Consider the following 136,321-nt stretch of genomic DNA (forward strand, 5'->3'; position numbering starts at 1 on the left):
TCAACCATTTCAAAACGCATAAAGTGACCACAGATGCGTTTCATTTTGCGGTGGGCTGAGAGCTGTGGTTAGTTTATGCTGAGAGCTCTCCCTGGCACAGATAATTGACCTTGTGGTGGGAAATGACAATTAGTACCGACAAGTGGCTACAAAATAGTTGGGGCAATTGTGAAAGTGCTCGCTGGCTGTCGGCCTCTGTGGTCAGATATTGCAGAATCATACAAACCGCTAAGCATGAGACAAAGAAAAAATAACCTTCAGTTTAGCAACGTGCTGCAAATTCATTGCCTTGCGAAACCACTAATTTGCAACGCGCACCAATAAAGCTGCATACACCTGCCCGCTGCTTCTTTTAATGGCCAACTGCGGGTGAGGAAAGTTGTTTACTCATAAAAATACACACTACGACATCAGCTGGATCACAACCTGTGTGTGAGGGATCTGCACACACACACACACACACACGCACACTCCTTAGGATAAATGATAATGGAAATACAATGCAAATATGGATAATTCATAGCACCGGCCTGCTGAAGTCCATTCACATTCCACACGACCCTTCCCAGCAGGGAATATTTGCATATTTGTTGTTTTTTTTTCTTTTCCCCCTGTTGTTCAATGCCCTTTTCTGTGGAGGAAAGGGTCTATGCTGAAACAAGGGGCAGTAAAATTAATAGCCAAGTTTTATGCATTGTTTGTTTTCTACTGAGGCGAGAGCCACATTGAAATGCGTGTTTCCAATGCTTTCATTTGTTATTCTTTGGGTTCAGACGTACATGGATTTGGAAACATGTTTGCTTATTTTTGTGCTCCAAAATATGTCAAATCAGAAACCTGACACGGTGAGATTTTGAGCCCTAGAGACAAGATGACTGGAGAGGATTTGCTTTTTTAATGAGCCCACAAGGTTGGCTGCTTCACATATACTGTGTAAACCTACACAAAATGTACTGGGCTGCCACAGTGAACACTGACATGTGTGTTGACTTATGTTTGCACCTGTGTGTGTTTGTCTATTTGTACATGACTATCTCTCTCTCTCTCTCTCTCTCTCTCTCTCTCTCTCTCTCTCTCTCTCTCACACACACACACACACACACACACACACACATGCACACACACACACACACGTTTTTAGCATTTCAACATGTGACAGACACATATCCAGTATTTGCTCATTGGCCTTCCAAGTTTCAGCCTTGTGTGTGTTTTCTGTGTTTGTGCTTCTGTGTATTCACCTGTGTGTATCTGTGTGTGTGTGTGTGTGTGTGTGTGTGTGTGTGTGTGTGTGTGTGTGTGCACGAACATGTGCGTCTATACCATATATTACCATGACACTTCAACTCCCAGTGTATCAAATGCAAACACACTCATATCACATCCACCTCTGCTTTTGACAGTACGGTACATTAATGAGTCACAGTCGCCCACTGAGAATGTGAGTGTGTGTGTGTTTGTGCATGTTAATGAGCATCTGTGTGTATATGTACCTGCGTTTGCATGTGTATGTCTGCATGTGGGCCTGTGTGTGTGAGTGTGAGTGTGTGTCCAGCAGTGAGGATATGTATGCCAGTCAGAGCGCTGCTCCCTGTCACTGGTGATAAGTGGTAATTGAATTTTGCCAGGCGAAGCTGACAGGGCAGGGCTGGCAGAGGAGTGTGTGTTGCATTAGAAAGGCCTCGCCAACAGAATGCCTTTAATTGTGGCAGTCAAGTCCGGGATGGAGGTCCAGCTACTGTAAGCTGCCTTTTCACTCTCGTTTCACCTCTCTCTCTCTCTCTCTCTCTCCCTCTCTCTGCCGTTTGTCTCTCTCTCAGTTACTTTACTGGGTTAGGGTTACATTTTCAGAAACCAACACATCAGTATATACATTCAGTGTATATATTCAAACCACAGTGAGATGATGAATTACTAGGTTTGAAAACATTTAGTATATAATTGTACATAATCATTACTATAATAATTAAGAAATTAAGAAGATGTAGCTCATTCAAAAACCATAGTGTGTGTGTGTGTGTGTGTGTGTGTGTGAGTGTGTGTGTGTGTGTGTGTGTGTGAGTGTGTGTGTGCTCAACATACTCTACTATACACTATGATATATAATATACTTTAATTCATACTATACGTATATTATTGTAAATATGCAAATGTTTGCCTGGGGTTATGTGTCAATGTTTATGCCCTCTGTGTGTGTGTGTCTTTATTATTTCTCTCTCTCTCTCTCCCTGCTTGTTTGCTATCTCTCCGTCTTCGTCTATTTTCGTCTTCTCTTGATCATGTTTCTCCCCGTCTGTTTTTCTCTAGTTGCTCCTCTTCTTCTTCTCTCTGCCAGTCATTGTCACACAACATCCTTTTCTCTGTTCTTCTCTTTCTTCTTGGCATCCCGCTTCCCACAAAGTCGAGGTCTGCCTCCCTTCTTCCCTCTTCCTCTTCCCCCTCCCACCTTCACACTGGGCGATTTTGTCCTTCCTCTCTTTTCAGCGAGGTGGGTATTTGATTTCTTCTGCTGCTGCAAGGCTGCAAAGCTGCAAGGTCACGGGTATGGTTCTCTCTCTCTCTCTCTCTCTCTCTCTCTCTCTCTCTCTCTCTCTGTCTGCGGGGGTCTCTCGCCCTCTGTGTGGATTCACTCTAAGTGTTTGTGGCAGTGGCAGGTTATGATGGCGGGCTGATTGGGCTCGGCAGGGCAGCCACTGACAAAGTGGCCCGGGTGAGTGTCAGCGCCAAGCTCTGATCTCTCTCTCTTTCTCTCTCTCTCTCTCTCTTTCTCTCAATCTCCCTCTCTCTCACACACACCTCTGCCACCACCCCCAACTTTGCATTGCTGCATGGGAGGAAAGAGCAGGTCTTGACATGTACTCTATTGTGTTCCCGTCCACTTCAACAGGTTTTTCGTGGCAGTCATCCACGTGTCCGCCTCCAACTCATTATCTAGATGTGAACAACAGCTAGGTTTACATAGAGCCTAATATCCCATTAATAATCAGAATAATAGCCCAATCAGAATAACAAAATGCCTTACATAACCACCGTAAACAGAACAGACTATCCCATTCTGAATGACAAACTTTGTTCATTAGAAAAAGGCTGGTATAAACCTTAGATAACACGAATATTAGGGGTAAAAGCCATGTAAACACTATAAGTTATTTGATTGGAAAACGTTAAAAAGTGTAAAACATGGCGGTCTGCAGGCGATCCAACTTTGACATTTTGAAACACTGAAAGATTTAAGAATTGTTGATTGAAAATTGTTGAGTGGGTTGATGGTTAAAAGGCTTGAAACGCTCAACATGCAACAAGCAAGTGTTTGAAAAAAGGAACAGATACATTCTGTCGAGACTGCTGCTGAATTTGAACAAACAGCGGGAATGTTAATAGTCCAACAAACTTCTGATTGCATGATTCCATTCCAATGTTAACACACACCTTATCAGATCATGTCAGATCATGTAAGAGGTCTTTTGGCATCTTCAATCAGAAGGAATTCATTCAGAATAATAAAAAGGGATGCATGTTGCGGTAGCCAGTGGTTTCCAATTGTCTTTTTATATGAATGCTAACTAAAGGGAGTCATTCCTATGTTCCCAGGGTCCTATGTTCCCCAGTTCTACATATGTGCTCTCCCAGGATCCTATGTTCCCAGGGTCCTATGTTCCCAAGGTCCTATGTTACCAGGGTCCTATGTTCCCCAGCTCTATATAGCACATAATGGGAACCTGAAAAAGATGTTCCCCAGCTCTGTATTCGCTTAATATGGTTAGTTAGGGTTAGGGTTAGGGTTAGGGCTAAACATAGGACCCTGGGAACATAGGACCCTGGGAGAGCTCATATGTAGAACTGGGGAACATAGGACATTATGTGCCATATAAATCTGGGGAACATAGGACCCTGGGAACATAGATACGCTCCCAAATAAAGTGACATAAGAAGGTGTAAGGTGTGTGCGAGTTTCACAGAAACTCATTGACGTTGCTTCTTCTTAGTGGACGGACACATGCAGACAAACTGTTATGTGTTCCAACCAAAGAAAGTAGTCGGTTTACAGTCTACAGTTAGCTGCTAATATTCTCCTATTAAAATATAATATAAATGTTTAATACCAGCCGTTTCATGACGAACCAAATTTCATTCGGAACGGGCAAGCCTGTTCTTATTCTGTTTGGCCTTTTATTCGGATTATTAATGGTATATTAAACTTCATTAAAACCCAGATATTGAGATACATTCACAGTCAGATATTGCATCTGTGGGTATTATACAGATTCTCAATTTCTATTCATATCGCTTGTTGTTTATTACAGTGGCATTCTAATATTGTTTTCCCTCACCAGAATAGAGTTGTCATGGAGATGAATGCTCTCAGTACCGCTTCACTGGGGAGAGCATGACAGTCGTATGTGTGTGTGTGTGTGTGTGTCTGTGTGTGTGTGTGTGTGTGAGACAGGTGTGACGTTTGATGGGCACTAAAATGGCAGCTGTCAATCAGTTCAGGTGGAAAATCACTCAGGCATATATAGCAAAGCGGACATCCACACACACACACACACACACACACACACACACAAATACGAACACACACACAGGTGTACACTCATACATGCCCCCCCACACACACAGGTGTATAAACACATACACAGGTGCATAAACACATACACAGGTGTATAAACACACACACAGGTGTATAAACACACACACAGGTGTATAAACACACACACACACACAGGTGCATAGACACAAATAGACATATAGGGGCACACACACACACATGCACTCGCACAGGCTTCAGGCAGGGAGGTACAGTTTTTTTTTTTTTACTTTATGTAATTAAGTCTAGAATCATTGCTCAGAGGTTCCTCTCTTTCTTCCTCTCTCTCTCCCTCTCTCTCTCTTTCTCTTCTTTACTTGACACAGGAACGTAATTAAAAAAGCAGAGAAAGCCTTCCTGAGGTTTGATCATTGTCTCCATCCACTAATGGAGAGCTTAGACCCGCCGTCTATCATCGACAGCTAGAAAAAGAGAGAGAGAGAGAGAGAGAGAGGGAGACAGAGAGAGAGCGTTAGAGGATATCGGAGGATAGATGAAGATAGAGAGATCCATCAAACAGAGGGAGAGCGAGGGAGAAAAAGGGAGGGGAGGGAGGGGGGTGAGAGAGGAGACAGCCGAGGCAGACAGAACATCAAACAGCTAGAGAAAATGCAAAGAAATGGAGAGATGGATCAAGGAGAGGAGGAGGAGGAGAGAGAGACAGTGAAGGAGAAAGTGATGCACTGGGTTTCCATTCATCAAGTATTTTTATGTTTTTTTTTGTGAATTATGATGTATCGAATTAGAAAGGCTGCATGAAAACGCTAAAATCCGATAAAATGTCGTCATTACCACAAACATTTTTTTTACACTCGCTTGAAGCAGAAAAAAAAGTTTTTTTGAGGCGATAAAGAAATTCTGTGATAAATTGTGACAGAAAGGCATTTGTTGAATAAATAATGACATGGGCTTGGATTGCACCGCGGTTTAAAAGACTCACACCTAATTGAAACACACCTAATTTTCCTTTTTTTTTTTTCGACATTTCAAAAAAATTGAGTTTAAAATTCACTTGACAGCTGGCTGGAAACATCGCTGTGGACCAGAGGATGAAGAGACTGAGATGTAAAGAGAGAGAGAGGGAGAGAGAGGAAAGTGTATCCAAGTCCTCCCTGTCCTTTGGGAGGTGGGTGGGGGGTGGGGGGAGTAGCTAGATAACAAGACTGAATCTGGGACAGGCAGTTACTACGCACACACACACACACACACACACACACACACACACACACACACACCCTTCTTCCTGGCATCCATCCTTGCCGTCAGTCTCAGCATGACCACACACACAAAGACTCTCTCTCTCTCTCTCTCTCTCTCTCTCTCTCTCTCTCTCTCTGTCTCCTTCACCATGGCTCTCCTTCCTCTCTCTCTCACTTAGTTCAACTCAGTGGGTCTACTGCCACAGCTTTTTGTCAGAAGCAATATTTGCCAAAGCATACGAAAATGTAAATTTTCAAAAGCCAACATAAGTTCATACTGTACATTTGAACCGTATTGAGACGATAAATGATTAGGTTTGAAAACACGTACTACACAACAGCACATAATCACCAATATGCAGTTATGCAAACCATTTCAAAAGGCATATCGAACGTTGTAGTAACCACTGTGTGTGTGTGTGAGTGTGTCTGCATATATGTATGTGTATCTGCTCACAAAAACATACTAAATCTTTAATTGGCTTTTGGCCTGGGGTCATGGATAAAAGTTTAACCTGCCCTTTCTGTGTGTTTGTGAATGCGTAAGTGTGTGTGTGACACTCTCTGTGGGAATATACCTCTTGCTGTGGACATGAGCCAAGATCGGGGTGGGGTGGGGTGGGGGGGGGGTGCGTGTTTTTTTTTTTTTTTCGCCAGTCGCCCACCGCTGTAGTGCAAGTGCAATGCAGCTGCCGGGGTGGAAGCTAATATCCATAATGCACGAGGAGGTCCGGCGGCTAATGCATTTGCGCTGTAGCCGAGGCCGGGGGGGGGGGGACGCTCTCGGACCTCTCGGCTCTCTCTCCGTATCCGACACCTCGCAAGACAACGTGTCGCCCGTGTAGCTGCCCCGACTCCCTAGCCACCCCAGCGTGTTTTCATTTCTCACCTATCCCTGGGTAACACACTGCGGAGAGGTGTGTGGTGTGTGTGTGTGTGTGAGGTGGTGGTGATGTCAGGCAGGAGAGGGTGAGGCTTTGAATACTACGGTTGCCGTAACGCACTCTGTAGGATGCCATATGTGGGCCAAAAAAAAGATCTCAACAAGTTGCTAGCGTCGAGTCTTAAAAATCTTAATTTTCGTAAAAAGGAGTGGAAAACAACGGGCCAATCTGGGGTGATCGTTTCACTTGTTTTCACTGCAAATCGACTCATTTCAAGGATTTGCTTGAATCAAGTGTCCTTGTCTTGATACTCGTGGAGTGATCAGTCTTAATTAGCCTTGTTTCAAGTTATTGACAGGCACACACAAAAGTGAATCCATGCTAGAAACAAGTGCAATTATTATTTTTTTCCACTTGTTTTAATCTTGAGAAAAGAAGATCCCGCACACTGCTCTTACTCAGCATCACAATTTATTGATCATACTAACGTTTCGGTCCCTCTGGACCTTCGTCAAGAGTATTTTTTTTTTTATATTTTAAAATACAGTGTGCGGGATCTTCTTTTCTCAAGACTGAAATGATACCTTCCAACGCACCTGCATCGGAGATAGTTGGATGTGCAAATATCTCCATGGAAAGAATTGTCCACTTGTTTTAAGAAAAACAAGTTTGTAAAACTAAATATGAGACTTGTTAAGATGGACAGATGAAATGCCACATTTATATATGTATATATAAAGTAGGATTAACTGACTGCTAGCAGGACTGTTGCATCTTCTGAAAAGAACGGAATGTGAATTTTCCAAACAAATTCAGACTTCTAAAGTGGCGACCCAGTTTGTTTACCCAACTTCCTCACTAAAGTTTCATCAAACTCAAGTCTAATCAATGTCCGTGTCTTTCATCCGTTTCAGTGTGTGTGTGTGTGTTTGCATGCATGCGTGCTCAGCTTAAAATCCATATCGGGCCCGGGCCGTGACCGGACTTCCTGTGCTGTCAGGAAGTAGTGTCCTCTGGGCTCCCATGGTGCTCTGCTCTCCCAGCTCTTAATTCCCAGCGGGCCACGGCTCAATGAGCTCCCATCACACAGGCCCCCTCTCCCACTGGAAACCAAAACCCAACCAATTTACATATGTAATTGGGTGGAAAGCAATTGTGCCGGGAGCTGCTCCCTGTGAATAGCTACCATGTATGCATATGTGTGTGCGTGTGTGTGTGTGTGTGTGTGTGTGTGTGTGTGTTGTCCCCAGGCAGACTCTCACGTCTCAGTAAGCAAGGCATTTTACTCAGAAACCTCCCAAACACGACATATGTTGTTATGGGACACGCATTGTGCACCTATACTATCTGTGTTTGTACGTGTGTGTGCATGTGCCTCAGTGCATTTTTCATACTTTTTCAATACACTTTTTCAATAATGTGACATACCATGACCTATGTGCCTGTGTGTGTGTGTGTGTGTGTGTGTGTGTGTGTGTGTATCACGTACAAGCTTTCTGCATTCTTCCTTCAGCCACGTAACCCAGGAGCTTTTCAAACCCTGCATCTGCTCAAAGTCGTGACATGCAATTCGGAGATAGCACACACCACCGTTCTTATCGTCCTCCGTCCCATAGACTTCTGTGCTATTCGCGCTCTCGTCGCACGCCCGGCCCTCCTCTGTGTAAGCCTTTCTGAGCCGCTAAGTAGATTTAGTTGTTTTATAACAGATTAAGACACCAATATCTTCTGATGTATGTCAACACTTCTGTGGACTTCTGAGCCCGAGCTCTGCAAAGACACACACTCTTGTCTTGTTCAAGCCTTCTAGATTAAAAAGAGACGAGTCTCTGTTTCTATATGTCCCCTTAATGTGCCGCATTCCCAGTGGTGGAAAGTACATTTACTCAAGTACTGTACTTAACTACAATTCTGAGATACTTGTACTTTCCTTGAGTATTTCCATTTGATGCTACTTTATACTTCCACTCCACTACATTTCAGAGGGAAATATTGTACTTTCTACTCCACTACATTTATTTGACAGCTTTAGTTACTTTTCAGATGGAGATTTGACACAATGGATAATATAACAAGCTTTTAAAATACAACACATTGTTAAAGATTAAACCAGTGGTTTCCAACCTTTTTGGCTTTTGACGTCTTATAAAAAGCAGTGTGTAGTCGGGGTCACATTTCAGATGTCTATGAGTTGTTAACAGCTCCACCAAATAGTGATTCTTCCCTCTAAACCTCACATGGTTTCATTTCAATAAATGTTCAAATGATCCAATATTTCAGCAAAAATCAAAGATTAGAGAAAAAGTCCAAAAACTGAAAACAGATTTGTGTATCAGAACTTTGTTTTTTCTTCTTTCCTCTCCCATTAATCATCTCACGACCCCTCAGATTTATCTGGTGACCCTTTGGAGGGGCCCGACCCCTAGGTTGGGAACCACTGGACTAAACTAGCTAACTGTATATAAAGTAGTTCAAACTAGCTCCACCTCCAGCAGCTACAACAGTAACATGCTGCTTACACACTGATGCTTCAGTATTAATAATCTAATGATGTCATATATAATAAAATATCAGTCAGAGGGACCAAACCACTACTTTTACTTTAATACTTTAACTACATTTTGCTGCTAATACTTATGTACTTTTACTTAGGTAGGATTTTTCATGCAGGACTTCTACTTGTAATGGAGTATTTTTACATTGCTGTATTGGTACTTTTACTTAAGTAAAGGATCAGAGTACTTCTTCCACCACTGCGCACTCCTAAAGTCTCCGGGGTAGACACAGGAAGTGTAGAGCCTTCTTTTATCTGCTGTGCAACAATAGGAGCTCTGTGCCCCTCCCCCCTCCCTCCTAAAGCTTGAGTTATTACTCAGAGGAAACAGTTGTGGACTAAGAATGTATCAAAGTCCTTTGATTTTACTTGCGGTATACAGGAGGAGAATTGTAGCTCTCTTTGCCCTCTTTGTTGTTCCCCCCCAAAAAGTTCACGGTCTTGTGTTTGAGTTAGTGAGTGGAGCTCAGTTTCAGCCTTGGTTTGATGATGCGAGCGCTCGCTTACAGCTTGACAACAGCGCCACTCGTAGGCGTGCGGCGTTACTGCGAGGGGAGACGATGAGAGAAGTGACAGGGTTTCTCTTTTGCCTTGAGGACGTCCGCACTTTTCCTTGCAGCATTCTACAAAATATTAGGAACTCTACAAATGTTTGGACCTTTACTCCCTCTACTCCCCTTCATCTGCATCTCTTCCTCATCATTTAAAAGTGTATTTAAGGGCTGAAATCAATAAGGGATCATAGCTCTTTCCTGGATTCACCTGGTCAGTCTAAGATCAGTGGTGGTAATTCAGTTTGAACTCTACTATCTTTTACACGAGTACGACCCTCTTTCCCCCGGGTGTGGAGAGTACACCGCAAAAAAATGTCCATCTTAACAAGTCATTTAGTCTCATTTTCTGTCTTAAAAATTCAGTGGATGTTTCCAATTGTTTCCTCACCTGTTTTAGAAAATCTCTATAAACTGTCACCATCTTGAAATAAGGCAGGACAGAATAAGGTTAAAGAAAGTGACACTTTATGCAAGAAAATTCATGAAACACGTTGAATTGCATTGAAAACAATGAAATTACCTCACCCATCCGGCAGATTTGTTCACTTGTTTTGAGAAAAATCACACTTCAAGACCCAATACCGGATTAGATGACTTTAAGACTGTGAAGATGGATTTTTTTTTTTTGCACTGTTAAGACTATAGCAGTAACCCAGAGTGCTGAAAACAAAGCAGGGTTAATGGTTTTTTGGATCATTGGGCTAGCATTCATGTGTGCATTTTAGGCTATTTTGGGCTTTCTCTACAGGGGTCAGTGGGTCCAATGTATTTATACACAGGCAGACACACATTAAATGATTTGACTCCACTAAATAACATCATAATTTCCATAAGGCTCAAATATTAGAGGTTCAACACGCACACACAGATTCATGATGCTTGACTAATCCACTTCTCCAAATGAGTTTTGTAACCTTAGTCAGGTGTTTCTAGTCTTAGTGCACGTTTCCCTTTATTTGTAGGTGATGTGGTGTGTGTGTGTGTGTGAGGGTCAGTGTGTGTCCTGACGATGTTCAGCTGTCAGAGCTCCACTAAGTTAAGCTGAGCGATGTCCTTTTAAATGGAGACGTATTGGCAGAGGCGGGCTGACTTGATGGATGGCCCTGCCCCATAGGGACATACAGTATGGACATATAAACACACGGGAACACATGTGCATTAGAGCAGTGAGTCTCAGTCATGCGCCATCGAGGCCCAAGAGAATGAAGGCAGCGACGTCAAACCTGGTTCTGCAAAAAGTATATCTCATCATTGGTATTACTATAGTTTATGGTACATTATAATCGCTCATGTGAGATAGAAACACATCATCGCTTGTGCATAACAGGTTTTCATTCCAACCAAGCTGCTGTATACAGTTGGAATGAAAGCCTGCAGACTCTTGGGCCTTGATTGCACATAGTTGAGAACCACCGCAGTAAAACATATGGAAGATGCAGCGATATGGGCAGGGTTGCAGGCACATGCACACACACACACACACACACACACTCATTTCCCTTTCCACATACATACATGCTCCATTGTCTAACAGCAAGCACTGGCATTAGTAGCCTAAAGGTGAGAGAAGCAGGTTGAAGCAGTTTAAATCCCCAGAACCCACTGGTTTTTTCTCCCCTGTTTGAGGGAGAAACATACAGGGAAACACTCTCCCCCTACATGAGTAAATACTGCCATCGTGCCCTTGAGCAAGGCCCTGAACCCCCCAACAGAGGCCATGTACGTATGTGAAGCTGGGGCTTTGCTGGAAAAGTTCAGTCCACTTTTCCCAAGCTAAATAAAAAATGAAATAAAGGAGTAATAAATCAAATAAAATTCTCCTTCGTGTCCCCTTTGCGCCATCTTCTCCCTCTCGTCTACCTTTACCGCTCCAGTGCTTGTCCTTGTTGGCCCTCTCTCACCTGGCAGTATGGCAGCCAAACAAATACTGGGACTTTAATTGACCATGCAGCTCAGGGAAGTGTGCTTAGAAACAAGCAGCGCGCACACACACACACACACACACACACACACCACTCTCCAGTAGTGCATCCAGCGAGATGTGAGGCGTGTTAAACAATGCCTAATTGCAGTCGTGATGAGCATACTGAAAGAGAGTTTGTGTATGTGTCTGTGTGTGTGTGTGTGTGTGTGTGTGTGCTTACTTACTACTTTGTGTGTGTCAATGCGTAACAATTCACTTTGTATATTCCGTAATGAAGAAATGACACGACTGCTGCCTCAGAGTTCAAGCGTGGGTGTCGCTTGCCACACCTTAGAGTGAAAATTTGATGTTATAGGTTTTATCATTATAATGGAGAGCAAAGATCAAGCGAAACGCTAATGCTAATGCTATTTGGAAGCCATAAATTAGACAAAAGCACACCAAGGGAGCATTCAGGACCAGTGTTCCCTCTAAGCCAGTGATTCTCAACCTTCTTCGCAGCAAGGACCCCAAATTCAAGTCCACATTAGGGCCACGGACCCCCTTTTGATGAGATTTTGTCTCTTAAACCCAAATCTGAGAATAAAACAGTCATTCTTCTACATCCTCTAATTGTGTTAACTTCTTGTAAATGAAATAATGCTGAAGATGAACATTTCATCGATTTGCTTGGGACCCCCTGGTGGTCCCCGGACCCCATGTTGAGAACCACTGCTCTAAGCTGATAGTGACCTACGTCTAATAATTTATGACATTGACCAAATAATAATATTGTGTCAATCATAAGTCATTGCTCTACAGAAGTCTAATGGATATAACTGGAAGTTTTGGTGGCAAATTATATTAAATGGAAGGACTTTGCCATAGCTTAGGGTTTAGTAAATTGACACCGTGATTTCAAGCATTTAACCAGTGTTTCATATATGAAAGAACATACAAAGACAAAGCCTATCTTCTCTAAATACTCTGTACTGAATCCCACCAGGCCGGTCTGGTGTCCACTTCACTCTGTTTTTAATCTGTGGAAAATAATAGCAAGCTTGTGGCACCTCTTGTTTGGTTGAATATCTTTGAGTTTTGTCAAGGACTCGGTGTAGAAGTCAGTATTATGAAAGTGAGCTACACTATGTGTTCAGTCTGAATGACGGAAACAAAGATCTAATTGCAATTTCGCTTCTTTGATAATCTGTATCGCGTGCGCATGCTTGCGTGTTTGTGCGTGCGTATGCATAATACGCATAATAAATTGTTGAAGTAATCATTTTAAGCTGCAGTATCCATTTCATTTACTATATTCATCTTGTGTGTCTCTTCTCTGTTTTGCATACATAAATCTAAAAGCTTGGCTACAGCGTGAAACAGATGTTAATAAAGAACTCGGTTGTCAGCAAGTGCCTTTTATTACTTGGTTGACTGAAGAAACGGTAATACAAAGGTACATCATGTACATTTACAAAATACCCTCTCTAAAGACTAGCTGCAAAGATGGTGACAACAACATGACGATGATAATAAACACCAACACCCATCAGCCTTTTGACCCTCGCTGGACAGCTTCCCACCTCTCACCGACTCCTAATGAACGCGATTGGTTCATTAGTTCCTATCGATCGCCCCCCACTATTGGTAGCTTTACTTCTGCGTGTCTGGGACATAATTGTGATTGGTGGGCTGGCAGCGCCCGGTGTGTCCCCCCCACCCCCCTCCCCCGTTTAATGCGTTCAATTTATGAGCTATAAAACTCCGAATAGATAATCAATACGGTGTCGCCACGGTCTAAGCACCGTGTAAGGTTGATGGAAAGTTCTTCTAGCCCCGAGAGTGGCCTTGAATAAATGTGCGTGTGCGTGGGCAGGCGTGCATCTGTGTTCCATCGGTTTTAGCATTTGCAGTGAAATGAATATATGCACAAGTATTGATATGAGGAGGGAAAGAGTCTTTGCGCGTCTTGTGCAGACTGCTGACGGGGCTGCAATGCTGCGAATGCCATCGCATACGTTTCAGGACATTACCCTCTGACCGTTCAACCTCTGACCTCCTTCTCCTCTATCTCCCTCCCCTTCTCTCCTCTCTCCCTCTCTCTCTCTCTCTCTCTCTCTCTGTGTTTCAGGTGGTGCTGGTGAGTTCGTCCATAAACGAGCGGGACCAGATGCTGTTCATCAGCACCGACGAGGGTTCGTCCTTCCAGCGGCAGCCCGTCTCCTTCACCCCGGACTCGCTGATCTTCCACCCCAAGGAAGAGGACAAGCTCCTGGCCTACTGCAAGGAGGGAAGGGTGGGTACCATGGTGCTCCAAAAAGACAAAAAAAAAAAACAAGCTGGAATGTGTCAATTCTGTATGAAGAAGACAGTATTGAAGTTACACCAGGGGAAACTGCACAGGGTTCTGCTGTCAGTGCACTAATGCATTAAATTTCAATTTGAACACACACCAGGAGGACATGAACCTCAAAGAAAACTTGATGTGTGATTTACCATACAACGATATAGCTGCAGGGCAAATTGTCCTATACAAGTGAACAAGAGTAATGCAACAGTGGCCAAATCCAGATATACACTCTTTGATATTAAATTTAGTATTTACCTTTGAAAATATGTATGATTTTACAATTTCACCTAGCTTTCGGCTGGAAACTCTTTGAAATCTTTGAGTTGAAAGACTGGAAACATAAAAGAGTGTGCGTCTGGATTTGGCCAGTGTTGCATTACAGCCTACACTGGCAACAACAAATGGAAGGTTTTGATCCAAAACACTAGAAACACTTTTTCTATCTTGATTTCAACAATATAATTTCAAAAACATAAATGATTATATCCTAAAACACAGTTATTTTGTAGGTGTGGAGTTTTTCAAATTGAGGATATCTCATTTTGGAATGAAAAATACTACATAAAGCCAATTATTTTTCTTATAATATTTCATATTAGAAGGTTGGAATTAGTGAGTGGATGTTTGGTTGTCCTTTCACCATCTACTCTAGCCAACCTTGCTCTTGTGTTTTGACAAATCCAAGGGGGTTTTTCAGGTGCGTGTTAATGAGCACACATGCATGCTGCTACAGTACATGATAGTTACACTACAGGGCTCTCCATGTCATACACTGGTGTTTTCCATCCAGCCCTCTCTGCTAGAACCTGGAGATAATTGCTTCCACTGTCACGAGAAGCCGGTCCGGCCCCAGCAAACATGGCGGCCGAGGCATCACAACGCTCTCCTTTGTATCACTTACGTCTTCTTGCCGGAGGCGCTGAGGTTGTTCGGTTGATTAGACATTCTAGCCAACAGCGCTGTATAAGAAGAGCGGCAACACTAAGCCAGTGGGCTCGGTAGTGACCGGCAATTGTCTGGTTAGCTTAGCATACAAACTGATTGTAGAAGAAAACACAAAATACACAGTCATGTCGTCAAAGGTATTATATTTTGTCAACAATAAGTTAGTACCACATTAATTTTGAGAACAAACGAGACCATCGCACAGAAGATTGGCAGCCTCGATTGGCCTCTACATTGAATTTTTCATTGTGTGATACCGGGTCAGATTTGGCGGGAAAACTGCTGGATTGCTTTATGGCACAAAACAGGAAGAGGGCGCTGTTCTTCCAGAGCAAACAGAGCTAAAGCTTTCAGAGTTTCTGGCAATGGCAGATGGTGGAAGGAGTGGAAGGCAGAGGGAAAAATCCCTTCCGACATTTGACAATAATATAATGACGTTTAAAAATGCTACACACAGCACCTTTAAAATTGCTTGTCTTCTTACCCCATAGCTTTCAAATGGGACCAAACGCTACAAACCCAGGCTCATTTAAATTCACAGACCCATTCTACATCTGAAAAGTTAACTAATTTAATTTAAACTAAAATTAGTTTTCTATGCTATAGCTAAAGCATGATTAATGTTAGCGTCCAGGACGTAATTATGCAATTGTATTGTTGTAGCAAAATCATTGAAATGATTGCACAATGGAAGTAAGGATAAAGTCAAAGAATATTTTTGACCTAACGCCTTGAATGAACCGAGGGTCATTTAAATTTAAAGGCGACCTATTTTACATCAGGGAAAGCTTGATCAAAATGCACTTCTTTGATTCAATAATTAATAATTTGAACTAAATAATTGATTAACCTGTATTATGCAGCATTCATTCATTCATTCATTCATTCATTAGCCTATGAAATACAAAAAAAGCCAACAAAAAAAGATAAATCATTGTGCCTGTTTTGGCACAATGATTGACTTGTTTTCTCATGTTGGGTCACAAATGCAGAGAGAGAGATGGAAATGTGGCATGAGGTCCAATAGTTCTATAGCCTCTTCATAACTCCAAGCAGCCTAGCATATGGGGGGGCAACTCCTCTACTTTAATAATTTACACTTAATTAAACAAGAAATTCAATTAGGTTTTAATCTGTTCCATATGGGCAGGCTGCAGATGGAAGCGAGGAATCCATTCTAACAGAAAAAAAAAAAACAAGAAAAAAAAATCATTTAGCTGCAGAATGATGGGAGACCCCCATAACAGCACGTGGAAATTAGGAGGGTTTGGGAGTGTGAGCTGATTCGGGAAGCGGAGAGAGATTTTTTTTTTTTCATCAAGGTCGGCCGTAAGCTTCTCTTTTTCTACAGCTGCAGTTGTGCACTTAGAATGTGTTTTACGCTGCAGGGGTGTGTGTGTGTGTGTGTGTGTGTGTGTGTGTCTGTGTGATCATCGATGATTCATATTTCTACTTTTGTTTGACCCTGAGAGGCGTTTTTATGAACAGGACATAGACAGGATGCGGCTGTCTTAACAACTGAAACCCTGTCAATGAAACGCATTGAAAAAGTGTTTTCATTCCGCTGCTTCATAAATGTGTGTGTATGTATGTGTGTGTGTGTGTGTGTGTGTGTGTGTGTATGGTATAGAGGAATTTTTGCACGTTTTGTGGCGAAATCCTTTCCCCTGCTCAGAAGTGCTTTTCAAACACCGAGGATGCCTTGTGCGTAGGAATCAATATCATTTTCATTATGGGCGCGATCAATGGCGTATAAGCTCACCCAACTAAATGCACACACACACACACACACGCACACCATACCCATAAACACACACTCGCTCTTGTTGCTCATAAAATGTTAGGCATACATGTGCGCACACACACTGGAACACACACCAAAGCTTCTATGATTAATAATTAATTGAGCTCAGTCTTAACTTGGTGAACCATGAAATTCAGTGGTTCGACTGGGTGAACCTGACATTCTTTTTCCAAATAGACCTCAGATTTACCCTCCTTTGTAAAGTATACGGCTGGTAATATACCTCTCCAACAATTTAGCCACACGGATAACTTTCATATTTAATATTGCATGCTTTGGCCGTGTGTTTGTCTGATTGTGGTCTTTTCTTTTGTCTTGTGTGCAGCTCTTCGTTTCCACGGATCTTGGACGGAAGTGGACTTTGCTTCAGGAACGAGTGACCAAGGACAGAGTCTTCTGGTCAGTCATCGCTTTATTTGCTTATCAGTGACAAAGAGTGAATAGTGGTGTACAGACACACACACACACACACACTCACACACACACAAGTTTAAATCCTCAACCTTGGCCAGCCAGAGGAATTTCTGATTCTATTCCAGTTTCCATGGGCCTCTTTTTTGAAAACATATGACCCAATATGGAAATGGAAGGCACGCTGAGGGAGTTATTTTTTGCTTTGATTTCACAGATTATTGATCTTTACATTGAGAGCTTTCGAAATGGTATGTTACATAATAGGGGGCCAATCAAAAACCCAATCAAAGTGCGTTTTGATCAAGCTTTTTCTAACGTAAAATGGGTTTTCTGTAAAGGTCAGTGGGTTCATGCCGTTTGGTCACAAATATTCTTTGACTTGTGGAATCATTTCCACAGTTTTTGCTCCAACAATAAAATTCTATCTATGGCTTTTATGTCTCAGATACTAATATAAATCAGTTTTATCTTTTGAAATAGCATGGAAACACTCCAATTTTTCATAAATCAGAATTTTGGCGTCGGTTCGGTCGTGAGGTTTGTGCAGAAACCTTTTTATAGACGAGTCTCCCGATATTTGTTCTGGTTCTAGTGGGACAGAAAGCACCCACAGCAGGAGAAAGTATATGGTTTTCTGCCACATATGTGATATTTCACGCCTTGAGCTCTATCTCTTCCCCTACCCTGCGTCCTTTCCTCTCGCTCTGCTGCCTTGCTCTCATCACTCTCCTTTTCCTTTTATCTTGCATCTCTCCCTCTCCTTTTCTCTCTCTCCCCCTCTGTCTCTCTCTCTCTCTGTCCTTCATTCCATTCTCTCTCCTCTGATTTCTCCATCCTCCACTTTCACCTTCTCTGTCCTCTCGCTTCTCCCCAACTTTTTCCCCTCTTTCTCCTTACTTCTTTCTGAACCTTCTCTCTCTCCATTCAGAACAGGTTTACCAAAGCATCTAAATACAATCTCTCTCTCTCTCTCTCTCTCTCTCTCTCTCTCTCTCTCTCTCTCTCTCTGAGCCTATACTCTGAAGGTCATGAGGGCATTACAAGCTACTGTTAGTTTGTGTTTCCTCTTACTGCTGATAGTAAATGAGCTGGTTTGGAGGCCCAGACAACTCTGATTTATACCGCCGACTCCAGCACACAAATCATCCACACTCTGTGCTGTAAAAAATGAGAGAGAGAGAGAGAGAGAGAGAGAGAGAGGGAGAGAGTGAGGGGAGGGAGGGGGGAAGAAACACGGGGAGAGAGAAAGCCTTAAGTGCTTCCTACTCCAGACTAAAGTTACATACTTAAGATCAGACTTGGGATCAGAGTGTTCAACCCAGACCTTGACCCCGGAAGCAGAAGGTCTATCCTTAATCTGATCCCAAATCGTGGTTTAACCGTTCTTCTCACATCTGGAATCCATTTTTCCAAGATAAAGGGCAGCCTTTATTATGCATGTTCTGGCCACCGCTATATCTAGGAAGTAGAAGATCAAATTATTATTATTCTACAACGTGTATTTAATCCTTGCTACTATGAAATAGAATCGCATACTGGTATATTTTATTTGGCCCGGATAAAATTGTGCACTCAGGTATTCGGGCCTCCACAGAATGTTTTGACCTGCAATGGCAATGCCTAGAAAAAGCGTGCATGTGCATGTACAGACATGTGCATACATATGCTGGCATGTCTGTAAGTGTGTATGTGTGTGGTCAGGGAGGACAGGATTAGCATGTAGTTGGCTCTGGTTTTAGCCTTGCCTGTGGCCTAGCAGTCATAAAAGCAGCAACTGAACAGTGGTCTGGCAGCCAATGCACATAAATCACATGAAAAAAATCACATTAAAACCAATGCTCTATCGGGGTGGTCCGGCCAAATGTGTGTGTCGGTGGTCTTTGTAGGACCTTGTTTTCGCGACCCTTTCGCTGTAAAGTTTTGCTGCACAGCGTGTTTGTCACATTGAATGTGGTAGAAACAGCATTTTTTGAAATTGAACTGGCATTGCACCAGACGGAGGGGCCATTGATGGAAAAAGCAAACATTTGAAAATAGGTGATAAAAAAAGTGATGTTGTGAAAGCATGCGAATAAAAGCGTAATAGAATGGCAATGAAACCGGAGCTGGGATAGAGGAGGATTCCAATCCGCAGAGGATGTTTTTTCAGTACATTGCGCTTCCTCCTCCTTGTCCTCTAAATCGATTCCTCGCTCTTGATGTCCCTTTATTTATCAATCCCCCTACTTCTCTATCGCTCATGTCTAGCTTTCATTATACCTTCCCCAGTTTCCCTTTCCCCCCAGGTACCTTCTCTCCCCGTCTACTCTCATTTCCTTGATAGCGGGAGAAGGAAATCCCACACACTTAGACTCTGACGAAGGTCTAACTGGACCAAAACGTTCCTGGAATTAATAAATGGTGTGTTGCAAGTGCAGACTGCCCCTCCACCTTCAGTCTTGGGCATTTACATTTCAGACGTGTAGCTGACACTCCTATCCAGAGCGACTTGAAGGTAGGGGTTCAGCGTCTTGCTCAAGGACGCTTCGGCAGGACACATGGAACCTGTTACCTTTGGTTACGAATGTTCTCTCTAACCACTAGGTCATCCTGCCATCCCTCCTAGATACATTTAGTGTACTGATGAGTTTTTTTCCTGTCCTTCCCTTTCTCTATCTCTTTCCTCTTTTCAGCCTGGCCTCGTCCACAATATGACACTATATGCCGTTTCTTTAGGTTTCAAATACGACCAATGTTCGCACTCTACTGACTGACGAACTCTTGTAGTTGCGCGAATAATGACACCATCATCATTCCGATTGCCCTCGCCGGTAGCGGACTGGTCTGAGCCCGTCCACGACGGTCTTTATATTTGTCATAAACAAACGACTGAAAATCAATTGCTTCACTGAACACGGAAGATCGGTTTCATGCATGTATTTTCACGCATCATTTCACCGCAAGATAAAAACTGGAGCCAGCAACAAATGCCTAAACAAACTTCCTCCAGACGCAGAAATGTCCGGTAAACTTAAAAACTGCATAGATTTGTCTCAGTTCCAACTTTTGATTGCAATAACTTGCCGTCTCACAGCATCCAATGTGAAATCATGACAAGCAGACAGGCAACCAATTTCTGTCTGCATGAAGGGGAACTATGTTGGAATTTCAGTTGCTTTCAGAAGCCCGAAGAAGCCCGAACCATCGTCCTAAACTGTCATTTGAACAGGAGCTCTTGTAGCCATTTCTTTGATCCTCTTCTCTCTTCACCCTCTTCTTCCTTTCCTCCCTTCATCCCATCGTGATGTTGGTTTTGTCGGCCGCTAGGGGAATTAGATCAGTAAAGCGTACTTATGGGTCGTGTCGTCGGCCGAAAATGGAACTGGATCAGTGAAACCTTCATGTGGGTCGTCTGAACTTCTCTTGGTTTCGTTGGCCACTTGGGGAGCTAGACCAATAAAATGCTGATAGGGGTTGCGTGAAATTCTGTTGTTTTTCTTGGCCACTAAGGGAACTAAATCAGTAAAACGCTCATGTGGGTCACTTGTTTTACAACTGGTTTCGTCTGCCGCTAGGGGAATTGACGAGTAAAACGCTCATACAGGTCGCTCCAAGAAGCCTGAACCATCGTCCTAAACTGCCGTTTGGACAGGACATCTTGTAGCCGTTTCTTTGATCCTTCTCTCTCTTCCCTCTTTCCTCTCTTCTTGCCTTCCTCCTCTCGTCCCACCATGGCCTGCTAATTGCTCGTAAAGTCTCTTTATAGGGAAAGTAACGAGGGTTTAAATCTCCACTCTATCTTTACGGGGCTGGGGAAATTTCACAAACTGCACTTCGCACTCCTAATCAGATGAACTGCTTAGTTTACTGCTCACTGAAGGGCAGACAGAAGACAGTGTACTGTAGTATATGGCAATGCACTTCCAAGGAGGAATGGAGGGGTATAAAGATTTTGGAGGTTTCTATGTATGCTAGGCTATAGGCTAGAATAGAGTTGAGTGCACTTTCCAGGAAGAGCTGAAGTGTGCATGTTTTCTGAGCTATCTGTGTATGCAAAGGGACCAAAGAGTATTCATAGGGCAGATTTGCGTATACCGTATATTTCTACATGTATACTATATGTACTGTGTATCTGCATGTATATTTGTATGCTTTGATGTACAACTTTAATTACTGTATGCTTACACTCCAAAACAATATCAATTTTATGAGGTTTTTAATCCACTTTTGAAGTCTTAAAGATCCAGTGCAGTGATTTCGACTCCGGAAAAGTCTGATGTTGAGTTATAACACAATGAGCATCATTTTTTCAGTTATTGGTGGTTAGATGGTACACAGTTTGTAGGACTGAATGAGAGCTTAACCTCCCTATGATTGTGCCATCCATGGTATATTCCTATCTTTGAGGAACAAATATCCAGTGTTGGAACTTCTGCACCCAGCATGGAGGCACAGAGATTTGGGATAATTTGGCAAGTAGCTGTCTGGCAATTGTCTGACTATGGGAGACCTACTTAACTATGCATATTGTCAACCAATCAGAGCATTCATTACAACCTGACATCAATTAAACCAGGAAGTAGATTGGAATTCTAAATCTGTTTGATTCTGTTTGACGAGTTTTTCAAAGGACATCAGTTAAATTTCCACAAAACTTTATTAAAACATTAACAGGTTGGTTTTGTTAAATTATACCATGAAGTTATGAAATGCAATTCTCATTGCACTGGACCTTTAAAATCTTGTTTTTCTCAAAACAAGTGGCAAAATCTGCCTTATTCTCCTTTGTTTCAAGATAGTGACACTTGTTTGTTTCTAGAAAATCCCTGGTGTGAAGTGAAGCTGCATTCGAAACAAGTGGTATTATCTCACCCCATCGGAAGAATGTTTCATTCTCTTTAAGAAAACTAGGATTTTAAGACCAAAGACCAAAAAAAAACCTTCAACTTTCAAGATTTCAGTTTCTGCAACGTACCAAAGCCCTGTACCATTATGTACCTTGTGTAACATGCAAAGTCGGTGTAATGTGAGGAGCATGTATCCGCAAAGTCTAATTCCTCATGAAATGTACCTGGCCGACAAATATGATCCCAATGATTCATCTGATATCTTTCTCTGTTCCAGGTCTGTATCTGGTGTGGATGTGGACCCTGACCTGGTGCACATGGAGATGCAGGATACAAGCGGAGGTAACAGTGACAGTCCATTTACTAGTTTACTGACGATGACACGGTTGACACTGGGCTGTTATCCACTTGGCTTCCTGAATATCCATTCCACCAGAGTTAACACCCGCAAATCTCTTTTCACTTCGCTCCATCTAGCCCCTCTTGCCTTACACTTGTCTCTCTTTTTCTCTCACTGCCTTAAAAAAAATCTATCTCAACAAATCATTTAGTCTATATTGATTCTTAAAATCTTGTTTTCCTTAAAGTCCAAAAATCTGCCAGTGGGGTGAGGTAATTCCACTTGTTTCCAATGCAGCTTTACCTGTTTTGAGATTTTGACAATGTGACAATAGCATCAAGATAATGATATATGATTCAAGTAAATTCTTGAAACAAGTTGCAACTGGAATTAGGTGAAATTATCTAACCCCATTTTTTTCACTTGTTTTATGAAAAATATGAATTTAAGACTCCAGACTAAATGACTTGCTAAGATAGATGAGGTTAAAGCATTATTTCTCCTTCATGACTGTACTAGTCCTAACATAGCCTCAGTGTAAATGCAGGTAATAGGGGAGATGATTGGTTGACCTTGCTGTGGGGGGGGTGGGGGGTCAAGGGAGGAATTAATGGGTAAGTTAAGGAGGAGAGCCAGGGGCCCCCCAGGGCCCCACTAGCAGATCTGGATTATCATATCAGCAAACTGACAGACAGAGAGGTTAGCGCTTAACTCCCCACCAAGGGCCAAGAGGGTAATAGAGGTAGTGTGTGTGTGTGTGTGTGGTCCACCCCCCCTCACAAACATATGAGGGGTGAAGAGTAGGGTGGGGTGGAGTAGGGAGTGAATGAGTGTTTATATGTGTGTGTGTGTGCATGCACATGTATGTGTCCAGAATGCTGATCCACAACTGGAGCCCACCTCCTCGGGTCTCCCAACCCATAATCCCCCACTCCAAATAACACCAAGCAGGCAAAGTCACAGCAAAGCGACGGGTAGCGAAGGGCAAAACGAAGGACAGGTTACACTCCATTTCTCCATGAACCTTCCCTCTGGAAAAAGACCAAACACCCCTTAGAAAGTTGAAGAAAAATCCCTCGAGGAAACATGGAGTCTTACCCCCCCCCCCCACACATACACACATACAGAAAGATGCTGTCTGCAATGTGAAAGCTGTCATCCCGAACAAGGCTGCCTGTGTTTGTGGAGGGTGAACCGGAGAGGCTGTCTGTCTGGGCCAGCTGCCCAGACACAAGAGCTCTTCCTGGGGCTAGGCAGTGCCACATGGTCCCCCTCCTCCTCCTTCTCCTTCTCATTCTCTTCCTCCTCCTCCTCCTCCTCCTCCATGCTTCCGTGCACGGATAGATAGATAGGCGAGGGGGGCTGGAGCGATCAGGCATGCCAAGCCAATCTGTTCGCCCTGTACCCCCCCTGTCACACATGGCACCGCCAAGGTTAAACGATGGCATGCTACAAAGAAGGGCACAGAGTTGCAGGAGTCTCTATCGAGGGTGAGGAACCAGGCCTGGGCAGTGCCAGGGGCTCGCCGGGGGGATACTGTACCCAGGATCGGTGGCTGACGAGTGGGACGGGACTCAGGAGAAATTGGGGGGGGTGGGCGATTGATGGATGAGCCATGTGGCTGGCAGATTGTGTCTTTGTGTGTGTGTGTGTGCCATTAGGGAGATTGATGTGCAGGAAAGCGCGAGTGTACCTTGTTCATGCATGGGTACACACAGGTATACACACACACACACACACACACACACACACACACACACACACACACACACACACTCATAAGTTCACACCTTGCTGGTAGGCCCTATAGAGAGACAGATAGGGACATACACATGCAAACAAGCACACATCTCCAATAAGAGCTATCCAATACTCCCCATAGTGTAGGAATTCAAATTACAGGCACCATAAGTTTATATGTTTAACATTCAGCATAATCAAATAAATTATTCAAAGCTTTCTTCGCCCTTGTCGGTTTATTTCACAAGTCACTATTTACTATTTAACATTTTCCTTGTCATGTACCACCTCAGTCACACAGATGGAGTGTGTGTATGTGTGTGTAGGTGTGTGGGGATGAGCAAGTGGCATGAAGAAGTGTATGTGCCACAAGTTGGAATTGAACGCTTAGCCCAATCTAATAGGTTTTTAATGAGTTCTCTGCCGTATGCGGCTTTGATTAAATGTCCGGGCATTTCAATAAATTAGCCAGTCCATTTGTTAGGCCCAGAAACCCCTGTGAACAAAGGCGAAGCAGACAGAGAGAATAGAGTCAGAAAAGAGGGTTAACTCTGTGGTATGAAATTGATATGAAATTCACCTTGGATTTGGAGTGTCAATCAAACAGTGTGGGCGGGACTGTGACGTCTTTTTCCTTGGATTTTCTGTTGATGAAGTTTGACTTTCTATAGGTGGCGCTCTTTTCTTTGTCTGTTCAGCCATGGTGGCTATCGCTGCGCATGCTAACTACCCAGTTCTTCCTCTTCTGTTTATTCCAAACAAACCAGAAACGTAAAACGCATCACTTCCCGTGTGGCAGAGGATTTTTCCCAGGAAAGAGCCACCAGACACTATTAAAGTTAGGGTTGGGGGGGTTAGGGAATGAACAGAGTCAATTGAAGGTCACCACAACTATTGTAATACAAACATGTGTGTGCGCATGCATTGCTGCCACTGGGACTCGCTTCTGAACTAACAAACTCGAGTGTGTCTGCACGCCGGCTTGTGTATGCAAGTTTGTGTGCGTGAGCATTTTCTCTATTGCCAGCTTGTCACCTCTGGGAGGAGAGTAACGGCTGAATTTCAGCAGCCGATGTTGCTGATGCAGCTGCTGGTTGAAATTCAATACGGGGTAGGCTTTGCAACAGGCGCTAACCTCCCCGCGCGTCTCTCCCAGGATAATCCCCTCTGGCCATTTGGACGGCGGAGCAGCCATACGTCTGCAGGGAAGCTGTCACATCTTATAGAGTTTGGAGAATTATGTCTCTATGTCTCTCTTCTGCTACTTTTCTCCCTCATCCTTCATTTTCCCCTCTTTCCTCCCGTCCCTCGCTTCTTTTTTTGTCTGCATCTCCCTCCGATTCTGTCTGTCGTTCTGCCCGTTGGGCTCAATTGTGGATGCACAGCTTGTTTTGGCCAAACTGCCTAATTAGATTTCCAATTTCTCTCATTCTGGCGCTCTCTCTCTCTCTCTCTGTCCCTCATACTTAAAAAAACACATGATCAAATAAGGCCATGTATAACATGGCATACATTTCAAAATATAAGTAATATATAGTTATGACTCCTGGGATGAGCTTTAAAAATGAACAAAATATACGAGTAATTTATGCGTATGCTAGGATGAGCCAATATATTAGTACATATATTCAGGAATATATGATCTAGGGATTACCTCATATATTTCAATATAAAAGTAAATATATTTTGAATTAATATTTCTTGAAATAAGCTATTTATAATGTAATGAAATATATGTATGTATATCCTAGGATTAGGTAAAATAATTCAAAATATAGGTAAATATACTTTTGAACATTGTAAATACCTTTAAACATATTCCATGTCAAATGTATTTCTGCACCATGTATGTAAATACATGGAAATTAATATATGAAAGTGGCCAATTTTGTAATATTGACATACATTTCCTCCGTATATTCTACCTTTATGGTTATATATGTACATATATGGTTAAAAGATCCAGTTTTATATGTGTGCTTCCCATATGTCAACTTATAGGATTTGTGTTATATGCTGTTAACATGCAAGCAAATCTGTTTGTTTTGTATATGGGTCATTCTACAGCTTGTCACCACTTTTTTTTAATATATTTTTCTTCTCTATTTGTTAATGTGTGTCGCTGCAGGCTACCTGTACGTCACCTGCCTCATCCAGAACTGCTCGGACAAAATGGTGACGGCTCAGTTCCTGGGCAAGATCGACCACAACTCACTGTCGGTGCAGGACGACTACATATTTGTCAAGGTAAACGTCGCCCCAGCAGGGGAGACGGATGGGTGGGACGGCGAGTTATTCTTCAAATCTTTTGGTGGAATCGAAATGGTTTCTTTTCCTGTTTCAGAAACTGAGTCTCTATGACTCAAATATGACTTGACTTGACTATCACATCCGTACAGTTCAGATCTTTTTGTTTTATAAACGATTTGTGTCTTATGCCCCATCTATGTCCATACAACTTTACTCAGGGTATCAGTAGGCCCTTAAAAAGCCTGAATAAGTCTTAAAATCAATTATCTGAATTTAAGGCCTTGAAGTGTGTTAAAACACCTTGAATACAGTTGCCATGCAACGACAGGTTTCTTTGTGCCGCATGTCCACTCTTAGATGAATATAGAACAGCAATAGTAGTACAATCTGCATCCTATCTGTTTCACTAAACACAGTTGGACTTTGTGTCTTTTAATTAATTTCCTTGTGTCCTTTTTCTTATTCTGCCCCTTTATAGTTTAAGAACTTTCATTAGCTGTGTTCCATCAGAAACAGGCTGGTTTTGATAGCTTTGTTTCTTCATGTTGGTTGTGAAATTGGTCTTAAATTCAATTCCAGGTCGGGTTAAACGGGTTGAAGAACTCTTACAGGTTTAAAATGAAGCATTTTTAAACTTTAAAATCATATAATTGTCAAATGAAAACGTGTGATACCATGGTATAATGCCATCTCACACCAGTAAGAGTAACTAAACCAAACCCAAATCGTTGAAAAGTAGGGTACTGAACGGGTTATCTGCTATTGGCTGATCTTAGGTGCCAGGTGATGTCACCCTCTATACAACAGGTGGTGACATCACCTGGCACCAAATACCAGCCAATAGCAGATGGCGAGTTCTGTACCCTACAGAACCAGAGATTTGGATTTGGGGTTTAGTTACTCTTTAAAATCCAACAAAAAAAGTTCACATTTCCCATAAACCTTGATGTTTCCTATCACAAAGAAAATTTTTGCTTCTTCTTTTGTTGTCTTTACTGAAGAGGATCAACATGTTGGAAGTAATTTTCCATTAGCCTTCCACTCCTTCCACCATCTGCCATTGCCAGAAACTCTGAAAGCTGTAGCTCTGTTTGCTCTGGAAGAACAGCGCCCTCTTCCTGTTTTGTGCCGTAAAGCAATCCAGCAGATTTTCCCGCCAAATCTGACCTGGTCTTACACAATGTAAAATGCAGCGTAGAGGCCGGTAGAGGCTGCTTACGGTAATTATACTAATATCTCACAATTAATGTGGTAATCATTAAATTATCACTACACATTTCACCTTTAAATTTGTCTTTCTGAAACCGGCAGATCCCCTTTTATTCTCATTCAGTATTTGTGTATGCGGCGTATCTGTCGGTGTATCTATTCAATTGCTGCTGTGTTTGGACAGACTAAGTGAGGCTGCAGCTCTGCCGTCGCTTTCCGTCTTCCTCACTGATAAACTCCGCCGCCCAGATAACATACAGTACTGTAGGGTTGAAATGGAAATGATTTGCTATTCGGGACAGTGTACAGAATTAATCTTGCCTTGTCTATAATTGACTTGCCACGCAGTACAGTACTGTACACTCTGTGGAGGCCAAGAGCTGAATCCCATTTGCATGTGATAACAGCGGAATATACATGAGCTGCTATAGTATGGCAGAATCCCTATAGTGGGCTGGAACAGGCGTATCCTGTGTGTGTGTGTGTGTGTGTGTGTGTGTCTGCACGTGTGTGTGTGTGTGTGTGGGGGGGGGGTAGACTCTTGTAAGTATGTGTCTTGGTTTGTTCATGTGTACGTGCGTGTGTACGTGTGTGTGCATGCCTGAGTGTGTGCAGATGTGCGTGTGTGTGGTGTGTGTGAAAAGGTAGAGGAATTAAAAACCTCATTAGGCAGCAAGGCTGATGCAGGTTCAGCATCAACAATAGACTGGACCATTATCCTCAGGGGATTATCCTCCCAGTACTCCCAGTATTACTGACTCACTGGGATCAGACGTATGAACAGATGTGAACACACACTCACACACACACATAGACACAGTGTAAATAATTTCCCATACACACAAAAAAATGGTCAATGTAGCACCTACACAGCAGTGATAGAAATAAGCCAGCCCAGGAATATCAACACACACACACACACACACACACACACACACACACACACACACACACACACACAGTATGGCATCTGTTCTCGCCAGTGGTAGAGCCAGGCCCTTGGGGTGCTTATCGGATGTTAAGGCGGTATTGAAATATGCAGAGTCAGAGCTACAGTAAGAAAGCAGTGTTAGCGTTGGCACCCACACACACACTGCGCGCGCACACACACACACACACACACACACACACACACTCCATCTCATCCCACCGCTCCAACTATTCTTTGGAAAGCTATTCCTTTTTGAAAACACAGTCGATAGCACTTCCTTCAGGGACCCGCATCTGAAAAATGCTTTTCATTGTTTCATCACTTTTTCATCACTGTTCAGCATAAAGAAAAAAAAAAAACAGAAAGAAAAAGTTGTGCTAGTCTGCCCCGTTCAATCACGAGAGATCGCTGTAATCACGGCTCAATCTGAACCGCGGGTGATAGAGGGTTGGATATGTGGAACGATGAGAGCAAGACAGAAAAGGAAGAGGGGAAAAAAAAAAAAGCAACGCCGTTCCCGCTAAGCCGAAAATAGAAGCGCCGAATACGAAGCTTTCATACGTATTCGGATGTTGAAAGCGAGAAAAAACAGCACTTCTAAGAGTTTCAGCACGACTCAGCTTACAAGAAAGGGAAACGGTGACAGGTAGTGTGTTTCATAAAGTGGTTTGCCAGCAATTGAGCCCATCACTTGGGATATGCCACATTCGACTCCTGTTTAAATCACTGTCAGTCGCTCAGGCTTGTTTTTTTTTTTTCCCACCTTCGCTAAAACGTAACCTCAGCTGTTTGGGTATTCTGGTTCAGCGCCTCGCGAGTTTTCTGATCGGCTGAGCTTTCTCAGCGTGGGGGCCGACGTGATTCAGCCTTTTTTTTTTTTTACCCGCAAGTACCGGTTGTGAGGCGAATGCCAAGGTCTGTGTAGCGCGGGGGAGGGGTATTTTATATATTTTTTTGTTGCGTTTACCTTTCAGCTTGCTATGAGTCACCGACAGCAGATGGTGAACCGTGCACCTCGACCTCACCGGCAGTGGGCTGGGCAGTCGGTAGATGTTGGCTAGACTCGTTTTTGTCTTGATTGTACCGCTGGAACGAATGCTGTCTCTCTCTCTCTCTGTTCGACTGCCTGAGAAAACCTTGAAGTGGTGTTATCCGAACTCAAGGCCTTAAAGGGTCCCGAAGGGGAGTCATTCCTATGTTCCCAGGGTCCTATGTTTCTCCAGATTTATATGGCACATAATGGGAACATGACAAAGGATCCTATGTTCCCCAGTTCTACATATGTGCTCTCCCAGGGTCCTATGTTCCCATGGTCCTATGTTACCAGGGTCCTATGTTCCCAAGGTCCTGTGTTCCCAGGGTCCTATGTTCCCCAGATTTATATGGCACATAATGGGAACATGACAAAGGGTCCTATGTTCCCAGGGTCCTATGTTCCCCAGTTCTACATGCTCTCCCAGGGTCCTATGTTACTAGGGTCCTATGTTCCCCAGCTCTATATAGCACATAATGGGAACCTGAAAAAGATGTTCCCCAGCTCTGTATTCGCTTATTATGGTTACATAGGGTTAGGGTTAGAGTTAGGTTCATTGTGTGTAGATGTTTACCTAGAGCTCTGACCACAACTGTTTTACAGAACAGAGGGGGTTTTTATCTGAGGGTTAGGGTTAAACATAGGACCCTGGGAACGTAGGACCCTTTGTCATGTTCCCATTATGTGCCATATAAATCTGGGGAACATAGGACCCTGGGAACACAGGACCCTGGGAACATAGAGTAGATTCGCTCCCCTTGAAGGCCGTTGAGTAAGACATTTCATTCTTACATTCAGCATTAGACGTCTTAAGAAATGTTGCGGTTTCTTGGCGCGCTGTTTTTTCCGATGGGTCTACGTTAGATTTTCATGCTTACTTCACTTGCCAAATTGGGCTTATATTTCACTCTAACTGGCATTAACAAGGTCTTAAAATGTCTTAATAAATTTGGCTTAATGGAACTTGCAGACTTCCCTTTTTCTTCTCTTTCCTTTGCTCCCCCTTGTCTTTGCTCGCTCAGTCTATCGTCTGTTCTTATATCCTCTCCCTCTATGTCTTTCTCTCTCTCTGTCTTTGTTGGAGCCTTTGCAATGAACCCAGCATTTTTTTGAAGCATAATTGTGTGTTTCTGACATATTAAGTGCCAGGAAACCCACACACCGTCAAAAAGTAAGGAGGGGACCCTTACAAGCCCAATTTGGAATAAAATGACTCATACAAAGCCTCCCATCCTTACTTTTTGATAGTGTACGAGTTTCCTAGCACTGAAAGACAAAGTTTGGACATCAAATAAAACATTCTACTCCATGGTCTGAAACAAGAGGAAATTGGAGGGAAAATGATTGTTATACTGACACTCTGTGTGTGTTTTCTCCATTTTCCAGGTCACCACAGGGAATCGCACCAAGCACTACGTGTCCTATCGACGCAATGAGTTCGTCCAGATGAGGTTCCCCAAGTACGCCTTGCCGAAGGTAAACCACACCGAAAAATAACACTTCTTTTCCACCGCTGATCCCAAATGCAGCGTATTAAACTTTAAGTATTTGCCGATGTGCAGTATTGATTCGAAACGTTGCGTTCACTGAACAAAATCGACTTCTTTTTTGCTCTTGATTTCCAAAATATGAAAAGACAAGACCAACAAGACATAAAGATACACACTGTAGGGTTAGACCAATATACCGGGCCCATACTGGCTTTTTCATGAAAGTCGGATATTGGCCAGTCAATCATTATGATGGAGGTTCCTCTCTGATCCTGAAGAGCTGCTAACCCTAAAAGAATGTCTGGGTTTCAATGGAGAGTTTTAGTGTCCCATGATGGTCTAAATGCTGTTTCAGAGGCTTTTGCACCCTGGCGAGCATAAAATTCTGGGTCAAACATACATAAATACATGCAGAGTTTTGCCAGTATATCAGTATCAACATTCAAAAAACCCATATTGGTCAAATGCTATACACACAGACATAAGAAAACATAAGAATGAAACAGCTGCTTATTTTTGACGCCATGTTTCAAGAATTACCTGTATTGTAGGCAGAGGTATAGTGTGGACGTATTGAAGGGAAGTTTAAACCTAAGTTCTCCATAGTCTAGAAACATACGGCATGTCAAAATAAAGTTCTTAAAACACTAGTTACGGGTTACCGCACAGAATTGATTTAGAAATACTCTCCAGAACTCTCCAGATGCACCATCCTTTGCTTTGATTTCTCACATTTTTTAACCTTTACCAATGAGTTCCAGGCTCTTTTCCAGTTGGCCCTGCTTCACATTTACACAGTTCCACACATTCACACTAGGGCTGGGCGATATGGACAAAATCAAATATCATTATATTTTTGACCAAATACCTCGATATCGATATTGCGACAGTGAGATTTTTGATAAATAATCATCAGTAATGTGGATATAATGACTAAGTGGGTAAAGGCAAATGATAGAACAGTTAGAACAGTCTGGTAAGTTCAGAAAATGACATCACTTTACTGTAATGCAGCCTTTAAAACCAGGAAAAGACAACACTTATGCCGTATCACGATATTACGATATCCAAAATCTAAGGCGATATCTTGTCTCATATCACGATATCGATATAATATCAATATATTGGCCAGTCCTAATTCACACCTGAGCTGCCGAGTACAACCACAGTCTTCTACTCATACTCGTACTCAATCTTATAGTAATATTATAGTATAGGGTGAAGAAAGTAAACCTGACCCAGGGATTCTGGAGCATAATAATGATCGTTCATTAGGTGCAAAACACAACGAACGTTTCGACGCGGGCAGCGTCTTCATCAGAGTCAAATCTGGTATGCCGATGACCCAGAGACTTATATAGCTAACCTCCCCAGACCCATACAATTATCATATTAACAGGGGCAGGAGAGGAAGTCATAATCAGCCAATAGTGTTACACAGTAAGACCATAGGCAATTACAAACATTTTTAAATTTCTACTTTCCGGTCGCGAGCCCGCTTCTCTTACCCTTTGGTATCGGATTTTAGTGCTGGGGAAATTCTCCGGTACCGGTAACCGGCCTGATATCTGATAGCGTCTACATAAAATATTCACCACTAAGCATCGATCCGGTCGCATCCCCTGTCATTGCCGGGGAAGAGTCACATAGGCGCAGACAATAAATGTGCTCCTCTTCAATACAAGACAAGACAGGAACCGCGGCTGTCAGAGTCGGCGGCACAGGGGGCCGTTTTAGCGTGACACCGCTTTGAGTGCTATTGAACTGCATTGATTGAACTTGGAGCCGAGGGAGACGTCTCATGTATTTTTCAGCTCTATACCGAAAAAAAAAACCCTTTAAGACAATCACTGCCATTGACGCTCTGTCCGAGAAGAGAAGACTGTGAAAAGTGTGTTTTGGGGAGACGCATACACACGCACACACACAAACACACACACACTCTTGCTCTCTAGGAAATGTATAGAATTACTCTTATTCTACCACTTAGAGAGGTCTTGTGCTTGAATTGCTTGACTACCTCAGCCCCTCAGTGATCTTTACGGACGGATTGAATTGCACATGCACACACACACACGCGCGCACACACAAATGCTCTCCTTCCAACGAGGAGAAAGGATAGGGATCAATTTGATTAGCTGTGGCAGGAAGACGGTGGAGAAATCAGTATGTGTGTGTGCCTGCGTGTGTGTGTGTGTGTGTGTGTGTTTAGTTAAAGTATGCCCTAGTTGCTTGCTCTCTCTCTCTCTCTACATGTGTCCTCTTAGTTGGGTGAGCAGATAGGTCACACGTTGTGAAGCTTTTAGGTCGAGCGACGTAGACGGAAGAAGGAAAGGGGGGAATGGGAAAGAACTAGAGAAGAAAAGGGGGATAGAGTGAAAGAGAGAGAGATAGAGGGGAGGAGAGGAGGAGAAGGTGTGTGTGTGTGTGTGGGGGGGGGAAGCGAGAGGGAGGGAGTTTTTCAAGCCCCATGTTTTTCCACTGTGAATAATTGAAAGGCTGGAGGATGAAAAATGCAGAGGCCATCAGAGAAAGCAGTTTGCCTCTGTCCTGCGAGACCTGACCCGAGTTATGGATTAACCACCACACACACACACACACACACACACACACACACAGCTTGCTGGGCTGTGAAATCACAGGTAATAATTGTCCCCTTTTGCTCTTCCTCCATCCTCGCTCTTGCTGTCTATCACCCAGCATGTAATCGCCTTTCTGTCTTTTTGACCCTTATTTGCTCAAGCAAGATGACTCAGAACACATTTAATTACACACACACACACACACACACACACACATTCACACACACAGAAAACACTGGTCATTTAGCAGTTAAGTGATGAGAATACACCAAAATCATCAGTGTGTTCTCGATAGATCATTTGTTACGGTTCTTCACGCTTAGCATAAACTAGGTTGAGCATACACTATGTTGAGTGATAATAGGCTCCATGCTAACACTTTAGCGTACACTATGTTGAGTGAGAGTAGACTCCAATACTTTAGCATGTACACTATGTTGAGCAATAGTAGGCTCCATGCTAACACTTTAGCATATACTATGTTGAGTGATAGGCTCTATGTTCACACATTAGCATACACTACAGGCTCGATGCTAACACTTTAGCATAGGCCTACATGTTGAGTGGTAGAGGGCTTCATGGTAACACTGCATGGAGCCTTGGCGTCCATGTTTTTCCGCATCACTTAACTAGTAAGTTGCTCAATGTCCAATCTCCTAAAAACCTTACTGTATGCTTAAGTAACAGAACATCTTATGTCACATTTCAACACATTTATATCAAGCAACATGGACAAAGAAGCACAATGTATTGGAAAGTAATACATGTGCTTTCCTTAATGCGAAAACAGTAACATCTGTGTCATCTCTTCACTTTACGCTCCTTGATTCCTTTGATTCAGCCTCACCCTCATTTTTTCTGTCTCAGCTCTTGTCTCTTGTTTCTGCTAGTTTTATGCTTGTCTCGGGGTTTCAGACCTGAGTGTGAGTTTTTGCTAGTGTACATACATTGCAGCTGACTAATCACACGGCTTATTCTCACTTATCTTTGTGGTTTGTTTTCGCCCTGCATAGTGTAGTTGCATTTTTGGGGATGTGCATGGAGCGTCTCGGTTTCCGTTCAAGTGTAAATTGGGCTTTACACTTGACCATCTCTCAATTTCCTTCTGTCTTAGCCTCTCCAGTGTTATTAACACAGACTGAGTCTGGGTCAAGAGAAGTTTGAAAGAGTTGAGTATAGGTTGCTTGGTCCTTTCATCCAGTGGACCATGCAGCATCCAGGGCCCAGGATCTCTGATATTTTCCTCCCATGAGAGGCCCTTGTCTGTGGGGCGACTGTGGCCCCGCTGCCCCTGACAGTGATGGATGGAGGGTATTCCTTCCAGGGGGCAGTTAGCGATGCAGCACGAATAAGAGGGATGTTGGTAGAGATTTCCTGCTATTTCCTCTCGGGTTTCAGCCTGCTTTCTTGAGGAAGATTCACTTGAAACCAAGCGAGTGGCCTTTCTTGTAATCTTGCATTTGTCACGCCATGCGCTGGGCTTTCCCATAACAATTTGTCTCTCTCTTACCTCATCATGCTCCTTTATGCTCCTTGAGCTGTGCTGAAATATAAAAGCCCAGTTCAAATGCCATGAGTTCAGCAGTGGGCCATAGAGAACACAAACAAATGCACCCTAGAGTTGTCACGATACCGGAATTTTGACTTTACTATTACTATCTAAAAATGACAGTAAAATGGACTTCACGCTTACAGAACATATTTGGTGTAGTATTGAATGTTTATAAAATTCTATATTGAATTCAATCTTTCACAAAGTTATCAAAGTTGAAATTTTGGTGACCGTGACAATGCTAATGCCCTCTGGAAATGTATTTTCATTACCAATACCAGTTTGACAAACTGTCTTTGCTCTAGTCAGACATTCAAAAGGTGCTAAATTAATGTTTTACATGTAGGCAGCTCATAAAAACAACTGGAATTACCTCATCCCCCTGTTTCTTTTTAACCAAATCCTTTGAGTTGAGTTCATGTTTGCGCACGTTTGCTCACCAAGTGCACATATAAAGGCTATTCAACCGCCTATCACCATAATCCTGTTATCCTGCAGGTTTAATGTATTGTACACTCGGTAGCGTAACGCTAAAAACATGCTGTTTGCCCACGGTGTTTGATCTGTAGGGTTACGCTGCAGACAGCAGGCTTAGCAGCAACCACTTCACAGTCAAAGACATGGTCATACAGGAAGTTTAAGCACATTATAGCGTGCGTGTATGTGAACATACAGCATGTGTGAGCATATGCATTAAAGTGTGCTGGCTGTACGCACGTGTGCACATATTGGTGTTTGCGCGCATTTATGCCTTTTAGTTTTTTGTGTATGCATCTATGTGCATGTATACATATTAATATTTATGCCTGCATATCTGACTTCCTCATCCTTGACATAGCCAGGGTAGGATTATGTTTTAGCCACAGAGCGCCACACTGGTGGGTGGATGGCTGACTCGAATGTAAAAAGGCGGTTGGAGTTGAAGTTTGTCAGTTTCTCAGTGCCGGCTCCTCCTCGAGCTCCAAACCGCTGCCTGAGCCGAGCTGTCATCCATAAACTCAGGCTGGAGCAGGATGTCTTAGTGGAGGAGAGGGAAGGAAGGGGAGAGAATGGGAAAGTAGATGGAAAGGGAGATGTAGGGAGGAATGTTCTCACCTGAATTCAAACAAGACACTGTCTCGGGAGTGTGCATTTCCTCACTCATTGTCAATGTAGTGTAACAAATTATTATTTCAATTTCATGATGATATTATAGTTACCAGTCAATTTGATCGAGTGGTTGGTTGGTTGTTGGCAGGTTGTTTGGTTGGCTGATTGCTTGATTCATTGCTTGATTCAAAGCTGATTGTCACAGTGTTCCTTAGAAATCAAGCAATCACTACAAGTTGTGTCGGAACTAATTTAAAGTGCAGTTGCACAACTTTCTTCCGTAAGAGTTAGGAGTGGTTCCTCTTTGTAAGAGTCATCCTAGCAATGTGCACACAGCGTGCAGAGTGATTAAAACAGTGCATTCATGAATATAAAGATCAGAGAGGAGAGGAGAGAATGTAAAAGAAAATGGAAAGGGAGATGTAGGAAAAAGTAAATGAGGAACATTCTCACCTGAATTCAAACAAGATACTCTCATGAGGGGGGAGTGTATAAAGTCATAACATTTCTTAGAGAGTATTATAAGAAATCACTATTTCAATCTCATCATATTACAGTTACCAATCAAACAACAATAATTTGCTACTTTTGTTGTCACTCCCTCCAAATATCAGACTGAAGTTGAACTATCCAAAAACTGCATCCCACCACCATCTGCTGATTCATTTTCAGCATAATTAGTTGTCATCCTCTCACATCAAGCTAGATTACATGAGATGTGGCAGAAAAGTTGACTTCCTCTCGATGGAAGTATTGCCAATACTTTGATTTTATCCAGTGGAAGGGTGACCAGAATATCAGACATCAATGCTGCTTGATTTCCTGGATCATTCACAGGAGAGGGAACTGATTTAACGTGATGCTTGAATGTAAGAGAGGATACCAACAACAGTTTTGGGGGGTGTAATGGAAAAGTTATGAGTAGTGCAATGAATTTCTGCTCCCATAACTAAAGTAATATTAGTTTTGAAATAATGAGTAATGAGTAACAAGCCCAGCACTGCTCATAATAGCGTAGATGAGAACGCAGGCAGGCACAGGAATGAGCACGAACACACTGACATTTACACTAATTAAAGAGGTTAGGGCAGAAATTGGCCTAACAAGCTTGGCTAAACACAATGTACTCCAGCCTCCCTATTGTGGCTGCCTGACTGGTATCTACTTTACTACTGAGGAGTGTCACAACTGGCTCAAAGCTTTGACAAAGTGCGACAAGAAACGACAAACAGTCGTTGGTTGGTTGGATGGTTGATGGATTGGTTGGTTGGTTGGTTGGTCAGTATGTAGGGTGGTTGGTTGGATGGTTGATGGATTGGTTGGTTGGTTGGTTGGTATGTATGTTGGCTCGATTCGATGGTTGATGGGTTGATTGGTTGGTATCTAGTTTGGTTGAATTCAATGGTTGATGGGTTGGTTGGTTGGTTGGTTGGTATGTAGGTTGGTTGGATTCAATGGATGATAGGTTGGTGGTTGGTTGGTTGGTATGTACTTTGTATGGATTTGATGGTTGATGGGTTGGTTGGTGGGTTGGTTGGTTGGTGGGTTTGTTGGTTGGTTGGTTGGTGAGTTGGTTGGTTGGTGGGTTGGATGGTTGGTTTTTGGTTGGTTAATCAATTAATCGAAAGTCGTCAGTCAATAGAGCAAAATGAATGTGCAGTTGCACAACTTTAATCGTAAAGAGTGTTTCCTTGGTATAATAGTCATCCTAGCAATATGCACACACCATGCAGAGTGATTGAAAAAGAGTACATTTATGAATATGAAGATCACTGTACAGCTTTCAATACTGTTATTGCTCTAAACCTCAGCCATAAATCCAAGGGTAATTGAAGTGTAGGGCTTTTTTTCCAGAGCATCAATGATTAGAGACACACCTTCTTGGGCACTTCCCCCCGCGCTCTGATGGCTTTATCTTCAAATGTTATGTTAATGTAATCACTAACAGTCACAGAGAAAGTGCTGACTCAAGCCTTGCGCCATCGTTACAGTCTTTCATGACTGATGAAGCCATTTGCATCAGAGGCTCACAAGCTCTGACAAGTACACCTAACAAGTTTTCTGAGCTGCCAGAAACAGTTTTGGAGGGGTAAAGCGTTCCTTTATCTGTCCCAGTTTGTTTCTGTGTTTCTGTAGCTCTGTATTTATCGGATTATGTTCTTTGGTTTGGCGTGAGATCGTTACTGTCAAGCTTCTGTGAATCAAACTTCACTGCTTTTACTGCTTTATCTATCCTCTCCTCTCCTTTACGGTCTCATTTTCTCTTTTCCTTTCTTGTCTCCTTTTCTGTTGTTTCATCTTCTTTTTGTCTGTGCACTTTTGTTCACTTTCTGCTCTGCTTTTCATTTACTTTTCATTTGCTTTACCATCGACTTTTTATTTTCTCTTTTATGCTCCTATTTCTCAACTTCTCATCTCTTCTCTTCCACTTTTCTTTTGTTCTCTTCTGTCCATCTCTTATCTTCTGTAATCTTCTCTTCTCTTGTTTTGCCTCACATGTTCACATTTCATCCCCTTTTCTGCCAATTTCCCTTCCCTTCTCTTGTCTTCTCTTATCTTCTCTTCTCTTGTCTTCTATTCTCTCCCCTTCTCCCCCTTTTTCTATATATCCCCGTCCAATTCAATCACCGCTGTTTCCAAAAATATTGACTGTACCTTTTTCAACCTCCCTTCCCCCCTCTCCCATCCCTTCATCCCTCCCTCTCTCTGCCTCCAGGACGTTCAGATAGTGAGCACAGATGAGAACCAGGTCTTCCTAGCCCTCCAGGAGTGGTACCAGTCGGATACATACAACCTGTACCAGTCGGACCCCCAGGGCATCTACTACTCCATCGTCCTGGAAAACGTTCGCAGCACCAAGCAGCCGGAGGAGAATGTTCTCATCGACATCCTGGAGGTGAGATGGGGGGAACGCCGATACCTTAGGCCTCATTTTTAAAAATGTACTTGGATTGAATTTTCAGCAGGATCAGAAGTTCATTTTTCACGATGCTTACGCCTGATATATAGACTGCGTATGCTTGTTTAAAGTAGTGTCCCTGTGTCTTATGCACCTGCATTATACTGTATAAATTGCAAATGAACTTCAATTTGAATAGTCATCAACATGCTTTGCAGCCCAACACTCATTGTCCTGTAAATAAAGCCAGTACAGCCATTGTTGAATACAAATTTATCATAGCAGAGTGTTTATAAGATATTTTATCCTGTCTTTAATGTAAAACACCTTGGTGTTCATAATGAATCTTCCTCATGCCTCAGTTTGGCACCTTGATATGAAGTTATGAAGACTTAAAATTCAACCCTAAACCTTTAACATTAAACTAATTTTGAAGATTGATAGCAACATCATTAATATTTTAGGCCATTTACTTCATATGAATTAAAGCCCACTGTGGGGGTTCACAGCCCTGCAATACCTCGCTATATAACCAGCAGGTAATGTTCGTCTGCCACATATAAACCTGACAGAGAAATTACCGTTTCACATGAAACTGAGATTTCATAAATTACTTTGTTTTGTTTTTCTGCATACACCACCAGGTAAGATTAAATATGATCCTAAGACCTTTCTATAAATGAGGCCCCAGGTCAAGTCTTTGAAGATCATGGTCAGTCGGGTATGGCGAGGTGTGGGAGTTGCCACATGAGTCCACATTTGATGTAGGTTCTGATCTAGGATCTGTAGTGTTTCGCTTTATTATGTGCAGAGATCAGTTGTTCCCTATAAGCTGATAGTTTGGTGAATTATGTCAAATAATTGATCACATTGACCAAATAATAATACCATGTCAGTCATCAGTCATTGCTCATCGTTTTCCCCATAAATTTTGTGCATATTAGCGGCTTTCGATGTTTAGGTGGTAAATTATATTAAATGCAGGGACTTTATTTATTGTTGGTTTATTGAATTGACCCTACAGTACTACTAACTAATTTTGAAAAGTCACAGTGTAGGATTTTCTCCTAATATTTGTCAAATGAATTTTGATAATGATCATTGCTGATATTGATAATGATATAGCACCAGAGTGACTTACAGTACATAAGTTTTATCAGCATATTTGATTATTTCCCCTTGATGTGGAACTTACCATTGTATTGTCTACAGGAAGAGATTTGACGGAGGGAATTGAGCCAGAATATTTCCAAACTGAACCAACTAATATCATAAAACAGATTATTGGGACTAAAAAAGAGTCAAGCATTTTTGTTTTTGACTGACTTTGAGGGTGTTGGGTGTTTATGCATGGGGTGGTGATGATGACAGTAGTGGTGGTGGGGTGTGTGTGTGTGCTTAGCCTTGTGGCTAATTGCATCCATTCATGGAAGCTCTAGTTTCTGCTCTGAGCTGCATTTTTCAACTCACTTTGTTGAATACTAACCTCGGCATGTTAACCACGTACATGCTTTGAATCTGAGTGTTCACGCTTACAGGCACTCATATCTATCCGCCTCTTCCTTCTTTTGTAAACAAGGCACGCTAACAAGAGGTAGCTGTCTTTCACAGTGCTGCGCCACCACTAATTTCAGTCACAGCTTGTCATCGCCAATGTAACTGTAGTTAAGTAGTAGCATCTCGGCGGAAACGTAGGATTTTTCGAGAAAAGCCTGTGGCTCTTGAGTAGGTTGTAAGCTGAGGCCAACCTACGTGTTCCTTCCAGCAAGAAGAGGAAGGAATTTCATCAACCTGCAGAAATTCCTGCAGTGCAACGGAGGTGTATCATGTTGACGCAACAGTAAAAAATGTTTCTCAGCCAATACAAAGTTGGTTGTGAGTGGTCAGTGGTCACTGAAGTGTCTCCTTTCCATGATGGCCAGATGGCCCAGTGGCTAAAGAGACCTTCCAGTTACGATAAGGAAGCCAGGATGAAAAAGGGGGACCTGGTTGAGAGAGGAATTTTTTTTTTATCTGTTGGTATGCTTCTCTCAATCTTAAACAGAAAAATGCAGTAACTAAGGTGATCAAGGTCTGTAGCAGTATCACAGGTACTCAACAGAAAAGTCTGTCTGATTTATATAACAAACAGTTGTTAAAGAAAGCAGAATCCATCTTGTCTGACAGCACCCACCCCCTGCACCTAGAGTTTCAGACCTTGCCTTCGGGTTCCCACTTCAAATACCCACTAGCCAAATCCAACAGATACAAACACTCTTTCATACCCTCAGCCATTTCACTGCTGAACTCCAATAGTAAAAAGTAATATCAGCTTGACCACCCACCCAAGCTTGGTAAATATTGCTTTAATTTTAGTAGTACTAAAACATAGAGTACTTATGTACTCTATGTTTTTACTTCTGTTTTTACTTCTCTTTTGATATTGTGTGATATTGTGTGTGTATTGTGATATTGTGTGTTATTATTGTTTTTACTGCTGCACAACCAATTGCCCCTCTGGGGACAAAAAGAAAAAAAAAAAAGTTCTACTTGACTTGACTTGAAAGGGATGAAGGAAGGGAAGGGAAGGGAAGGGAATCTCAAATGGTCAATGCCCACTAGATGTGTCTAAGAGGGTTGGCGGGTGTTCTATTGGTTCGAGAAACCTTCCAGTAACCAAAGTTCCCAGATTCAAACCCCACAACAGGCAATGTGTGATGTAGTATGGAAGCCCATTCCCTCCACAGAATTCTGACTTTTTTTTCTTTCGCAAAAAAAGTCAGAATTGTGAGATGTAAAGTCAGAATTCTGAGATACAAAGTCACAATTGTGAGAAAAAACGCACAACTGATTTGTTTTTTATATTATTGAGTGAAGGCAAGGTCTGAAACTCTAGGTGCAGGGGGTGGGTGCTGTCAGACAAGATGGATTCTGCTTTCTTTAACAACTGTTTGTTATATAAATCAGGAATGGGCTTCCATAGTTATGCTAGAGTGTCCTTGAGCAAAACACTGAACCCCTACATGCTCACTGCTCTGCATAAGAGTATTAGCTAAATGTCTAAAGTGTAAATTGTACGCACATCTAGAGTTCGTCAAGGGACCCCTTCCACCAACCCAGCCAACTACACGCACTCACATAAAACAGGCTGCAAGTATCATGTTGTTCCCCAGAGAATATGCAAATATACACACATTGATGGCTGTGTGTGCGAAAGAATATATAGATACGCTCACACACATATGAAAAGCTCCGGTCCCAAAACACAAAAATGTGTTCTTTATCTCAAGCGCTTTGTAATGATCGTGTTTGCTGAGGGCGCTTTATGAATACATTTGGCTCGACTTGGATAAGTTGAGCAGAGATATAACACCCTCCTCCTAAATGGATATGGAATGAATGTGTTCAGCATTCAATGTCTTGTTTTATTGAACGCAGTCTCGCATTTGTCATCAAGACATCTGTTCAAGGTCTTTGAAGTGCAGCGATGACTGATCCTGATCTTAAAACACCCGTTTTAGACCTGACTTTTTTGTCTTTTTTTTCCACCTTGTACGTTCTTGCGGTCGAGCCATCGTTCATCCCTGTGTCACCCGCGCGTTTTGGCAAGGTCTCTAGATGAATGGGTGGAGGGGACACCGAACGAGGGGGAGGAGAGGAGAGGAAGAGGTGTTGGGAGGAAAAGGAGAGGAGGCGGCGGACCGTGGAGGCGAAGGCCCACGACTGCAGAACTCATTTCCTCCTCCCTCTCTCATCCCTCGCTCCGGGGTGCACTCTCATCACATAGATGGAGGTGGAGAGGCGAACGACATGGGGGGACGGATAAAGACTCGAGGCGGAAAGAGAGAGCGAAATAGATGAAGAGAAAGAGAGATGAACGTCGGCAAACGAGAGAGGGGATGAGGTATAGAAGAGCTGAGCAGAAGTAGAGAGATGAAGAAGAAGAAGAAGAAGAAGAAGAAGAAGAAGCGCAGACGAAGGGAAGGGGAGAAGGCGGAAGCCCGGAGAGAAATGAATACAGGCAGTTCCCTTGTACTTTGATTTAAACAGCTACCTTGTTTCACTCTATAAACATCAGTGCTACATAATAGATAGCAAGAGGAGCTGAGGGAGTCTGGAGACTGAGACATGTCTGACATGCTGGCTGGTTCTGGCTAAATGACTGTCTGGTCTCTCTTCATCATCGTCTTGCTGTTTTATGTCTCAGCTTCGGTGCCTGTAGCTAGCAACTCGGCAGCCGCAAAACCATAGAGACCGTATTGATTTCAGCGAATTAAACTTTTAGAGTCCTCCTATTTCTGTGTCAGTGGTTTCCTTTCAGGCTCCAAGTGGCATGCATAGTTCCATAAGATACTGCAGCATGGGTATTCTGGGCTTAACCACTGCAGACAGTTGAAGGCAGGTTCTCTTGTTGTTAATGTTGTGGTTGATATTGTAGTTCTAGCTAGTTGAAGATAAAGTCAGTGTTCACACAAGTTTCAGCAGTTGTATTCTTGGACTAGTTATAAAAACTCGACCAGTCAGACCTGTGTTTAAGTAATAATCCATTATCTTTTCATATAAATAAATGTGCGTTTTGCTACTCTCTGTATCTCCAATTGATATAACACAATAACGATTCAACCTATAGGCAGTTCATGAAAGCTTTTACATTTGCTGTTCTAAACACCTGGAGTCTGGTAAGCTTCCTGGGAAAAATACACTGTAGCACAGGAGGCAATGTGTTTTATGTTTCCGGTTTGTTTGGAATAAATAGAAGAAGAACTGGGTAGTTAGCATGAGCAGTGATAGCCACCATGGCTGAACAGACAAAGAAAAGAGCGCCACCTACAGAAACTCAAACTGCGTCAACCGAAAATCCAAGCTCCGCCCACACTGTTTGATTGACAGGTGATCTCTGGGAAGTGCAGTGCAGAAACACCACAGCAATGAGCGCTGAGCACCAAAGATGGAGACAAAAAAAAACAAGGATCTTGACAACTACCACTTTAAATAGTATTTCCACATAATAAGATTGTTTTAACCTGCTTAGGGACCAGATGGGTTTGGATTGCCTGGAGGGATATAGTGAGTCCCAGACAGTTTACACAATCACAGGAATTATTGTATTTGAAAGTCTAATATACTTTATTGGAATTGACAACTTGCCAGGCATTATCTGAATTATCTTAATAAACCCAACCCATCTGATACTCCAAGGAGAATAAAACAAACAGCCCGGTTCTATCTCCCGTTAGAGGTAGACAGTCTAAAGTGCAGCATGCACTAATTTACAGCATCATCCTCACACATTAAGGCCTGAAATTTTATATTTAGGAACGAACATAATTATCTAAGGGTGTAATCGCGAAGAGGCTCCTTTTTTGCCCTTGGCATTCTGATAACCGGATGTCATTATAGCTTCATCTTATTTTTCTTAAACCAAATGAAAAGTTCTGTCATTACAATGAGATAGTTCCACTTACTTCCAATGCAGCTGTTTCAATTTTAACTTGTTTCAGGAATTGTCAAGTGTCAATAAAATGTTAACCCAATTACTAGATTAAATGAGCTTCTGGGTTGTAACTCCACCTTGTTTCTCAGGTGCGTGGGATCAAAGGTGTCTTCTTGGCCAATCAGAAGATCGACGGCAAAGTGACGACCCTCATCACCTATAACAAGGGACGAGACTGGGAGCCCTTGGCCCCGCCCACCACCGATATGAACGGCAAGCCGGTCAGCTGCAAAGCGGTATGCATCACCCCTTAAAACTCTCTTCATTTCTGTTTTTTCCACCACTGCCTCTCTGTATGAGCAGAAATATTGAGTTCACCCTGTTTAAAGTGTTTGAGACCTTGGAAGAGTTTCAAAGCAAAATGACTGAGAAGTTGATTCCAGCCATTCAAAGCTTCCCAGTTCTCTACAACTTTTATTTGAAAGACTACAGGAATATATATCTCAAAAACAATGCTTGGAGAAAGGCTGTATCAGTTCTTCTGTTTGTTATTGACTAATGCTACCTAGTAGCACTTGTTATCTAGGGAGTCATTCTTATGTTCCCAGGGTCCTATGTTCCCCAGATTTATATGGCACATAATGGGAACATGACAAAGGGTCCTATGTTCCCCAGTTCTACATGCTCTCCCAGGGTCCTATGTTCCCAGGGTCCTATATTCCCAAGGTCCTATGTTACTAGGGTCCTATGTTCCCCAGCTCTATATAGCACATAATGGGAACCTGAAAAAGATGTTCCCCAGCTCTGTATTCGCTTAATATGGTTAGTTAGGGTTAGGGTTAGGGTTAGGGTTTAGGGTTTAGGGTTTAGGGGTAGGGGTTAGGTTTAGGGTTTAGGACCCTGGGAACATAGGACCCTGGGAGAGCACATATGTAGAACTGGGGAACATAGGACCCTGGGAACATAGGACCCTTTGTCATGTTCCCATTATGTACCATATAAATCTGAGGAACATAGGTCCCTGGGAACATAGGACCTTGGGAACATAGGACCCTGGGAACATAGGACCTTGGGAACACAGGACCCTGGGAACATAGATACGCTCCCGTTATCTAGCTATGGTAACTGATCAAAATGAAGTAACATTGTGAAAGGCAATACCAAAGCTACAAAAAATACATGATTTGCTGGTTCAAAACCTTGTAGCTGCAGACCAGTGGATAGATGCAATCGGTCAGAATAGAGCAACACATCAACCAAGTTGCTAAGTGTGAATGCACAGTGCTGCACTATGAGGAATACTGGTGAGATGCCTGTCTAGCTCCTCCATGCGTCTTGTCAAAGTCACTATTGCAGAGCTAGACAGCAAGAAGCAATGAGTCAACCAGTCAGACATCCATACATCATACCTCACAGAGGGAGAGAGAGGGAGAGAGGGAGTCTTGTCCTTTATTTGAACCATCACTCTATTCAACTGACAGATTTGAAGGCAAACACAGATATCAACTCATCCTCGGGATCTGGGAATCATAAAGAAATATGTATGCCATCGACTGAGGCGCACACACACACACACACACACACACACACAGGTGTTCGCTGAGATATTGACCTCTCTTCCCTTTGGCCTCATCCATTGCTCAACATAACAGCAGGGCCTTGCAAAACAGACGAGTTCTATCAGAGCCACGTCTTCGCCACGCCAACTCAGCCGCTATCCCGGCCTTGTTTATCTCCGCGGCCCGCCACGGCGTCGGGTGTGACGGCTCAGAGAGAGACAGCTTTATGTCCGACGCCGGCATCGCACATATCACCACACTGACATCGCAAGTCGCTGAGCCAGACAAAGTCAGAGACTAGATGTACTATCCGATGTGTCACTGCGATAGACAAACCCTGCCAACTTAATACACTGCCTTGCCACCTGACAGAGCCTGGGTGAGAGTAATGGCCTCTCACATGCACAGTAGCAGTTTATAATGACGCCTAAGTGAAGTGTGTTGTACGGTTTGTAGATTAATGACCACAATCTGCCTTTAATCTAGTGCCTAATAGCGCCGCAAAGTCGGTTGAATTGTTTTGGTTTGTTTTTTTTCCCCCCTGTAGAGAGGTTTATTGTTTGTGCGTAGGACACAGACCTTTGATTTGACGCAGGTGCGCAGTGATACCATCTGCGCTGTTGCCGGGGGAGGGCAGACTGTGTCTTACTACAACAAGACAGACTGGTATCTAAATGTCCCCCCTGCACTGAGACTGCCAGTGAGCAATATGGCTGTGAATACACAGAGGCCAGAGGTAATTTGTGCTTCTAATGCCGGGATCTCACTTAAAGGTGAGAAAAACAACAGCAGTTTCTTATAAGAAGGTAGAAGGAATATAAGAAGTCATAATCTACATTTAGTGTCTTTATTATTCCATATTTAGTGTATTTATTATTGACCACTTATCACCAAAGGCAAAATAAAGAAAACATGGGTGAACAGGTTGGCTAGAAGGTCCTGGGTTCGAATCTCAGCCATGTTCCCTTCTGAGTGGAGTTTGCATAATCTCTCCGTGTTCGCAAGGGTTTCCTCCCACATTCCAATGCCATGGAAGTCAGGTGAATTGGAGACTCTAAAATACCCATAGGTGTGAATGTGAGTGTGTTTGTCTATCTGTGTTTGTCTGTGTATGTATTGGCCCTGTGATGGACTGGCAACTTGATGATATGATATTCTAAACTTATTTTTTATGTGAAAACATTGTTTTGAATACACTGCGAAACAATCTGATGAGACAGTGGATCAGATGGATGTGTTTTGGATGAATGACACCTTTAACCTCACATTAAATGACAAGATGCCTTTCTTCACCTTAGCCGGACTGCCACCTCCACCTCCATCTGCGCTGGGCGGACAACCCCTACGTCTCCGGGACGGTCCATACCAAAGACTCTGCCCCGGGTCTCATCATGGGAGCTGGTGAGTCTCCAGAACAATTTGACATTCACGGTGTCACTTGCGGGGAATCCGATCAAGATGTTGCATTAGAATCAATTCAGGTTAAGGTCTTCCCATAGGCAACCAGTGCAGTATTGATCAGTTCTACAATAGTTATGTAATCAAACAAACTGCATCATATCCATCATATCAGAGGTGGTTGACATTGACTGGCTGAATTTTTAAGAAAAGGCCAATATCAGCACCATATATCTGTCTAACCCTTCTACAGTTGAAAAAGCAATGGTGCTGTGTGCTGCTATACTTGTCTTAAATTCAACATTCAATTTTTCCTTGACAGTTAGTTTGACACAATGGATGTAGGGGTAATGATTAACTGGGTTAAGGCTGAATGCACCACACAATCACACGCACTCCACCAGCAGTATGCCTACTTTACTCTGTAGCTTGGAGCACTACAAACAACCCCTCTTGCAGTTTGTGTACCATATGTATGTGAGTGAATATTTGTTTGTGTATATGTACTGTATGAAAGTCCTTTCCATCTGGCATCCACATGCATCCATGCATTACAATCGGATACAACACATACATGTCATACAAAATCCAGCTAAATCGTATCTAAACACAATCCGGATCCGAGACACGTGTTAATGCCAGGTGGGGAGTGGCAGTGTGGTTTGTGTATTGTATGTGTTTGCCCATGTGTGACTTTGTGTGTGTGTCTTTGCCTGCATACCTGAGTGCAGGCCTTACAACAACACTCCATTATATGCAAACAGTCAAAGTGCCTGAGCTTAAAAGTACCACTCCTCAAGAGACAAACCTCCATTTACCCTGGGAAGGGCTTTGACACAAGTTATCCTTTCTGTCTGTGTATTGGTGGAGAGAAAAAAAACACTCTAGCACTCTAACACACAGAGGAGTTCACTCAACCACTAGCAATTTTATTTATTGAATATGTTGCCGTGTTTGTTTGTGCGCCCCGCCATTCCCGGCAGAGAGCTAAAACAGGGGTCCCTAAAAAGTGAAAAGGGTAAGTGAGCTGCCTGCAAGTGTATATGAGATAGAGAAAGTAAGCCATCCAGGCTATACCTCGCATCTCTCTCTGTCTCCTGCTTCCCGCTGTTAAAAATGAGAGGAAAATTACCCTCCTTCATCCGAAATGATTTTCCGCGGCGTGGCGGGGCTTTTATCAGACGAAGTGAACCCCCTCCTTCTCCGTCTTTTTTAAGCAAATTGTAAAATGTTGTCGTTTTTTTCTTCCCCTTTGGCCACTCGTTCAAAGGGAAGGCATAAGGAATAAAAAGGCTGCGGGGGAATCCTGAGCTGCTGTGACATTTCTCCCTGTTTAGTTATTCACTATCCACTCTACTCACATTCTCTCTCTCTCTCCGTTTCTCTCTGTCTTTCCTTAATCTATTGTTGATGCAAACCCTACATGAGCCTCCCTGCCTGATGAAATTTTCAATTCTCTTCTCTCTTCTCTCGCTCTCTGTGTTGCTTTCAGGTAACCTTGGCTCCCAGCTAGTGGAGTATAAGGAGGAGATGTACATCACTTCAGATTGTGGAAAGACCTGGAGACAGGTACATTGCGTCCTTCCTCACTTCTTTTTTTTCCCCTCCGCACTCCCTTCCCTCTCGAAACTTCCCCTCTTAACCTTCTCTCCACTTTTTCACTCCTCTCATAAAAGTTACAGAATCTGAGGAGCAAGATATAAAATCCAATTTTATGTCCATCCAATTTTCCTCCAACACCAGCACACCAAACTATGATTTGTTCCGTTTTAAACGTTGCAGTACTTTTCCAGAGGACCTTCAAATGATTTGCTTTGCGTGATGTGGGCCGATAGTTTTGCAGTTGATCCTATATGAACTTAAATAATTTCTTGCATCAGTAATTCCATTTGAAGCACTGTCCGCCCCCGCCCCCTCTCCAACGTCCTGTATGTTACTTCTTCTCTTGGTAGGTTTTTGAGGAGGAACATCACATCCTTTACCTGGACCATGGCGGGGTCATTGTTGCCATCAAGGATACCTCTATACCCCTCAAGATACTCAAGTAAGTTCTGTGATGTCCTATGATGGTCCAAATGCTGTTTCAGAGGCTTTTCCACCCTGACAGGAATACAATTCTGGGGAGGAACAATTGTACATTTTTGGAAATTTTCAGCATGAAAATGGTCAAAATTAAAGCTAGCTAATATCAGCACAAAATATCCATCAGCAACTTAAAGTACTGGTATCTTTATCAGCCTCCAAAACCCCATATCAGTTGAGCCCTACACATTTACATTCATACAGTACAGTGAAAGATATCAATTAGTCCCTCAGTCCGTCACTGTATCCTTCAAAATCATTTAAGATTAACCCTTCCAACCCCTTCACTCTCCACCGGTCACACAGAGAGTGTAATCTCAATTTCAAGCTCAGCATGATCTTATCTCCGCGACCTTAATAAATAAGGACTAAATAATGAGAAACGATAGATAAGGAAGCACTCAGAAAAAGGCTTATCGCAGAACCAAATCAAATGACCTTTTCGCTGGGCCCCCATCTCCCTCTCAGTGGAAGACCTCAGAGTGCTGTACGTTTTTCCCCTCCTTCGTACCCCAGCTACATGAATTACTCCCTTGGCCCTGGCTAAGCTGTCATCTTCATCGCAAAGAGCCACAGGATGTTGCGAAAAGCATGAGAAAATGTTCTGACATTTGAAAGACAACTTCTTAAAAGGGAAATAAGTACGATATTAACTGCCGCATTGCACAAAAGTATTTCGCCAGGTACTTCGATTTCTAGCTTCCAAAACCCGCTATGTAGCCTGTACTGTTTTGGAACAATAACTCAAGAGTTTGAAATTCGGAATTTGGAGCTTCAAGACACTCCCATTCCCAACAATTGCATTTTCAACTGATGGAGGATGGTGCTATGAGCGACATTTCAGCTAAGAATCCTTGTTCTCATGCCAAGAAAGCAGTCGACAAAGCAGTATTATTATTCCAGTATGTAGCATGATGATATATTACCTCTTCACTAGATGTTTCTGTTGGATCTCTGCTCTAATTAGCTAGCTTACTCCTATTGTGCTATTTCTCTATTGTGAAAATGCGGCCACCGGAGGCCACCGTAGATCAATGAGATCCAAAGACTTTTGTAGGAGGAGACAAGTTCTGTTGTTGTTGCAATTCTTACTGCTCACCAGTAGAGGTCGTAGATTATTTAGTGCCCTGATCTGACCTCCCAGAAAGGAGCAGAAAGAGAGGATAGAGAAATAAAGCGATACAGAGTGAGATGGAGGACATGGAAAGCTGGAGAGAGAGAGAGGTGCAAACGGGAGAATTGGCACTTGTCCCTGTTGAGAACCCTTGACGACCTAAAATGCTCCTTTGCCAAAAGGAGAGTCCTCTGCACTGCGATACTGACGACAGTCCAAAAAAAACCTAATCCACGTCCTGAAGACAAGACTTCTTCTCCTTTAGTCCGAAGTGCCCTTGTCTCAGAAATAATTACCGTTTGCCATGTACCCCTGCTGGGGTACGATATCTGCAAGTACGAGCGTCGGAGCGGTGCCATTTTCATGGCCACTTGAAAAGCAAAGCATCAGGACGGGGAAAGTGACAACTCTGCATGTACGCACACACACTCAAATAATTTCTGATAATTCCCCCGGCGACTCTCATCTGCTCGCTCAAACTCAAATAATGGAGGGTTTTTTTTTCACTCACACTCACTCTCTTCGCATCCATATCAGTTAATTATGAAAAAACTAGCAGGCTGAGAAATGAGATGCCACTATGACATATTGGCTGGAGAGGATGGTGTTATGTACATTTGTGATTTATGATCAGCTCCACGTAGGATAAGCCTTGTTTTAGGTTTCTTCATGCTATTTGAAGGATAGAGTCAATACATTTAGGTGTATGGCATGCCGCGTAATGACGAAGAAATGTTTGTGCCGCTAATCTGTTTGATTACAGGGTTATCACTCCATCCATTTCTAATGATTCCTCGGGTAATAGTGGGGGGAACTGAGCGATAAATGGATGGGTGACTAAGGACGAAAAAACACAGTCAAAGGCTGTAGTCGGCTGTAGTACAACTACAGTATACCTTTCTACAACCAATGCCTTCTGGAGCATATGGGGAGTTCAGTGCCTTGGTCAAGGACACCACAAGAGCAGTTGTTGAGGGAGGGGAGAGTGTTCCTCATTCACTTTTTGAAGGGGATTCGAATGGGCGACCTTCCGCTCACAAGCCACCCCAGACTTACAAAGACATATCATAAGCAAGAGAAGTGTCAACAGTCTGTAGTAACTATGCGTGTCTATGCTGTGTACTCCTTCCTTGTGGCTGTGCATGTTTCCCCGCCGATTATCACGCTGTAGTCCTTGTTAGCACATCATTAGCATAGCCTGCAGTGTTAGCTCCACACTGCTCACTTCCACACTGATCCCTCTCCATCACACAGTCGCATTTGCATAGCGCTGCTGCCACTGTTGACTCCGGCAGCCGTGCTCGCAGTGACACGGTTCGCTTTGTGTGGCTTAGCCTCTCGTTTCGAGTTTGTGCTGAAGTAGACTGAAGCCTGGGCTGCGGATAACCCATCTGAGGAACTACTTCGGTCAGGGGTTCCAGGGCCACCAAAGAAGTGTAACAACGCATTATGTAATAACACCTGCATTTTGTAATAATCTGACGCATTTTGTAATACACAGCCTGAACGCAATATGTAATGAATTTCCCCGCATTTTGTAATAAATTATTACATATTGCGGTGGTTATTACAAAATGCGGGAGTTTACTTTTTTATGATGAAAATGTAATAATACAATGCATTATGTAATAACCAACCAAAATGGATGTCTTCATCTGTACACATGTTATATTTTTAACAATTAAGCTAAATTAAACTTCACAAATATTAAATTAGACCGGTGTTATAGTTGACTCTGATCTTAGTCTAAATAGCCACATAAAAACAGTAACAAGATCAGCTTTTTATCATCTTACAAATACAGCCAAACTCAGGGACTTCATGTCAAAAGCCGACCCAGAAAAACTCATTCACGCTTTTATTTCTAGCAGACTACTGCAATGGTCTTTTGACAGAGCTCCCCAAAAAGACCATCAAAAAGCTTCAGCTTATTCAAAATGCAGCTGCTAGAGTTCTTACAGGGACCAAAAGGTCAGACCACATCACCCCGATTTTTAAGTCACTACACTGGCTTCCTGTCAGCCACAGAATTTAATATAAGGCAATGCTGCTTGTTTATAAATCAATAAATGGAGTGGGACCACAATATGTAATAATTTATTACAAAATGCGGGGAAATATATTACATATTGCGTTCAGGCTGTGTATTACAAAATGCGGCAGATTATTACAAATTGCGGGTGTTATTACATAATGAAGTGGAAATTTTGTTGAGTTATTACATAATGCGTTGTTACAGGGTCCTTGAGGGTGGTCCAGGGATTCCCCAACAAAACGAGGATACGTTTCATTTCATTGTTTTTCCATTCGCTAGAAGTTAATGTAGAAAAAGTGTTCCGATCAGAGCTTTCACTCTCCCCACCTACAGTAGAGACGGACAACTAAACTCTCAGATGGAGGTCCTTGGCACAAAACCTTTACCAACGGGGGGGGTCTGTGGTCTTAAGCCTATCTATCTGGGGTTCCTACCCTTGTAAAAGTTTGGGAACCCCTGACTTAGGTGACTTATACTTATGTGTGATCCAGCTGCTGTTCTGACGTGTTCCGAAAACGAATCACTGTTGGACAGAAAAGATTTAATTTGGCATCCAGCAGTTTGAAAGCAGTTCATTTAAAGAATAATTTCCAAGAGGGCTGTTTCTGTCTGTTCTCTGAGACAGTTTAATGGGTTGCATGTGATTTCATAGACGGTGAGTAACTTTTCCTGGTAGCTCAGTGGGCTAGGGTGCATACCGTAAATTGATTGAGTAAAGCCATTGCTTTTTAGTCTGGTTCAGTGTTTTCTTTTCACGTTAACCCTTCCGTCTCCCATCTTTTATTTCATTCTCTAGTGTGTTTTAGGACGTTTCCTTGAATTCCTTGGGCGTCAAGTTTCATTTGCAATATAGCCATTACTGGCATCGATGAGGCTGTATTCGAAATCAAGATGGCTCCTTCAGGACAGAGTTTCATTGACTTCTACAGTTTGAGTATTGGTGATTGTGGATGTTACTTGTTTCTCCACAGATTTAGTATCGATGAAGGTCAGACATGGACCGTCCATAACTTCACCAGCACCTCTGTGTTTGTCGACGGACTCCTGAGCGAGCCAGGAGACGAGACTCTGGTCATGACGTGAGTAGAATCGGAATTTCAACTTGAGAAGTGTTGAGTTTCAAGACGAAACTTGAATTTATCTCTGAGTCTCATCAAAAAAGAAAGACTATATCAAACTGTATTAAGGTAACAGACAAGGACTTTCAGAAAACTCCTCCCAGCTCATCATTAGCTGGGTTTCCATCAAGTATTTTTATGCAAATTATGATGTGTCGAGTTAGAAAAGCTCAATGGAAGCAGAAATATCATATAGATGTTTTTGCGTGTGCTTCAGGCAAGTTTTTGTCATAAAGAAGTTATGTGATAAATAGCAATGAAAATGCATTTATATATAATGTATATACTGACGTAGTGACAATTGTCTATAAAATATCTGTCCGTGATGAAATTCCAGAAATGTTGTATGCACTGTTTTGGTTGTGTGGCCATTAGTGGGTGCATTGGAATACTGCCAAGCGGACAGCATGAAATATGGGACACGAAAGAACAATAACAACTTTCTCAATTCTTGATAGATGTGAGTACTTAGTGGTTGATTTGTTTACTGACATACATCATCTACATTAGGAAGACTGCTTATTCCCTTCAACGCAGCTGACGGAAACGCACCCAATTCACATTTTAGTTTTTTGCTGGCATTTTACAAGTTTGCTTAAGCTAACAATCTGTGACATTTTCATATAAATATATGTCCATTTTGCTACTCTAATTCACTGTATCCAGTTCATGAAAGCTTTTACACTTTCTGTTCTAAACACCCAGTGTCTGGTAGCTCTTTCCCAGGAAAAATCTGCAGTGATAGTCACCATGGCTGAACACAGAAAAGAGAAACTCAAACTGCATCAACAGAAAATTCAAGGAGAAAGACATCATAGTACTGGACACACTTTGATTGACAGGTGATCTCTGGGAAGTGCAGTGCAGAAACACCACAGCAATGAGCGCTGAGCACCAAAGAAAAAATTGAATCTTTAGGGTTACCACTTTAAAATGTGCCTAGCTATGGAAATATAGCTCCTTTGTGTGTCAATAGGGATAAATACTTCGCCATCATCATACTGAGGGGGAGACTGAACCCACCTGTGACACCTCCTATGTCCGCCAGCCTCTTGTCTCTAATGGGTTGGCTTAGAGGGAACTCGAGTTTTTCTCCCATCGCACCAATTCCCTCTCGATTAGTTGGAGTGGGGAGCCCAATTTTGCGCCGTTAACGGCAGCCGGTCTCACCTCTTGATTTTCCGCAATGCCTGCCTCTTTCTCCGCCTCCCCGGGGTTTGATTGCCGTTACAGCAGAGGTTGATGGGAGAAGAGGCCTCTTTGTGCCCTCTGCCCTCACTACTTTCTCCCTTTTCTCATCTCTATTTCTATTTCTTCTTCTTCTTCTGTATTTGTGCACATTCTGCTTCTGTCTTTCTCCCTCTGCCGGACTCTTGCTCAGTCTCCACTGGGCTTAGATCAATATATGGGGCCAGTTAGTGTGGTCCGCCTCTGATATGATGGATATGTTTGATTGATTACATATTGATGGTAGAATTGATCAATACTACACTGGCTGTCTATGGGAAGCCCTTAACCTGTGATTCTCATGCGCCGTTTTGATCAGATCCCAGATAAATATGCATGAATATGTTTATTATTTTTATAATTGTTATTAGTATTATCTTTATTCTGGGTTTCAATGGAGAGTTTTAGTGTCCCATGATGGTCTAAATGCTGTTTCAGAGGCTTTTCCGTCCTGACAAGAAGCAATTGGGAGAAGCAATTGGAATATTTTTGGAATTTTTTGGTCTGAAAATGGTCAGATTTATAAATGTCGGCACAGATTATCTACTATTGGCAACTTTGATCCAAAAATATTGGTATCAGCCCTCAAATACCTATATCAGTAAAGTCTCTCTCTCTCTCTCTCTCTCTCTCTCTCTCTCTGCCCAATCTCTCTGCATCAGTAAGTTAGCTGGAGTGAGACTCGTCACATCATCTCAGAGTTCAGGCCTCGGCTCAGAGATAAGGCCGGCTTCCAGCTGTAAGCCGCTGAGAAGGGCAGAGAGATGGCGACACACACACACACACACACACACACACACACACACACACACACACACACACACACACACATAAACAGACAATCACACACAAGGAGGACCGACGTGAACACTTGGGCTCACTCATCATTATCTGCCACGTGTCAGACACACCTTCTGGGTTGACACACACTCACACACACACACACACACACACACACACCCAGCTGCCCATCTGGCTCCAGCGAGATAGGGGCGCCGGCCAAGGTAGGAGTGTTGAGGGCAGCTCATGTCTGACAGATTAGCCAGGGTCTATTTCCTTGCCATGGAGTTTCGATTTTTGACGGCGCAGTCTGCCATCCCATAATGAAGTCTTTGAGCAGTGACTTAGCACCAAGGACAGGTGGGGGAGCAGAGCGGCCACCACTCATACTAATGACAGCTGGTCCAATATCAGGGACTGGACAGACTCTCAATGGGCTTACTCCATATGCTTTGGTATAAGACCGTCACATCGGTTTATTCTGCTGTTGCTGACAGGCCATTTTCACTCCCTTGTTTCGCTGCAACATGCACTCGCACTCCAAACACACACATACAAACACACACACACACACACATTTTCTGGGTCTTAGACAGGGGCATCGATTCACTGAACCTTAAGCTAAGGCAAAGTCCCTCCCTGCATCTATTCTCATTTGCCCCAAAAAATTCCAAACTTGCTTGTATCAGCTATATTTCTGGTGACAAAGTGACTGATGGCTGACACAATATTATTATTTGGTCTATGTGATAAATTAGTCGACGTAGGTCGCCAATGTAGCACTTTAGAGGGAACTTTGGTCCCTGATTTGACTTTTTCCTTGATTCCTTGATCCTTTCTCCCCATTATAATGATAAAAACCTACCAAGAGCAAGTTTCCCAGTGGTAATAAGTGTTGATTGGAGTGTCGTGTGTCCGCTAAGCTGTTATGGCTCTGGGGCGGCTGTGCAAAACTAGCAACAGTGTTAAATGAACTGTGATGAGTGTGGACTCATATAAACGTGGTGATTTTTGCACTTTGCGTTAAATTAACACGAACTTTGCTGTGTACAAAATCAAATTTAGGCTTTAGGCTAAGGTGTGGCAAGTGCTACACGTCGCATACCCAACGGAAACCCGTGGAGGGATTTGAGAAGCGAGCTTGGGAGGGAGAAGGAGAGAAAAAAAAGAAAGAGTGAAGGTGAAGAGAGAGAGAGAGAGAGAGAGATACTGGAGAATAGGCGCCCAGATGAGGGAGAAAAACGGAAAGGTACAGGGAAGCGGGCCGAGGCGGAATAGCAGCATGTGCGCGTCCGCGGCCGAGGCATCCATCACTTCCCTTTAACGACAGCGCTGAAGACGAACATTAGTCACGCTCGCCTTGGAACTCTGGCGAGGTGAACGCCGGCCGCCGCCGACACGACAGCATATGCCGGAGCCACCGACTTGTGTCACGTCAGTCTGCTTCGAAAAAAAAAGAAAAAAAAAAAAAAAGGAGGAAAAAAAAGAAAAAGCTCCTGTCTGACTGACACAGATGGTCAAAGTAAAAGACATTCTTCAATGTAGAAATGGTGCTTCTTACCTGTTGTGCGCAATAAAACATCACCATCTAGTGGAAAGGAGTGGGAACTGCAGCTCGGTTGCAGGTTGAATTTTGTGACTTCTCCAAATTCTACTGAGGTTAAAGTTAATGTCTGATCCCCTGTCAGAGTTATTATTATAACCAGAGTTTGATATAATAAACTCAGAATGAGGGGGTTGAATACTTAATGTTTGGTTAATGGCATGATATTAAATTGACTGATGTTTGCCTGACGGTTGTATTGCAAGAAAAGTGTATTGATGCTTCTGATGGGATTATAATCTCTTTGTGATGCGTCTCAATGCATTTAATAGCATCTGTGTGTTTGATATACAGAGTCTAGGCCAGGCATTTATAAATGCACAGTGATGTAACTGTTCTTGTGAGCACTTGCGTACAGATCTGGCTCAGATGTCAGAGGAGGTGTTATATGTCAGAATGGATGAATGGATGAATGGATGAATGATGAATGGATGAGTCGGATTGGATTCAATCTGAAAATTCAAGATTCAGATTAGGATGCCACTGATCCAAGGGGAAGGGGTGGACTTTGAGTTATGAAGGGCTTTATATAGGACCAAGAATTTGTGATGTAACTAGTGAGGATGTGGGGAAAAGACATCTTGAATATAAAATTAATGTTTATAACTTATTACATGAAAAAAACCTTCAAAACAAAGTCTACTCTATACACACTGCAGGACCAGCTCACATAAATTATGAACATTTATGAATGAACATTTTGAATTATCTCTGCCATCCAATGAGACTTTGAATTTGTCTTTAAGTTGTTACACGTTGTATACTTGTGCAGATAAGTGAATAAAAGTACAAACTGCAATATACTTTTTCATCTAGTTCACTCATGTCCCTCTGGCCTAACAACATGTACCATTAGGATAGAGGTCTATTTAAAGACTGCAAATCTGGATTCTGTAATTTGATTTTGTGGCATCTGGATCAGAATATTATCTGATAATGTTTTGGAAAAACTGATTCAGAATCATCAGATTGCAAAAATAGGGGGTTAGAAAATTTGTGTCATCCTGTTCCAGATTAAAAACGGAGGAGGATCAACAGTATCATTGTGAAGAAAATTGATTAAAAAATTAATTAAATTAAAAATTGTCTGTGTGTGTGTGTGTGTGTGTGTGTATGCAGTGTGTTTGGCCACATTAGCTACAGGTCTGACTGGGAGCTGGTCAAGGTAGACTTCAGACAGTCCTTCCCCCGTCAGTGCACCGAGTCCGACTACGACTCCTGGAAACTCACAGACTTGCAGGTAACACACACACACACACACACACACACACACACACACACACACACATTTAACGTCCCGTGGCAAGTAGCATCCCAAATACTCGCTCCTTGTTGGTCGGCCTCAGGGGGAGAAGTGCATTATGGGCCAGGAGCGGAGTTTCAGGAAGAGGAAGGACATGGCGTTCTGTATCAAAGGGAAGAGCTACACCTCCGCCATCACCGCCAAGCCCTGCCAGTGCAGCGAGAGAGACTTCAACTGGTGAGCTGCACCACAAACACAATGAGCACACAGGATTAGACAACTCTTTACAATCAATAGATTAGATTAGATTAGATTAGATTAGGTTAGATTTAGGTTAGATTAGATTAGGTTAGGTGTGATTAGGTTAGGTTAGGTTAGATTTGGTTAGATTAGATTAGATTAGGTTATATTAGATTAGATTAGATTAGATTAGATTAGATTAGATTTGGTTAGGTTAGGTTAGGTGTTCTTAGGTTAGATTAGATTCAGTTAGATTAGATTAGGTTAGATTCGGTTAGATTAGGTTAGATTAGATTAGGTTAGATTAGATTAGATTAGATTAGATTAGATTAGGTTAGGTTAGATTAGATTGGGTGTGGTTAAATTAGGTTAGGTTAGGTTAGATTAGGTTAGATTATATTAGATTATATTAGATTAGTTTAAATTAGGATAGATTAGGTGTAGTTAGGTTAGTTTAGATTAGGTTAGATTAGATTAGGTTAGGTTAGGTTAGGCTAGGTTAGGTGTAGTTAGGTTAGTTTAGGTTAGATTAGATTAGATTAGATTAGGGTTAGGTTAGATTAGATTAGGTTAGAGTATATTAGGTTAGTATAGATTAGGTTAAATAACATTACATTACATTAGATGAAACTCATTGTAGTAGTAAATATTAGGATACAGCAAAGAAAATTTAGGAAATCAACATTAACAGAGGTGGGCAGTATTAAACATAACGCAACCAACAATTTCAACACTAGAACACATTAAAAAAAAATTAAGAATGAAAAGTAGTAAAATATATGAATTAAAACATGTATACAAAATATACAAAACATGTATAAAGCAGTATGAATGAAAAATGTGCACAATATGAAAATGTATGCAATATGAAAGAACATGCAAACTATTCACATGATGCAATATATTCAGTTTATACATGTGGATACTGTAACAGTTATGCAGAACATGAGAATTACATGTTTGTGTGTGTGTGTGTGTGTGTATGTGTGTGTGTGTGTGTGTGTGTAGTGACTACGGTTTTGAGCGTTCCCAGACTCTGAAGACGGAGGGAGATCGTTGCTTCGCCGACTTCTGGCACGATCCAGACTCGCCGCCCGACGACTGCCATCTAGGACACACCTACGAGTCCAGCACCGGGTGAGACACACACACACACACACAAACACACACACACACACCAAGGTATCAGAGGGTCCTCAAAAACTCTGAAAAAGTCAATATTTTAGTTGTTAAAATGTTTTCAAATGTCTTAAATAAAGTAAATAACTTTAACACACCCATGCTCTGACACCGGTACGGTCCTCTGCTGTGTTCCAGGTACAGGAAGGTGGTGTCTAACGTGTGTGAAGGGGGGTTAAACAAGCAGCAGAGTGCCAAACAGCACACCTGCCCTCTGCTGCCCCCTAGAGGCCTGCAGGTGGGCATCAAGGGGCAGATGCTGGCCGTGGAGCCAGGCGATGACATCACATTCATCGTCCACCAGGAGCAGGTAGGGTCTGCGTTACATGAAAGATTTAGCAGGTGTGTGGAAAGGCTGTGGTCTTGTGTGTGTGTGTGTGTGTGTGTGTGTGTGTGTGTGTGTGTGTGTGCCTACATGAATGTACTGTAAAAGAGACATGTGTGATGTTGTACACTGTCAGATGGAACAATATTATATCTTTCAGTTAAACTAAGATGCCCCTCATTTGGGAAATAATGGCAGATACTCTTCTTAGATGAGATGACATATTTTTTGTATTTTCTATTTTTCTTTTTATTTATTGTCATATTTATTGATTTTTTTTTTCCTGTTCTTTTTGTTACTTTGTGTGCATTTTGGGGGTTGGGGGTGGGAGTAATTGAACAACAAAAAAAATGGGAAAAATGTGAATATCTTGCTTTGTGTATTTGTAATTGTTCTTTGATTTATATTTTTTTATCAAATTAAAAACTTGTGAAAAAAAAATCACTCTAAATGGTGTAAAAGTCAACATTGTGAAAGTGGATTACTAGTGTAAATTAGTTATATGATACAAATTTCAAACTGCACCTCTACAATCTTCAACCTGTCAACCCTTTACAAAATGGATTGCTCTAAATTAAAACAAATGAAGATACTTTTTAAGGTTTCATAGGTAACTCCAGTTCAAGACTCCAAATTAAATCCTGTGTTATTTTATGTTTGAATGTTATTTATTTTCAGCACCTACAGCATTTCAACTGTAAACTGAGTGGGGGGTTCAAGATGTTTTAGAGTTTTGTTTTTTATTCCTTGTTTTTCTCTCCGTGTATCATTTTTTGTCACTACTGTTGTTTTTTCTATCACCCAAATGTCCCTCTTTAGGGATAAGAAACATGGATTTGACTTGAACCTGCTGAAAACCGTGCTTCCTTCCCACCAGGGTGACACCAGCAGCACCAAGTACCAGGTGGACCTCGGGGACGGGGTCCGGGCCATCTACCAGAACCTGACGGTGACCGATGAGCCCATCCAGCATCGCTACGAACACCCGGGCGTCTACAAGGTCACGGTGAAGGCCGAGAACGCGGCGGGACACGACGAGGCCACCATGTACATCCAGGTCACAGGTCGGCCTCACAGACACCGCAATCACAGAAACGGTTAAAGCTGCACTGGGCGAGTTCACACTTTGGCGGCCCCAAGTGGCAGCGAGAGGGAACAGCTGAAAGTTTGAAGTACTTCATTACCCATAAATCATGTAATCTCATGACATGACATCAGTAAACTGCGCACTCCTCGGACTTAAATTTCCTCATGAGAAGAGAAGATAAATGTCCTCTTCTGAGTAGGTAGAGGTGGTAGGGGTTGAGATGGTGAATAAAAAAAAGTCTTTTGGCAGTAGGGTCAGCCATCATTGGTAAGTCCAGCTTTCTCTAGATGGAGGATTTGCTCTCTGCCGTTTGGGACGAAGTTGTAGTTTTTAAGTTTAGCTTTTAAGTTTCAATGCAACTCTTTTGATTCGTCAGTCCTGGAGAAGCTTTCCCACCAGTGTCCATACCCAGCACCAGAATTTCATTTGGGCAAATTGGGTCAACTAGTTCATGGGGATGGGACTTATCTGTTGAAGCCTCACTTTGTGATTTAGGCTGGTAAGACGGGTGGATTTTTACATGAAAAATCTTGCCTAGTGCGGCTTTAAAACTCAAAGCGCTGGTTTCTCTTGGTAGGGTTAAACTGATAATGATGGATCTTGCGGCAGACTCCATAAGGAGTTGTGTCTCTTTTGTTTAGTCAAGGTTAAATTAAGTTTGGGCCTTTGATGTTGGACTAGTGTCTTTTGGAGCTTACATGGAAAAGTTTACTTCTTCTGTGCAACTTTGACTGTATTTTGACTTTATACATTGTTGTATGCAGTGTGAGGACATAAACAGGACAAAAACCTATCAACTCCTTTTAGTTGTTAAAACTAATTTTTTACTTTTTTTACTCCAGCTCCTCTACAGGAAGTGCACTTGGAAGTAGTTCCCATTGCTGCGAGAAACCAGGAGGTCAATCTGACAGCCATAGTTCTTCCCACTGAGGCCAACCTGACCATCTTCTACTGGTGGATAGGAGACAACCTGCAGGTAATGAAGACATTACAAGCTACAGTATATATGTCATGTTAACGTTAAAGAGTAGCTGAACCCCAAAACCAAATCTATGGTGAAGCCTGACATCTAATGGTGAAAAGTAGGGTACTGCACAGGCAATCTGCTATTGGCTGATCTTTGGTCCCAGGTGATGTCACCACCTCTTTAACCAAATCAAAAATACAGAAATAAAAAAGTGTCTGAAAAGTCTGGAATCACAGGGAAAATCACCCAATGTTCTAAAGTCACACTGATATGAAAAAACGTATTTTCTAACCATCATACCATACACCTATTTGGCAAGATTTTCTTTTTTTTTATTTTGGTATCAAAATCTCATTACTTTTACTTCCTGGAAAACAGAAAATATTTGATGGTGACCTCATCATGTACCAGGAGGTTTAAATAACAAATTCCAACTAATAGTCCCACCCCTCCGATCACATAAAACTGCCTTTCTCTCCCTAACTGATTTAGTGGTTTCAGCAGGAAATACATCACATTAAGGAGGTAAGATGCTCTCAAAATCCTCTTTCATTGTGACTTCAAAAAGATCACCGCCAACTTTCAGGCAGGTTTTCAAACAGAATATAATGTTTCTGTGCATTTGCAAAGCATACTAGTGCAGTACTAAGGTACTATAGCACTACATGACCACTTCTAGACACGTTTGGAAATGGAATATTATGTGTCTTTGTATCCAATAAAACATATGCACTACACTACTACTACTGCACTACTAATGCAGTACTACTATAGTACTACTACAGTACAAACAGAATTCCAGGTTTCCTTGTGTCTGGCAAAGCAAATCAGGATCAGCAGTTGAGCAGGCGTCAGGAATTCGCTGCTGTAGATGCTGCTCATTTTGGATTTTGTCCCTATGATTCCAAACTTTTCAGACACCCTGTATATAGATTTGTGTATATAGATTTGAGCTAACCAACTACCAACTTGTTGTGACGTTCCCCTGCAGCCTCAGCTGACCCTGCAGAACAGCCTCCTGACTCGATTCCCAGAGACCGGAGAAGTTTCGGTCACCGTCCAGGCTTCCAATGGACGGTCCATGGTGCAGGACACCAAGACCGTGCGGGTGTACGGTAAGACGAGATACGATGAAACTTCAGTGATGAAAATGAGTCGGTGCAGCAGCAAATATTAATAAGATACAGCAAAGAAAAATAGAGTTTGAATCAGAATAGGGCAGATGGGGAGTATCTAATGTAACTGATAATAACCACATTGGAACGCAATAAGTGGAAATATAAGAATGAAGAGTGAAATATCGATGGAAAACGAAATAAACAAAATAAGTGCAGTAGTGCGGAAGAAACAAATGAGGAATATGCACAAAATGAAAATCTACCAAAAAAAACCCTTTATGAAAATAAATACAAAATATTTAAAAACAGCTTTAATAAATATTCCTCATCTGTGACTCATTTAGACAAAGCAGAGGCAAATGTGCAACTCTGACATTTTTCCACCGCTGCCCACAAACTATTCCATGAGCTCATTTGTTGTTTTGTAACTGTGTCATAGAATGGCTTATGTCAGATTTTCTTTTTTTTATTTTAAGAGATGTGCTTGATTTATTTATGAGCTGCAAGCTTTTGTATCTTGAGAGCACATTAGTGTAGCTAGTGTATGATGCAGAAGGAGTAGGTTATTGTGAGGTTTTTTTTTTATACGCCAGATAGAGGATCATGTTGATGCCCGATCCTGGCTGGACCTGATGGGTGTGCGTTTCTTGGGGTTTGTGTCTGACTCCAGTTCAAAAATTCTGTTGAAAAATAGTCTTACTTGCAATTTATCATTAGGAAATTATAAGCGGTTTCAGGCTTTAGTTTAGGTTTTGAGTCAAAGAAAGCTATTCCCCTTGGAGCAGCATGGTCTGGGTTGTACACATTTTTCAGGTTAATTTTGGTCAAATGTTCAGGCTTTAGTCAAGCTCATATCCAAATGGTTTTGTGTACACATTACTGTGCATATCTTTGTATATGCCGATACATATTCTGTACACATCTGTATGTACCAGTAAGACTGATTGTCCCCCACCAAAGGGGAGACTATGGATCGGTCTCCGTCCGTTAGTTCGTTAGTTTGTTAGTCACACTTTAACATTGACATTGTGCCGCTAGGGGGTGGCATTGACAATGAATGGGGACTCAGTGGTAAAGCAGGTCATACAGTTAAAGTTACCATACAATGTGGGGGACAGTGAATGGGGACTCAGTGGTAAAGCAATACAGTTAAAGTTATCATAGGTAACATAATAGTCTACACATGCTACACACTTGGAGACATCAGACTGGGTTGATGTGTTGAAGTGAGAGTCAATGGAGAATTTTTGGGCAAACCTCTAACCACAAGACACTGTAGTTATTGTACAGTTGTTGGACTGTTGTACTGTTATTGCACTCATCACTGCACTACCACTGTGCCTCAGTGTTGACTACTTATATCATATTACCACTTACCTACTGTGCAATACCATATATCACTTATCATTTAGCATTTATATTATTCATAACACTCACACTCCTGGTGTTGTATGTTATATTGTATATTGTGTTATAAATTGTATTGTAGTGTACATTGTGTAATGTACTTAATGTATTTATTGTGTATTGTAGTTCTTAGATTTTGTACTGTATTGAGTAAAAACAGGACAATTACAGTTACTACATTTCAAACTTGTAAGCCTAATTCTGAGGAGAGTAGGCAACAGAAATATATGGTCAATCTGTCCTTTCATTGTCCCATATGAAAATAAATACAATTTCACTCATATTTCAAGTACACTCAGCAATCACTGACTGACCCAAGGGTGGAACTACATCACTGGTGGGGGACAACATGTTTACTGTTTGCTTGTTTCTTTATGCTCCCTCCATCTGTAGACATTACAACAATTCACATTTGCCCGTTCAGCACACATTTTTGTACGCATGTTCCTCCATCTGTAAATCTTATAATGTGAGCAGTTTGTAATGCATATCTGCGCATCCAGACAAATTTCTGTGTTTTTGTTCCCCCAGATAACTTCCAGGTCATCCCACTGAGCTTCAGCCAGAACCTGGACCGTTTCAACCCCAACATCCCAGAGTGGAGAGAGGACATCGGTCAGGTGGTCACCAAAATACTGGCTAAGGTAGGAGTTGACAGGGATGTTAAATGCTGCCTTCAGGGTCTCCTCGTAAGCTCCGACGTCTGATCTCGGAAGCCTTCATTGCGGCTCGTCACACATTCAAGTTCTTTTGGTTGGAATTAATAAGTAAATGCCCCAGTAAAAATTCTTGTTTTGGTGGCTGTTGTTTTATATTCAAATGTAGCGGTGCAGAGATACTTGTACTAAATGCACAAAATGAAAATCAGGCAGGTAACTGATGATTCATTTATTAGCCAAAAGTTCTTGGATATACAGAAAAATGCATGGCAACTAAAAGTGAAAATACAGTAGAAACCAAACAGTCACATAAGAAGTCACTTTTTACTTCAGTTGTTGATGTGGTTGCCAGACTCTCTGCCCCCAAAACGTCACATCAGTTCACACTTTCTAGGTCAGATTTCCCACTTTGGGTCGTACATGTGTGCTTCAGTCATAATTCCAGTATTTCAGACAGCACTTGAAGGCAGCAAAAGACACAATCTGTAATTTCCTCCACCAAAGAAGTTCTGTTTTGGCCCCTGTTAGTTTGTCTGTCTGTCTGTCAGCAGGATATCTCAAAAACTTATGAATGAGTTTACATTAAATTTGTTGGACAGATTGGGATTAGGCCAAAGAACAATTGATTTGATTTTGGTGGTGATCCAGCTCAACGCTGAATCACCCCACTAATGGCTTTGTTTATGCTTTAAGACATATTTCATGCTCAGATTGACACTTTGATTGAGCCTTGTATACAAAGGCTGACAATATGTGATCGCTAAACTGAAGTATTGCAGGTATTTTGAGGGTGTGAAAGGTTTGTGAATGTTTGTAAAATATTGAGTTGAGTCAAAAGAACTTGTACAAGTGTACAATTTGGCTTTATTTGGTTGAACGAATGCTGGATTCATGCGTTTGTATAACAAAAAGTGTGTGTCTAGGTATTTCTAATGCATCCAATATTACATCAAAGATCAGAGGCAACACGAAATGTCCATAATGGCTACTTGTGTTTTCATTTGGGCAAAAGCTTCTACCAAATGGCCTGTATATTTAGGGTTGCACATCTACTGATCCACATTAAAATTATTCAAATCGACTACACCTTTCACAGTGTCCAATCCCGAAATTAATCACACCATATAATCTAATAAATCACTTTGCAGTTCCACTATGAGAGAGCTTTGTTGTAGTAATAATAATAATAATAAACTTTATTTATATAGCACTATAAGCAGAGTTTACAACTGGCTTTACAAGAAGGCATAAAAACAAGAATAATGATATAAATAATGAGATAAAAATAAGAAGTACATTGGTTGGAAAAATTACGGCCAAGTCTATAAAAATGTGTTTTAAAGGTCCCATATCATGTAAAACAGGATTCCCCTTGCCTCTGTGATGATAAAGTTGGATGGTCTATCTAAACATGGTGAAAGTATCATAACACACGGTCGCCAACTAAATCCACACAATCCATATTAGAAAAGCGAGCCTCTAAACGAGCCATTTGGACTTCCGCAACTTTGTGGCGTCACAAAGGTTCGCTCATTATCATTTTTTTAAGAAATAATAGACTAACAAAGTTTTTTTTTCAAAGCGGTTGAGCGGTTGTCATTGTTTATTACCGGAGAGTTTTCCCTACCTGTAGCTGCCGGGCCGCAGCGTCTCACGTTTCACTCTTGAAACGGTTAGCCAATCAGAACAGAGGGGTCGTTAATATTAATGAGGCTTAAAAACACAGCGACAGAAACAGCCTGTTCTTGGTAAGGCTCAGAGAGATGCAGGAAAATGAATGCGTACAAATGGATTGAGTGTGTTTTTGGTACATGACACCACACACCCAGCTTTGAATGGACCTCAAGACACAAAATAAGACACTGGAAAGTGGAGAATATGGGACCTTTAAGAAGATATTTAAAAGATGCTGCTGGATTAGTGACATTCAATATAATGAATAACTGAGATGTCATGTTGCTGACCTTTGACCTTTTGGTCCCAGATCACAGGCGTCCCCCAGGAGTCCCTGGTTACGATGGTGAAGCCGGGCCTCCCCACCACCGCCGACCTGTACGTTCTCCCGCTGGAGAGCAAACCAGCCAAGCGGAGCGTGTTTGTGGACAAGGTGAAGACACACACACACACACACACACACACACATACAAAGATGGACAAAGACATGTACAGTATAGAGAGTACTATACTATTATTACACTACTATTAGTATTATATTAGTATAGCTTATTTTTGCACTGTATGCCATATACTGCATACCTCTAAATCGGCACTGTCGCACTGGATGTTATGTGTGTTTTTTTTCTTTCTTTTTTTTCTTTCTTGTTAATTGATAATTGTTTCTTGTAAATTGTACTACTCCACGTGCCTCTGCAATTGCCCCTCGGGGACAAATAAAGTGAATTGAATTGAATTGAATAGTATATAAGGGCCAACATGAAGAGCTTTGTTCCGAAATGAGTTATTCACCTTTAAAAAATGTCCTACCTACTAAAGCACTAAATTAAAATAATGATGTTTATTGTTTCACCTTAAATTCTTGTTTAACATACAAATTAACACTTTTACTCACTGGATCCTCTATATTTTTGAGATATTGAATGATGAGCTTCAGGTATTGTTTTTTTTTTTTTTCAAAATGAGTATATAGCGTTTTGGAAATGAACTCGTTGAAAGAGACAGAAGGACAGATCAAGATTGTCTCTCATGCCTCATTTTCTAAAACTTTTTTTTTTTGGGGGTTTTTTGGTGAATATTTTCTTTTTGTCCACAGCGTATTCCAGCCATCATGGCGGCCTTCAACGACAACAACGTCAGCTTTGTGGTACGAGGAGGTCTGCAAGTGCTGGTGACGCTGGCCGACCCGAACGCAGGTACATTCTCATGGAGTTTTTAACCATGTGCCTTGACAGTATTTCGCATATGGAATGAGTAAGGATGGGACGATACGCTTATCTCACGATACAATTCGCAATATGGAGATCACGATTCGATACAACCACGATACGATGTAATAAATAAAAGTTCAACAACGGCAAAGTCTGACTGTGCAGAATTCAGTTTTTTTTTCTGAGCCGCAAAGCTTTCTAGCGATGGCGTTGGCTCGCTAGAATGTAAACAATTTAAAAATGTCAGTACAAAGTAAAAAAGCTTGTGAAATTGTGATTTTTCCGCCCCGCGATACGTATTGCCACATTTTTGTATCGCAATATATTGAGTTTCGATATATCGTCCCATCTCTATGAATAAGTAACTGACAGTTTTGCATTTTCTTCACTAAAAGTATGTGATGTTTTAAATCCGAATGGATAATCGCATGTTATTGATCTATTTCCAAGGGCTAGGTCTAGTTGCTAATGACACGGCAGCGAGAGCGACAGAGACCGGTGCGTTCACGAACCATACGACTGCAGCTTACTGTATGGATGCACTTCACCTTGTTAATACTGCACCCTATGCTAGCTTTTAGTCCTGTGCCTTTTTCCCAATGCTATCCAAATCTGAGTCCAAAGTCTTGTGCCGTCCTGTGCTTCCTCCTCCGCCTGACTCTCCTTCGGCGAACCCGAAATGATGGCGCGCTCTGCGGAGGAGAGACTTCTGCAGCTTCTTCAGAAAAGCTTTTAGCTCCGTCGGATGCTTTGAAGCTCTTCGTCTATCGTTCCTAGCGCTACCCGCAACGCTCTTTCCTTCGGTTTTTGTCAGGGGATCTCTTTTCCTTCTTCACTATACTTCCTGGATTTTCGCTGAATGTGTTGTGCAATGCTAATTCAATGATTATCATGCAGAGGTAGCGCTTGGTTGCCTGAGTTCTTGGCTCTGTTGTGTTTCTGGTAGTGTTATATTCGCAGCTGCCTAGCAAAATTTGTGTCAAAGTTGTGTTGTGACTGTGCATACGCATTGCGTTTTTCTGCATATGTGTATTTATATATCCTTTCCTTATGTGTGTGTGTGTGTGTGTGTGTGTGAATATATCCTCTCCCCAGGCTACCATGGAGGTGCTGGAGGTCCGGGTGTTTGGGCTCTGGCCGTCATTTTCCTAATCAGCATCCTCGCCACCGGATCCTTCATCCTCTACAAGTTCAAAAGGTGGGCGCCATGATAAAGACCTCTGGCATGTCTGTGAATCTTTAATGAACCCTTACAGAGAAGGCCGTGATCACATAGGACGCTTTTTTTTAACATGAGCGGCGCCTTTTTTTCACTTATTGTCAGTGGTTTGGCTGCGGCAGGCTTGCTTATCCTCTAAACCAGTGATTCTCAACCTTTTTCATATTAAGGACCCCTAATTTAGTCCACATTAGGGCCATGGACCCCCATTTGATAAGATTTTGTCTCTCTGACCCAAATCTGAGAATATTTTTATTGTTAAATATGATTTCGTTCCATCACTATCTGTATTGTAGGTAGAGAGATAACAGTGAAAGTATGATCAAAACAGTCATTCTTCTACATTCTCTAATTGTGTTAACTTCTTGTAAATTAAGTAATGGTGAAGTTTAACAATTCATCAATTTGCTGGGGACCCCCTGGAACCCCTTCAAGGACCCCTGGTGGTCCCAGGACCCCACTTTGAGAACCACTGCTCTAAACTATGCGCCTCGCGTTCGGAGCGCGTTGCCCTGGACTCCGAGTTAAGCATGTCTCAACTTTAGCCGCATTAGCCTACATCAAAGTGAAAATAGCCCTGGAAACAGGTGCTGTCTTGGCAGAGCTCAGTTTCAGAATGGACTCCTCATTCTCTTCTTCAAGAGCAAGCAGATCAGTCACTAACTTTCTCTTGTCGATTTGTATTTTCAACAACGTTATCCCATTTCTTACTCCAGGTTAGCAAGCTAACGCTAATTAGTTAGCTTGCAAGTTATCACAACCAGAATGATGTAACGCTCCTTGCTCTCCTGTCTGATCACGGCCTAAAATGGAACTGGTAGCATTATTTTGCAGTCTTTATTAGAATGTAAGCGGTTAACTAGGGTTAGACCGATATATCAGCTTGCAAATATATTGGGCTGATATTGGGCTTTTATTAAAAATCGGCCTGTCAATGTCATCTACCTCTGATATGATAGAGGTTCCTCCCTGATCCTGAGGAACAGCTAACCTACCAAGAAGAATTTCATCAGTATGGGTTTCAATGGTACGGAAGCGTAATGCATTCACTTGAGAAAAAAAAATTGCCCCGTTTTTCTGTATTAATGAGATAATTATCTCAGAAAAACAGAGTAGATTTTTATTTTTTTTTAAATGCTCTGTTTTTCTGAATTAACAAGATAAATATCTCAGAATTCTGAGAAAAGTTTTCATGGAAAAAAAATAATTATGCTCTGTTTTTCTGAGATAATTATCTCGTTAATTCAGAAAAACAGCATTTAAAAAAAAAAAAAGAAATTCTGCTGTTTTTCTCAGATAATTATCTTGTTAATTCAGAAAAACAGAGCATTTGCTGTTTTTCTGAATTAACAAGATTATCTCAGAAAAACAGAGCAGAATTTCTTTTTTTTTCCATGAAAACTTTTCTCAGAATTCTGAGATAATTATCTCGTTATTCAGAAAAAGTGAAAGCATTACGCTTCCGTACAATGGAGAGTTGTCCAAATGCTGTTTCATTTTGGCATGAAATTGGTCAAACTGAAAGATATTGAATATCGGGACAAAATATCATATCCGTATCGGCACACAAAAAGCTATATCGGTCTAATCCTGCTGTTACTTTGCAAACTAGAATATGTTTAAATATTGTGATGGTGCAGTCAGTAGCACTACCCATCCAATGCATGAACACAATATGTAACTGCACTCTAGTTTTTATATGGGTGACTTGCATGGTAAATATCAGTTGATCAATATACTGTCTCCGTGTGTGATAACTTGTGTAACTGCATGCTCTCTCCTCACGCCCGTAAAACACCGACAGCACCTCCCCGCATCCCGAACACAAAACGCCCCCACAACAAAAAAAAACAAACATGTCACTCAAATGAGAAACAGTGCGAAAACACGGCCCGGTCTTACGAAAACAACAAACGCCGCAGTCCTCGGCTTAGGACTGAGGACGCCTATCCCCCGCTGTTTTTCAGGAAGCTGCCGGGCAGCCGCAACGTCTACGCCCAGATGCACAACGAGAAGGAGCAGGAGATGACCAGCCCCGTCAACCACAGCGAGGACACCCAGCACATCATCCAGGGCGAGGAGTTCATCGACGACGACCTGGACTCGCAGACTCTAGGTAACGCAGGAGGTAGCCCCGCCTTCCGTTCCCTTATCAGGACTACCACTAACCACTGCTACTAAAAACCCAAGCCACTAACACCAGCAGCTAACACACACCAAGGTACTGGAGGAGTTTGTGTTTTTTCAGTCTTTATTAGTCTTGGTATTAGTAAGGCCTCGAAGTTTGGTGTTTAAATTAAGGGTAACGCTTTACTTTAAATGTCGGTCACTAGGCATTGTATGGTCATTATAATGGAGCATTGTATTTGCACACTTTCTATGAAGCCAGTGTCTATAATACATTATAATCATACTTATAACACATTATAATGCCATCTTAATGCATTATAAGTATAGTTATAATCATGCATAGACAGTTGTAATGTTTTATAACATTATAAACACATTACTTACAATCTGTTATAAAGCTTTTTCATTACCACTTAAATGAAAAAGCTTTAACAGATTATGATTAATGTTATAAAACATTATAACTGTCTATGCATGATTATAACTATACTTATAATGCATTATGATGGCATTATAATGTGTTATAAGTATGATTATAATTCATTATAGACACGGGCTTCATAGAAAGTGTTACCGAAAATATCATATCAGGCTGTTTATAAGTTTATAATTTATTTATCAGCCATCATAAGCACATTATAATAACATCACAATCATGTCAGAAAACTGCAATTCCTTTACTGTGCCATCTCATAATATGATTTTCTGATGTGATTATGATGTCTTAATTATGTGCTTATAGAGGCTTATAATGCTTAACATACCAAATAAATATATAGTATGGTAATTATATATCTTATAAGGGATCACTGTGTCATATGATATTCATAATACATTATGATATGACATTTTCTGATGTGATTATGATGTGATTATAATGTTCATATGATGGCTATAAAATGCCTTATGATCAGGGATGTAGTGGAAAGTAAACGTTCCTGAACTCAATTTAACAACTTTTTACACAGTTTTTTAACACAGTTAACCACCTTTTTAGGATGATATTAAGTCTTTATACAAAAACTTGTACACGTCATAGTAAGTAATATGAGATTTATGTAAGTTAAAGGTTTTATGGAGAAAAGGACAAAATGATTGTGTTTAAATGGTTGCTTTTTGACAATCACAGACTGGAGGTCATACTTTAAGTGTACCCACCCTTTTATTTACCACTACATCACTGGTTATGACCAACATTTAAAGTGTTACCAAAACAGTCATGCATGATTGTATAACTGATATATACTGTATATATAACTGATATATATATCTACGATAGCGAAAACCAATGATACAAAGTGCTATAAACCAAAACTTTACATGATTTAGACGCCATTGCTCATTTCCTCGCCTGTATCCTCAACCTGTGTTCCTCTGCCTCCCCCCCACTCTTGTTGCCAGGCAACCATTCAGGCGTGGTCCTGAGCATCAACTCCAGAGAGCTACACAGTTACCTGACCAGCTGATGGCTGCCGCGGCAACGCTAACGAGCTAGCCTAGCCTAGCCTGGCCTAGCCTAGCCTGGCTTAGCCTAGCAGGCTAACGAGCACAGGGACTCCACTCTGCCTTCCTCCTCCTCCTCCTCCCCCTCCTCCACTCTAACATCAACCCCCATGTCATCCCAAGGAGGAGAGGGGGCGACCTCCCTCTATCTCCTCCACATTCTTTCTCCTCCTCGGACTCTTCACCTCTACTCCACGGCCTCCTCGACTGGCCCGTGCACCTCCGTCCCGTCCTTCCTCCTTCCCCTCCGCCTCTCTCTCTTCCTCACCTGGGTGGGTGGGTGGGGTGTATTTTTACATCATTTTGTTGCGTTGTGTCGTTGCTAATACCCCCCCCCCCCCCACCCAACACCCTCACCCACAACCCGCCCCACCCCCCTCGGAGACCCGGACAGAAAGACACCCGGTGAGGATGGAGGTCCTGAAAGCGTCGCAACAAGAACAACTCACTAATCTGTTATATTTTGGGGTTTTTTTGTTTTATTTTTGGGGGGGTTGAATAATCTGTGTATACTTTGTCTGCTGTCGCTCATGAATCCACACACACACACACACACACACACATCCCCCAGCGTCCCTTGCAACAATAGTTTCCAAATCATATTCGCAAGCAGAGGGTACAGGGGGTTTGAATTGTGACCAAAAGGCCATAGCCACACAAGCTGTTTAGTGGCCAAAGACCAGCGTGTGCTAGGCTGATTTTCAATGGTAGGCACTGAGGGCAGCGTGTATTTAGGCTGAACCCACCCACCCCCCCATTTACAATATTGTTTTAGGCTCCCAAAATTACTAGACACTCTCACTCTTCAAAGGCAATAATATTCTTTCCAAGGAGAGAAGGATGAGATGAACCCTTGTGCGGCTTATGAAGAGTGTACGCATGCAAACACAAGAGGGTGGTGTTGCACTTTCTTTAATTCCCACACACACAAGGTAACTTGGAGAGCTGAGCTTACAACATGTCTTTCAGTATTCAGAATGATCCCATTAACTTCAGATACTTCACAGCTTCTTTGTGTTTCTGTGTTTTGTTGAGCAGTGACACATCTACAGTAGTTTGGCGTGTGATGTTCAAAATCACCACCACCTTCGTAGGAGCTCATTGTCTGTCCCATGGTGCCTCAAATAGCAGATTGGAATCTGCTCAAGGACATTACCTGTTCTTGTATTTATTTATTACTACACAGTAACAGTGCACCCCCCTTCCTCCTCCCCACACTCTCTGGGTCAGAGGTCAAAGTGGACTCGTTCCCCTGGAGACAAAAGGTCGTCGTCATGGAGGAAAGATGTAGTCGATATTTTACTGTATAAGCCTATATTAGGCATAGCCAGCGGTGGAATCATGTCTCCATAAAGATTTGGTTTGTTGTATGTAAATGTGTAAATATGAACAATCTCCACCTTGTACATAACCCCCTTGACATGAGTGTGAGTATTTTACACTAATACCAAAATACACAGCATTTTCTTTTTTTTTTTTGGAGTGGCCCTTCACTGAATTCCCTGAATTTGAGAATTGCAAATTCTCACCGTAAGATGACACAGTTTCCTCAATGCCATTGCCTGCTTCACTTTCATAATTTTTTCAATATTTTCAGTGTAATCTCATAAGCAACCTTCTTAGACAAGATGATTTTATGGTCTTCATTGTTAACTGGAAAAAATTTAATTGTCTTATCTACGATATTCACATTTACACACAGTGACGACTACATATATGGATATTTTTGATACACTTGTATGTCAATTTTTGTCATTTTTCTCTGTACTTGTAAACATTGGTCAGTGTTTTTATTGCCTTTTGCTGAGTTTTTTGGTTTGACTGCACTAATGATGTAAGCAGTGCTGTCTTGAAGGTATAATATATATTGGACAGCAACTGAACAAGTCTATAGACTCTGAACTAAAGACCTTTAGGGACTACAGAGGTCACTGAAGAGCATAGACTTCAATCAATGCTACTGTTATTGGCAAGATCACCATTTGGTTGGTCTTGTATTTGATACAAGCAAACAGCAGATGGCACTCATCCATTCTGATTCACATGTTCACACTCATCTTTTGTACATATTCTGCTCATGTTCAGTGTGTTCTTAGTTTTCTAGTGATGTGTCGTCTTTTTATCATGTTCCCCTTTAACAAAGGGGAAAGTGGGAATTTCAGTAGTCCAATATATTCATGAAGGACTTTCACAACTGATGGCACAGACCATGTGAATTTGACCACACTGTTAGATTTGTTTTCCTCTTTTGGCTGGTTTGTTTGTTGTATTGATTTTGGTATAAAAAAAAAATGTTAAAGCATCCTCATCAGGAAGCATAGTGCACTTAACCTGCATCCTGGAATAAATCACTCCCATAACTGTATGTTTATTGTTGTTTTTATATTTATATAAATTTCATTTGAGTGTTTTTTTCACAAACAAACATGAGGCTTGTTACAAAGCGTCAGCTTGTAATTATGGTTTATTCAGGAGATGATTTCATGAAAACTCACAACAACATTGATGATGAAAGACCAAACTCTAGACAGGCTACACATTCAAGGCTATGGCTAAGTATTCATTATTCTGAAAACTACATGGTAAATTCTGTTTAGTAGCAGTAATAGAAAGAACATTCACAGTGGAAATCAGACTACACTAAGCAAATCTTAAATTGGGTTAAAATTTCAGAGTTCACTCTTTTTCTGTGGCTTCTTTTTCTCTTTCTTCTCAGGACTTTTTTCCTCCTTGTGGAAGACTTTTCCATCAGGTTGCTGTCGCCACTTCAGGACCACTCCAGTCACCCCTTGGTCCTTCAGTCTGTCCTGGAACTGCAGGACACATACAGCAACTAATTTTATACATTAACTAAACCAAACTCATGACAGGAATTATTTGTCTCATCTTGGTGTCACACTCTGTTCTCCGCGGTTATGTTAAACTCTGATGCTTGTTTCATTTCATATTCCCTCAGGATAAAGAAGACCATAAAGGAAAAATCCACTGTTGGACACTCTCATACTGTTAGTAGATCATCAATTTGTGATGCTCAATGCATTCCAGAAGTTATTTTGTGCTGAACTGTTGCAACTGACTTTTTGGGTGTACCCACTTTCTCTCAACTTGCCTTGTTTACTTCTACTTATGCTAGTGATTTCCTACGTTTCCCAGAATGCCTTTCAGCAACCCCCAGAGAAGAGGCTTGTTGCTTTCAGAAGATATCAACATCTCTGCCTCTTCTACGATGGATTTCTCCCAGTTCAAGGGATTGGTTAAGCATTTTAGGGTGGATTTTTCCTTTAATGCCACAAGGCTTTTGGAACACCCAACATTCATTAGATCCCACATGAGAAGACTTGCCTTTAGTAAGATGTCTGCCTTCACAGCAGGGTCATTCAGATCCACAGAGGAGTCCTCCAGCTTTACCTTCAGCTTAAATACCTGCTTCATTTGCACTTATAGAGACAAAGATAGGTAAAATGAGAAGAGAAACAAAATATTAGCTTGCTGTGGGAACAAATACGATGACATGGTGGTAGTTTTGAGATACCTAGCCAGGAAAATGACATAAGTAATGTCATGAGAGTCTTTTCAGTTTAAATGCTGTCTAAAGCATGTACACATTATTTTATACATGAAGAATTAGACGTTCATGGCCTGTATGGAGGTGTAGGACTGGAGTATGGCCTGGAGGTATGGGGGTGTAGGACTAGACCATGGCCTGGAGGTATGGGGATGTAGGACTAGATCATGACTTGGAGGTATGTGGGTGTAGGGTTGGACCATGGTCTGGAGGTATGTGGGTGTAGGGTTGGACCATGGTCTGGAGGTACAATATGGGGATTTGTGGATTTCTTTAGGTACAGAGAAGGCGAGATCAAAAGAGTAATTACAAGATACCTAAAAGAAAATCTGCTATCAGTGGTTCAACTAAGACTTGGGTAAAGCTGGGGAAATATGAATTACCGATTAAAGTTAAAATTATAACTAAGTTTTTATTTTCAAAATAAGACCTGTTTTTCCTTTGAATCCAGGAAGAGATTGGTGACTGCCCTGTGATTGATTATTTGAATGCATCTGTGCAGTTTATCATAGTGCACTGAGGTTTGTGACTGGCTTTAAAGCTCTCATACATCACTGTGTGTTGTATATCAAGGCTACCTGGCCCTCATTGTCCATATGGAGGCATACACAATGACTTTTATTCATTTAAAGTCCATTGTTGGTATGCTTCCATTCTATCTTTGTTCTTACATAGTACGTAATACTGGCAGCTACAGGCTTCGCTCTTCTGCTCTGTACTTATTATCTGTTCCTAAGGTCCGTACAGAACTGAGTAACTGAGGGGCTTCAGGTACTCAGCTCCCTCCTCCTGGAATGCCCTACAAGCTGAAATTTTAAAAACATTTTAAATGACTTAGAAATACATTCAACAGGGAACTGTGACTGTGTCTAAATGGTTAGTTCTTTTGTCTTTGACATGATTTGTAAGTTATTTTCTTTGTTGTATCATCTGTAACTTTATCTATATGTAATTGCTGCTGTCTTGGCCAGGTCTCTCTTAAAAAAGAGATTTTGAATCTCAATGAGACTCTCCTTGTTTAAAGAAAGGTTAAATAAATAAAATTAATAAATCTATTCTCATCCAATGCACCATTCCATCTGCTCCACCAAAGTACAGCAAATCACTCACCAGGGACGCTGTAGCAGACAAAGGGATATCTGTTAGTACAAGGCACTGCTCTCCATTTGAATGACTTCCTTAGTGCTGCAGCACATTGTATCTTATTGGCCATGGGGATTGGTGTTTTCTCCCAGTAAGTGAAGGAGGAGTTGCTCCCATCAGACCAGCGACTCAGAGGCCCTCTGTACAGGCCAATCCAGGCCCAATCTCCCCGTGGCACCAACTTCTGGATCTCCTGGTTCTCATTCTGGTTCCTCACACTAGCCAAGTCTATGTAGTTCTCCCTGCAGTACCTCTGAGCACTGGACCAATTCATTCGATCATTCACAACAACAAATTTGGGATCCATCGTTGTTCCTACAATTAGATTTTGGAACAGAAGTGGATTGATGAGTCCTTTGGAAAGGAACCCAGACCTACCATCAAACTAAAATAAATGCCCCAGTTCGGATTTGGGCTTGGTTTAAGATAGACTTCATAATCATCATCATGGGAGCAGAAAATATGCTTTACTATGTTCTTACCTTTATAACAGATGAATGGATAATTTAAGGTGCAACCATCATCCCACCATCCCCCATTGTCTCCAACGTTCACACAGAACTGACCATTCCCAAAATCAGGTTCATTGTCAGTCCATGTGTCCCAGTTCCTGTAGTCAGGCCCACCGTCTGTGTAGTAAGACACATCTGAAAAAGACCACCTCCAATCATCATGTAAGCCAATCCAGACGTCCTCATAATAATCTGAAGATGGAACTGTGTTAATGAGTTGGTTCATTTCTTCCATATTGTCTATGGTGGCCAGGTCTGTGTATTTCTCTCTGCAGTAGCTCTGGGCTTCGGTCCAGGTCTTTGGTTCAGCAACATAGTGGTACAGACGAGGAAGGCATGTGGAGAAGGTGTGCCACCCTGTGAGGACAAAGTCTGTATGAGTGCTGTGAGGCTGTAGAGCTAGGTTTGCATCCACACTCTAACGTCTGTGTCAACATACATGGCCACTTGTTATTTACATCTTTTAACATGTCAGGTAATGTGCTTGAGTTGCTCAAACTGGCATCATGGTACTTTCTCTGAGAGAATCAGCAGTATGGTAACAAGAATAAGCAAATCACTATTGTACATAGTATTGTGTATTGTATTACAATAACACTATACACCGTTGTGTATAATATTGTATCAGTATTATACAATCATATTCACAATTTGACCCTAACAAAGATTTCACTGACCTGAGAGAAAGAAGATACCCAACACGACCTTTTCCTTCATGATGCTGGATGAGTGAACAGTTCCTCTGCGCTCTGTGCTCAATGTGCTGTTGTACACCACTTTAAAGCATCTTCTACCTGTATCAATGATGCCAATATGCAAATCAAGGGAAATTTTTACTGCTGCTTCTCGCCTCTGCTACTGATAGATGGCAAAGGTCATATGTCTATTCCATCCACTGCGCTCTTTATGCAAAAAACACACTAATGGTTGACTTTGTTTGAGTTTCAGTTTATTAGTATTCATGCTCACAGTTAACAACTGAATAGAAGCAGAATTTACATTAATAAATATAGAAATATATCTATATATGATTGTACATCATAAAAATGTAAAACTATACATATCTATATACACACATGCACCCATACATTCATACTCATACATACGCATTTACAAAACACAACCATACACTTACATACAACCATGCATACATTTTAAAATGCCATAAAAAACAACAATATACAACACAAAACAAACAAACAAAAACAAAAACAGAAACAGACCCCAAAGACTTCAGCTATCCATCTTTTGTTCCATTCAGTTCTGTATTGTACAGTCTGACTGCTGTAGGCAGGGTTGCTGCTTTCAGCCTGTTTGTTCTGTACTGGACGTGTGTAAAATTGTTGCTGTTCCATAGCAGTCTGTTTGTATTATCTGCTCTTGTCTGTGGGAGCTAGTCATGGAGTGGATGTTGCAAATCAAGGGAAATTTTTTACTGCTGCTTCTCGCCTCTGCTACTGATAGATGACAAAGGTTATATGTCTATTCCATGTATTGCACTCTTTAGGCAAAAAAACACACTAACGGTTGACTTTGGGAATATGCTTTTGTTCTGAAGTTTTTCAGAGCCACACATTTGTCATGGGCAGTGACACATTCATTTTGGAATGAATCTTTCATCCAGTTGATACATGCAGGGTTCATACACTTTTCCATGACTTCTCCACAACCTTTAACTTAATTTCCATGACCAAAAGAAATGACTTCTCTGCGGTACCGCTGAAAATTTTGTACTGTAACACTCTATAAGTAAAATTAGGTCTGCATTTCAAACATATGGTGCCTCTCTAGAACAAATAAACACCAGACACACCTAGATTTTGTCATATTTTAAATCCAATACCAGTTTAACATTTTTGTCAATGTCTCAAAAGATAAATCCAAAATGCCATCACACAGAGAGAGCATGAGAAAAAGAGAATGAAAGAGAGAGAGACAGAGAGAGAGAGAGAGAGAGAGAGAGAGAGAGAGAGAGAGAGAGAGAGAGAGAGACAAAGAGAATGAATGAGAAAGACAGAGAAATAGTGCATTGTGGTAGGGATGCCAGTGTTAACTACTGATTATACAACAGGTAGTTCCGATCAAGCAATCTGATTGGTCAACTAGACATTTAGAACGTGATCAAATCAGCATGACAGCACACCTAGCCGTGCTCATCACTAAATATTACTCCGCCATATATTATCATGCAATATATTTAAATATAACGCTACGTTAACTCTGTTCAGCCTTGATGTTACCAGACGCTCTGCATCCTCCATCAGCTGTGCCGGTGAGTCTGTGACACGGCGCTACTAGCTTAAAAATACACGTGAAGTTCGCGGACGTAGTAGCTAAATCTGTCCATGGAAAAATTATTTTTTTCAGCAGATATCTTAGTTACAACAAGATTGAGCTAGCAAGGCAGTTTTGTGTTTATATGTGTGGTATTTATTCAGTTTGGGAAAACCCACGGTCTCTAGAAAGCATTAGCTGAAGTTGGCTGGCTGACTCAACAGGGACTCGTCTGTTGCTAAGTCGTTACTAAGGCTCCGCCTACTTGCTGGAGTAGTAAACTAGGTTCCATTACATAGGAGTCTACTGACGTGACTGATTGTTTTCCAGTTATTAGTCAGACCCCATGTATTTCCAGGGAAACGGAGATAACACTAGCAAAAAGTTTTTTTTATTTTGAGAGCAAATTGCCCCACAATACAAATACATTTTGATTATATCTTTTATTTTGATGGTAACTGTTGTATAATCGCAATATTACACTCGAGGGTGTGCTTTACCCTCATGATTGGCACGACAGTGATGCGGTAAGCATCACTGAAATACTAAAGCACACCCTCGAGTGTAATATTGCTTAATTTTACAGCACAGTTTACGTGTAGCACGTCTTGGGCCAGTGTCTTTTGCCAGCCATACTTGGTACTTTTCCTTAAAAAGCCTTCTGTTGTTGAAGCTGCACTTGCCTGGCATATTGTCGGCAAAGTAAGTTCGCTAACAGCTACGTTAGCAGAAAGCAGCTGTAGCAGGCGAGCATGTAAACAGAATGAGCCAGACTGAACTTCTCACACCACTGAAATGCCGCGATGGTTAAGTGCCAAATTACATGACTATTTTAATGCTCGGATTAATCAGTAATTATATTTGATGCAGCTTTAACTATATTTCCATGACTTTTCCAAAACCTTTCCAAAAATATTATTTTCCAAAACTTTTCCAAAAATATTATTTTCCATAACTTTTCCAGGGCCTGGAAATTGCATTTTAAATTTCAATGACTTTTCCAGGTTTTTCATAACTGTACGAACCCTGTACATGAGTTAGTCTATTAGTGTATAGAAAACACCATCTTATTTACACAATTCAAGATAAACTGTTACACAAACTGCTGGTGTAGCACCCCAACACTCTATATTATGCCTAAGTTGCTATTACTAACTTTAGAATGGAATGATGGGGTGTTTGGGTTCGGTTTCCTAAGGTAGCTACCAGAAAGGTTTACCTGTTTTGGATGAAACTTATAATACCCTACTAATACACAAACAAACTTAGCAGTTTGACATTTTCTGGACACATTTTTTGACTATTTCTGGACACAGTGAAAGCAAACTTAGCAGTTTGACATCCGCTGCAAGGATTACGTCTCTCTTCCAGCACAGCCGCTGCTGGAATGAACAAGTCCCCCCCCCCCCTTATCATTTATAACAGGGCTCTGTGGGGGCAGACGATCACAAAGAAGAAGAAAAAAAAAACCCCACAATGTCACTCCCTCCTACACCTCCGCTATCCCCGCAGGCCGTGAGCCCAGACAATACTATTGCTTCATCAGCTGAAAACTCATCAACTTCTTCTTCTGATTCTGATTCTGATTCACCGAGAGATGATCCAGACGGGTTGCTGACTCGACTATTTCTGGACACAGTGAAAGCCGCTGTAGTTAGTTTGCTGGGAGCGGTTTTACGCAAATATAGAACTGAAATCTGCCACGAGTGCCATATTAACCATCCGTTTGTAAAAGAACACTCTTGCTATGCTGGCAAGCTACCAGAGGGTTTTTACCTAACCCACTATAGCAAGTTAATAATATTAATATTAATATTAATAATAAAAAGACTCTGGATGAAACGTTTTATCCCCGCCATCCTGCGACTCCTGAAATCACACAACATCATCGCATCAGATTCCAGAGTCCATGGAGTTACAGAGACATTTCTTCACAAACTAAAAACGGAGGTCTGTTTAGAAGACCGACTTGCTGAAGTTTACAATTCACATATCGGAGAAGACAAAAACAAGTTTGAAAAACTGCAAGAAGCTGTCGAGTTTTGGACAGGACCTGAAAACCCATCATCAAATTCTGATTCACCACCACTATTGTTGTCTAAAAGTTCATCCGGCATTCAGACAGCGGACGGATTGCTGTCCTGTCTATTTCTGGACACGATGAAAGCCGCTGTAGTTAGTTTGCTGGGTCCAGTTTTACGCAAATATAGAACTGAAATCTGCTACGGCTGTCAAATTAACCACGGGAGTCAAAAACATCACGAATGCCTGCAGGGGTTACCTGAGGGTTTTTATCTAACCCACTACAGCGAATTGATAAAAAGACTCTGGACGAATCGTTTTATCCCCTCCATCCAGCGACTCCTGAAATCACACAACATCATCGCATCAGATTCCAGAGTCTGTGGAGTTACAGAGACATTTCTTCACGAACTAAAAACAGAGTTCTGTTTAGAAGACCGACTTGCTGAAGTTTACGATTCACATATCGGAGAAGACAAAAACAAGCTTGAAAAACTGGAAGAAGCTTTCGAGTTTTGGAAAGGACCTGAAAACTCATCATCATCATCATCTCCTCAGAGAGATGGGTAATCATATTACAAGAGTGTTTATAGCTGTAGAGGAGTACTTTTTAATTTCAGTGTTACAGGGTCTTATAGTTAGAGTTGTTGAAAACAAGGTGAATGATAGGCCTAGCAGAGACGTTAAAGTAACTAAAAGAGATTACAGAAATTGTTAGGGCACAGTCTCAATACACACCATGGGAACTGCCTAGAGGCCAGATACAGTAGCTTGCTCATATCGCAGATAATGGTGCTCACACTGCAGAAAACATCGCTCAGGGTCAGCAGACACTCTTGCGTAAACGTCCTCCGGATGTTCAAAGGCCTTCCTCTTCTCACTCTGGCTCTTCTTCCACCGGTCTCTGCGTGCGCACGTGCGTGAGAAAGAGGGAGGGAGGGAGGAAGGAAAAGGAGGGGGCGTTGAGAGAGAGAGAGAGAGAGAGAGAGAGGGGAGGAGTTCAGGGAGGGGGCGGAGAGAGAAAGAGAGTGAGAGTGAGTTTTCAATCGACGATTCAGTTATCACTTTTCCTGGCAAAAGAAACTTACCCCTTCTGTAAGATCTTCTAATGAAAGAAGAAGCTCTGGAGCTGGAGCTGGAGCTGGAGGAAGAAGAATTTTCACCCGGCTGAGCGGCGGGCTGAGCAGCCGATGGAACGGTCTGCGGTGCTTCGGAATTCACCGGCGGCGGCGGTTCTGAAATCTGCGGATCCTCAACGGCTTCCTGATCGGGTTGCAAGAGGTCCCAGGATGTCAGACACACTTCCTGATCGGGTTGCAAGAGGTCCCAGGGTGTCAGACACGCTTCCAGATCAGCCAGAGGTTCTATCGCGTGATGAAATATATGATTAATAGATGAATATACTATAATAATAATAATATTAACAGGATTATAATAAGATAATACTCACCAAAATTGCCTTGAGAAAGTTGAGAGAATCCAGGGAACCCCGAGATAAAGGAATTTCTGTCTAAATAAGGATAATAATAATATATATTAATGATAAGACTTTAATGATAAGAGTACTTTTTGTAAAAATAATAATAATAATTAAATAATAACCTACCCTCTACGTCCTCAGCAGCATCATGGTTTGTTGTTGATGTCGGAGATCCACCGCGTGTTCCAGGAACTGTAAGAAAAAAAACAAAAAAAATTGCACATAAAATAACTTTAACTAAATGCAATATCTAAATAAGAATGTACCAGGAGCCATGGTTTTGTCTGTCTGTCTGTCTGTCTTCTTCTTACTACCAGCTCACACAATTTGAATTTATAGGCAAAAGTTCCTGCCAAAAGTTAACCGAAAGCCTGGGAATAACAAAAAAATTATCTTACCTTTTTCTTTAGTCTTCTTTAGTCTTAGTTGTTCTAAATGATGCTTTGTCTTTCGTCCATATTGTGACTATTCAGCATACTTGACACCTGCGATGATATCATATAGGTCCGCCCATTTAAAATTCAGGGAATGTGAAGCTTTTTTCTTTCTTTAGCTTTCTTTAGCTTTAGTTTTCTCCGGGAATAAAGCATGGGAATATTTTCTTTCTAAGTGTTGTTTTGTCTTACGTCCGACTATTCATACTATTCATCATACTACATGGTGGACGGGGGCGTGTCCCCTGACCTTTGACCTAGACCTGTCACATTAATATTCTGATGAAAGCTATTCTTTATATCTCTCTCGCAGCAACTGGGCATCACAAACCTGTGTCTATGTCCAAGTGTTCAATACTGCCACACAAATTGTCTATAGGCTGCATATCGAAATTGTTGTCTTCCCCTGGGTTAGGAAGGTCAACAACGGCCCGGATGTCATCCCATATCCTCCTGGTGAGGCGCAAATTGTAAGTATCTATGTGTGGTAGCATGGAGACACAAGAGTCCGGTTGTTGGCCACAGCACGTCTTCTCCAGATCTGTGGGCATCTCCCGCAGACGCACCAACCAAGTTGTTGTGGGACACGAGGGCCTGGCAGAGGAGCAGACGAGGAAGGTGAGGCCTGGGTCCTGTGATAGGCACAGCTCAGGCTGTTGGTTGACTGCCTGCCTCTAGCAGGACCTCCACTACTTCGCCCTCTTCCCTGTCCCCTGGTCCGTCCAATATGACCACCTGATGTACTTGGCACTGGAGTGTAGTCATCGTCAGAGCCGATGCTCTCTTCTTGGAAGCTCTAATAATTGAGAAAAGTTGTTACTTTATGATATTCGTGGCTATAGCTTTGGAAATGTTTAAGGCTAGTTTCATTGTTTATATTGGTAATGCTATCGTAATCTAGCTAACGTTAGCTCGCTAACCTACTTGGCTGATATACAGCCTGCGAGGAAAATTCTTTCATTTCTCAAACGTCTTTAGCTTACCAAGCACAATTACACTCATTTCTGAGATAAAATATAGTGTGGCATATATCTGTGGGTAACATGTAAATGCTCAATGTTTTTTTTTATTACCAGCGTTTCTTCTTACCTCGGAATCACACATCGATCAGTAGCTCAGTTCAGTTGACAGGCGAACTCATGAACGCGCATGAGGCTCCTTTGGGGGGAGGCGTTACGAACGAGTGGGAGGGGTTACGGGGCAGAGGGAGGGAGCAGAGAGGCTGTGTATGTTCAAATTCTACCTCTGTCTTGCTCTTTTCTCCAAAGTTGCCTACCCCAGCTTTAAAGGTCTAGGTGTTTTTTGAGAGGTGTTGTGTAAAATGTGTTTGACCCTCTACAGCAGGGGTCGGCAAGTACGTTTGGCCTCGGGCCAAATTTTTTCCAAGCAACTGAATGGTGGGCCAAAACATAATATCTTGGACAGAACCTTTTTTTCTACCAAACAAAACTTTTTTTTCCTAATCTATACTATTATATATTGTACAAAAGAGTAATTTAAGAAAGATATTTGTTTAAAATAAAGTAACTTGAATTTGCTACAGACTGTTATTAGTGTGTTATTACTGCTTTGTCTCCTGCTCCACTCTGTGGCTGCGTTATAAAACAGCTTATAATAGTAACCTGCTGATAATGTGATAATGTGCTGTCTTTAATCACCGACAGACTGTCTTTTAAGACATGAATGTGTGTAAATCTCATATTTCCCCTCTCCACACAGTTAATAATAAATGTGTATCATTTCCATTTTGAAAATGACTACTTCTTTGAGCCTAACTAACGTATTGTAATAATTATTTTATGGACTCAGGATTGGATATCCGACGTACGTTACTCTCGCGTTACATTGTTACCCGCGTTATTGTGCGGGAGGTTACATTGTGTGCACAGAGACATTAGCAAAACATTGATAGCTAGCAAGACAAAATGTCACTGTCAAAAGCAATGAAAAGAAAAGTTGACAGCGAAGGTAGGACGTACAAAGAAGAATGGAAAGACAAGTATGCATTCATCTTACCTGATTTTATTAACGCCAAACCAGTCTGTCTAATCTGCAACGAAGTTGTTGCAGTTTGCAAGGAATACAATATACGACGGCACCACGACACAAAGCATGGCAAGATCAGAGATTTTCAGTGTCATCTGGCGGGCCAGATACTATTACAGGCGGGCCAGTTTTGGCCCGCGGGCCGCTAGTTGCCGACCACTGCTCTACAGAGTACAACAGGTGGTGACATCACCTGGCACCAAAGACCAGCCAATAGCAGATAGCCAGTTCAGCGCCCTACTTTTCACCATTAGGTGTCAGGCTTCACCAAAGATTTGGGTTTGGGGTTTAGTTACTCTTTAATGACAGCAATGACATGAAACACATTACGATGGTGAATGGGGAGTCCAACCAACATCCTGCTGCAGTATCTCTTTATCTCACTGCGCTACATCCAAGTCTCTTACCGTACATTTGGAATTTATATCCCTGTCAGTGTTCATATTACTGACAACAAAGATTTATTATTGTGCAGGATGTGGGAAGACACGTCAGTATGTGTCTTCCCACACTTCCCAGTACTATGTGTTTGCTAGAAATTTGCACATCCCCCAGAGTTTACAAGCTGTTGTTCTAATGCCTTCATGAGCTTATTTCCATAAGTACTCTCACTATCAACAGCAAATAGCAAAGATATAACACAGTATGTTAAGTAGGAGGCAAGGATTCAGCTCATTCTTCTGCTATTTACTTTTTCCATTGCTACAGAAATTGATAAGGCATAATATTGTTTCATCTGCCCCTATAATCTATATAGGGGCAGATGAAAACTCGAGATGCCTTGACCTGTTGTCAACTGGATGTGTTTTGAGAATGTGGGATGTTGTTGGCACAAAGTGATAGTGTTAGGGTGAGGACGCAATCTCGATTTGCATTCCCCTGTGTGCAAACAACTGTTACGTAAGCAAATTACACTTTGTGCAGAGTTAATGAATCACACACAGTCAACAAAGAGGTGTTTCTCAGTGGGTTTATTACTTTATGTACAGACATGTCTGTCACCGAGTAGAAAAAGTCTTGCGGTATAAAAGCAAACACTGCTGCATGAGTCCCTGGTCCCTATGCATGCAAACACAAGAGGGTGGTGTTGCACTTTCTTTAATTCCCACACACACAAGGTAACTTGGAGAGCTGAGCTTACAACGTGTCTTTCAGTATTCAGAATGATCCCATTAACTTCAGATACTTCACAGCTTCTTTGTGTTTCTGTGTTTTGTTGAGCAGTGACACATCTACAGTAGTTTGGCTTGTGATGTTCAAAATCACCACCACCTTCGTAGGAGCTCATTGTCTGTCCCATGATGCTCAAATAGCAGATTGGAATCTGCTCAAGGACATTACCTGTTCTTGTATTTATTTATTAGTAATAACAGTGCGCCCCCCTTCCTCCTCCCCACACTCTCTGGGTCAGAGGTCAAAGTGGACTCGTTCCCCTGGAGACAAAAGGTCGTCGTCATGGAGGAAAGATGTAGTCGATATTTTAGCCTATATTAGGCATAGCCAGCGGTGGAATCATGTCTCCATAAAGATTTGGTTTGTTGTATGTAAATGTGTAAATATGACATACACTAATACCAAAATACACAGCATTTTTTTTTTTTGGCCCTTCACTGAATTCGCTGAATTTGAGATTTGCAAATTCCATAAACAAAATTTCCTCAAAGCCATTGCCTGCTTCACATTGTATCATTTTTTCAATGTTTTCAGTGTAATAATTTTATGGTGTTCATTGTTAACTGGAAAGAATTTCATTGTCTTATCTATGATATTCACATTTACACACAGTTTGTATTGCCGTTTACTGAGTTTTTTGGTTTGACTGCACTAATGATGTAAGCAGTGCTGTCTTGAAGGTATAATATATATTGGACAGCAACTGAACAAGTCTACAGACTCTGAACTAAAGACCTTTAGGGACTACAGAGGTCACTGAAGAGCATAGACTTCAATCAATGCTGCTGTTATTGGCAAGATCACCATTTGGTTGGTCTTGTATTTGATACAAGCAAACAGCAGATGGCACTCATCCGTTCTGATTCACACATTACTCATCTTTTGTACATATTCTGCTCATGTTAATTGTGTGCTTAGTTTTCTAGTGATGTGTCGTCTTTTTATCATGTTCCCCTTTAACAAAGGGGAAAGTGGGAATTTCAATAGTCCAATATATTCCTTGTTTGTTTGTTCTATTGATTTTGGTTTAAAGAAATGTTAAAGCATCCTCATCAGGAAGCGTAGTGCACTTAACCTGCATCCTGGAATAAATCACTCCCATAACTCTATGTTTATTGTTTTATTTTCAAATTTCACAAACAAACATGAAGCTTGTTACAAAGCGTCAGCTTGTAATTATGGTTTATTCAGGAGATGATTTCATGAAAACTCACAATAACATTGATGATGAAAGACCAAACTCTAGACAGGCTACACATTCAAGGCTGGCTAAGTATTCATTATTCTGAAAACTACATGGTAAATTCTGTTTAGTAGCAGTAATAGAAAGAACATTCACAGTGGAAATCACACTACACTCAGCAAATCTTAAATTGGGTTAAAAATTTCAGAGTTCACTCTTTTTCTGCGGCTTCTTTTTCTCTTTCTTCTCAGGACTTTTTTCCTCCTTGTGGAAGACTTTTCCATCAGGTTGCTGTCGCCACTTCAGGACCACTCCAGTCACCCCTTGGTCCTTCAGTCTGTCCTGGAGCTGCAGGACACATACAGTAACTATTTTTACACACACTGCTTTTGGAACACCCAACATTCATTAGATCCCATGTGAGAAGACTTGCCTTTTGTAAGATGTCTGCCTTCACAGCAGGGTCATTCAGATCCACAGAGGAGTCCTCCCGCTTTATCTTCAGCTTAAATACCTGCTTCTTTGGGACTTATAGAGACAAAGATAGAAGGAGAAGAGAAACAAAATATGAGCTTGCCATGGGAACAAATACAATGGCATGGTGTTGTGAGTCTTTTAAATGTAGATGCCGTCTACAGCATGTACACATTTTGTACATGAACAGTTAGATGTTCGTGGTCAGTATGAAGGTGTAGAACTGGACCATGGAACATCTCTCTCTCTCTCTCTCTCTCTCTCTCTCTCTCTTTCTCTCTCTCTCTCTCTCTCTCTCTCTCTCTCTCTCTCTCTCTCTCTCTCTCATCAGGCTGAACTATTTTATTTTTTAGGGAATGGCTAGATTTTGTTCACTCTCTCATAGACTTCAATGGAACAGGAGCCACAAACTGGTATCCAATGGAATCTATTTTATTCAAAGCTTCAGAATGAGGTATGTTGTATAGGTATAATGACTGGTGTTTGAGGCAAACGCTTTTATTTTCTTATTAAATTATATGCAATCCCTTGCAATACTGTATAGGTGTTCACACAGAGAGTGGCATGGAGTCTATGACTGGTGGCGTATCACTGAGTAGGTGGGCCAGTTTGAGTGAAAAAAGTCCATGGCCATTTTTTATTCCCAGTCCGTCCCTGACTGGAGGTACAGTATGGGATGTGGATTTCTGTGGATACAGAGCAGGCCAGATCAAAAGAGAAATCACAAGTAAAAGAAATTCTGTGTGGAGGTTGAAGTCACCTAAAAGAGTTAGAGGTGTCCCATCTTAAGAAACTCTGCTGTCAGTGGTTCAACTAAAGGTTCCTGGTTATATGGATAACAAATAAAGCTATTTTGATGCAATTCAGTATTCTATCTTCTCAACCAAAGTACAGCAAACCACTCACCAGGGAAGCTGTAGCAGACAAATTTACGTTTGTAATCACAAGGTATTGCTCTCCATTTGAATGAGTTCCTTTTTTTTGCAGTAGCACACATATCATTGGTCATGCCATGATAAGCTGTGTTGTCCCAGTAAGTGAAGGAGGAGTTGCTCCCATCAGACCAGCGACTCAGAGGCTCTCTGTACAAGCCAATCCAGGCCTGATCTCCCTGTGGCACCAACTTCTGGATCTCCTGGTTCTCAGTCTGGTTCCTCACACTGGCCAAGTCTATGTAGTTCTCCCTGCAGTACCTCTGAGCACTGGACCAATTCATTCGATCATTCACAACAACAAATTCAGGATCCGTCGTTGTTCTTCCTACAATTAGATTTTGGCAAAGAAATAATTGATGAGTCTTTTGGAAAGGAACCCAGACCTACCATCAAACTAAAAGAAATGCCTCAGTTCAGATTTGGGCTTGATTTAAGCTAGACCTCATAACCATCCTCATGGGAGCAGAAAATATGCTTTACTATGTTCTTACCATTATAACAGATGAATGGATAAGTTATGTTGCAATTGTAATCATGCCATTTCCCACTGTCTCCAATGACCGCACAAAGCTCATGACCCCTATAATTATTAGGTTGATTCCAGACCGTTTTCCAGTTCCTGTAGTCAGCCGCCCCTTTTGGGTAGTAAGCCCCATCTGAAAAAGACCACCTCCAATCAATTACATCGCGCAGGCCAATCCAGAACAGGAAATCATCATTGAAAGGTTGAACTGTGTTAATGAGTTGGTTCATTTCTTCCATATTGTCTATGGTGGCCAGGTCTATGTATTTCTCTCTGCAGTAGCTCTGGGCTTCGGTCCAGGTCTTTGGTTCAGCAACATAGTGGTACTGACGAGGAAGGCATGTGGAGAAGGTGTGCCACCCTGTGAGGACAAAGTCTGTATGAGTGCTGTGAGGCTGTAGAGCTAGGTTTGCATCCACACTCTAAAGTCTGTGTCAACATACATGGCCACTTGTTATTTACATCTTTTAACATGTCAGGTAATGTGCTTGAATTGCTCAAACTGGCATCATGGTACTTTCTCTCAGAAAGTATGGTGACAAGAATAAGCAAATCACCAGGGCCGGCCCCAGGGTTTTGGTGGCCCTAAACAAGAAATTTGTGGCCCTATAACAATAAAAATTATACACTCGCAGCTGACCGGATAAACAAATTCCCTTGCTTACAGCAGTCATCACATATGGAATGAAACTGTACAGCCCCTTTCATACCAAAGCAATGAGCTGGGTAAAAGGTAGAACTGGTGGTGTGAAAGGGTCTAACCAGGTGATCTCAGTAATGCAACCCTGGAATAGACGTTTTATTTGGCATTCAAAAACTTGTTATAGTCTGAAAACTATTCCAAGCTTACTCAGAGGGATACAATTGCAAGGTTAGCTAGTTAACTGTAAGCCTGTGTACTCGGATGTGTGTGTATAGAGCTCAAACCTGGGTGAGCTAAATGTAATTCAGTTTCATAAGTATCATTCAGCAACAATATTATAGCCTACTTACTATGCCTGTTCATTATTATATTGATAACTGGAGAACTTGCTTTCCTGTATGATTTAACTGCAACAGTAGATCTATACACTCAGATGATTCAAATCCTTGAATTATGAGGCCCCATGATGCAGCACAGACATGTGTGGCCCCTAACGAGCGCTTAAACTGTTTATGTCTGGGGCCGGCTCTGCAAATCACTACTGTACATAGAATTGTGTATTGTATTACAATAACACAATACAAAGTTGTGTACAATATTATATCAGTATTGTTCAGTAATATGCACCATTTGACCTTAAAGATTTCACTGACCTGAGAGAAAGAAGATACCCAACACGACCTTTTCCTTCATGATGCTGGATGAGTGAACAGTTCCTCTGCGCTCTGTGCTCAGTGTGCTGTTGTACACCACTTTAAAGCATCTTCTACCTGTATCAATGCTGCCAATAGGCAAATCAAGAGCCACACCTTTGTCATGGGCAGTGACACATTCATTTGGAATGAATCTTCCATCCAGCTGAAACATGAGTTACTGTGTTAGTGTATAGAAAATGTTATCTTATCCATAAAACTTCATAAGTTGACTTTCCCAAGTAGAGGTTGTGTGATGATTGTGTTTTGAGATCCAACACCAAGAGGACAATGGAGTCATCTCACATAAGCTGATCAATCATCAGTCAGTAGCTCAGAGAATAAGCTTTTACACAGTTCAAGATGAACTGTTACACAGACTCCTGGGGATTGTGGGTCAAATCCTTAAAGGATAAGTTCGGCGATTTTGGACCTATATTTGAGTCTTACATACAGTGCCATGAAAAAGTGTGTGCACCCCTTGAGTTTTTGCACAATTTGTTGGGCTACAAAATGATTTTAAAATGAAAAACTAAGTAAGGAGAAAATTCAAATGAATGAAAAATAGTTTGTGCAAATGTAAATACACCCCTTGTTTCATTAGAACTAAATTGTGTAACTGACAACATTTGATCAACATTTCATATCTTTTGCTGCTCAGATGTCATATTCAGATTGTTGCTATAGATTTTGAACATTATTTGCCATTCAATATTGTAGTTATTCTTCCTTTTTAGCCAACAAAAGCTGATAACAGGTCTCAATGGAATCTCAATGGATTTCAGGGTGTGGGATGGATTCACCTCAGAAAACATGAGTATAGTGTGGAATGTGAGGTTCACTGATGGATGGCATTGGGGATCCAGGTCTTCATGTTTCAAAGTCCAATATCTGAGAAAATAAACAGGATCAGGCATAATATTGTTGTCTGCCCCTATGCAGGAATATGAAAACTCAAGAGATGCTCTGGCCTGTTGTCAACAGACTGTGTGTTGAGAATGCTCAGCATGCAAATGTATTGACGCCTGCATGAAACAGTCGTAATACATATTTGAATAGCAAAAAATAGGAGCCAACTGGGAGCTCAAACTGCAAAGTGCCTTCAGCTTCAATATGAATCCACCGAGGCTAAAGTTTTCTGGTCTGATGTGAGATTTTCAGGTGGCTAAACTTCTTCTGAATGGACACATCTCTTTGTGCAAAGCCTTTAAAGGATCTTTTATACACAATAATCATTTGGGGATGATGGTGTTGCAAAGTGTTAGTGAATTGGACGCAATCTCGATTAGCACGGCCCTGCGTACAAACAACTGTTATGTGGTCAAATTACTGAGATTTACATATAATATACTTTGACCAGCACTATCAGGCAGCTTGGTGCACAGTTAATGAATCACACACAGTCAACAAAGAGGTGTTTCTCAGTGGGTTTATTACTTTATGTACAGGCATGTCTGTCCCCGAGGCGGAGACTGTCCGAGAAATACAATGGAGAAGAAAACGTCTAAGGTGCAAAAACAAACACTGCTGCATGAGCAGAGCATACTGACACCAGAATTTAATTTGGGCAAATAGAGTGAATCTACAGATGGGACGTTCTTCTCTGTTGCAGCCCCACTTGCAGCATGCTCAATAGTATAAAATGGTAAGTTAAAAAAAGGTTGCCATTTCTGTATGTCGTGATACTAAAACCAGCAACACTTATTTTCTTTCAATAACAATGTGAATGCTATGCTTGTGTTCTCCTCAACCGCTCTCACTGTATGAACAGTTTTTAAATAAATTTCTTAAAAAGACAAATGTAAATAGGAACAGGCTGATTTGAGCAGTGGGGCGGTTTATGTGCCGTTCTTCAGCTCCCGTTCCTGTGAAACAAACACAGAGAGACACAGTTTGCATGTTACATGATACCTTGCATCTGTCTAAGATGCATATCAGTTTGTTTTTCATATTCTATATATATCATATTGGGTGGGTGCATGAGGGCCTTGTCTGCACATATGAGGAAAAATGCAAATATGTATTTTGTGCTGCTATTCAATGACATTAAATTTAGACCATTTCCATGCCAAAAAAACAATCCAGTATTCAGCATTTCCCACAAATATTTTTTTTGTTAGGGTGGAAAAGCCTCTGAAAGAACATTTAGACCATGGGACACTAAACTATCCACTGAAACCCAGGATAATAATAATAGTAATAATAATAATAATAATTAAACATACATGTGTAGAATTTGATCAAAATGTTGTTTTAGAATCAATTCAGGGCTTTTTATAAACAACCAGTGAGACATTAATCAATTCTACAATAAATACTAGAGGTGCACCGATACCAATGTTTTTAGAACCGATACTGAGAAGTTTATGAAGTAGATCAGTCAATACAAGTGCCAATCTCAATCTCAGTTACTTTTCATTGACTTACTATGAAACAACTGCAGGAACAACAGCTTCATTTGATCAAAATATACTTTGAAGATTATGTAACAAAAGAAAACGATTACAAAACAGAAAATGAGCAGATTGTTCTTTTTCACAAATGTTGACATTTCAGCATTTTCATGTTGGTTTGCCTACCAGTGTCAAAAAAGAATAAATAAATAGTTTGAGGAAGCTGCTTGGCCTCTCCTCCACTCTCAACACTCTGTATACAGTATGTTCTATTCATATCTATATCCTCTCTGTTGCTGCAATGACTCACAGGAATCATTCAAATTTAATCAAATCTGATGTGAGACCGGTGTACCGCTTATGTTTGTACGGTCGGGTTAGTGTCAACCGACCATATCCTAAACACCACTCATGCTATTTCTCTAGGATTTACACATAAAGGCCCCATTACTGTAACTGCAGGCTAGACATGAAAAAGTCCCAACATTTGGGTCATATTCATTTGTTCCAGCCTGATCTCATGAACTTTTGTGAAATGAGTACAATGTCTGTGCCCTGTGCAGTAATGTGTTTTCCCACCAGGAAAGGGTTTTGGGAAGCAGGCACGACTATAAACTGAAGTAGTATGACATGGAAATAATGCAGTAGAAAGTAAGGGTGTAGTGGTCGGGGTGGTGGATGTGCGTAAGCCTTTGACTTAAATTCAGAAGACCCAGGCCGTTTCTCAAACCCAAGAATGCAAAGAACGGACTTGTGTTCTTGGGGAGAACGTTCTTGCTAGTCGTTCTTGGAAGAATGAACTCGCAAGGTCACAAGCACACAGAACGCTGTTGACAGTTTGAGACGATGTGTTCTTGCTGGTATTGCGCAAGAACACATCAATACCCCTGCAGCTGCCCCCGCAGGTGCTAGCCTGCTGGCGAGCCAGTTTGTGGAGCTTCTCAACTCCGAAAACAGAGCAAATTTTCGATTCGCCATCAATTTTCCTAAAACTGCCAATATTTGAAATCTACACAGTTGATTTCTCGTCTCAAAAATTCTCAGAAGTGAATTTAGTGATGAAATAGCATACGAAAATGGTAAAAAAAATACGTACCGTTGTTGGCCTCTCTGCTGCTTCCCGCTCCTCGCTTGAATGCCGAAATGAATGCTGGGATATTTGTGTTGACAAGTTCATACAAGTTACCAACCGATGCATCCTCGGTAAAATGAGTGTGTCAAGAACACTTCCGGGAATTTTAACCGTTCTTGGCGAAATGCGAACTTGTGTATTGGGACAGTACTTGGGCTGCAACTGATGATGTTTCACAAGGACACAAGAACACAAGTACAGACAAGAACGCAGATTGAGAAAGGCCCCCAGTTTCCAAATTCATACCAAGAAGATTTCTACTATGAGTGAAGTTCTAACTTTTAGCTCAAGTTTTTCTTATTTAACCATGACCACGACCTTTCCTTAACCTTAACCAAATTGGTTTGCTTGCCTAACCTTAACCTTAACCATAATCTTAACCTCAACCTTAACCTTAACCTAAACCACAACCTTAACCCTAACCCTAACCTTAATGGAATAGTTCACCCAAAAATGAAAATCCTGTCCTCATCTCCTCCCCCTCATGCCAGTTGAAACACAGGTGAAGTTTGTCCATATAACACACAGGGAGGCTGCAGCACAACTCCATAGCAGCCTTCTCCAAAACAACTGAAGTCAGTGGGGACCAGTTCTTCAGAGTTCCAAAAAGACCTACAGTATATTTACACCATCATTTAGTGCAAATCTTAACTACAGCTGATTGATTTGCAACAAGTAATGGTGTATAGGTCTTTCTATTCACAGTGTGATTGTTTGGCTGTTTTTGTTTTGGAGCTCTAAAGAACAGGTCCCCATTGACTTCAGTTGTTTTGGAGAAGGCTGCTACCAAGTTGTGCTGGCAGCCTCCCTGTGTGTTATATGGACTAACAAATTTCACCTGTGTTTCATTTGGCATGAAGGTGAGTAGATGATGACAGAATTTTCATTTTTGGGTGAACTATTCCTTTAACCTTGGCCAAAGTTGTTTTGCTTGCCTACACTTAACTGTTAGCTGTAAAATGGCCTCTTTGAGCTTTTGACACTTAATCCAATTTGTGGTGGAGGAACATAAACTTCACATAATTTGTGTCCACAACACATTGTCTACGTTTCAGAGTTCGTGCTCATTTCACAATCTTTCATGAGATCACTTAATGTTCCTATGTGAATTCCAGCAGCATGTATGGTGTTGGGTGGCTGACCTGGGGGCCCGAGGTGCCAGCTTTGGGTTGGATGGTGAGGCCAAGGCCAGGGTGACCCCTCCGCTCAGGGCCTTCTTCAGGCTCTCCTTCACCTCCATGAGCTCCTCCTTTTGTCTCTCCGACAAGGAGGCCTGTGAACGCTTGCCTAAGGGAGGAAGTGAGGATGAACAATTTCTGTGTGAGTTTGTGTTCACGTTAGCGCTCTATTGTTAAAGCAGCACTAGGTGTGATTTAAAAAAAAAAAAATACAACCGTCTTATCAGCTTTATGAAGATGGAGGGGAGAAGAAGTTGGATGTATGTGTAGTGGAACCAGGTCTCCACAGCCCAACTGGGCTTTGAGTTACATCAAGGGTGTCAAACTCAATCCATGAATGGGCCATATTGAAAACTCATGACAAATTTGCGGGCCAGATAAGAGCCATATTTATTTAACACTTCTTAAACCACATGAATAATTGCATCAAAATATGCCCGGCCATTTCAAAACTCAAGCAATAACCACATATGGGATGGCTGCACTTGAAGCTTAATATTAAAGAAAAAAATAACATGTTTTTTTTTTCAATCTCTTTACATGCCTCGGTAGGTTTGCAGGTCTATTGGACCTGTCACCTATTTGCTGGACACCTGGCATCTTTTTTTGGGTCCATCAATCTTTGGAGCAGAGCCGGCCCAAGCCTTTATGGGGCCCTAAGCAGAATTTGATTTGGGGGCCCCCCACCGCCTCGGCGCCGCCAATACTACTGACTATTGTCAATGCTTGATCATTCGCACACCTACTGTAAATCTAACACACCCATTATCAATTTTATTAGTTGTAGCTGTGTTGCTTACATCATACCAATGTCAGCCTGACATGTTTTTACCCTTCTATGGTTTTTAATCTTCAAAGGTAGCAAACTCACAAGAGTGGTCTGGTGTTAATTTGCACTTTAATATTCAGTGGTGTACTGAAAAGTAACAAAATAAACCAGCAGACAATGCATTTACTGTAAACAAGTTAACCACTTTAATTGCTTTTGGTTTTAAAAAAAATTGCAACGTGCAAAAGTGCAGAACAACAATCAACTACAATTAAAATCAAATAACTTAGAAGTTTCCTTCTTATATAAAAAATACATGCAAATGTAAAAAAACAGACAATATTAAATAAATGAAATAAATACTTAAATAATGACATAAAATGCAACCTGTAACAAGATCGTGATATGATATTTTTACCATATCGCCCAGACGCCCACCTGTAATGCAAACATACCTTTATCTTTCTGTTTTTTCTCATCTTCTGTTTTTTTCTTCTTTCTTTTCTTTGCTCCAGAAGGATACGTCCTTTTTTGCGACAGTACTTTTTTGCTGCATCGACGCAGGGGAGAGGACTGTAACCTAACGTTAGCTGACTGACTGTGCTGCATCAAAAGTGCGCATTGTGCATGAACGTGACACCAGCTCCGACAGAGGCAACAGGAATTTATTAAACCAGTAGTATTAGCTAGCCAGCCCGTTAACATAATATTGCTTTTTTGTATGATTACCATTGACATAATATAATATATCACAAAAAACATTTCAAGCACTCTTGGGGGCCCTAAGCAGGTGCTTAGTTCGCTTTCCCAGGAATAAAGATGGCCCTTCACCGTTAAAGTTACAAAACTGTCACCTTGACGATGACCAAGCCTAAACAGTGGTTTCTGCCACCAATCAGAGACCTCTCATAAAGTTTACAGCACTTTTCTGTGCTCATAAAAATTAAAATCGAGGATTTCTTTTAATCTGGACTATAGGATTTAGTTTTAATCCAGGGGCGTTGTTAGGATTTCAGAACATTCGGGGCTCAGCCCAGAGGAAGTCACAGAACCATAGTAGGGGGGTCCGGAGGCATCCCTCCCCGGGAGACTTTATTTTAAATTTCAACAGCAAAATGCATCAATCTGGTGTAATTTGACATGAACATAGATGGGTGTAAATGAAGCAGCATAGTAAACAGTTTAAGCAGCAGTCTGTACAGGCCAACAGTGTAGTCTGTCTGTCTCTCTCCTCAGGCCCGCCTCCTGAATTCTTCTCTTGACACTTGTCTCCTCCCCTCATCTCTCTTTGTCTCTGTCTCCTCCTCTCTCTTGTTCATTTCAGCTTTTGCAAAAAATGAACAGAGACACAGTTATCAATTAATATATAAAACTTGAAATATATATGATATACAGTATGTACTCCTCACTCCTCATTCCCAAATGAATCAGGAATTGCTTTCTTCATTCTCTCTTTAGTTCTCTCACTCACTCCCCCTCTCTACATGGATCAAATCATAAATTCATAAATTCCTTACATTTTTGTTTTAGTTCTATTCTCTATCTTGTATTTCCAATATCTTCAATGAGTTTCTACATTAATGTGAATTATATACCAAATTGGTTAATCATATATGCTTAAGTTGTTATTTACTTTATCTGAGGAAATGGTAAACTGTAACAATTACCCCAAGCCAAAATAGTTTGGACCAAGCCGTTCCCCTGGGACCACACTGCCACCTAGGGTCCGTCTACATTTACACATTCTTGGTCCACATTGAGTCATGCTTTATTTCACTTCAATTCAATTCAGTGAGTTTTATTGGCATGACGTACATGTGCACATGTTGCCAAAGCATAGATTCAAACATAAATGAGATGGAAATAAAGTCAAACACAATTAAATAAACTGCATATTAAATAGATAGATTCTTCACATAGAATATTTCTGGACAGTAGCAACTATAACAGTGATCATTACAAAACAAAACAAAACAAAAAAAGAAATAATGATAAAGTATGTGCTTACTAAGCAAAGTTAAACAGGGGATTACAGAGTTGATGTGTTCTTAGATTATGGCATGACATCACATACTGAGTACAGAGTTCCACTGTTTCAACATTTTCTCCAAGCAGGATACGCATTTTTTCATTGATACTTTCTCGACACAACCTGTCAGCTCCGCGGCTCAGATTAAACTGTCTGTGCCTGTCATTTGATTGTGCGTTTGTTTAAGGTGGCCCTGCTTCCAGGTTGGGTGGAGTTTTCTGTTGATGCACTGTGATTGGCCTGGAGATCCAAATACTGCCCATCCGGCAAACTTTGGTAATAAAACGAACCAAACCAGTTGTTTAAGCACCAGGTGCAATCACCGGTATTGCTCGGCATTTTGTTTTTTAGAACAAATTCACTCCCGGCACACGGCCCAATGAAATTCCCGGCTAAAGCCCCGGAAGCCTGATGCCGGTGACGCCACTGAGTTCAGAAACAATGCTCTATATTGTTCAAGAAACTGAATAAACAAATTAATGAATTAATACTTTAAGTAATTATTAAATTGCACAGTCACATTGCACATTTATTAAGATACTATTGTTAATATCAGAAATCAACAAGGTGAACAACTGGCTAAATTTACCCCTTGGATATTGGATCAACTTACCCTATAGCCACCTTTTCTACACACTAGTCTACACTCTAGTTCACTGCTAACCTTTTGCTAATTAATTCATATGGTTTTAGTCCTTGGTAGTAGACCAACATTTATTGTATATATGTTTGAATGTAGCTAAATTGGTACTGAGACAACAGCCATTAAAAACTAAACTAAAAAAGTTACTTTTTGTTGCAAAAAAGTTTTATGAGCATAAATGTACTTACTACTTAGTTGTTGGTTCCATCACAGCCATGTTGAAATGGAAGTCTCTTCCTAAATGCCTGGTCACATGACACATAGTGCTTACCGTTGCTAGGACACAGGGGGTGGTTCAACTTACCCACTGGCTCGTCTTACCCCGCTCTCCCCTACCTGACCAGCTGATGGCTGCTGCAGCAACGCTGACGAGCTAGCCTAGCCTGGCCTAGCCTAGCCCAGCCTGGCCTAGCCTGGCTTAGCCTAGCAGGCTAACGAGCACAGGGACTCCACTCTGCCATCCTCCTCCTCCCCCTCCTCCGCTCTAACATCAACCCCCCTGCAATCCCAAGGAGGAGAGGGGAAGACCTCCCTCTATCTCCTCCTCATTCTCTCTCCTCCTCTGACTCTTCACCTCCACTCCACGGCCTCCTCGACTGGCCCGTTCACCGCCGTCCCGTCCTTTCTTCTTCCCCTCCGTCTCTTCTTCAACTGGATGGGTGGAGGGTGGGTGGGGTATATTTTTACATCATTTTGTTGCGCCTTGTCATTACTACCCACCCAATGTTATGAGAAAAACTATTGGAAAAAATAAGCCAAAAATAGTTTTAATAAAGATGTTTTGATGTGACAACCCAATATTTTTTTAATTCGCTATTGGAATCAAAAACAATGGACTAGAGCTTACCCTCCTGGCTTGAAACGGTGCGGCCGGGCAGGGCGGCCAGAAGGCCTCGCCAGTCCGGGGACACGTCCTCAGGAAGGCCAAGACCAGGTGGGAGCTGTTCACCAGTCTAATGGCCTAGGGGTAGAAACTGTCTTGCTCACGTTCATGGATAGCTGCTTCTCATCACACCATGACACTGTGTGGATGGCTGTGGAAACAGCATCCTCTGTGGACCTATGTGAGCGATAAGCAAACTGCAGGGGGTCTAATGTGTCCGGTATATTGTTCTGGATGTGGGCTAGGACTACCCGCTCAAAACACTTCATAATTATTGGAGTGAGTGCTACTGGCCTATAGTCATTCAGACAAGTCACTGGCTTTTTCTTTGGGACTGGAATGATAGCGGTTGTTTTGAAGCAGGTGGGGACAGTGGCCTGGGTAAGGGATAGGTTGAAGATATCAGTGAAGATGTTGTGATGCACACACCTTAAGGACCCGTCCGGGTATTTTGTCTGGGCCCCCAGCCTCGCGTGGGTTAACTCTCCTCAGGGTCTTGTATACTTCAGCAGAGGAGACTGTTAGTGTTGGCTGCTGTGTTCCAGTAGCAGCTTGGGATGTCCTCTGTGTCTCAGTGTTAGAAGCTTCGAAGCGAGCATAGAAGATGTTAAGCTGGTCTGGTAGGGAGGCATAGATGGTGGCTACCTCACAGCTCCTGCTCCTGTAGTCTGTGATATGTTGCAGGCCTTGTCACATACGACGGGCATCAGAGGCAGAGTAGTAGCCCTCCAGTTTTTGTCTGTACTGCTTCTTAGCATCTTTAACTCTTCTTTGGAGGTCATACCTTGCTTTCTTACAGTCCTCAGCGTTGCCTGATTTGAAAGCAGTGGAACGGGCACGCAACATGGACCGTACCTGACTGTTTATCCAGGGCTTTTGATTGGGGTATGTACGTACGTGGGTACTATGTTATCAATGCGGGTGCTGATGTAACTGGTCACACACACTGAGCTTCTTCAGACCACACTGTGATTCTCTTACTGACAGGGGCAGCTTGCTTCAGGAGTTGTTTGGAAGCAGGCTAGAGAAACAGAGAGATGTGGCCAGCTGTGCCAAGCAAAGCTGTCTGGCAGTGTTGAGAGCGGAGGAGAGGCGAAGCAGCTCCCTCAAACCAGCCACAGACAGGGGGAATGCTGAATACTGGAGTTTCATCTCTTTTTTTTGGCATTGAAATGGTCTAAATGTAATAACACTGGGACAAAATACATATTTGCATTTTTGCACATTTGCATTTTTCCTCATATGTGCAGGTAAGGCCCTCATGCACCCACACAATACGATAAATATAGAAAATAAAAAACAAACTGATACGCATCACAGATGCAAGGTATCATGCAACATGCAAACTGTGTCTCTCTGTGTTTGTTTCACAGGATTGGGAGCTGAAGAACGGCACATAAACCGCCCCACTGCTCAAACCAGCCATCATCATTTACCTTTCTTTTTTTTTTTAAAGAAAATGTGTGAGAGTGAGAGAGGTTGAGGAGGACACAAGCATAGCATTCACATTGTTATTGAAAGAAAATAAGTGTTGCTGGTATTTGTATAAGAATCACTACATACAGAAATGGCAGTCTTTTTTTAATTCACCCTTTTGTGCTGTTAAGCAGTAAGATCAACTAAGGGTCACATTTCAAAAAGGAGGATTGTTCTCAGGATCAACCAAATAACATCATGAAACTAGAAGGGCACTCGGAGAGCGCAGACCTCCGCCAAGGTTCGTGCTATTATTGCTTGTTCGTGAGTCGGATCCGGATCCGCTCCAAAATGTATTGGGTTCTTCCTTGGCCCATGCTACACCCTTCCACAAAGTTTCATGAAAATCGGGCCAGTAGTTTTTCCGTAATCCTGCTAACAGACAAACAAACAGATAAACAAACAAAAGACACCGAAAACATAACCTCCTTGGTGGAGGTAATAACATGTTAATCGAGTGTTAATTATAATGGGAGGAGGATTGGTATGACTGTGAGACATCTTGAAGAACAAACATCTAATGTAATTTGAGAAATTAAGTGTTAAAGCTGCATTAAGATTTTTATGTAAAAATGCACCTGTCAGTCTAAATCACAAAGTGGGGCTGCAACAGAGAAGAACGTCCCATCTGTAGATTCACTCTATTTGCCCAAATTAAATTCTGGTGTCAGTATGGTCACTGGTGGGAAATCTTCTCCACAGGAAATGAGGAATCACAACTTGTGAAATCCAGAAGATGACTCTGCTCATGCAGCAGTGTTTGTTTTTGCACCTTAGATGTTTTCTTCTCCATTGTATTTCTCAAACAGTCTCCGCCTCGGGGACAGACATGCCTGTAAATAAATTAATAAACCCACTGAGAAACACCTCTTTGTTAAATTCTGGTGTCAGTATGCTCTGTTGTGTTTACGACTGTTTCATGCAGGCGTCAATACATTTGCATGCGCAGTCTGTTGACAACAGGCCAGAGCATCTCTTGACTTCACTTCCCTCAATCTTTGTTGTGTAGATGCATGGAGCGGTGGTAAGGGAGATAGAGGGATGATGGAAGATGGAGTCTGGTCCATCCTTGTGTATAAGAGTTTGTCATTAAAGTGGCTGATAAAGCTGATGAGAGAGAGAGAGAGAGAGAGAGAGTGAGAGAGAGAGAGAGAGAGAGAGAGAGAGAGAGGTGAGTGAGTGATGCCTCCACCCCTCGCGAACGGAGCGTCAGATGAGCCGATCAGCACGATCAGACAGCAGTATTTTGGAGAAAAACTTAACAAAATCCAAAAAACGAAAAGGTGGGGCAGAGAAATTGAGGGATAAAAGAAATAAAGGCTGTGAAGCTGAGGCATCAAAATGCTCAAAAAGGACCGACCTTTTCAGTAGTGCAAGCACCAGCAGCATTTCCACTGCTGGAGATGAACGGCATCAAGAGGCTCAGAGCCTCTCTACACCTTCCCCCGTCCTGAAGGGAGGTAAAGGACTCTGGCCTCAGTGTCTCTCTACACCTTCCCCCGTCCTGAAGGGAGGTAAAGGACTCTGGCCTCAGTGTCTCTCTACACCTTCCCCCGTCCTGAAGGGAGGTAAAGGACTCTGGCCTCAGAGCCTCTCTACATGCCCACCCCTTTACTCCACCTTTTAATTGCTTATAGTTTATTGTTATAAGAAAACATTATAGTTTATTATAATTCATTGTTACCTGGTGTTGGTTAATTTAAATACTTATTGTTTAAAGTTACCAAATTAAAGTGATAAAAATGGCAATGGCAATACCTGACTGATTTCAGTCTGGATGTGGGCCGGTCTGGGGCAGAAAGTCCAGGGCCATTTTCTTGTCCCAGTCCGTCCCTGACCCCGACCACTACACCCTTACTTTCTACTGCAATATTTCCATGTCATACTACTTCAGTTTATAGTCATGCCTGCTTCACAGAACCCTTTCCTGGTGGGAAAACACATTTCTCTTTGCATTTTAACACATTGTGCTCATTTCACAAAAGTTCATGAGATCAGGCTGGAAGAAATGAATTTGACCCAAATGTTGGGACTTTTTCATGTTTAGCCTACAGTTAATGGGGCCTTTATGTGTAAATCCTAGAGAAATAGCATGAGTGGTGTTTAGGATATCTGGTCAGTTTACACTAACTTAACTCAGGTCGCATGACTCCACAAACATAAGCGGTACACCGGTCTCACATCAGATTTGATTAAATTTGAATGATTCCTGTGAGTCATTGCAGCAACAGAGAGGATATAGATATGAATAGAACATACTGTACACAGAGTGTTGAGAGTGGAGGAGAGGCCAAGCAGCTTCCTCAAACTATTTATTTATTCTTTTTTGACACTGGTAGGCAAACCAACATGAAAATGCTGAAATGTCAACATTTGTGAAAAAGAACAATCTGCTCATTTTCTGTTTTGTAATCGTTTTCTTTTGTTACATAATCTTCAAAGTATATTTTGGTCAAATGAAGCTGTTGTTCCTGCAGTTGTTTCATAGTAAGTCAATGAAAGGTAACTGAGATTGAGATCGGCACTCGTATTGACTGATCTACTTCATAAACTTCTCAGTATCGGTTCTAAAAACATTGGTATCGGTGCACCTCTAGTATTTATTGTAGAATTGATTAATGTCTCACTGGTTGTTTATAAAAAGCCCTGAATTGATTCTAAAACAACATTTTGATCAAATTCTACACATGTATGTTTAATTATTATTATTATTATTACTATTATTATTATCCTGGGTTTCAGTGGATAGTTTAGTGTCCCATGGTCTAAATGTTCTTTCAGAGGCTTTTCCACCCTGACAAAAAAAATATTTGTGGGAAATGCTGAATACTGGATTGTTTTTTTGGCATGGAAATGGTCTAAATTTAATGTCATTGAATAGCAACACAAAATACATATTTGCATTTTTCCTCATATGTGCAGACAAGGCCCTCATGCACCCACCCAATATGATATATATAGAATATGAAAAACAAACTGATATGCATCTTAGACAGATGCAAGGTATCACGCAACATGCAAACTGTGTCTCTCTGTGTTTGTTTCACAGGAACGGGAGCTGAGGAACGGCACATAAACCGCCCCACTGCTCAAATCAGCCTGTTCCTATTTACATTTGTCTTTTTAAGAAATTTATTTAAAAACTGTTCATACAGTGAGAGCGGTTGAGGAGAACACAAGCATAGCATTCACATTGTTATTGAAAGAAAATAAGTGTTGCTGGTTTTAGTATCACGACATACAGAAATGGCAACCTTTTTTTAACTTACCATTTTATACTATTGAGCATGCTGCAAGTGGGGCTGCAACAGAGAAGAACGTCCCATCTGTAGATTCACTCTATTTGCCCAAATTAAATTCTGGTGTCAGTATGGTCACTGGTGGGAAATCTTCTCCACAGGAAATGAGGAATCAAAACTTCAGAGTGAAATCCAAAAGATGACTCTGCTCATGCAGCAGTGTTTGTTTTTGCACCTTAGACGTTTTCTACTCCATTGTATTTCTCGGACAGTCTCCGCCTCGGGGACAGACATGCCTGTACATAAAGTAATAAACCCACTGAGAAACACCTCTTTGTTGACTGTGTGTGATTCATTAACTGTGCACCAAGCTGCCTGATAGTGCTGGTCAAAGTATATTATATGTAAATCTCAGTAATTTGACCACATAACAGTTGTTTGTACGCAGGGCCGTGCTAATCGAGATTGCGTCCAATTCACTAACACTTTGCAACACCATCATCCCCAAATGATTATTGTGTATAAAAGATCCTTTAAAGGCTTTGCACAAAGAGATATGTCCATTCAGAAGAGGTTTAGCCACCTGAAAATCTCACATCAGACCAGAAAACCCTCCAATTAAAAGGGCTTTAGGGCACAAGGCTGCCAGCCTCAGTGGATTAGTATTAAAGCTGAAGGCACTTTGCAGTTTGAGCTCCCAGTTGGCTCCTATTTTTTGTTATTCAAATATGTATTACGACTGTTTCATGCAGGCGTCAATACATTTGCATGCTGAGCATTCTCAACACACAGTCTGCTGACAACAGGCCAGAGCATCTCTTGAGTTTTCATATTCCTGCGTAGGGGCAGACAACAATATTATGCCTGATCCTGTTTATTTTCTCAGATATTGGACTTTGAAACATGAAGACCTGGATCCTAATGCCATCCATTAGTGAACCTCACATTCCACACTATACTCATGTTTTCTGAGGTGAATCCATCCCACACCCTGAAATCCATTGAGATTCCATTGAGACCTGTTATCAGCTTTTGTTGGCTAAAAAGGAAGAATAACTACAATATCGAATGGCAAATATAGCAACAATCTATATGACATCTGAGCAGCAAAATATATGAAATGTTGATCAAATGTCAGTGACACAATTTAGCTCTAATGAAACAAGGGGTGTACTTACTTTTGTACAAACTATTTTTCATTCATTTGAATTTTCTCCTTAGTGTATTAGAAAACATTGTATAGATCTCAGACAACAACAAAAAAAAAAAAAAAAAAAAAAAAAAATTTAAAATCATTTTGTAGCCCAACAAATTGTGCAAAAACTCAAGGGGTGCACACACTTTTTCATGGCACTGTATGTAAGACTCAAATATAGGTCCAAAATCGCCCAACTTATCCTTTAAGGATTTGACCCACAATCCCCAGGAGTCTGTGTAACAGTTCATCTTGAACTGTGTAAAAGCTTATTCTCTGAGCTACTGACTGATGATTGATAAGCTTATGTGAGATGACTCCATTGTCCTCTTGGTGTTGGATCTCAAAACACAATCATCACACAACCTCTACTTGGGAAAGTCAACTTATGAAGTTTTATGGATAAGATAACATTTTCTATACACTAACACAGTAACTCATGTTTCAGATGGATGGAAGATTCATTCCAAATGAATGTGTCACTGCTCATGACAAAGGTGTGGCTCTGGAAAACGTCACATCAGAACAAAAGCATATTCACAAAGTCAACCATTACTGTGTTTTTTGCATAAAGCGTGCAATGGAATGCCATAGACATGATCTTTGTTATCTATCAGTAGCAGAGGAGAGAAGCTGGTGTAAAAATATCCCTTGATTTGCCTATTGGCAGCATTAATACAGCTAGAAGATGCTTTAAAGTGGTGTACAACAGCACACTGAGTGCAGAGGAACTGTTCACTCATCCAGCATCATGAAGGAAAAGGTCGTGTTGGGTATCTTCTTTCTCTCAGGTCAGTGAAATCTTTAAGGTCAAATGGTGCATATTACTGAACAATACTGATATAATATTGTACACAACTTTGTATAGTGTTATTGTAATACAATACACAATTCTATGTACAGTAGTGATTTGCAGAGCCGGCCCCAGACATAAACAGTTTAAGCGCTCGTTAGGGGCCACACATGTCTGTGCTGCATCATGGGGCCTCATGATTCAAGGATTTGAATCATCTGAGTGTATAGATCTACTGTTGCAGTGAAATCATACAGGAAAGCAAGTTCTCCAGTTATCAATATAATAATGAACAGGCATAGTAAGTAGGCTATAATATTGTTGCTGAATGATACTTGAAACTGAATTACATTTAGCTCACCCAGGTTTGAGCTCTATACACACACATCTGAGTACACAGGCTTACAGTTAACTAGCTAACCTTGCAATTGTATCCCTCTGAGTAAGCTTGGAATAGTTTTCAGACTACAACAAGTTTTTGAATGCCTAATAAAAAGTCTATTCCAGGGTCGCATTACTGAGATCACCTGGTCAGACCCTTTCACACAACCAGTTCTACCTTTTACCCAGCTCATTGCTTTGGTATTACATGTTAAAAGATGTAAATAACAAGTGGCCATGTGTGTTGACACAGACTTTAGAGTGTGGATGCAAACCTAGCTCTACAGCCTCACAGCACTCATACAGACTTTGTCCTCACAGGGTGGCACACCTTCTCCACATGCCTTCCTCGTCTGTACCACTATGTTGCTGAACCAAAGACCTGGACCGAAGCCCAGAGCTACTGCAGAGAGAAATACACAGACCTGGCCACCATAGACAATATGGAAGAAATGAACCAACTCATTAACACAGTTTCATCTTCAGACTTTTCTCAGTTCGTCTGGATTGGCCTGCGCGATGTAATTCATTGGAGGTGGTCTTTTTCAGATGCATCTTACTACCCAGAGGGTGGGGCTGACTACAGGAACTGGGAGACGAGCAGTAGTAGTCAACCTGATAATAATAAGGGTCGTCAGTTCTGTGTGAACACTGGAGACAATGGGGGATGGTGGGATGATGATTGCAACACAAATTATCTATTCATCTGTTATAATGGTAAGAACATAGTAAAGCACAATTTCTGCTCCCATGAAGATAATTATGAAGTCTAGCTTAAATCAAGCTCAGATCTGAACTGGGGCATTTCTTTTAGTTTGATGGTAGGTCTGGGTTCCTTTCCAAAAGACTCATCAATCATTTTCTTTGCCAAAATCTAATTGTAGGAACAACAATGACGGATCCTGAATTTGTTGTTGTGAATGATCGAATGAATTGGTCCAGTGCTCAGAGGTACTGCAGGGAGAACTACATAGACTTGGCCAGTGTGAGGAACCAGACTGAGAACCAGGAGATCCAGAAGTTGGTGCCACAGGGAGATTGGGCCTGGATTGGCTTGAACAGAGAGCCTCCGAGTCGCTGGTCTGATGGGAGCGACTCCTCCTTCACTTACTGGGACAACACAGCTTATCACGGCATGACCAATGAGATGTGTGCTGTTGTAATACGATGGAACTCAGTCAAATGGAGAGCAATATCTTGTCATTACAGAATTCCCTTTGTCTGCTACAGCTTCCCTGGTGAGTGGTTTGCTGTACTTTGGTTGAGAAGATGGAATACTGAATTGCATCAAAATAGCTTTATTTGTTATTCATATAACCCAGGAACCTTTAGTTGAACCACTGACAGCAGAGTTTCTTAAGATGGGACACCTCTAACTCTTTTAGGCGACTTCAACCTCCACACAGAATTTTTTTTACTTGTGATTTCTCTTTTGACCTGGCCTGCTCTGTATCCACAGAAATCAACATCCCATACTGTACCTCCAGTCAGGGACGGACTGGGAATAAAAAATGGCCCTGGACTTTTTTCACTCAAACAAATAAAAAGAGTTTGTCTCAAACACCAGTCATTATACATTATACCTATACAACATACCTCATTCTGAAGCTTTGAATAAAATAGATTCCATTGGATACTAGTTTGTGGCTCCTGTTCCATTGAAGTCTATGACAGAGTGAACAAAATCTAGCTATTTATTATTAAAAAATAATAATTGTTTGGCACTCACTAAACAGTTTCTGCTTGAACAGATTATACCCCTGGGTGGAACAGTCAATTCTGCGTGAAAATAGTGTGATTACATTCAACACCTTTTTTTTTTCTACAGCCCTTTCTTATGATCTATGTCACCCATTACTGATAGACAAACAGTTGAAAACATGTTTTAAGAAAGGAAACCATTTTCAGCTGTAAACTACAAATATTACTAGATTAGGAGTAGTATCATCATAGAATCCAAAGTACAAATATACTTAAAAAATACCAAAACATGTATATAAATAATATCAAATGTAACTGTAACTTCTACTAACAAATTAAAAAACTGTTAAGATTAAACACCAGATGTAAACCATCTGTTTATCCAGCCAAGCAGCAGCACCGAGGTCAGAAAAATGGTCTGAGAGAGAGAGTGGTGAGTGAGAGAGGGAGAGAGAAAGAGAGAGAGAGTGAGAGAGAGAGTGGTGAGTGAGAGAGGGAGAGAGAGAGAGAGAGAGAGAGAGAGAGATGTTCCATGGTCCAGTCCTACACCTTCATACTGACCATGAACATCTAACTGTTCATTTACAAAATGTGTACATGCTGTAGTCAGCATTTACATTTAAAAGACTCACAACACCATGCCATTGTATTTGTTCCCACAGCAAGCTCATATTTTGTTTCTCTTCTCCTTCTATCTTTGTCCCTAGAACTCCCAAAGAAGCAGGTATTTAAGCTGAAGATAAAGCGGGAGGACTCCTCTGTGGATCTGAATGACCCTGCTGTGAAGGCAGACATCTTACAAAAGGCAAATCTTCTCACATGGGATCTAATGAATGTTGGGTGTTCCAAAAGCAGTGTGTGTAAAAATAGTTACTGTATGTGTCCTGCAGCTCCAGGACAGACTGAAGGACCAAGGGGTGACTGGAGTGGTCCTGAAGTGGCGACAGCAACCTGATGGAAAAGTCTTCCACAAGGAGGAAAAAAGTCCTGAGAAGAAAGAGAAAAAGAAGCCGCAGAAAAAGAGTGAACTCTGAAATTTTTAACCCAATTTAAGATTTGCTGAGTGTAGTGTGATTTCCACTGTGAATGTTCTTTCTATTACTGCTACTAAACAGAATTTACCATGTAGTTTTCAGAATAATGAATACTTAGCCATAGCCTTGAATGTGTAGCCTGTCTAGAGTTTGGTCTTTCATCATCAATGTTATTGTGAGTTTTCATGAAATCATCTCCTGAATAAACCATAATTACAAGCTGACGCTTTGTAACAAGCCTCATGTTTGTTTGTGAAATTTGAAAATAAAACAATAAACATAGAGTTATGGGAGTGATTTATTCCAGGATGGAGGTTAAGTGCACTACGCTTCCTGATGAGGATGCTTTAACATTTCTTTAAACCAAAATCAATAGAACAAACAAACAAGGAATATATTGGACTATTGAAATTCCCACTTTCCCCTTTGTTAAAGGGGAACATGATAAAAAGACGACACATCACTAGAAAACTAAGAACAAGCTGAATTTGAGCAGAATATGTACAAAAGATGAGTAATGTGTGAATCAGAATGGATGAGTGCCATCTGCTGTTTGCTTGTATCAAATACAAGACCAACCAAATGGTGATCTTGCCAATAACAGTAGCATTGATTGAAGTCTATGCTCTTCAGTGACCTCTGTAGTCCCTAAAGGCCTTTAGTTCAGAGTCTGTAGACTTGTTCAGTTGCTGTCCTATATATTATACCTTCAAGACAGCACTGCTTACATCATTAGTAATGTGTATCAAAAATATCCATATATGTAGTCGTGTCTAAATGTAAATATCGTAGATAAGACAATGAAATTCTTTCCACTTAACAATGAAGACCATAAAATTATCTTGTCTAAGAAGGTTGCTTATGAGATTACACTGAAAATATTGAAAGAAATTATACAAAGTGAAGCAGGCAATGGCACTGAGGAAACTGTCATGTTACGGGGAGAATATGCAATTCTCAAAATCAGGGAATTCAGTGAAGGGCCACTCCAAAAAAAAATAATATAGGCTTATACAGTGGGTGCATTCCATTTGGTAACGATTTCTCCTCGTCTCCTCGCCTCGCGTCTCTTCCTCGACTCCTCGGTCAAAGGTCACGGAGGAAACGAGGAGAAGATGCGAGGAGGCGAGTGAACCTGACTTGTCAATTGGACCGTCCTCACACCGCCATATTGAACTGACGTGTGAAGCGTTGCGTTGAGGCTCCTCTCGCGCAGGATGACAGCTATCTAAATTATTCTAAGGCTCATGTTTTATCCACATAAAAACGTTTAACAAAATTCAGATTAATGTTTAATTCATCTAAATTATGCCAGCCTCTAGTGAGCCTTGTCTACCTGATGAAGGTAGAACACTTCAAAAAAAAATCCTAATGCCTAAAAAGCGTCTCTGTTTCTGTTTCTATTCAGTTTTTTGTTATTCTGTTTGCTGTATGCTACATTTTAATTTTGTGAAGCACTTGTAGCACTGATAAGAAAGGTGCTATACAAATTGTCCAACTGTTATCCTTTATACGACTTGGATTAGACAACGATCATGTGGGCTGTTTGACACTCACTGGCAATGAACCAAAGTGCTTTCTTTTTATTCCTAAATAAATAAATTCCCAAATAACCATAAATCTAGCTGTAAGAGCAAAATGTGCGATTTAAAACAATGAAATGCTGTTAATGAGGTTTAGTAAGAATTTATTCTCCCTAAGAGAAATTCCATGGCAACACACACAAACACAATTCATAAGCATGATGAATACTGAATGAGAGACATATCAAACAAACGCAGCAGACCAACTGGTGATCCAGAGAAGACACAGAAGTGATTCCAGCAAAAACATGATGATGAAAATATGTCCTGTCATGGCAACGGTCATTACGCACCGTGACCAAGGTTATGAATATGGTGAGAATGGAAACAGAGGTAGGCTACGCCTAAAAGGCAGAGAAATTTGCATTTTATTTATTTTTGTACATTAAAAAAATTAAATTAAATTGTCTCTAATATAGTTGAAAATCGCTCCGTCTGCTGCTCAGCCCGTGCGTCCTCGGCCGCTGCTTCCCGGAGAAACCCCAGCAGCTCCCTCTGCTCTTTGCCTCTTGGCTGCCGGGGGAACCGAGGAAGCCGCGGAGGTCACACATGGGAGCGGGCAGCAGCATCTGATGGCCCCGGTTGCTCATCAGGGGGACTGGGATCCGGGCTGGATGGGGAGCGCACAGCGGCTGACTCCGGCTGCTGGTCCTCCACACGAGTCTATTAAAGCGAGAGGGAGCGCCGATGGCCTCCCGCCGGTAGTCTCATGCATGAGGGAGAACCGGGGCCAGCTGCAGACCCAGAGCCCGGTGCTGCTGACTTGAGGTCCCGTTAGAAAGAGACGCGCATGGTAAAAGAGTAAAACAGAGAGACATGTGTTTATTTATAGGCTATTTCTATATGTCCTAATGAACGGATTTCATTCAGGCTTATTAGATCATGGAATGTCATTCATATTAATGATACATCCTATAAAATAACTCCATATAAAATTCACGTTACTTGCCTCCACTAACCCTCTCTATGCGCTGGAGGATCAGCTGGCCTCCTCTGTCCCTATAATCACATTCAAGCTTTAAGATCATTTACTGATGCCTATTTGGGAAAAGTTTGACATCCTACAACTACAGACAACAGATCTGTCAGTATATGAACTTTTAACGTAACCCATCATTAACAAATGTTCGGCTAACATTTAAAACCTATGCTATTTCTGTTTGAAGAATATATAACAAGTTGGGGCTACTTACACCTGTGGATCTTTTTTCTGCCAATGTCCGCGCGTTTTCTGATGGTATGGAGGAGGGCTTATATCCGCACGTGCCAATGGTTAATTGACTTCACTCATTATTTCCGCATCGAGGATACACGCCTTATTGGAGGACGGAGGCGAGGAGACATGAAGGATCCTTCATGCGTCTTTTAACCAATTGGAACGTCCTTAATGATGGCGGCTCATTTTTGGATGCCGGGTCAACGAGGAGACGAGGTCGCGAGGACGGAGGAGGAGACACAAGACAATGCACCCGAGGAGACATGAAGGATCCTTCATGCGTTTTTTGACCAATTGGAACGTCCTTCATGATGGGGGCTCATTTTTGGATGCCGCGTTAGCGAGGAGACGAGGCCGCGAGGACGGAGGAGAGGACGCATTTTGGCCAAATGGAATGTACCCAGAAAGACAGAGCGAGAGCAGGAGTAACGTTACATATGGACATGGTGAGGTTTTTTTTGTTTGTTTGTTTTTTTAAATCAAAACGAAGTCATTGGTTGGGTAGTTGGCATATCACCAATCAACAGTCACAGTAAACCTTTTGCTGGACGCATAACTTTATCAACTGTGAAAATTGTATCATTCGCTGCTGGTCACTTTCTTAGAAGAGATTATAATTATAAAAACAATAATATGTAACGTTAATTAATCCGAGACCGAGTCATATTAACAACGATTCCGAGATGAGACCAAGACCGTCAAAAATCGGTCTTCCGTCTGGTCTCGAGACCGAGACCGGACTCGAGTAGCCTACTACAGCCCTGCATAGTAGCCTATAGGTGCGCTCAATACAAAGACAAAACAATAAACACTAATAATTGCCAGGTTATTTGATAAACACTCAGGTCAGACAAAGGCAAGGTTAGATTGTATTGGGGAAAATACATTATAGAGGGAGATTAATCTGATTTAGGCTATTTTACTCCAGTTGATAACGTTAATGTGGGTAGGTGCAAGTGAATCTAAATTTTAAAAAGAGAAACGGCTTTAGGTCTTACCATTAGAGTCATGCATAAGCCTTTATCATCACATGCTGCAGCAGCTTGCAAGTCGCTGTCCAGGGCGACATAGTAGAAAGTTATGGCAGGTATAGGCCTGTTCTTTCATCTGTCTGTGTAACGGAGAATTCCTCCTGGCCCTCCTGTTTCAGTCATGGATAGTCTTGCCTTTTGCATCTAATTTCATGTCAAGCCATTTCTTTTTTTTATTTCTTTTTTTATTTCTGTGATGGTGCCCTAACGACAAATCACTATAGTCCTATAATATTCCTATAATACTCCGATAGGGACTTAGAGTGTCTGTGATACTCACTAGTGAGTTTATAATGACCATATCATGGTATTTTCGTCTTGTGTAGTGTCACTATAATATTCCTATAGGGAATTATAAATTTGTTGGGATATTTATTTTGTATTAATCTAAAATGTAGTATAGGAATACTAGACCTATAGTTGATTTTCGTAATGGAACGCAGTACAGACGACACTGCATTAACAGCACAAGTTATTTTTTCCCATTCCTTGGCTTTAGCAGGGCCTTTGATTCCACTACTGAATGATATTAAATATTATATGCTTTGGTTGACTTATTTCTGATAGTAGGACTTCGGTCTCAGAGCTGGTAGACGTCTCCTTAGTCTTCCGTGTCATTTTTATGAAGGAAGCTTCCATACATATGGGCCGGACCCCTAACCTTATATGGCATTATTGGGGCGTCAATTATGCAAATTCACAATTCTCATGAACGCGCGTTCATTTAGAACAAGTGGAATTCATAAAAAATAAAAAAAAATAAAAAAAATCACGAGGCCCCAAGCAATTGCCTACCTATGCCTTATGGTAAAACCGCCTATGCCAATCCACCCAACACCCACCTACTCAGCCTATCCCGCCCCAAACCCCCCACCATCCACCCCCCACTCCCCTTACCTCACGGAGGTGGGGGTTCACACACACACACATACAGACACACATCCGCCAGCACGGGGGGATAAAAAATATTATTTGAGTCTCCCAGAATGACTAGACACTCTCACTCTTTAAAGGCAATAATATTTTTTCCAAGGAGAGAAGGATGAGATGAACTCTTGTGGAACTTGCAGGAGTTATGAAGAGTGTACTCAAACACAAGAGGGTGGTGTTGCACTTTCTTTAAACAACACACACACACACACACACACACACACAGTATAAGCCTATATTAGGCGTAGCCAGTGGTGGAATCATGTCTCCATAAAGATTTGGTTTGTTGTATGTAAATGTGTAAATATGAACAATCTGAGTGTGAGTGTTTTACACTAATACCAAAATGATACCAATCTTTTTTTGTCCCTTCACTTTCCCTTTTCAAGTGATGTGTCGTCTTTTTATCATGTTCCCCTTTAACAAAGGGGAGAGTGGGAATTTCAGTAGTCCAATATATTCATGAAGGACTTTCACAACTGATGGCACAGACCATGTGAATTTGACCACACTGTTAAATTTTTTTTCCTTGTTTGTTCTATTGATTTTGGTTTAAAGAAATGTTAAAGCATCCTCATCAGGAAGCGTAGTGCACTTAACCTGCATCCTGGAATAAATCACTCCCATAACTGTATGTTTATTGTTTTATTTTCAAATTTCACAAACAAACATGAAGCTTGTTACAAAGCGTCAGCTTGTAATTATGGTTTATTCAGGAGATGATTTCATGAAAACTCACAACAACATTGATGATGAAAGACCAAACTCTAGACAGGCTACACATTCAAGGCTATGGCTAAGTATTCATTATTCTGAAAAGTACATGGTAAATTCTGTTTAGTAGCAGTAATAGAAAGAACATTCACAGTGGAAATCACACTACACTCAGCAAATCTTAAATTGGGTTAAACTTTCAGAGTTCACTCTTTTTCTGGCTTGGATAAAGCTGGGGAAATATGAATAACCGATTAAAGTTAAAATTATAACTAAGTTTTTATTTTCAAAATAAGACCCGTTTTTCCTTTGAATCCAGGAAGAGATTGGTGACTGCCCTGTGATTGATTATTTGTGCATCTGTGCAGTTTATCATAGTGCACTGAGGTTTGTGACTGGCTTAAAAGCTCTCATACATCATTGTGTGTTGTATATCAAGGCTACCTGGCCCTCATTGTCCATATGGAGGCATACACAATGACTTTTATTAATGTATAAGTCCATTGTTGGTATGCTTCCATTCTATCTTTGTTCTTACATAGTACGTAATACTGGCAGCTATAGCCTTCACTCTTCTGCTCTGTACTTATTATCTGTTCCTAAGGTCCGTACAGAACTGAGTAACTGAGGAGCTTCAGGTACTCAGCTCCCTCCTCCTGGAATGCCCTACAAGCTGAAATTTTAAAAACATTTTAAATGACTTAGAAATACATTCAACAGGGAACTGTGACTGTGTCTAAATGGTTAGTTCTTTTGTCTTTGACATAATTTGTAAGTTATTTTCTTTGTTGTATCATCTGTAACTTTATCTATGTGTAATTGCTGCTGTCTTGGCCAGGTCTCTCTTAAAAAAGAGATTTTGAATCTCACTGAGACTCTCCTTGTTTAAAGAAAGGTTAAATAAATAAAATTAATAAATCTATTCTCATGTAATGCACCATTCTATCTGCTCCACCAAAGTACAGCAAATCACTCACCAGGGACGCTGTAGCAGACAAAGGGATATCTGTTAGTACAAGGCACTGCTCTCCATTTGAATGACTTCCTTAGTGCTGCAGCACATTGTATCTTATTGGCCATGGGGATTGGTGTTTTCTCCCAGTAAGTGAAGGAGGAGTTGCTCCCATCAGACCAGCGACTCAGAGGCCCTCTGTACAGGCCAATCCAGGCCTGATCTCCCTTTGGCACCAACTTCTGGATCTCCTGGTTCTCATTCTGGTTCCTCACACTAGCCAAGTCTATGTAGTTCTCCCTGCAGTACCTCTGAGCACTGGACCAATTCATTCGATCATTCACAACAACAAATTTTGGATCCATCGTTGTTGTTCCTACAATTAGATTTTGGAACAGAAGTGGATTGATGAGTCCTTTGGAAAGGAACCCAGACCTACCATCAAACTAAAATAAATGCCCCAGTTCGGATTTGGGCTTGGTTTAAGATAGACTTCATAACCATCATCATGGGAGCAGAAAATATGCTTTACTATGTTCTTACCATTATAACAGATGAATGGATAATTTAAGGTGCAACCATCATCCCACCATCCCCCATTGTCTCCAACGTTCACACAGAACTGACCATTCCCAAAATCAGGTTCATTGTCAGTCCATGAGTCCCAGTTCCTGTAGTCAGACCCACCGTCTGTGTAGTAAGACACATCTGAAAAAGACCACCTCCAATCATCATGTAAGCCAATCCAGACGTACTCATAATAATCTGAAGATGGAACTGTGTTAATGAGCTGGTTCATTTCTTCCATATTGTCTATGGTGGCCAGGTCTGTGTATTTCTCTCTGCAGTAGCTCTGGGCTTCGGTCCAGGTCTTTGGTTCAGCAACATAGTGGTACTGACGAGGAAGGCATGTGGAGAAGGTGTGCCACCCTGTGAGGACAAAGTCTGTATGAGTGCTGTGAGGCTGTAGAGCTAGGTTTGCATCCACACTCTAAAGTCTGTGTCAACACACATGGCCACTTGTTATTTACATCTTTTAACATGTCAGGTAATGTGCTTGAGTTGCTCAAACTGGCATCATGGTACTTTCTCTGAGAGAATCAGCAGTATGGTAACAAGAATAAGAAAATAATCACTATTGTACATAGTACTGTGTATTGTATTACAATAACACAATACAAAGTTGTGTACAATATTATATCAGTATTGTTCAGTAATATTCACAATTTGACCTTAACAAAGATTTCACTAACCTGAGAGAAAGAAGATACCCAACACGACCTTTTCCTTCATGATGCTGGATGAGTGAACAGTTCCTCTGCGCTCTGTGCTCAGTGTGCTGTTGTACACCACTTTAAAGCATCTTCTACCTGTATTAATGCTGCCAATAAGCAAATCAAGAGCCACACCTTTGTCATGGGCAGTGACACATTCATTTGGAATGAATCTTCCATCCAGCTGAAACATGAGTTACTGTATTAGTGTATAGAAAATATTATCTTAACCATAAAACTTCATAAGTTGACTTTCCCAAGTAGAGGTTGTGTGATGATTGTGTTTTGAGATCCAACACCAAGAGGACAATGGAGTCATCTCACATAAGCTTATCAAACATCAGTCAGTAGCTCAGAGAATAAGCTTTTACACAGTTCAAGATGAACTGTTACACAGACTCCTGGGGATTGTGGGTCAAATCCTTAAAGGATAAGTTGGGCGATTTTGGACCTATATTTAAGTCTTACATACAGTGCCATGAAAAAGTGTGTGCACCCCTTGAGTTTTTGCACAATTTGTTGGGCTACAAAATGAAAAAAAAAAAAAAATGTTTTTCATTGTCTGAGATCTATACAATGTTTCCTATTACACTAAGGAGAAAATTTTAATAAATGAAAAATAATTTGTGCAAAGGTAAATACACCCCTTGTTTCAATAGAGCTAATTTGTGTCAGTGACAATATTTGATCAACATTTCATATCTTTTGCTGCTCAGATGTCATATAGATTGTTGCTATAGGTTTTGAACATTATTTGCCATTCAATATTGCAGTTATTCTTCCTTTTTAGCCAACAAAAGCTGATAACAGGTCTCAATGGAATCTCAATGGATTTCAGGGTGTGGGATGGATTCCCCTCAGAAAACATGAGTATCGTGTGGAATGTGAGGTTCACTAATGGATGGCATTAGGATCCAGGTCTTCATGTTTCAAACAACAAATAAAATAAATACATGAAAATTAATACATTTAAAAAAATAAATATGGATGAACTTTCACTGGAGTTTGTCCTGTCCAGTATCTGAGAAGATAAACTCCAGTGAAAATGCACCTGTTATCCACTGCTACAGAAATGGATCAGGCATAATATTGTTGTCTGCCCCTACGCAGGAATATGAAAACTCAAGAGATGCTCTGGCCTGTTGTCAACAGACTGTGTGATGAGAATGCTCAGCATGCAAATGTATTGACGCCTGCATGAAACAGTCGTAATACATATTTGAATAGTAAGCTCATGAAAATGTGTTCAACTAGAGTACTATGTAAGCAAATAGCCCCCTTCATCACCACCTGGAAGCTCAAACTGCGAAGTGCCTTCAGCTTCAATATGAATCCACCGAGGCTAAAGGTTTCTGGTCTGATGTGAGATTTTCAGGTGGCTAAACCTCTTCTGAATGGACACATCTCTTTGTGCAAAGCCTTTAAAGGATCTTTTATACACAGTAATCATTTGGGGATGATGGTGTTGCAAAGTGTTAGTGAATTGGACGCAATCTCGATTAGCACGGCCCTGCGTACAAACAACTGTTATGTGGTCAAATTACTGAGATTTACATATAATATACTTTGACCAGCACTATCAGGCAGCTTGGTGCAGTTAATGAATCACACACAGTCAACAAAGAGGTGTTTCTCAGTGGGTTTATTACTTTATGTACAGGCATGTCTGTCCCCGAGGCGGAGACTGTCCGAGAAATACAATGGAGTAGAAAACGTCTAAGGTGCAAAAACAAACACTGCTGCATGAGTCCTCCCCCCCCCCCCCCCCCCCCACCCCCCACCAAAGCTATGTACAGTGGGTTCACATTTATTGACATCGTACATCCTGCTCAGATAAAAGCCGCGCGGAGCCGAGAGGGAATCAAATCGAACTGAATGGTTTTTTTTTTGTTTTGTTTTTTGGATAAAACTCCCCTACGCCTCCGTCTTCATGCCGACATGCAGACTACGCTCTAGCTTGCAGACTTGCGGGGGAATCCGTCTGAAAGCAAGGAGGGGACAGGAGATATTTACACGACTGAGGAAAAATGGCGCCCGTGTACTGTATGTAGCCTTGATTTCCCAACCCTATCCCACGATGCACCAGGGAATGAACGCGTTTAGTAAGTGAGCTTACAAGCAGCAGTGCATCCTAATGCTACTTTTAGCATCAATCCCAACAAAGCACCTCGGTACACTTAGCAGTGTGAACATGGCAATATTGCGTTGGCAGTGGAGACGCTGTATGGTAAAGCCATTACCAAAAAAACAAAAAGCACCATAAAAAATATGTGACATTGATTAGTGTGTTTGTGTGTGTGTGTGTGTGTGTGTATACTGTATATATAGCAGGCTGAACATCTAGGTCACAGTCTCTGATTTAGCAGAACACACAGCAATTTGGAGTTTACAGCAAGTGTTTCTATTTCAGTCAGTGTATTGATGATGGGTTTGGAATGTGCCTTGGAGACATTTACACACGCACACACACACACACACACACACACACACACACACACACACACACAGATCACAGGGCTACAGTAGACCAGTGGCGTGATTAGAAGAGCTGGACTGAGACCCATGGATGAGGAAGCACAAGTCATGGTGGCCACGTCATTTGAGGTTTCAGAGTTTTCCAACGGCGGACGCCAAATCTAAAGGCAGCCCCGCCTAAGCCTGACCTGCCCGGCTTCCCAATGGCAAACACACACCAAGCCGGAGTCCCAACAGCCTAATGACAGCCATCCATCATCAAACCAGGGGCAGATAGAGTAACAGTGACACAGAATCACAGTTAAAGCCGCACGAAGTCACATCGCACGTTGGCGGCCCCGACTGGCAGCGGGAGGTAACTCGTTTGAATTTGGAGGACTTCGTTACCCATTCTTAAGTTTTGATTCCTCATGTCCTGTGTGTTGTTGCCTAGTGCAGCTTTAACACTTAATGCTTTAAATCATTTCTCAAACTAACATTGGATGTTTGTTCTTCAAGATGTCTCGCAGTCACACCAATCCACCTCCCGTTATAATTAACACTCGATTAACATGTTATTTCAAGATGTTATTTGGTTGATCCTGAGAACAATCCTGCTTTTTGAAACGTGACCCTTAGTGGAGCGGTGCAGTGTGTTTCTTGATGCCGCCGCCCCTGAATGAGAGCAACTCACTGCGTAGGAAATGGGAGTCTATGGAGCGCCACAAGCACTACACAACAACTTTAAATATATCAACATAAATAAACAAAGGGAAGCTAGTATTTCCTTTAAACATTTACAAATAAATACTTGGTTTTGACCTTTGACCTTTCTGAACCCAAGCTGTGAATCTGCTGAAACAGACTGAGTGAAAAGAAAACTTTAAAAGAAGAGTGATACACTGCTTGAAAAGAAAGTACAGCGGACAACACAAGTTGCACAACTTAGTACACTAAGCATGCTCAATAGTATAAAATGGTAAGTTAAAAAAAGGTTGCCATGTCTGTATGTTGTGATACTAAAACCAGCAACACTTATTTTCTTTCAATAACAATGTGAATGCTATGCTTGTGTCCTCCTCAACCTCTCTGACTGTATGAACAGTTTTTAAATAAATATATACACATTTTCTTAAAAAAAAAGAAAAAGATAAAAGGTAAATAAGAACAGGCTGATTTGAGCAGTGGGGCGGTTTATGTGCCGTTCTTCAGCTCCCATTCCTGTGAAACAAACACAGAGAGACACAGTTTGCATGTTACATGATACCTTTCATCTGTCTAAGATGCAAATCAGTTTGTTTTTCATATTCTATATACAGTATATCCTATTGTGTGGGTGCATGAGGGCCTTATCTGCACATATCAGGAAAAATGCAAATATATATTTTGTTGTTTTATTTGACCATTGCCATGCCAAAAAAATAAAAAATAAAATTCCAGTGTTCAGTATTTCCCACAAATTCTATTTTTATCAGGGTGGAAAAGCCTCTGAAAGAGCATTTAGACCATGGGACACTAAACTATCTAAGATAATAATAATAATTATAATAATAATAATAATAATCATCATCATAATAATAATCATAATAATAACAATGATATACTAATAACATACTTGTGTAGAATTTTATCAAAATGTTGCATTAGAATCAATTCAGGATAAGGACTTTCCATAAACAACCAGCGAGGTATTAATCAATTCTACAGTAAATACTACTATGCTGTCTACTATTGACAACTGCAGGAACAAGTGCTGCATTTTATCAAAATATACACTGAAATTTGTGCATCAATCCTCAATCAAACAAAAGAAAACAATTACAAAACAAAAAATGAGCAGAATGCTCTTCAGTTCTATCGGTGCACCTCTAATAAATATCTAATCAAACAAACTCCTATCAGAGGTGGACGACACTGACTGGCTGATTTTCAATAAAAGGCCGATACTGGCCTGATATATTAGTAAACCATTATATATCGGTGTAGCCCTAGCGTGCACCGTGACCTCTGACCTTGGCCTTCCTGAGGACGTGTCCCCGGACTGGCGAGGCCTTCTGGCCGCCCTGCTGCCGGCGGAGCAGTGAGGCGCTGTTGACCGGCAGCGAGCAGGACTCGGTGTCGCTGGTGTCGCAGCTGGAGAAGGGAGAGGACTCCTGGGTCCGTCGCAGCACCACGGGTGACTACACACACACACACAGAAAGAAAGAAATGATTCAGCTATGTTGGTACAATGCTATGTTGATTGTTGGTACAATTTGGTTTCTGAACTGCTGAGCAGACCGTTTCAAGCCAGTAGGGTAAGCTGTACCTCTAGCCGATTGCTGTCGATTCCAATAGCGAGTTAGTAGTATGACATGGAAATAATGCAGAAGAAAGTAAGGGTGTAGTGGTCGGGGTGGTGGATGGGCGTAAGCCTTTGCCTTCAATTCAGAAGACCCAGTTTCCAAATTCATACCAAGAAGATTTCTACTGAGTGAAGTTCTAATTTTTTTAGTTTTTCTTATTTAACCATGACCACAACCTTTCCCTAACCTTAACCAAATTGATTTGCTTGCCTAACCTTAACCATAATCTTAACCTTAATCTTGACCTTAACCCAAACCTTGGCCAAAGTTGTTTTGCTTGCCTAAACTTAACCGTTAGCAATAAAATACCGTCTCCAATTCAAGCTTTTAACACATAATCCAATTTGTGGTGGAGGAACATAAACTTCACATAATTTGTGTCCACAACACATTGTCTACATTTCAGAGTTTGTGCTCATTTCACAGTTTTTCATGAGATCACGTTGGTTTGTTCCTATGTGAATCTCAGCAGCATGTATGGTGCTGGGTGGCTGACCTGGGGGCCCGAGGTTCCAGCTTTGGGTTCGATGGTGAGGCCCAGGGTGACCCCTCCGCTCAGGGCCTTCTTCAGGCTCTCCTTCACCTCCGTCAGCTCCAGCTCCAGGTTCACCCGCTCCTCCTCCTTCTGCTTGCACTCATCTTCCACCTTCTTCAGTCGCTCCGACAAGGAGGCGTGCGAACGCTTGCCTAAGGGAGGAAGGTTCACATTATCACTCTATTGTTAAAGCGGCACTAGGCACGAGTTTTAAAAAAAATAGACCCGTCTTATGAGCTTTATCAGCCACTTTAATGACAAACTCTTATACACAAGGATGGACTTGACGCCATCTTCCATCATCCCTCCATGTCTCTTACCGGCAGCGGCCTCCACGGCGGTGCGCAGGTCTTTCCTGTCCTTCTTCAGCTGGGTCAGGCGGTTCCTGATCTCCTGCTTCCTCTTCATCAGCTCCTCTTCCTTGGACTGCAGCCGCTTGGCGTCGGCCTCCACGCGGTTCTTACCGTACTTGTACTGCTCCGCATCTACACAACACAGATTGGGGGGAGAAGAAATTGGACGTATGGATGTAAGATCGGTGTCCAGAAATAGTCGATTGGTTGTGTCGCCTGCCCTCTGGAACCTCTCTCTTTCGACTTCCCCACTGTCTAAATCATCCTTTATATGTGAAAAGCCTTAATGTGTCAAGGAAGTAAGAAAAACAGCCTTGTGTTTAGCTTGACAACCATGTAGTTTTGGGTCAAGGGTTTTCAAGGATTTCCTAATCCTAATCTTGTCAAACTTTCTCAACCCATTGAAAACCAGGTAATCCTTAAACTGAAGGTAAAACATGAACGTTTGCGAAATGCTGTCCGTGAACTGTAGAGCTCTGGACTCCAAGCAATCGAAACCAAACCGAACCAAAGGTTTACCAGAAGGTTCTGTTCTGTTACAGAGGTCTTTATACATGATCTCAGTCGGGTCATCAGGAGCCCCCGAGATGGTGCAGCAGTGGAATGCATTCCTCAGCCTTCCAACATTTGACTTCTGCAAATAAGGGAGATTTTCCAGCACAATGCGACCCCAAACCAACACACACAGGAAGAAAAAAAAACAGAAAAAGAGCGGTGCCTTGCTGATCAGGACAGTGGGAAGACATGAACTGCCCAGAAACCCGCTGAACTCACAGCCGCAGCCTGGAAGCACTCATTAATTACACAGGGACCATCCCTTTCCTTGCTGGAAAATACACAGAGACTATGCCACTGAGGGCAACCATCAAACATCTGTGTATGTGTATGCATGTGCGCATGTGAAGTTTGCTCACGAAGACTCACTCAATCAAACCACCACTGACGTTTTCAAATTCAGTACAATTATTTGGGCTGACACTGGAAATATACGGCTTGTGCGGCGTCCTCTAAATCCAGCATGACACATAACTTGGTATTTCCATCCCTACGCGGCGTTTGGAGGGGCGACAAGCTACACAAGCGCGGTCACAGCCCTCCTCGTTCACACATTAGGCGAAAAAATACAATTCCCGACCACACGGATTAGCGCGACCGCGTTTCACCCCTCCGCCAAACGTCTGGCCGCGCTTCTGCTATCGCGGCTGTTTGAGCGTTGCCTTCACGTCGGCAGAGGGTTCAAGTTCTCCGGTCCGCAATGCGTCACGTGGATCGTCTCGAGGGTAGGATATATAACGCTTGGCTGGGAGACGCTGAATTAGGTCTTCGAGTTATTTACTCCCCCCCCACCCCCCCACCCCCACCCCCTGCTTAAACCAACTGTAATTTGGACATTCCTGCATTTTCCAGATTGCTGTGGAGCTGCGTTTTGCTAGAAAGCAATCAGCGGTGGGGAGGCTGGGGCCGGGGAGCCAGACACACTGTCTGCTAGGCCTGGTTTCTAATGCTGCTGCTCAGTTACAGCACAAGAAGCTGACTGGGAAAGGCGGACTTGGCATGGGCAGTGTTGGATGATTACAGTAATTCTATTTGTTGATTAGTGCAACGAATTCAATTTCAGTAATAATGCAGTTACCAAATCAACAAAATAATAATAATTTTGTTATCACACCCACTAAATACTAGATTGATGTTGAATAATCTAAAAACTATATCCCACTGCCATCTACCTGATTATTTTTTTGTGATTTTTGTTTTTGTCGTTGTCATCTCACACTAAAGCAGCTTGGATGAGAAATGTTAAAAAAGTTGAGGTAACACTTTACAATAAGGGTCACTAAGTTAAGGGTTAGCTAATGCTTAATAACAGTTAACTAATGTGTAATTTACTAATGGTGTTCATGTTAACTAAGGTATTCATTTATACATTATTTAATAGTTTATAAAGATGACTATTAAATAATGTATAAATTAATACCTTAGTTAACATGAACACCATTAGTAAATGATTACCAGACACATTAGTTAACTGTTAATTAAGTGACTTAATTTACTTAATGACCCTTAATACTTAGTGACCCTTATTGTAAAGTGTTACCAAAGTTGACTTTCTCTGGGTGGAAGTATTCCCACTACCTTGATTTTATCCAGTAAAATGATGACAAGATCATCGGACATCAGTGAGAAAGTAATCACATTACCCTTTTGAAATGACTGATGAGTAATGCGTAATACATTGTTTATTTAAAAAAAACAAAAACGACCCCAATAATGGTGGCGGGTGACTCACTGATTGAATTATCAAACTGTAGTTATCAGTCCACGTTCAGTGATGATGCACACACACACACACACACACACACACACACACACACACACACACACACACACACACACACACACACACACACACACACACACACACGTTTACCATCAGTACTTACTGGAGTTGCTGCGTTTCACAGACGCTGTCCCATTTGTCCCATTCACTCCATTCTTCTTGGCCTGGTTCTTCTGGTCTGCCTTCTGTTTAGACGCCGTCCCATTGGTCACAGAACCCTTCTTTCCCTTCAGCTGATTGGCGGAGAGCGAGGAAGGGAGAGATCAAACATTTACTGGAGAGAACTTAAAAATGAGATATGGTCCAGTTAGTGATGACCACCTCTGATATGATGCAGTTTGTTTGATTACATATCAGTTGTATAATTGATCATTGAACATTAACCTAATTGGATTCTAATACAACATTTAGATCAGATTCCACACAGAGGCTTTTCCACCCTGCCAAGAATAAAGTTCTGGGGTGAAACACTGAAACCTTGCAGGATTTGGCAAATTTTGGCATGAATATTGAATATTGGCATACATTTCAACTATCATCATTCTCAGTCCCGAAATGCTGGTGCTGTTATCGGCCTTCAAAAACCCATATTGGTTGAACCCTAGTCTAAACAAACCTCCAAAAAAGTCCCCCTCTCAACTTTATTCCATCATAATCCAGTTTATGATCTAAGCGAGCGGGATCTAACACACACACACACACACACACACACACACACAAACACACACACACACACACTCCCCACTGTTGTCTAAAACGCCTGGATGTGGCACTAGCATTCGGCTTGATTTTGGTTTCACAGGCTCCATCCTGTTGGCCGCAGTCTTTTTCACACCTTGTACATTGAAATCTAAAGTGGAGCGGTACTTTGTGGTCCGGGAGGCGATGTTAACACCCCTTGGCCACGCCACACACACCACACACATCAAAGGGGATGGTGTGTGTGTGTGTGGGGGGGGGGGGGGGGGGGGAGGAAGCGGAGCTCCATATAACGCCATGCGGTGACTTATGTGGCCGGCGAGGCAGGGTGGCACTTAGACCAAGGCTGTAAAAATATAAATTACACACACAGCCGACACTCATTGTAAAGGAAGGGAGTAAATATGTGGAACGGCCGCATATGCACGCACACACGCATTTACAAATATGCATGGAGTACACATACAAATACACATACATGAACACATGCATACGGTGTATACATACCTATACATGTACACACACACATCCTGCACATGTAGACACCATACACACATACTACTACTACTTTTTCACTATCTTAAAGCCATTTTGATCTGAAGGCTTCTGCTTAAATGCTTGAAATGTGTTTCTTAGACAAATATAAATAGTGAAGTTGATCCTATGTATGAATTTCATCAAGGCAAAGGGCGGCTACTGTAAAGAATCTAAAATATAAGATTTGATTTGTTTAACACTTTTTTGGTCACTGCATAATTCCATTTGTGTTATTTCATAGTTTTGATGTCTTTAATATTATTGTAAAATGTGGAAAATAGTAAAAATGTGGTGAAAAAAAAAAAGTGGTGTGTCCAAACTTTTGACTGGTAGTGTATACACACATACAGTCGTATAGACATAGATATATATGCACATACACTTAGAAACTGCACATACTGTAGATTTATACACATATGCATGTACAAATACGTAGGTGTTCATGCATAAATGGATGTACACACACATACACACAACACAGTATGTGTGTTTGCATGTATTTGCATGTCTGTGTACACACAGACACAAAACACAAGACAGCAGAAAAAACAAAACAACAGAATAACTGAACTGAAATGAACTATAAGGAAATAATTAATATGTGTCCTTTCCTAAAGTGAAGCGCAGATAGCTTATATCTTACAAGATCTGGTCTCGCTCAACACATTTGGAGCTGAAGCACATGTTTGTGCGTTTCCAAAGGCAGGACACAGGAGTCAACTAGGGGCCCGGTCACGCTTATAATCGAATTACTAAGAGCTACACCAGGATGGGAACACGATTCACGGGCTGATGGGAAAGAGAGGTGGGTTTGTGGGTGGCCAACGTCAACACCGTGTCTATTAAGTCAAAGCATGTCCCTGCAGGAATAATAAATGGAAGAACAAATGAGGGGCAAAATTTCCTCCTTCCCCCAGCCAAGCACCTCTCGCTTCCAGCTAACTTGTGCTCAGCGCATGTAAAAGAGGCAGTTCACCATTTGAATAAAGGGACTATTCACCACTGTGGTCACAGCAGTAGGATTTAATATTCAAATTACATTTGAGGGATGTCTGTGGAACAAATAAACTGGGACCAATACATTGAGGTTCCTTCCTGATCACCGCTAGTCAATATGTGTTTATTATTATTATTATTATTATTATTTTATATCAGATGTCTGACCAGAGAAATCATTCCAGTGTGGTGTGGGAGGATTTTATGTAACAGTCTGTAAAACCTGCAGTGAAACCTGCCTCACCCTGCCTTAAAGAGCTGCTAACCCACTTCAAAGTATTTCATCATTGTGGCTTTCAGTGGAGAGTTTTAGTGTCCCATGATGGTCTAAATGCTGCTTCAGAGGCTTTTCCACCCTGACATGAACAAAACTCTGGTGGAAACACTGAATCCTTGTAATTTTGGGGCATGAAAATAGTCAATTTCTATAGCTATTCTAACAGCTCTTGTATCTGCCTCCAAAAATCAATATTGGTCGAGCCCTACTAATAATTCTGTGTTCAGATATGGGAATCAGTAACCACTTTGAGCACTAACTTCATGGAAAAATACCTTTTGCTGAAGAAAGAAAATCACCCAGAGCCAAAGACAGACCCAAGCATAGCTGTGTGCCCACATTAAGGTTAAATGCCAGTATCGAGGATGTTAAGAAGCAGAAAATGTTGAAGGAAAAATCCACCCTAAAATACTTTAACACTGTTAGAAAACAGCTATTGGTGATGTACTTTACATTTCTGGGCCCATTTTGTTGTTTGGTTTTTCTACTTAAAGCTGTAAATATCAGGTTTTGGTGTAAGCCCCTCAGAATCAAAGAGGGAGAAATCCATCATAGAAGACACAGAGATACCAAGTGCTGCACTGACAGCAGCCTCCACTGACCAGAATGCAATGCAGCCACAAGACATGCTGTATTGTGAGTAAGGGGCACGACTCTTTTCTCAACTGGAAAAACTGTCGCCTCACTATCACTATGTAGGGGACAGCGGGGTAAGATGAGCCAGTGAGTAAGTTGAACCACCCCCTGTATCCGAGCAACGATAAGCTCTATGTGTCATGTGACCAGGCATTTAGGAAGAGACTTCCATTTCAACATGGCTGTGATGGAACCAGCCACATAAGTAGTAAGTACATTTATGCTCATAAAACTGTTTTTAGCAACAAAAAGTACATTTTTACATTCATTGTTTAATGGCTGTTGTCTCAATACCAATTTAGCTACATACAAACATATAGACAATAAATGTTGGTTTACTAGCAAGGACTAAAACCATATTAATTAATTAGCAAAATTCAGTGGCTGAGTTTGTCCCCAAGCGGCTAGGATCAATTTACCCCAACCCTATGGCAAATTGAGCCAAAGGACCACTTTTTACTAAAAAGTTGTATTTTCATTCTTCTTTCATTTAGCTGCATTTTTACCTGTTCATTTCAGTCAACATCCTGAAATATGGGTGGAAGCATTTGTTTTAGTTTCTTTGCCAAGATAACATTTTGGCTCATCTTACCCCGCTCTCCCCTATAACCCACAGCTGAATGCAACAATTTCCCACCCATTCTCTGGGGGCTGCCACAAGGCATTCTGGGAAACATAGGAAATCAGTAACTGAAGTATAAGCAGATGAGGCACGGTGAGGGAAAAGTGGGCTCACCAAAAAAGTAAATTACAACACATCACCACAAAACAACTCCTGGAATGGACTGAACATCACAGACTGATGAGTTTAGCAGTGTATGAGTATCTGAGGGTGGATTCTTCCTTGTAAGTTCAGAAAAATGTTAAGGTTAAGGAGCAGAGTGTTAGTCACCTTGGAGCCGTCTTTAGCTTTAGCATCAGCAGCGAGGAATTTAGAGGAGATTTTAGAGACGGGGGTTTTGTAGTGACCGGCAGAGGTGGAGGAAGAGGTGGTGGAGGAGGAGGAAGGCTTGGGAGAGAAGCGAGCGGCCAGCTTGGGCGAGGGCATGTTCTCATAGAGGTCGGCGTTCTCATAGTGCGCCTCCTCTTTCAGCTGGCGCCCCCCTGTGGCCGGACTGGAGTATAGCGCCTCCGGGTCCTTGGGGTTAGACCGGGGCAAGCATGCAGGCGAGCAGAGGAGAGGAAGAGGAAGAGGAAGAGGAGAGGGGGAAGGGGGGGGAACATTAATGAGGGGAGGAGAGGAGAGGAGGAGAAGAAAAGAGAAGGGAAGAGAAGAGAAGAGAAGAGAAGAGAAGAGAAGAGAAGAGAAGGATAACAGGAAAGAAGAATATAAGGAGAAGAGAAGAGAAAAGAAAAGAAGAGAAGAAAAGAGAAGAGAAGGATAACAAGCAATGCATAACAGGAAAGAAGAATATAAGGAGAAGAGAAGAGAAAAAAAGAGAAGAAAAGAGAAGAGAAGAGAAGGATAACAAGCAATGCATAACAGGAAAGAAGGATATAAGGAGAAGAGAAAAGAAGAGAAGAGAAGAAAAGAGAAGAGAAGGATAACAAGCAATGCATAACAGGAATGAAGGATATAAGGAGAAGAGAAGAGAAGAGGAGAAGAGAAGAGAAGAGAAGAGAAGAGAAGAGAAGAGAAGAGAAGAGAAGAGAAGAGAAGAGAAGACGGCAATAGAAAGTTATTGTTACACCAATTGGCTGTGTTATGTTAGTGTAATGTTAATTAAAGGTGCTACATGCAGCATATTAACATCAGTAAATCATTAATTTTGACACGTTATTATTATTACCAGAAACAAATGAGACCATCACTGAGTAGACTGTCCACCTCTACTGCCTCTACACTGCATTGTGATCCACTGGGTCAGATTTGGCGGGAAATCTGCTGGATTGCTTTATGGCACAAAACAGGAAGAGGGCGCTGTTCTTCCAGAGCAAACTGAGCTACAGCATTCAGATTCGCTGACAATGGCAGATGGTCGAAGGAGTGAAAAGCCGTAGGGAAAAAAATCACTTCCAACATGTTGATCCCCTTCAGTAAAGCAAAGGAGAAACAAGACACAACATCCTCTTTGTGACAGGAAGCAATGGGGTTTATGGGAAATGTGGTCTTCATTTTGAGAAACACTAGCGCTAACAATACCACTGGTGAGACAGAGGCTACAAATTGGTCTCATTTGTTTATGGTAATTATACCAAGGTATCACAATGAATTTCTCAATGATATACTAAAGTTTCAAAATGCTACACATAGCACCTTTAATGTTAGAGAGACAAGTGAAAAGAAGTTAGCAAAGAGAGCAAAAATGAAAGTCCAGCCAAGATTCAGAAAAACAACTGAAAGGGTTATTGAAAAGGTTAGTGTGTTGAGCTGCTTTAGCCTATGAGTGTGTGTGTGTGTGTGTGTGTGTGTGTGTCCTTACTGTTCCGTTGATGGGCACGTCGTCATAGTGCAGAGCCATACCAGTGGGGCAGGCGTAGCCGTTGACTGGGTTGTCCAAGTATGGGTTAGGAGACACAGCACGCTTACTGGTGAAACTAGTGAAAAAAAAAAAAATCACATCCATCAGTACCTGACTTACCGAGAGATATTGTTCTGAAAACTGTTTGCAGCTCTTCAGCGAAAACCATGCATCTCCAAAAACAAAATTTTAAATATGAACAATAAAATGAAATGGATAACAGATAATTTCTCATTAATTACATTCTAATGAAATTAAACTATTCCTCGTTTTACTGGAAGCACCTCAAGGACCCCTGAGAGTTATTAAGTTATATCTATTTAAATTGGAAACACCATAAACTGTTTTAAATGTGATACAGGGATAGGCGTCTAACCTACAGCCTGTTGCATTCCTTCAAAACCATTCGCTTATTAGAAACGGAAGCAGATTTTAAGTTGCAACAGGGTTTGAGTTTATTGTGTTTATATGATGTTTATATGATTTCATTTAGTTTTGTTATATAGTAGTTTAGCTATATATAGTGCATGATTGTAATTAGAAACAAAGTTGTGCGTCTAAAAATATACAATTCTGGAAAAAAAAAGACAAAAATCACATCCCTGCTCATAATGTGTTCCGGATTGCACATGCTATAGTGATAACAGCACTGTGTGAAGTGATACATCGAAAGGCCACACACACACACACACACACACACACACACACACACACACACACACACACACACACATAGCTCATCATCAAAGAATTTGCCTTTCTGGGGTGACAAATGACGCTGTGTGTGTGTCCCTCACCAGAAGGACTGCTTGGCCAGCTGGATGACGTTGGCGGTGGTCTCGACGTCGATGTAGTCGTAGTGCAAGGCGGCCGGGTCGGTGGTGGATCCGGTCTCGGCCAACAAAACCCCCAACCAGCGACCCATCGCCTCGGAGGAGGAGGCCTGGAGGAGGAGGAGGAGAGAAAGGTTTCTTCTTTAATATAAGCTTGGTTTATTGGATTTCCCACACATGTACTGTACATCTGAGAGGAGGAGAAGATGGGAGTTGGAAAGAGGGGGTGAGTGTGGTTCGAGCAGCAGTGTTAAGAAAAAAGTATACAAAATATCAAACGCTTCCTGGGTAGTGATGATGTGTTTAGGGGGGAAAAAAACAGAAGCAAACGTCTAATGAAAGATAGCGTGCAGACAGAAAGGAAATAGAATAACAACAAAATGGGCAAAATGGAGGAAACCCATATATATATACGATCGACATCAAACACTCAGACAATCGCCGGTGGGCGGAGGAGACGCTTTACCACATGAGAGGAACACCAAGAGTAAAGAACAGAACAGTGTGTGCCTGTATGAGTGTGACCAGGCTTCAGCAGTCTACAGTCTGTCTGCTCATTCAGGTCAGAATGCATTGCACAGAAACCTTCCATCCCTAAAAAAGGCATCTGGCTGAAAAACTGGTTTGTATTTCTGGTAGTTTACAACAGCGGTTCTCAACGTGGGGTCCGGGGACCACCAGGGGTCCTTGAGGGGGTTCCAGGGGGTCCCCAGCGAACTGAAGAATTGTTAAACTTCAGCATTATTTCATTTATAAGACGTGAACACAATTAGAGAATGTAGAAGAATGACTGTTCTGATCATAGTTTCTCTGTTATCTCTCTACCTACAATACAGACAGTCATGGAATTCTGGACAAAATCATATCTAACTATAAAAATATTCTCAGATTTGGGTCCTAGAGACAAAACCTCATCAAATCGGGGTCCGTGGCCCTGATGTGGACTAAATTAGGGTCCTTGATATGAAAAAGGTTAAGAACCACTGGTTTACAAAGCATAATCAATGAGAGAAAAAAGACAAAGAGAAGACTGCCACACAGGCTTTGGCGATGTAGCCTCTGATGCAAATGAAGTGTGAAATCCCGCCTCCTCTTTGTTGTGATTGGTCGGTCCATGTCACGTGTGCACCTCTAAAAATTTTGCCTTTGCTCTGCCTAAAAAGAAGCCAGTCGCAGCATCTCTTCCAAAGTGACCACACTCCGTCCGTCTTGCAGCTGTTCCCCATTGACTTTAATATAGTCAAAAAGGCGGTGGCAGTTGAGCAAAAAGCCTCTCTAGGTCATGGTTACAGACTCATTTCGTTCCCCAATTTCACTGAGTTTCATGTTTTTTGTTTCAAAGTTCTATCTTGAACGGCGGCGGGGATAAACTCGTCGACTTACGCATGGAGAGACGCGTCCCCGCCTACGCGAGAAGAGACAAAAATGGCCGACGATATCCCTTCGCTACGTGGCTTACCTCCAGCACGGCCACCTCCTGGCCGTTGCGGAGCAGGCGGAAGGCGAAGGGGTGCTTGTGGTCGAGGCCGGGGCTGACCTCGCAGCCTCGGAGGGGCAGCGAGGCCATGTGGCTCTTCAGGTCGTCTCGGTCCTTGTGGAGAAGCAGCTGGTTGTCCTTCAGGCGACACCAGCGCTCCCGCCAGCGGTTGTTGGACAGCACGTTCAGGTAGCCTGTCACATCAAAGGGAATATGGTCAGGGGTAAGACACTCTTAGAGGACTACACCGACTTTGTGCCTCTGCTAGATAGTTCTGGCTGGTACGCATGCTAACGCTTCAGCATACTGTATGTTAAGTAATCGTAGGTGATTAGTATTATCCAAAGTATGAAGATAGACCTTTGAGTAACCCAAAGTTGGTGCTGGTGCCTGTAGATTCATAACTTCTGAAAGAAAAATCTCAATCTTCATCATTAGTGAAGTCCTTTTATACATCAACAATGTAAAAACTTCCAATCTCGGAACCCATCGTCTATAGGTCTGACAACGATTGTTTACATTTTGATTGTTTGATGATTGTTTACAGTCCGATTAGCAACTTCAGACACGACAAGTCGAACGTTTCTCCACACAATATACAAACATCGATACTTTTTGTAGGTGTTTTAGGTCCAGACGACATTTCGGCTAATCTCTATAAACAGATAGACGTCATCTCTCAACTCCAACTCCATTCTCGCGTCTCAAGTTGCTAATCGGACTGTAAACAATGACCGGCGCACAGAAGAGGAAGTCTTGGCCCGGATGTCCGCTGGCTACACCGGAAACCCCGAAATATTGGCCGTCGCCCCCAGAGTCTAATCGTTGTCAGACCGATAGACGATGGGTTCCGAGATTGAAAAACTTCAGCTATCTGGCTAACTAAACAAGTTATGTAAGATGTTTTGCCATTGAAAGTAGTTCCAGTAGTTCCTGTATTTTTTGGTGAATTTTATTTCTATTTTCCCATCCCCTAAACAAGCCTGGCAGATTTAAGAGCTGCTACAATTTACTCACTTTAAGGAAAATGCTAGCTGCCTACAGTTACTGAACATACTGTATGCTAAAGCGTTAGCATGCGCACCGAACAGAATTATGTACCGGAAACACATGGGTAAGGTCACCAATGGGCCCTATCAAACTGCTCAGTATAGACGCATTGAAGCTGTTAGCAATGAGGTTTTGTTAATCTGACCCTAGATAAGCAGTTAGGGTCTTCTCCCTCCTTCCTGTCGGACAGTCTTACCACATGTGGGCACGTCCTCCTCGGCCGACGAGGTCTGCTCGTCGGTGGACAGCTTCTTCTT

At 41.7% G+C, this 136,321-nt stretch overlaps 5 protein-coding genes across 5 annotated transcripts; 2 read left to right on the top strand and 3 right to left on the bottom strand.

The window, feature by feature from the left end:
• Nucleotides 1-13,813: 13,813 nt before the first annotated feature.
• Nucleotides 13,814-73,670, top strand: sorcs2 (sortilin-related VPS10 domain containing receptor 2; the record flags this gene model as incomplete). Its single annotated transcript, XM_071546646.1, has 25 exons — nt 13,814-13,978; nt 17,107-17,180; nt 22,299-22,363; nt 26,230-26,348; nt 30,911-31,000; nt 38,954-39,133; nt 44,699-44,845; nt 47,407-47,509; nt 48,999-49,075; nt 49,459-49,550; nt 53,709-53,816; nt 58,585-58,705; nt 58,812-58,945; nt 59,957-60,085; nt 60,266-60,437; nt 61,330-61,516; nt 62,382-62,515; nt 63,498-63,621; nt 65,563-65,675; nt 67,675-67,797; nt 68,461-68,560; nt 69,032-69,073; nt 69,671-69,773; nt 71,717-71,922; nt 73,326-73,670. Coding segments are annotated over 25 exons (2,973 nt in total), but the record flags the coding sequence as incomplete, so codon positions are not given.
• A 2,232-nt stretch (nt 73,671-75,902) lies between these two features.
• LOC139667218 (secretory phospholipase A2 receptor-like) lies at nt 75,903-79,427 on the bottom strand. Its single transcript, XM_071546651.1, has 5 exons — nt 79,325-79,427; nt 78,618-79,004; nt 78,103-78,450; nt 76,770-76,864; nt 75,903-76,240 (listed from the first exon to the last, which is right to left on the bottom strand). Exons 1-5 carry the CDS (start codon nt 79,362-79,364, stop codon nt 76,097-76,099), a joined length of 1,014 nt encoding a protein of 337 aa, XP_071402752.1. The 5' UTR covers nt 79,365-79,427; the 3' UTR covers nt 75,903-76,096.
• Nucleotides 79,428-89,262: 9,835 nt separating this feature from the next.
• On the bottom strand, nt 89,263-92,595 carry LOC139667217 (macrophage mannose receptor 1-like). Its single transcript, XM_071546650.1, has 5 exons — nt 92,488-92,595; nt 91,160-91,552; nt 90,640-90,993; nt 89,693-89,787; nt 89,263-89,607 (listed from the first exon to the last, which is right to left on the bottom strand). The coding sequence occupies exons 1-5, from the start codon at nt 92,525-92,527 to the stop codon at nt 89,464-89,466; spliced, it is 1,026 nt and encodes a 341-aa protein (XP_071402751.1). The 5' UTR covers nt 92,528-92,595; the 3' UTR covers nt 89,263-89,463.
• A 15,596-nt stretch (nt 92,596-108,191) lies between these two features.
• LOC139667216 (C-type mannose receptor 2-like) lies at nt 108,192-111,656 on the top strand. The gene is made up of 5 exons (XM_071546649.1): nt 108,192-108,254; nt 108,959-109,354; nt 109,522-109,875; nt 111,046-111,143; nt 111,229-111,656. The coding sequence occupies exons 1-5, from the start codon at nt 108,215-108,217 to the stop codon at nt 111,370-111,372; spliced, it is 1,032 nt and encodes a 343-aa protein (XP_071402750.1). The 5' UTR covers nt 108,192-108,214; the 3' UTR covers nt 111,373-111,656.
• Nucleotides 111,657-120,861: 9,205 nt separating this feature from the next.
• Nucleotides 120,862-135,124, bottom strand: LOC139667215 (actin filament-associated protein 1-like). The gene is made up of 8 exons (XM_071546647.1): nt 134,997-135,124; nt 133,502-133,647; nt 132,666-132,780; nt 127,201-127,330; nt 124,727-124,891; nt 124,368-124,558; nt 123,539-123,706; nt 120,862-122,747 (listed from the first exon to the last, which is right to left on the bottom strand). The coding sequence occupies exons 1-8, from the start codon at nt 135,102-135,104 to the stop codon at nt 122,721-122,723; spliced, it is 1,050 nt and encodes a 349-aa protein (XP_071402748.1). The 5' UTR covers nt 135,105-135,124; the 3' UTR covers nt 120,862-122,720.
• Nucleotides 135,125-136,321: the final 1,197 nt, after the last annotated feature.

This window comes from Centroberyx affinis, unplaced genomic scaffold, assembly GCF_046629955.1.
Source record: "Centroberyx affinis isolate AG114_WGS23_722 - 3 ecotype Tasmania unplaced genomic scaffold, CSIRO-AGI_Caff_v1 ptg005371l_1, whole genome shotgun sequence".
Classification (NCBI taxonomy): Eukaryota; Metazoa; Chordata; class Actinopteri; order Beryciformes; family Berycidae; genus Centroberyx; species Centroberyx affinis.

Coding starts and splice junctions, on each gene's coding strand:
- LOC139667218 (XM_071546651.1), bottom strand. CDS start 79,364: ATGAAGGAAAAGGTCGTGTTGGGTATCTTCTTTCTCTCAG. Junction 78,451..78,617: donor TCCATTCATCTGTTATAAAG/GTAAGAACATAG, acceptor ATCTAATTGTAG/GAACAACGATGGATCCCAAA. Junction 76,241..76,769: donor AGGCAGACATCTTACTAAAG/GCAAGTCTTCTC, acceptor TGTGTCCTGCAG/TTCCAGGACAGACTGAAGGA.
- LOC139667217 (XM_071546650.1), bottom strand. CDS start 92,527: ATGAAGGAAAAGGTCGTGTTGGGTATCTTCTTTCTCTCAG. Junction 90,994..91,159: donor TCCATTCATCTGTTATAATG/GTAAGAACATAG, acceptor ATCTAATTGTAG/GAAGAACAACGACGGATCCT. Junction 89,788..90,639: donor TGTCTGCTACAGCTTCCCTG/GTGAGTGGTTTG, acceptor TGTCTCTATAAG/TCCCAAAGAAGCAGGTATTT.
- LOC139667216 (XM_071546649.1), top strand. CDS start 108,215: ATGAAGGAAAAGGTCGTGTTGGGTATCTTCTTTCTCTCAG. Junction 109,355..109,521: donor TCTATTCATCTGTTATAATG/GTAAGAACATAG, acceptor ATCTAATTGTAG/GAACAACAATGACGGATCCT. Junction 111,144..111,228: donor AGGCAGACATCTTACAAAAG/GCAAATCTTCTC, acceptor TGTGTCCTGCAG/CTCCAGGACAGACTGAAGGA.
- LOC139667215 (XM_071546647.1), bottom strand. CDS start 135,104: ATGGCCTCGCTGCCCCTCCGAGGCTGCGAGGTCAGCCCCGGCCTCGAC. Junction 123,707..124,367: donor CTGGAACCTCGGGCCCCCAG/GTCAGCCACCCA, acceptor GTGTGTGTGTAG/TCACCCGTGGTGCTGCGACG. Junction 122,748..123,538: donor ACGTCCTCAGGAAGGCCAAG/GTCAGAGGTCAC, acceptor TTTGTTTCACAG/GAATGGGAGCTGAAGAACGG.